Source organism: Lissotriton vulgaris, chromosome 1_2, assembly GCF_964263255.1.
Source record: "Lissotriton vulgaris chromosome 1_2, aLisVul1.2, whole genome shotgun sequence".
Lineage (NCBI taxonomy): Eukaryota > Metazoa > Chordata > Amphibia > Caudata > Salamandridae > Lissotriton > Lissotriton vulgaris.
This window is the reverse complement of record NC_141686.1, coordinates 18,853,973-18,998,151: the sequence shown is the minus strand read 5'-3', so window position 1 is coordinate 18,998,151 and position 144,179 is coordinate 18,853,973.

Below are 144,179 nucleotides of genomic sequence, written 5' to 3'. Positions count from 1 at the left end.
TTTCATCTCCTCTTCCTCACTTCTTTCGACTCCTCCAACACTTTGACACCATGCGAGCTCTCTGCTCTTCCCCTCTTCTTTCTCTCGCCCTCTCTTTACTTCCACCACACTTTGACAGCACACCGTCACTTTCTGCTCGTACCCTGTCCTTCCTGTTTCTCTCTGTTTGTCTTTCCTCGCCCTGTCACAATCTGAGAGTGCGCTATCTCATCCTAATCTTTTATCTCTCCTCTCTCTTTTCACCCCAAGTTCACTGTGGGGCCCGGGCGTCCTCCCAACCTCCTTTCTTGCATTTTCCCTTGCTGGTCCCCTGCACTCTCGTCACACTGTTGTCAACAAACCCCCATCAGAGTGCGACTGGACTCGTTCCTTTCCTGCTGTCTCCCGACCTCCCATCCACGACACTCTCGTCACTCCCTGGTATAACCTCTCCCCTGAACGCTCCCCCTACTCTCGTACCAATTTAACCGGGCGCCCCTCTACTCCCTGCTCTTGCCCTAGCCTGCCCCTTCCCGGGATTTCACCCCCTCCCCGCAAACCTTGCCCGCTCTGCCAGAAGCACGACTGACAGGCGGGAACATTGGCAGGCGAGTGAGGGAAACGAGGCGTCGTCGCCACATGACGGCCAGGGACACAGAATCTCCGAGGCTAAGAAACGCCGCATGTTTACACAGAGACACCCAGCACCCAGGTTGGTCTGCTACTTGGGAGAGAGAGCTATGAAAAACATTGGGCCACAAACCGCTTCCGAGCCTTGCCTCCGAGCTGTGAGGGAAATGAATTCATGAATGCAATTGCACAATGCTGTGCTGCCTCAAGGCGCTGTGTGGTAGGAGAAGTGAAGGTGGTGAGTCACAAATGGATCAGAGAAGCGGAGTTGTTTCCCTGCCCCCTCGCTGTGCTTGCTCTCCTGTGTGTGTGTGTGGCTCTGGGTGTGTGTGTGTGTGTGGCTCTGGGTGTGTGGGGGGCTCTGGGTGTGTGTGTGTGGCTCTGGGTGTGTGTGTGGCTCTGGGTGTGTGTGTGTGTGGGGGGCTCTGTGTGGCTCTGTGTGTGTGTGTGGCTCTGTCTGTGTGTGTGGGTGGCTTTGTGTGTGTGGCTCTGTGTGGGTGTAAATGCAATCGGTCATGCATTTGCGAGTGATTAAGCTATTGGCATTGTAAATGACAATGCCATTTATTTATGATTTAAAAAAAAAAGTCATGAGCAATGCCAATAGCTCTACCTTTAATAATGCCGAGACCATTGCATTGTGAATGCTTGTTTCTTGTTGTTGACTACTGATTTCCCTAATGTTCATGGGAAAGGTAGTCTTCTGTTGTTCTAAGGCTGCTATGATAATAAAGCGAAGAGAGAAGGCATAATCCTCGCCTCCAGTCCTGACATAGAATGCGTTGTATCGCATTCATTGTGAACGATATTTACCTATTATTTGTAATTTCTAATTCTCCCAGAAACACTATTTCCAATCACATTCCATATACCAGCTGTGGTCTAAAAGTGCTATCATAACTGTAGAAAGGTGCAGTTTGAGTATTTGTGCAAAATACACTTTACGCCTGGCTTGAAAACACGTTCAGAGTACCACTACTAAGAAGCAATTCGGTTTCATAACAACAACCAGATATTCTGTAGTTCTAGTCTACGAATCTTAAATCCAGGTGTACTGCCCAAATGACCGCACTTCACCATCCTCTTCTGATTTAAACAACCTTACAACAACATCTGGGTAGTACCCTTGAAATTTCAATGGCAGTCTAAGGAGACTAGAATGTGCCTCTAGCCTTATTAACATGGAAGCGGCAAAAGAGGTTTTCTGTGTTCTATGGCCACAAGGGATGAGATGGTTAACAATTAAGTTTTCTCAGAAGTACTCTGTGAGAGCAGGAGTTTACATTTAGCATGACCTCCGACCCCCAACTCCATCTCCCCGCCCAGTAAGAGTTACGCTCTACTTCTAATAGCAGAGCATGCAAAGAAACTGAAGTGTTGCAACACATTGAATTGATTTAAAATACATCTTGTTTATCTGATTTTCAAATGGCTTTTTCAGAGAGAAAAAGGAAATGGTAGGGTGATGATCTTTAGCGCAATTTCCAGTAACCACATTTGGATATGATTATCCAAAGCTTCGAGCCCAGACATACCAGACAAACTAGTTACATTTTACAAGGACAATTAAGAGTATAAAATAATTTCGATAGAGGATGGTTTTCGAAACTAATCTTTTTTTGTGTGAGTAATTTTACCAGTGCAGACCAAACCTGTGATTCAAGTTTGACATGGGAAAATAAGAAATTACTAGAGGAAAAACAATCTGTGTATTTTGAGTCCAAAACATTTTTTTTGCGTTTAGACAACGTTTTATATATTGACATGGACCAAGCAGCTCTCTCAGCGATGAAGTTTTACAAAACCATGACAAAACAAAACAGGCATTGACAAAGCCAAAGGGTTTGTAGCAAACACCACAGACCGATTGGTTTGCTAATGCTTATTTATATATGTTACTGCACTCATAATGCCCTAAACACACACACATACAAACACAGATATGTACACATTTATAAACTCCAAAAACCTTAAGCACATATACTCCTTATGCCATACATATATGTAATGATCGAGATTGCTACAAGAGGAACAACATCGTGCCACATGGAGTAAGTTCTATTTAAAGTTACTTGCTTGGAAAAGTAAAGGACTGCTCAGTTCGGATGAATATAAATACTTGAAAAACGACCATCCAATTATGCCTGTGTAACGTTGGAAGGTAGGCCTAACACGTGGCAGTTAGCTATGACAATGAAGGACACAGACTCGTGCTATCAGTTAGCCGGAAAGACCCCGAGCGGTCTTCCGCATCTTTATTTATACCCCGGCGCGAGCCCGCCCCGGGGTTGTGCGTGCGTGCGTGGGGGAAAGATACAATGTAGTGGAGAGCCCGAGTGGCTCTCTACATCCCTCCTTTGTTTTAGTTCTTTCTGCTCCCAGACACTCGGACCACAGTTCAAGGAGATGTCCATGCAAAGTCCCTTAGCCGTTGGCTGGGCATCGGATTGGGCCTCAGGCTGTAGCGATGATTCTGGGTCCCTGATGGTTCGACAACCCCAGCCGGGGTTGTCCTTGGATCTGCGCTCGCCTCTACTGCCCTTGGTTGACTCGGCTCGATGCCGAGGCCGGGTGACATTGGCCTCGATTGAACCTCCCCTCGTGGCGGTCCTGGCAGAGAACTCGGGGAACTGGGATAGTCTGAGTCTCCCAGCACCAGCTCCTCCGCTTCCGTTTCTTCCACCCGCTGGTGTCCAGCGGCTGCTTCCGTTGCCTTCCTGAAGCATGAGATATTTAGAGTCACGGTCTGTCCGTTTCTCTTTGCAGTGACCATTGTCCCTTGAATCTTGTCCACTCTCCACACTTCGGGTTCAAATGGCGTTCGAAACTTCCATCCGGGATGGCGATCCTTGACGACCACTGCATCCCCTTCTCTGATGTCTGGTTCTTTGGCACGGCGATGCCGGCTTGCTTTGGCGTTGGTGGCCTGCCTCCGTGCTTGGGTAGCCTCAGCGTCCCTCTCTTCCGGCATCCACGTGCTCGCCGTGGGTATGCTGTCTCTGGGGGCTCGCTTGAACAGCACGTGGGCTGGGGCGCACTTGGTCGTCGAGTGTGGTGTCTGTCGGTATGCCCCTAGAAACTGGTCCAGGGCCATCTCCAGATCTTCACCATTGTCCACCGCTATCCGAAGGGCTCTATTTATTGTTCGCATCAGTCTCTCCACTTCTCCGTTGGCTTGAGGCCACAGCGGGGTGATCTTTCTGTGTTTGATTCGGAGGGCCTCCAGATACGATTGGAACTCTCTCCCTTGAAAGGGGGGTCCGTTGTCGGACTTGATTTCCTCGGGGAGACCCATCGTGGCGAACACGCGGTTTAGTACCTTCTTGACCTGTGGGAATGCTGTGGATGCAATGACTTCTACTATTGGGAACTTCGAGAAGGAATCCACCAGCACCAACATGTGCCTTCCATCCGGGAAGCTGCCGAAGTCGATACTGAGTTGAGTCCAGGGAGCCCGAGGCGCTTCTTCCGTGATTACGGGTGCTGGAATGGGTTCGCCCCCGGTGATCGTGCAGGCGTGGCAGGATCGTATCATCGCTTCCACTTGGCTGTCCATCGCTGGAAACCACACCTTGCTCCTTAGGCGCGCTTTCGTTTTAGCCATGCCTTGGTGTCCCACGTGGGCTAGGCTTAACGCTCGTTGTTGGAGGCTTTCTGGCATGACAATGAGGTGCCCTCGCAGGATCACTCCTTCCTCTCCCACACTGAGTTTGCTGCGTATGTGCCATAGCTGCTGTCTGGCATGGCTTACTTCTGGTCGGAGGCTAGCGGCGCCATCAAGGAAGCGGGCCCAGCGGTTTTCCTCGAGGGCTCGGCGGACGTTCGTGAGAGTCTCATCTTCTGCAGTGGCGTCTCCGATCTCTTTGAGCGACATGTTCTCTGGACACGCGGCATGCGTGACCATGTGTACAATCTCTTCCACTTCCTCCCCGCCCTCGGTGGGTAGCTGTTGTGAGGTGACGTCCGGGTGCCGTGACAGGTAGTCAGCGGGGTTGTGAGCCCCAGGCCGGAACACAACTTTGAATCGGTAGCCCTGCAGCTGGACAGCCCACCGTTCGATCCGTGGGGGAGCTAACCGTGAGGTCCCGGCAAAGAGGGGCAGGAGAGGCTTGTGGTCCGTGACCACCGTGAATTCCTGTCCACAGAGGTAGAGATGGAAATGCTGGCATGCCCACTTGATGGCCAGGGCCTCCCTCTCTATCTGCGCGTACCTGGTCTCCGTGTCCGTCAGTGCCTTGCTGGCGTAGGCGACTGGTCTCCACTCTTCCGGCCCATACTCTTGCAAGAGAACGGCTCCTAGTCCCACGGGACTGGCATCCACAATCAGCTTGGTCCTTCCCCTTGGCTGGAAGTAGGCCATGGTGGTGTTGTCCAGAAGACCAGCCTTGACATTCTGGAACGCTTTATTTGCGGCTGTAGTCCAGTCCCATTTCTGATCGGCTCGGGTGAGGGCCCGGAGAGGTTCCGCGATGGCAGCCAGGTTTGGTATGAACCGGCCGCAGTACGTGGCCATGCCCAAGAAACTGTGCACTTCAGTTGGGTTTCGCGGGGTGCTGGCAGCTTTGATCGCCTCCGCTTTCTTAGGGTCCACTTTGAGGCCTTCCCTGGTGAATGTGTATCCGAAGAAGTCCACCGATTCTTGGTAGAAGGCACATTTGGCTCGGTGCAAGGTTAGCCCGCTGTCAGCAAGCCTCTGTAGGGTCGCTCTCAGGTTAGCGTCGTGTTCTTCGAGGGTTGTGGAATACACGAGAATATCATCGCTGAGGTTAATTACTCCTGTCAGGCCTGACAGCACCTCGCGAATGGCGTTTTGAAAAACCTCGGCCGCAGATGAGACGCCGAAGCTGAGCCGGGTGTAGCGACGCAGCCCTACGTGCGTCGAAAAGGTGGTGATGTATCTGCTGGCCGGCTCTAACTCCAGCTGGTGGTAGCCTGAGTTGAGGTCCAGCTTCGAAAACCACTTCGCCCCGTTGAGGTCCGCTATGATATCATCCATGGTGGGGGTGATATGCCTCTCGCGCTTGACAGCTGTGTTCGGAAGTCTCATGTCCACGCATAAGCCAATGGCTCCTGGCTGCTTTGGTTTGGGGGCGACGACCAATGGGGAGACCCAGGGTGTCGGTCCCGACACTTTCTCGATTACCCCCAGATCTTCGAGCTTCCGCAGCTCCTCTTCTACTTGTGGCCGGAGATTGAAAGGCACCCGCCTGTGCCTGAGTGCGACGGGTTTGACTGTCTTATCTATGTGTAGTTTGAACCTCCGTCCCTTGAGTTTGCCTAGGCCCTTGAACAGCTCGGGGAAGTCCTTTAGCATGAAGTCCGCGTGTGCCTGGTGCACCTGGTTGGCAAAGAATACCAGGCCGAGATCTTCCGCCGTGTGGCAGCTCAGGAGGGTACCCTTCTTGCCCTCCGTGATGTGGAACTTGGTCTCCGTAGAGTATTCCCCATTGACTACGGTGGTTTGGATCACCCCTCGAAGAGGTAGCGGTTCTGTCCCTCCATAGGTGTATATTCTTGCCACCGATGGTGCTAGTATCGGTTTCGGGGACATCTTCTCATATTGGTCCGAGTCCATGATGTTGACGGACGCTCCGGTATCTATCAGCGCGTTGACACTCGTCCCGTCAACGGTAATGGAGCACATGGGTGGTGGCCTTCTTTTCGTAGATGCTCGGCTGACATAGGAGACGACGTACACCTCGTCATCTTCGTCGTCCTCGTACCTGGGCCGTCTGTCTTGTGCCTCGGTGTCAGGTGGAGGTCGCTCCGGATCAAGTGATAACTGTTGGATTCGCTGTGTCGCCGCTCGGGCACGTAGGCCTGCTGATCAGAACTTTCCTCCCCGGCAGACGGCGGCAAATGATTTAGACGCCCGCACTTGAGGCATGTCTTGCCTTTGGCGCCGCACGTGGCGGTGGCAGGATGATCTTCGCCGCAGTATCCGCAGCGGTTGCTTCGTGGTGGGCCCTGTCTCTGCCTTACTGGCGGGAATCGCCTGTGAATTGCGTTGACCCGCTCTTCTTTGATGGTCGGGGTTCTCGCTGTTGTCGGGGCGATGACCGGGGTGCGCAACGCCACCTCCATCTCCTCGGCCCTGGCGTCGGACAGTTCATGTGATCTGGCCAGGATGAGTATCTCGTCAAGTGATATTCCTGGTTGCCTGAGGATTAGTTTCCTCAGGAGCTTCGACTTGCATCCGACTATGATTTGATCCCTGATCTCTTCTCGGGGGTCGGTGAACGGGCACGTGCTCGCAAGTCGACGGAGTCGAGCATAGTACATGTCAACAGATTCGGACTCAGTCTGCCAGGCGCGCTTGAACTTGAACTTTTCAAAGTCATTGTTAAGCTGTGGGTCGAAATGGGCGTTGAGGGCCGCGACGGCGGCCTCGTAGTCATGCTCGGGTCCGGTATTGGGGAGCGATTCGAACAGGTCGTAGATTTCTTGACCTCCGTATAGGATGAGGAGTGACCTCTTCACTGTCCCATCCGTTTCTCTGGTGCCCTTGAAATATAGATTGAGGCGCCCGACCCACGCTCTCCACCGGAGCGCAGCTGTCGCTGGGTCTGAAGTTTCGCTGAAAGGCGGGATGGGCGCTGCGCCGGCATGCAGGTGTGCAGGAAGTGCAGGTGCAGGGGGTCCTGCTGGGGCTTGGGCCTGTGGGAGTGCTGCAGGCACCGCTGGCGGCGGCTGGACCGCTGGTGGTGGAGGCTGGACAGCCCCGTCTTGGGCTGCTCCTGTCGCGTTCTGGCTCATGGCGAGGCTCTATGCGAGGAGTGTCGGTGCTTTTCCGGAGTTGTGGTGGCGTAGGGTGTGCCACGTGAAGGAGCGCTGTGAGGACTGGCCCAGGGGGGGGGGGGGGCCGAGATGCAGGCGGAGCGTCTGGGGCTCCAGAGGTGGGCAGGCTGGTGGCTAACTTTACTAGGGCTGGTTTGTGCCTGTGTGCAATTCTTTCCCCTATGTCCTTTTAGTGTAGTAATGCCCTTTTTTTCAACTTGGGTGGCCGGAGTCACGTGGATGCGCTGCTCAGGCGCGAGCAGGACGGACTTCTGCAGATCCGAATTTTGCCTTGGCTTAGGCTTGATGATGGCGCGTGCAGCGCAGGCAGGTGCAGCGCGAGCAAAGCTGGGCTCGGAGCCTCGCGAGCACACGCGGCAGAGGCACCGCTCGAGTGCCGTCTCCTGAAGGGGCGGGGCCGCTGCAGGCCGTGACCATGTGGTGCAGCTGCGGGGCCTCGTAGGCAGTCGGCGCACCTCCCCCACGCCGGCTGGCGAATCGAGGGAGCGCGGGGAGCGCGCAGGCGGGCAGACGGAGCACTCACCGCAGGATGACACCGCTGTGCACCGGCTCCGCGAGTCCCGCCAGCTGAAGGCGCTCCCTCACGGGAGACGCGTGGGCGGGTCTCGGGCGGAGGAGGAACCGGCACGATGGAGCGGGTAGGCACCGCAGCAGGAGACCGGCACCACGGCGTGCAGGAGGCAGCAGGCACGCGTGGGGAACAACCGGCCTCGTCGCCAGTGTAACGTTGGAAGGTAGGCCTAACACGTGGCAGTTAGCTATGACAATGAAGGACACAGACTCGTGCTATCAGTTAGCCGGAAAGACCCCGAGCGGTCTTCCGCATCTTTATTTATACCCCGGCGCGAGCCCGCCCCGGGGTTGTGCGTGCGTGCGTGGGGGAAAGATAAAATGTAGTGGAGAGCCCGAGTGGCTCTCTACAGCCTGGAATGTATTTTATTCCAAAAACACATAAACATGCTACTAAGCCACCCATGAGACCAATCATTTCGGCACGGAAAGGTCTGTTAGAGAACACATCGCGGTATATTGATTTTTTCCTGCAGGAACATGTGCGAACTCTGCCATCCTATATACAGGATACTAGTGACTTCCTCAGGTACATCCATAATTGCACATGGGAAGAGGGCTATCTATTAATGACTTTGGATGTCACTACGCTATACACAAGTATCCATCATAAGGATGGTATAAAGGCTCTGGAACATTTCTTAGGCACTAGAACAATTTGTTTATACCAACATAACAAGATGTTACTCAGCAAGACTTCATTTTGCCTAGAGAATAACTTCTTTATGTTCCAAAAACCAGATTTGCCAGCAGATCAAGGGTGTTGCAATGGGGGCCAGCTTCTCCCCAAACAATCCTTTTCTACACATGGGATGGTGGGAGGAGTTGGGCCGCAGGGCAAACTAATAAGGAGGTATTACATAAGCATGTAATTGTATGGTTAAGGTATATTGATGACTTATTTGTGATTTGGCGGGGTACAAAAGAAAATGCAAGGAATTTTATCACGCAAATAAATGTCAATGACATTAACTTGCACTTACGGCAACTCTAAGTAGAGAATCAGTTTGTTTTCTGGATGTAGAGGTGTTTACTGTAAACAGAAAAATTTAAATGAAATTACATTGTAAACAGAGAGCTGGGAACACTGTATTACACGCTACAAGTTTCCACCCCAAACACCTAGCATCCCATATGGAGAAATGCTTAGAAATAGGAGAAGCTGCAGCAATGATAACGAGTTGATGCTAGCCTGAAGAGACAGCAAAATCAGGTTTTTAAGGAGAGCACAATTGACAAAGCAATCAGAAAAACCCATGCTTTAAGTAGATCAGAGTTGTTGTTCGGAACATCAGGCAGCGATACACGTGCCATAGCAGCAAGTCAAAAACCACAGGAAGAACAAAGTAAAAGGCTGATCCTTACATATAACAAACAGAAAAATAGCCTACCCAACATAATCAAGAAGAAATTGCCAATTGTACTAAGTGACCCTGTTATAGGGGGCATATTACCAAAAAGCCCAGCTATTACTTTTAGAAAAGCCACCTCCATGAGTGATGTTCTAGTCAGTAGCAACCCCGAGTTTTAAAACGAAGATTAATTGGTTAACACAAAGGAAGGGATTTGTAAAATGCACCACGTGCCGAGAGTGCAGATTTGGTGTGAACAAAACATCATATTCAATACCCTTTAAAGATGAACCCATCAACATCAATACATTTTTAACACGTAAACCTGACCATGCAGTGTATGTGTTGGAGTGCTCTTGTGGATTGCGCTATGTAGCACAAAGCTTCAAGTTCACATGCGAATACTCCAATACATTTGAGCGATCACTAATTCTGATTTATCGCACCCGGTGGTACGTCATTTTAAAGAAATGCATGATAACAAGTTAGAACATCTAAGGTATTATGTGTTGGATTCAATCTTGAGTTTGAGACGTGGTGGAAACCGTCAGGCTGAACTAAGAAGACTAGAAACACAATACATTCTAGAGCTCGACACCAAAAGCCCACAGGGGCTGAATTCCAGTGAGGATTTTTATTCTTGCCTATAAAATTATTGTGTGATAAAAACTAGATGCAGTATTTTACCTCAAAAATTGATATGATGAATTGTAACATCCACAGGTCCCTATATGCACTATGCTGAGTACTGTACCTTAACCAAAATGTATTTTAATTTAATGTTAATGAACAAAACATGTTTGAAGGTAGCAATTAGCGTTGTTATGCATTATAGCACTCTACACAAACTATATGGTTGGAACAGGATTAACGAAGTAGGCTCACTTGGGCTATATGGCACAACTAAAGTTATTAAAAAACATAACAACAACTAAGCTGAGGATGGTAGTAGACATAGTGAAGGGTAAAACATGTGGTTGCCCAGATACTACGTCACTGGTTAAAGTGGTCTAGGAAATTTGTGATACATTATGGGCTAGATGTAGGTAGGAAAGATTTACCGATTTCAAATTACCGAATTTTACCGAATCGGTAATTTAAAATCGGTAAATCTATGGGTCCTGAGGAAATATAAATTTTATGGTCAAGAAATGTTCCCTAACGTGTACCCCACCGTCTCCATGTACGAACTTAAAGTGCATGTAACTTCCCTCCTGTGCCAGCTATGAAGACGCAAACACATTTGCGTCCAACGTTAACATGTCCTCTTTCAGACCCACCCTGAACGGGTTGAATATTCCGTTCCTAAGTATGCCTTGCCAACGTCTTTTTGTGGTGTACTTTACACGTTTTCCAGCCCAGGCGAAGTAGGCCCTGAATTCTGCCATCGAGCCTTTTCCTGCCTTCAGACTCTGAAATGCCTCAGCCTGGGCCGGCCCTTGTACCCGTGACCTCTGCCTTACTCCCTGCGCGGCTCACGGCGCTTAGCTCAGCCTGTTGCCTGCCAAGACTGTATTCAACCTTCGAATTATCTGTTCCGCTCCTCAAAAATACATTCCTGCCTACTAGTTTAAGTAAGCATCCTTCCAGCTGCAGAGCAAAGGGCCCGGCCTCACTGTCTCCGTCCGAGTAATTCATAGTCTCTGTTACCATGGTAGGCCCATGCCCCCTCGCATCTCATGCAGACACCTAGACGCTTATACACGCACTCACAGTCAGTATAGAATAGCCTCTGTCCGAGAGACCTTTTCCTTCTAGATAATATGGTTCCCAAACATCAGATACCAGATATGATATAGGAACGAGTTGATCTGACATGCCAGACTTCTGTCCCTTTCCTCTGGTGTAAATGTCAAGTCCCCTGCACCCTCCAACTTTACATCAATCACACGTCATGCAGCTGCGCGCGCATCCTAGCTACCGATTCCTGCTGACTCTGCACTATTTTGTCATAGAGCCACCCACTTCTGACACTTACATGTGACGTTTCTAGAACACACCTCTGTGCACGCCTTAGTTCACGCCTTCTGATTACGTATTGCTAACACGTGTGTATCCTTATCTTGTTTCTCTCAGCTGTTACGCCTTCTGCATTGACTTCTATTGTGTATATTAAGTATAAAAGTAATGTAATGTCAATAAAGTATGCTCTATCCCTTCCTGCACCCCAGTGGTGGCAGGAACCCGATATCCGGTACCTGACCCATTCCTTTTTAAGGAATAAAACCCCTAAGAACTCTAACACCACGGACTCTGCGTCTTTCTTTCCGATTGAGTTATTTTTGTTTAAGTACTTACCTGCATAGAAATTAAGACGGTAAATCAAATATTTACCACATTATTCTGGCGCCCGAATAGGGACCCCTCCCCCACCCCACGCGCCGGTTGGTGCGTTGCAGCCTTGGTCCCCTGCCACAGTCGTGACGGACACTACGCGTACCCGCAGGATTTCCTGTATCTCCCTCAGGCCTACGGAGGTGACGGAGACTGCGATCAGCACCCAGACGAGGCGGTGAGGAGTGCGGAGGATCCCGACCAGAGCCTAGCCGAAAGAAGCAAGGTCCGAGGTGTCAAGAGGCCTACCAGTTCCGAAGTTCCGAAGTATTCACGTATCGAGTCGAGTCGAGTCCAGTCCGGTCCAGTCCAGTCGAGTTTTCCGAGGCCTTCTGTTCCGTGCTTCCCGGTGAGTACCATTGCTGGGGACGCATCTAGACGGGTGCATCATTATGTATCCGGTAAAGACGGGTTTGGGTACACAAACACGGTCTGCACTGTTTTAGACAGTGTATCTGTGCTGTTTAGCAGTACATCTAGCATCCAAGTTCTTGCACTGTTCTCAACAGTGTATCTGTGCTGTTTAGCAGTACATCTAGTATAAAGGGTAGTCATATGTGTTCAAAATGTTTCATGTGATTAATGTCGTGGTATGAGTGACTGTTTTGTGTACATTACCGTGTTTTTGTGTAACTAGCTGTGTTCAGAAGTAAGTGACAAGTATCGAGTATCCAGTACTAAGTAACAAGATGCCGCTTTTCAATAAGTTAAGACAGATAGGAACTAGGAAAGGGATGCTAGAGGAAGAAATTCCTATCCCTCCTAGGGACACTCCTGGAAATTTTATGTACCATAAGCATGGCTTAGATGCCATACTGTACCTAGATTTATGGGCCGATTATACTAAGCACCTAGAAGAAAGACACAGATGGCCCGTTACAGGAACTTGGGATGCCGAGTGCATCCTGAAAGTAGAAGAAGCGCTATGGAAAAAGAAAGCCAGACAATCTCAGAAAGACGCCATAGGATTTTGGCGTAAAGAATCACATAAACGTGCCGAAAAAGCACTCCGAAGAGAAGACAGACATAGAGAAGAGTCGGATAAAGTTCGAGAAAACGAATTAGTTAATGAGGGGATCCGAGTAAAGGCAGAACAAGTAGACCGCATGCAAAATAACCTTGTACTTAGTGACCGAGGGTTCGCCTGAAGCCACTTCAGAAATACCGAAAGATCTGCCACCGCCATTGGTTCCAACTAAAGTAAATCACAGGACTACAAAGGACATATTCCTTGCTTCCTATCTAGATGATGTAGCTCCCGCTTACACCAATCCACCTGCCCAGGTACCACCTGCTGACGGTGACGGAGGTGGCAACCCACTCCAAGACAATGTCCCGCCCTTACCACAACAAAGTTCACCCGCCCGGAATCCTGTTCCACCTGTTCCTCCACCACTTCCTACACCTAAGATAAATACCCTGAATCCGTTTGGGCCTGACCCTGGAAAGACACCAGTTCAGTTACTTACACAGTCCCCACAGACAAGTCATGCTCAAGCCTCCGCCTCTGGAGGTGCGACAGGGGGTTACCAGACCCCGCCACAACAACATAGGTTAAACATAAGGGACATATTAAAGAACCGTACACCCCGAACCTCAAATTTCGACATGCTTAAAGAACCTCTTCCAGTTTGCAGATACGATCCAGTACCCGGTAAAGACGATAGGATGTTATTAGCATCTCTACGCTTACGAAAAGTTACAGATTACTTAATGTTGTTCCCAGGAATGACTGATCACCTAGATAGAATATACCATTTTATCCAGACTGGGGAAGATCCTGACTGTATTAAAGAGGCCCTGGCTCACCAGAAAGCTGACACTCAAGGTTGTATATTACGGTTCTTCATAAACTGTCTAATAAGAGAACAAGACAGGCCTGGGGTAGACCAGGACGAAATGGATGCACTAAACAAATGGGGCCAGAACATAGCCGAGGGAAAACACGATAAACAGAATTGTATAGCAAGTATGTACAAAAAGATCAGGAAAGAAGTAATAGAGATACACGAAAGAAAGAAACAAGAAAGGGAAGCAGATAACGATCGGCTTGATTCCTCCGAGGAGGACGACCGAGAGGAATCCGAACAACTACCTAAAGAAATGATAGCGTACGTAGGTAAGGGAAATTACCTTAGGAAAGGTATTCGCCCAGAAAGCAAGAGAGTTTTTCTGTCTGGTATATCAAAACCGAATTCTTCTGAATATCTGTTTCAAGATACCGATAAAAAGCTTCAAGAACGAATGGGGTACCACGTACTAAATTCTATGGATGAACAAGAACTAGCCCGGTCAGCAGTACTATGGGCTGACAATCCTAGCATATACAATGATGATACAGTAGCACAGACATTTCTGAACCTTTCCCCAGACGAGCAGAAATTAGCGGGTGTATACATGATTCAGCATCTTCTCACGTTATACAGAAACGAACATTCGGACCCAGGTCCCTTACCTGATACATTAGAAGCACTACTTATGAATAGATGGAGAGGTCTAAGTACCAAGTTGATTAAAAATAATTCTAGAGCAACGACACAGATATAACGCTTTCTTAGGCCCTCAACATGTTTCAGCTCTGCCCCCAGAAAGAAAAATGTTTCATTTGGAGCATTTGGACAGACAGAATCCTTTACGAGAAGTACACCCAGTTATGGGTGCCGATAATACCCTGAAACGCGTGTATGTGTACACACCTTTGACAAAGTTAGAATTGTTAGAAATGAAGAAACTAGTACCCTGTCACGATAAAGACCCTGCAGGTTTTCACCGAGAACTTAAGGATATGTTACTCATGGGAGACTACACATATACGGATATTATGAAATTGTTAAAGTACTGTTGCCTACTGGCATCTATGAGAAACTCAAAGAAAAGGAATGGGAGGTGGGAGATAAAAAGATTATATGGGCTGAAATAGAAGACGAGGAAAAAATTCGTACTCCAGGGCTAGGCCTTGGGGAGAAAGCTAAAGCATTACCAGGATTGATAGTACAGGTTTTGCCAAGATTATTGACAACTAAAAAGGAAGACTGGGACGCGATCTCAGCCTGTAAACAGAAACACGATGAAGATACTAGTGACTTCTATTCAAGATTCGAGAAATGTTTCATTATTAATAGTGGCCTGAAACCAAGTAGCGAGTCATACCCACACCTTTTTGTAAGTAAATTAGTAGAAAATTCCCTAACACAGGTTAAGAATCGTGTATATAAAGTCGAAAGTACATGGCAAGCAAATACGCCATCCCAGATGTTACAAATGTTACAATATCATCAGAACAGAATTAGAGAAGAACAAGAACATGAACAAAGACGTATGAAAGACACGAAAATGAAAATACTAGTTGCCCAGTCAGTCCCAGCTGACGGTCAGAAAAAGGGTGGGACGCAGACAAATAACTCAGCAGCTCCCGTTAAAGGGACATGCAACTATTGCAAGCAGCCAGGCCACTACGTAAATGAATGTCCAGTCCTGAAACACAATATAGCGACAGGTAAAACTAAAGAAAGACCGCGTCAGCCTAGACAAGACCAGGTCCAGCCACAGACTTCACAGAACACACAGCCTATACATGCTTCATCACACACCGCCCAGACCGTAGCGGTATCACAGCCACAGCCCATTGCCGCGACTCAGCAAGTTTCACAGCAAATGTACCAGTATGCCCAATCTGATTATCAGCGATACACATGAAACAGCCTAGAGAGGGAGGTTGGCTTGCCCCTTATCGAGATTCCTGTAGATCAAGAGGGTCCTTACGTACATAGTCAGGTATTGGGAAAAGACAGAAAGTTTTTAATTGACACAGGGGCAAGCCGCACAACAATCAGCCATGATGAAGTCCCAGGGGCACCCCTCTCAGGCTCACAGAATGTTTCCCTTGGTTTTTCAGGAAAGCCTATTGTAAATGAAGTATCAGAACCCGTCCCCTTAGCAGTAGGTCCATTATCACGTGTTACAGACTTGTTACTCACGAAATCATGTCCAGAAAACTTGTTAGGAATAAAGACGCTGAAGGCTCTAGGAGCTGTGATATGTTGTTCTCCGGAAGGAGTTAGACTTTTTCTGCGTGACTTTAAGGGTCACTATGTATTACGAGATTTTGATGTCAGATTGAAAAATGTACCGGAACACCTGTGGGCACAAGGCCCAACCGATGTAGGTTGTATGCACATTACACCATACCGTGTAACACTCAAACCAGGAGTTGTTTTACCCCGAATCAGACAATACAAGTTACCACCCGATGCTGTCGTGGCTTTACTGGAAATCATTGAAGAGCTTATTGCCCAAGGAGTGGTCGTAGAAACCGACTCCAATATCTGTAATTCCCCTATCATTCCGATTCTTAAACGTACTGATCCCAATGCACCGCCAGTATATCGGCTGGTGATTGATTTACGAGAACTGAATAAATGCATTGTTCCACAGTACCCTGTGGTTCCCGACATCTCATCTTTATTGACTGCTATTGATTCAGAAGCGACGTTCTTTACTGTAATTGACCTCAAGAACGCCTTCTTCAGTGTGCCCATCGATCCAGAGAGCCAATATCTCTTCGGATTCAGTTTAAATGGACGAAGTTTCAAATTTTCACGCGCACCTCAAGGATTCACAGAAAGCCCCAGCATCTATAGCCAAGCACTGAAAAGACAACTTGATTGTATCCAAATGCCAGTTAACACTGCCTTATTGCAGTACGTCGATGATCTGCTGATCACCGCACGAAGTGAACCCGAATGTGAACAAGCATCATTGACAGTTTTACATTTTCTGGCCGACAAGGGACACAAGGTGTCTCCTTCGAAGCTACAATTCTGTGTTCAGCAAGTTGTGTACTTGGGTCACTTGCTGTCCAAAGTGGGGAGACAGCTCACTCCTGACCGCATCCAGTTAATTGTAAATATGCCACAACCCCAGACACAAAAGGAAGTGCGGGCCTTTATAGGCCTCACCTCGTACTGCAGACAATGGATTCCCCAGTATGCATTTCTAGCTAAACCACTCATTCAGTTGACAACACAGGAGGCATCGACTTCGACTGCCCTTCCTTGGACTCAGGAACATACACAGGCTTTTGAGGAATTAAAGAAAGCTTTATGTCAAGCACCAGTTCTAGCGACACCATGTTACAGCAAACCTTTTACACTTTTTGTTACAGAACGTGATGGTACAGCATTGTCTGTCCTCACTCAAGACCAAGCAGGTTCACATAAGCCTTGCGCTTATTTTTCGAGTACATTGGATTCAGTAGCCCAGGCACTCCCTGCGTGCTTAAAGTCAGTTGCAGCGACAGCCTTAGCAATCAGACAGAGCGACTCAATTGTATTAGGACATCCATTGACAGTACAAGTTCCACATTCTGTAGAGGTCCTTCTAAACCGAACCCAGACTCAACACTTGACTATAGCACGATTGACAGGTTATGAATTGACACTATTCCAGCCCCACATAGAAATCAGACGCTGTAACATTCTAAATCCTGCCACATTGTTACCCTCCATTATAACAGATTCAGCCCCGCATGATTGTATGGAGATAATTAATGCAGTAACAAAGCCCCGACGAGACTTAGCAGATGTTCCACTGACCAACCCAGACCTGACACTTTATGTGGACGGTTCATGCATGAGAACAAGTACAGGAGAGTTAGTGACCGCGTACGCAGTAACCACTGAAACCGAAGTCAAAAAAAAACATCGTATTGACACACTATCCGCTCAAGCAGCAGAGCTCATTGCTCTGACCCGAGCCTGTATACTAGCCAAGAACAGAAATGTTAACATATACACACTGATTCTCGTTATGCTTTCGGAGTCGTACACGACTTCGGAATGTTATGGCAAGAACGAGGTTTCTTGACTTCCCACGGAGCCAAGATTCAACACGGTCCCCTCATTCAAGCACTGTTAGAAGCAATACATCTGCCTTCGGGCATATCCATCATGAAGTGTAAAGCACATACTAAAGTTACAGACTCTGTTTCCCAGGGTAATGACCTGGCAGATCAAACAGCAAAACATACAGCATTGACTCACACCCAGACAACTGATGGAACAAAGATTATAGTACCGACACATTGTATGACTGTTAAGGATCCCACACTAGATGTAATCGATATTCAGACACATGCCACTTCAGATGAAATCAAGAAATGGACTGAACTAGGAGGGATCCAGACAGATCAGGGATGGATGACGAAGGGAAAATCTACATGGTTTCTCCCCGACTCTATGGTTCAAGTCATAATAAATACCGCACATAGTCCAGCCCACCTAGTAGAAAAAGCCATGTTAGACAGTTTACAGAATCTCTGGTACAACAAACATTTACGAGCAGCAGCAAAACAGAAAGTGCGTACTTGCATGATCTGTTGTCAGTTCAATCCAGGTAAAAGCGTCCCTGTAGAGCAAGGTGGATTTCATCCTCCCGATCACCCTTTTGAAGTCCTCCAGATGGATTATATCCAGATGGACCGATGTCGAGGATTCAAGTATGTCCTCGTAGTGGTTTGTGCACTTTCCCGTTGGACCGAAGCATATCCAGTCCCAGACTACACTGCTCCGACCACTGCCAGGCAGCTGGTTCGAGAATTCTTCCCACGGTACGGCTTGCCTCGTATCGTGTACTCAGATAACGGACAGCCCTTCTCGTCCGAGCTCATGAAGCAGGTTTCACTCCTGCTAGGATATCAGTGGAAATTCCATTGCGTCCGACATCCCGAGGCAGCTGGCCTTGTAGAAAGACATAACCAGACACTGAAAACACGACTCGCGAAAATATGTAAAGAGAAAGGGGTCGACTGGATAGTCGCCCTGCCAGTTGCACTATTCTATATGAGGATGGTTCCTCATTCGAGATCAGGGCTATCCCCGTATGAGGTGGTCTTTGGCAGACCACCCAATATGTGGGGGACGCCCATGCCTAAGAAAATAACTGATGTTGATTGTAATATGCTGACAGATTACCTTGCCTCCTTGATGTCTGCACTCCAATCATGTCGTTCACAGGTTGCCGCAGCCTTTCCCGACAACACTGATGTAAAGCCACACGATGTCCGTCCAGGTGATACTGTGCTGATTCGCAACTTCGATAGGAGGAGTCCGCTGGAGCCCCGCTGGCAGGAGCCGAAGCTCGTCCTTCTGACCACGAGGACCGCCATCAAGGTTGAGGGCCGAAAGGGGTGGATCCATACGAGTCATATAAAAAAATGCAATGAACTTTTACCAGAAACTGACTCCTCCACCCCCTCAAAGGACTGCCCAGAATCTAGTGACTTTAAAGTTCCCAAGAGAGAGAAAACTCCGCAAGAGGAGTATAAAACAAAACTACGATCTAGTAAGTCAGACAGTTTAATTGTTTAAGTCCTCCCCTAGGTGAATCGGTTAAATTAGTTTCTGACATGTATCCCCTAGATCGAGATAGAGAGAGAGAGAGACAACTCAAGAAACGTGCATATTGTAAATCACTCCGTAGTCACTGTATAGTGACATTATTGATTTTGTTTTTTCTAAGCCTTCTGATTATTGCTGCTAGTATATTGCTGCCTGTATATTACCCTATCTTCAAGCATACACAATCTGCTTACAATGTCTCTGCCGAACATTCTTTTAGTGAATTACCCTTACATGAGTTATCTTACAGACTTGCGCTGCGCAACAATACATTCATTAGTATGTTACATCACTCCCATCAGACTAACAATGCTACCAACTGTTGGATATGTGGCCGACTCCCTCCCTACCAGAAATACAAGGGAGTTCTGCCTCTTTTTCCGTACCCGTTCACTCACAATGGCTCCTGTGGTGCATGGTTCAGATTAATTAATTCTTTAGATTCTGATATTGCTATTTTCGAAGGAAATTGGGTTTGGGGAAACCTGAACTTAGTTCTACTTAACGCCTGCTACCCTGACAAGAAGGGACTTCCCACTAGGACAGGAACCGATCTAGAAAATGAAGTATATGGATTAGGCAATTACACAATCAACCTCATGATTCTTACTGTTGAATCCGAAGCTGCACCAGTTCTCCCTGCTATGTCAGTATTACCAGTCACTGGTGATTTATGTCTCAGAAAGAAGGGTTCAGTACACTTAGGTCATAGTAAATGTACCACTGTGGTCGAATTCAGTGATCAGGGCAGGTCCACATTTAGAGCTACTCGTCATTCCTACTTTGTTTGTGGCCATACCGCATACATACGCTTACCTCTAGATTGGGACGGTACCTGTTACATTGCCTTCCTTTTGCCCCCTGTTTTCCTAGCTCCTCCTGATTATCACAGAAATACAAATCTAGTAAACAGTAGACTCAGAAGAGATCTCCCGATTGTCGACTATACTGAAACGGCCTGGGAGCAATATACAGACTTTAATAAAGGTTTCTTCCCCTACTTAGGTGCTGTTTTCAATAGTAAACTGATACGCAAATTAACTAGAACCCTCGAAGCAGTAGTGAATGAAACTACCTCCGCTCTAGGCAACTTAACAGAAGAGCAGTCCGCCATGCGGGTTGTTGTTCTTCAGAATCGTCTTGTTATTGACGTCATCTTGGCAGATAGAGGCGGAGCTTGTAAGGTCATCGGGTCAAGTTGCTGTGTTTTCATTCCAGAAAACGCGCCAACTGTATATAAAGCTATCACACGTCTTCATAAAATTGCAAGTTTGATACATCAGAATCCAGGCACCTGGACTTGGTCCGGTTGGTTCTGGACAACGTTGACTGCTTGGGGATGGAAGATTTTATCCTTCCTAGGCGTTGGTCTTCTCATAGTATTCAGTTGTTGCCTATGTCTACAATGTGGGCCAGCGATTTGCGGTCTGTGCGCCACGTCATGTATTCCGCATTCCAGTTTTCATGCAAAACGCGAAAAGAAGAAAGCAAATGATGTTACGTGAACAGACTGATCGGTTCATGAGGATCGATATATCATGAAGGGTCCGTAGGGAACAAGGAGGGAATGAGGAAATATAAATTTTATGGTCTCCATGTACGAACTTAAAGTGCATGTAACTTCCCTCCTGTGCCAGCTATGAAGACACAAACACAATTGCGTCCAACGTTAACATGTCCTCTTTCAGACCCACCCTGAACGGGTTGAATATTCCGTTCCTAAGTATGCCTTGCCAACGTCTTTTTGTGGTGTACTTTACACGTTTTCCAGCCCAGGCGAAGTAGGCCCTGAATTCTGCCATCGAGCCTTTTCCTGCCTTCAGACTCTGAAATGCCTCAGCCTGGGCCGGCCCTTGTACCCGTGACCTCTGCCTTACTCCCTGCGCGGCTCACGGCGCTTAGCTCAGCCTGTTGCCTGCCAAGACTGTATTCAACCTTCGAATTATCTGTTCCGCTCCTCAAAAATACATTCCTGCCTACTAGTTTAAGTAAGCATCCAGCTAAGGGCCCGGCCTCACTGTCTCCGTCCGAGTAATTCATAGTCTCTGTTACCATGGTAGGCCCATGCCCCCTCGCATCTCATGCAGACACCTAGACGCTTATACACGCACTCACAGTCAGTATAGAATAGCCTCTGTCCGAGAGACCTTTTCCTTCTAGATAATATGGTTCCCAAACATCAGATACCAGATATGATATAGGAACGAGTTGATCTGACATGCCAGACTTCTGTCCCTTTCCTCTAGTGTAAATGTCAAGTCCCCTGCACCCTCCAACTTTACGTCAATCACACGTCATGCAGCTGCGCGCGCATCCTAGCTACCGATTCCTGCTGACTCTATTTTGTCATAGAGCCACCCACTTCTGACACTTACATGTGACGTTTCTAGAACACACCTCTGTGCACGCCTTAGTTCACGCCTTCTGATTACGTATTGCTAACACGTGTGTATCCTTATCTTGTTTCTCTCAGCTGTTACGCCTTCTGCATTGACTTCTATTGTGTATATTAAGTATAAAAGTAATGTAATGTCAATAAAGTATGCTCTATCCCTTCCTGCACCCCAGTGGTGGCAGGAACCCGATATCCGGTACCTGACCCATTCCTTTTTAAGGAATAAAACCCCTAAGAACTCTAACACCACGGACTCTGCGTCTTTCTTTCCGATTGAGTTATTTTTGTTTAAGTACTTACCTGCATAGAAATTAAGACGGTAAATCAAATATTTACCACAGTCCGACATGTAGGTATTCCAGATGTGCTGGAATACAGAATCGGATGAATTCGGTATTTACCGATTCGGTAAATACCGAATCGGAAATGCCCATTCATTCCTATGGGCATTGAAGCCCATAGGAATAAATGGGCATTACCGATTCGGTATTTATATGGTAAGGGATCCGACCAGGGCTTGTGTAGCGTGGCATTCGATTTCTGCAGTCTCTTGCTACTCTGGCCTTCTTCTTTTTGACAAAGCTCCTCGTATTGGGGTGTCTTTTTCTGTTTATTCGGTCTTTTTGCTGTATGAGCACATGTATCTTCAAATGTTATAAAACCCTCATTGAACGGGCATAGGATATCTGGGTTCCTCACGGGAACTGGATATGTTCTCCGAATTTTTGGCGCCGCGTCTCTGCCTCGTTCAATTCAGTGAATTGAACGAGGCAGAGACGCGGCAAAAATTCGGAGAACATATCCAGTTCCCGTGAGGATCCCAGATATCCTATGCCCGTTCGAAGAGGGTTTTATAACATTTGAAGATACATGTGCTCATACAGCAAAAAGACCGAATAAACGGAAAAAGACACCCCAATACGAGGAGCTTTGTCAAAAAGAAGAAGGCCAGAGTAGCAAGAGACTGCAGAAATCGAATGCCACGCTACACAAGCCCTGGTCGGATCTCTTACCATATTCAGTGGTGAGAAAGTAAAATCCGAAATTTTCTTGACACAGGAAACCCCTACCAAGAAGTCCTGAAGAAGGTGCCACAGAATTAAATGTACTGCACCGAAACGCGTCGACGCATTTCTTAATTAAAGAATCCAATCAAGGCCTAGTACACACTGGATGTACATGTATTTTTGTCACAGCTGTCTACGATAGTCAATGCAATCCTAGGCCTTTGGATCTATAAATCAACAGTGGCAAAAACATCCAGGAGCCACAGTCACATTAGGGGTTAATTACTTTGTAGTGTGTTCTTTATTATTAATTGTTTATGAATTGCAAATATGTCATGCATGTATTTCTTTGCCCTGTAATTTTAATTGCTGTATTGTCTAATTGTGCATATGAGATATTGATTCTATGTATTTTTACTTTTCAAAGAATATTTCTTTGAAATTTTAATTGTCATGCTTTTTTATTGTTCAGTGTATGAATTTTTATTAAAAATAGACTGTTAACGAATTTTATTTCTCTGTGGAAATTATTATTAAGTTTCACCCCATAGCACAGCAAATTATAGGTGCCTGCTATCTAAATGTTTAAGTGTAACTGCAACGGTATAGATATATCAAGTCGACTAGCGCACTCCAGGGATTTCCCTCTGACTTGTTGTCATTGTGCCCTGTTCCCTGGTGAAAGTGGGGTACCCTCTCTTTTGAAATCAATTAATACTGATGAAGGCCAGGGTGCCGGAACGTGTGTGTTAGCCTTCCTCATTCTCCTTGAACTGGAGTAAAATTGAATTTGCACAATCAAGCCTGAGTGCACAGCCTTGTTTTCTACGTGGAGATGCTGTAATGCCATATAAATATATGTATGTATGTGTGTGTGTATACATATATATAAGTGTGTATGTGTGTGTGTATATATATATATATATACACACACACACACACACACACACATATATATATATATATATATATTTACCTCACATTGTCTTATATATTGTCAATCAGCAATCTTTTACTCCTCATTGCCGATCCTATTATATTAACTTTGGGACTTCTTTATCGATCTCATGTTCCTTTTTCTAAACAGGCAATTTTGGCTATGAATTTGAATTGTTTTTTTTTTTTTAACTTTTTGGAAGACCTTTATTTATATCATTTGTACATGAAGACCAGCCAAAATCTCAAATAATTGACAATACAGTACAGAATTATACATCAGTGTACACAGGATCAATTACAGGCTGACTGCGGTCAAGTTTTAGCTTTTGTTCTTACGGATAAGTGACGACAGGACAGATCAATCAGTACGCCAGTTCCAACATCTGAGGATCAGAAAGGTAGCATACAGTTCGGTCATAACACCACCCTCAGAAATACCCTCGTAGAAGGAAACATCTAAGCAAGCAGAGGTACACATCGCTAAAACTGCAACAAATAAAGATTCTATCCATTATTAAACTCAGAGGAAAAAAGGAAAAGAAGAAAAAAGAACAGTAGGCCCGTAGAACAAAAAGGTAAAAACACAAACCCCTCCAACCCCCCACCCTGCACCCCTGCAGCTGGCTACGGCCTTCCCCCCCCTAGCAGTGTGCCTGTCGCCCCAAAAAAGAGAGTCCCGAAGTTTAGAAGAGAAGAAAAAGATCCTAAACTAAAACTAAAATGGAAGTAGTATAAAACGGAGGGGAGCCCTCACCAGTCCCCCGGCCCCTCCCCCCTGCAGCACCAGTACCAGCACTAAATGTAAGGTCAATGAGAAAACAATACCAGCGAACCAAGTATAAATCGCACAGTCAGTACACTCCACCAGCAAGAAACCCACCTCACATCCCTCCCGGTCAGCAACAAAGAAACCATCAGCCAATTACAAGCTACATTCACCCCTGTCCCGTCCTATTTCGGCTAACCTTGTGCACCAAAGTGTCCCATACGGGCGAGACCAAGAGTCCAAAAACACCAATGGTAGTCAACCGGGCATCAGTCATGGCCGCCTCAAGGCGCTCCGGGGACTCCGACCAGGACCAAAAGCAAATAGGCAAGGTAGCAGACGACAGGGTCGGGCCAAAGAAGGAAGTCACAAAGTCCAACAATGGCAGCAACGGCGACTCCCGGTATGAGGGGAGCAAGGATCGGAGCGGGCGCCTCAAACGCGAGTCCGGCCCAGAGTCCACACTGTGTTCTGGATGTAAAAGTTCCTCAGCAGGGGACGCAACGGGACAAAGAGTCTCATCAATGTCACTCAGGGCCGCCATCTTATAGTGGAGAGGCAGGAGATGCGGTGTGAAGCTATGTTCTGCCTGTCCAGCCAGTCTCGGACGCCCCATTCCAAAACCAATCGCATCAAATTTGCTGGCTAGATCTCGAGCAGAGTATTCCAATGGACTTCGGAGGTCGACAATAGCCGACATTAGGTCACCATATCGACAGTCTCTGTTGTGCCTCTCCCCGACAACGTCGATCCGCTCCAGCCGTTCAGAAATCACTCGGGGTGCAGCCCCCTCCCAGCTGGCGATATCCATGCCCGTTGCGATCACCAGCACGGTCCCACTGTCTCAGGCCGGGATACATGCGTAGGGCTATAGTAGCGGCAAAGGAAGTCAGCACCTTGAAAGCAGTTCTTAATGCAAAGTGCCCTGCCAGGTATGGAAGCGAACAATAGGTCGGGAGTTGCCCGCCGATCGCCAAGCTAAGTGCAAGCCGTCACTGTAACCGGGCAAGCCGTGTTAACACAACCGAGTGATGCGCCCAAAATTAGCCGGCACATCACAAGCTTTGCCGCCAGTCCAGCCAAGGCACAACTCGAGAATCGGCCACTTCCCGGCTGACATGGTCCGGCCGGCACCCAATCGCCGTAGTCATCCGCTGTTTATCGCTCAGCGGCCGGCCTGGATTCCAACTAGAGGTCCCGGTCCCAAGTCCACAACAGGCCACTGGACGTTTTCGATCGGCGCTACCGCTAGCATGCAGGTAGAGGCTTCAGAGTTTCTCCGCCGGGCGCCGGAGGGAATCAGGTACACAGTTGTGCCGTTTTAATACAGGAGCACTGGCAGGATAGATGCGCAGGAGGAGATGGTCTCAGGAGCCGAGGGACTACTCGACCGTCCCGGTCGCCATCTTGGCTCCTCCCCTATGAATTTGAATTGTTAAATGTTATACTTGCTCCTGCACCTTATGGCCTTTGGGGGTAATTAATGCAATTAATGTACTTTACAGTTATGAGAGACAGCACATATAAATATATATATATATATAGAAAGTGTAAAACTATTGAAAAATTGTGAACATAGAATTGCATATGATTTAGGTAATATCATGCACTTTTTTAATATCTTCCTACTGTTTAAAAAAAAAATTGTTGTAAAATGGTAACATAGATTGCCATCATTTGTATATGGGGATGCAGAGTCTAGCTGCTTGAGAGCAGTAAAAAGTAAAAAAGGATCCAGCACTTGTGCACTGTAAGAAACGCTCTAGACTGTGGGACTCTATGCTCCAGTAGAAGGCTGTGGAGCCAAAACGCGTAGACAGTCCTAGTAAATTTTTTCTGCCCTTGGGTGTGCTAAATAAATAATTTCTGAGATCTTATCTCTGTTGTGGTGCCGTGAATTCTCGCTGGAGGGGGATCAACGAAGGGTTATTCTTTTGTGTTTATTTATTATATATTTATATATGTAAAAAATATATATATATATCTCAACATGTATATCTATATATCTATTTTTATATATGTATATACATATACATATATATATATATATTTATATATATATATATATATGTATATATATATATATATATATATATATATATATATATCCACTGAAAAAACCATAGGTTTTAGGCCATATATAGTTAGGGATTAGAATTTACAAAACCTTAATTTACTCGCACAAAACCATAGAAATTCGCATATATAGTTAGATGCAATAACTATATATCGCGCACCCGCAATCCACTGCTGATGATGTCACATATTACATTATTAATGACATGGTCAGTGACATCACTGATGACATCACTGATGACATCATCCAGTGACTGTAAGTTTCTGTAAAGTTAAAATATGTCTTACATATTGAAGAATGAGTGGATGTATAAGTGTCTGGATGAAGGATTTAGTAGGTGCATGACTGACTGTATGAGTAAATGATTAAATGTGTCTCACTGAGTGCATGGGTTAGTGACTAAACTGTCTTAATTTGTGCATCATTATATCTGTTGTTCTATGAAGTGCTGCATGTGTTAATCAGTAGCTATATGAGTAACTATATGGGTTATTGATTGGTTGCCTAAGTATTTCTATGGGAGAGTAAGTGTGTGTGTGGGGGTGGCTGGGAGGTGTGTGACTCTGTGTATACATGTGTGAATAGTTTATTCACTCGATCTATGGGTTCAAAACTGCATGTTGAAACAGCTGTATGGGTGGTTGACTGTGTACGAGTGTATTAGTGAGTGAATGGATATCTCAGTGCTACATGTCAAAGTAAGTAAATATGTAAAACACAGTACATGTGAGAGTTCACACATATAAATTACTGTGTATTAGAGCCAGTGAATGTGTGAGTGGCTGAATGGATCATTGAACTTGTATCAGGAATTGTATAAGAGAGTAAATATGTGTTAGTATATGTTTGAATAAATAAGGTGTGTATAACTGTATAGTTGAGGAAATGGAGGAGTGACTGATTCTTTTCATGACTGACTAGATGTATGAGTAACTCCATGGATGAGTGACAATCTGTGAGTGTCTGTTTACACTGAGTGTATCTAAGGTTATATTAGAGTCTGAAGAGGTTCATCGTATTATCACATGAATGATATCATCAGTGATGTGATCAGTAATGTCAAATGAGATGTTATCAGTGATATCATCAGTGATGTCATTTGAGATGTCATCAGTGATGTCATCAGTGATGTCATTTGAGATGTCATCAGTGATGTCATTTGAGATGTCATCAGTGATGTCATCAGTGATGTCACTGACCATGTCATTAATGATGTAATATGTGACATCATCAGCAGTGGATTGCGGGTGCGCGATATATAGTTATTGCATCTAACTATATATGCGAATTTCTATGGTTTTGTGCGAGTAAATTAAGGTTTTGTAAATGCTAATCCCTAACTATATATGGCCTAAAACCTATGGTTTTTCAGTGAATTTCAATGGTTTTTTAATAGCAAATATCAAAAGCTGTCAAATGTGAAGTACGTGATAGGTAAAAACATTTTCGTATTTATGCACGCTGATGTACTTTGAACGCTGCCCCCCTCCCCCCCTCTTTTCTCTTAGCAGTACTCTCTCTTTGCAGATAGTGAAGGGTAGTTAACGCAGGCCTATGCCCCCGTTCTAATCCGTCGTGTCTGCTTCTCTCTCCATTTGATTGATTGTTATCCAAGCATTTACTGTTTAGAATTGGTTCTCTTTGGTTCATTCTCTATTTACAAACAAGCACAGAGTCGCAATACTCTGTTTAGTCTTTGCAGATAGTGAAAAATCGTTTTAAAAAACAAAAGGAATCGAGCAAAATCAGTAGGCCACTAATGGGATCTCTTTTTGACCTAGCTAAAATAGAAACATTAAGAACAACCCCTCATGAGAAATACGAAACTAGTGAGATGAACTGAGCTCCACACGATGATGGCTGCAATACAGCTCGGCTCCGCCACCCACCCCACCCAAAATAACGACAAACCCTATGCTAATATTATAAATATATACAACACACCAGCAAAGTAACAGGGTAAAACATTTTATTAAATAACTATTTATATAACTATTTTATACTTTTAGTTGCCCGATCCGGCTAGCTCAATCGATCGAGCATGAAACTCATAAACTCTGATAGCAAGCTTTGCTGCTGATGCTATGCAGACAAAAACTGGTTTTCAGTTTGTACATTCATAAATATTTTTCCATCCAAGGCTGGTTGAGAGTTTGTAGAACGATGGCTTCAGATTTTCAACATACGATGTAGTGGCGCGGACTGGGAGGGGGCGCTTGGCTCCTGCCCCCTCCCCAAGTCGTGTTGCCCTGGTGTGGCCTAAGATCGCCCCCGACATAGGCGGCCGGCTCCCGGGGTCCGGCGGAACTTTTTGCCTTTTGATGACTCTTCCATTCTGGACCTTGTCCCACAATCCGTTTGACCTGAAGACACGCTGTAGTGGGGCGCCCCTTTACCGTTTCAGTTACCATTCCGCCCGCTTTTGCTACACTGTGCCTCTTCCGCCATTCAGCTGTTTACCGCCCGCTCTTGCGACTACAGCGTCTCGCTCACCATGTAGTTGAGTTGCTCCCGCTCTTGCGTTGCAGTGATAGGCGGCTGCCACAAGACTCTCAAAATGGCGGCCGGCTCTTCAGATTTGGGCGTGATCCACTAAAATGGCCCTGGGACACCTTGGAACTCGGACGCTTGTCTGCTAGGACTTGGGCCCCATTCTCGAAAGCGTCCCCTGAGCCTTGAAGATTCTACAAAAGTCTTGGGGGCCCCCGACTCCCGCAGGCTTCTGGTGGGGAGCAGCTGCCATGATTGTTCGTGGAATGGCCACGACTGAGCTACGATATGGTGGTGCTCTCATGCTGACGCCAGCTTCAGTCTGAAACATCCAGAAACACTGTAGACTACCAATTCGATCAGTTCCGGTAGCGCCCCAACGTGACCCGGTAGGGAAGAACTTGCCCTCCCCTCTTTGACTGATGGTTCTTGTTGCCTGTCCCTTCTGTTGTCATTTAACAGAACTTTTTAGACTACTGAAAGGGGTTGTGTTCCGACCGCTGGTTGGTGGAGACATTTTGACTATATTCTGGACCTACGTTGTCGCGTAATGCGTTATATGACACGTCGCGTTAGCGCACCCGGAAGTGCTCCGGTGCGCGAAGCGCAGCTTCCCGGAAGCGATCCGGGGCGCGGCGCGCAACGTAAGCATAACAGGTCATGTGACTTGTTTATAAAACTTTTCATTGGTTCATTTTACTTTTGTTATTCTAATGATGAAAGGCTTGGTCATATGACCTAAAAATTACGCTTTTTATTGCTTTCGAACATTATTTTTTCATAAACATATATGTTATAATGTTCCAGGCTAATGTACTTTCCCGGAAAATTTACAACTGTCCTGCAAGTAAAATATATTCCTTTTTCTAGCAAAAGGGCGTTTCTTCGGCCCATGACGGAGCCGTTGAGCAAAAGATGCTCGGCCTGCTGTCTTAGTCGCCGATACGCCTGAATATTAGATTCTTATCGATCACTTTATGTTGCAGGAGTAAAAAACACAACAGCCCTTGACCATTTATCTTAACTACGTTCCTGCGTATTATACCTTTTATCCGTCATGTAATTGGACTGCTTTATTTCACTTGCCTTTTACTGATTCGAAAACAGTGACTAAAATTAAAAACTTTACCAATGTAAATACTACTACCATGTTTTGTTTTAAAAACCTTTATTGTGAAAATGTCAGTATACAAATACGGGCCTATAACCACGTGGGCCGGCCACGGAGCAAACTGGAATCGTATATGATGAGGAAACATTTACACTGTAGAGGAACGTAACGAGCGGGCCATTAGGTTGCAAGAACTAAGGTGTCTAACAGTTGCGGAATCGGTGGACGTACATTTTGTAATTAAAATACAACAGGGCCACTAACAATAACATTTTCTAGATATACATTTGCGGGCAAGTACCATGGGTGACGTTAATTCGAACTTACAATAGTACAGTAATCAATAACACATCAAAACTTAATATCAATAAGGATGTCGAAATATTCAATCAATTCTCGTCCCCGCCCGCCATGTGCTTCAAAACTGCATACGTATCTCGTGATATCAAGGTTGTTCAACCAGTACACAACAAGGAGTTACGAGTCCCATTTATACCGGCGCCATTTTGGGCGAGGCCGGGCAGGTCCAGGATATAGTCAAAATGTCTCCACCAACCAGCGGTCGGACCAGAACCCCTTTCGGCAGTCAAAAAAGGTTCAGTTAAATGACAACAGAAGAGATAGGCAACAAGAACCAACAGTCAAAAGAGGGGAGGGCAAGATCTGAAGCCATTGTTCTACAAACTCTCAAGCAGACTTGGATGGAAAAATCCTGAAGAATGTACAAACTGAAAACCATTTTTTGTCTGTATAGCATCACCAGCAACGCTTGAGTCAGCTTTGTGTGAAGCCGCCATTTTGATTCAATCAATAGCGTCCCCCTGCACACATTCAGGGACCTGGTCGTGTCTTCAGGTCAAACGGATTGTGGGACAAGATGCAGAAAGGAAAAGGAAAAAAGTTCAGCCGGACCATGGGAGCCGGTCGCCTATGTCATGGGCGATCTTTGGCCACACCAGGGCAATAGTGAAGCTGCAGCAGGTGCAAATAAGCTTCAGACAGTGTTACAAGCACTGCTCAGAACTCTCAACTATGGCACCCAACATCCAGGACTTGCCATCCGGATCTTGGATCTCAACTATGGCACCCAACATCCAGGACTTGCCATCCGGATCTTGACGCCTTGTGCTGGTTCCGACCTATTCACACATCGGTCCGCTACTGACACCACCTCATAAGCCAACGGGGCACCCCACGCCGACTTTCGGCGCAGCATTGTAGGATGGCCACACCAGTGCGGCAACTTGCTGGACACCACCTCGGTGCCATCCAGATCTCGGCGCGTTGTGCTGCCTTCGGTCTACTGTACCGCAAGTGCGGACGCAACTCAGCTGGATAGCGAGTGAAACACCAAGGGGCGCCCTACTACAGCCGAGGAGCCTCCATCTTGGGGGCGACGCACAGCATCACATTGCTTTCTCAAACAGCCCCCACTGACTGACGCGACCTCACAGGCCAACAGGGCGCCCCACGCCGACTTTCGGCGCAGCATTGTAGGATGGCCACACCAGTGCGGCAACTTGCTGAACACCACCTCGGTGCCATCCAGATCTTGGCGCGTTGTGCTGCCTTCGGCCTATTCGCACATCGGTCCGCTACTGACGCCGCCTCACGTGCCAACGGATTTTCTACGCTTTTTATACCAGCACGTAACGTAAGCATAACAGGTCATGTGACTTGTTTATAAATCTTTTGATTGGTTCATTTTACTTTTGGTTTCCTAATGATAGAAGGCTTGATCATATGACCTAAAAATAACACTTTTCATTGGATTAAAAAAAAATGTTTTTCTCCCAAACGATGAAAGCCCCACCTTGTTTCTAGATGTTTCAGACTGAAGCTGGCGTCAGCATGAGAGCACCACCATCTCGTGGCTCCGTCGTGGTCATTCCGCGAGCAATCATGGCAGCCGCTCCCCACCGGAAGCCTGCAGGAGTCGGGGGCCCTCAAGACTTTTGTAAAATCTTCAAGGCTCAGGGGACATCCGAGTTCCAAGGTGTCCCAGGGCCATTTTAGTGGACCAGGCCCAAATCCGAAGAGCCGTCCGCCATTTTAAGAGTCCTGTAGCAGCCGCCTATCGCTGCACCGCAAGAGTGGGCGCAACTCAACTACATGGTGAGCGAGACGCTGTAGCCGCAAGAGCGGGCGATAACCAGCTGAATGGAGGATGAGGCACAGTGTAGCAAAAGCGGGCAGAATGGCAACTGAAACGGTAAAGGGGCGCCCCAGTACAGCAGACGAGCCTCCACCTGGGGAGGCCCGTTCACGCCGCCCCCCCCCCCCCCCCCCCCCGGGGCGCCCCACGCCGTTTTTCCGAGCAGCATTGTAGGATGCCAAAACCAGTGCGGCAACTTACTGGACATCACCTGGTTGCCATCCACATCTCAGCGCGTTCTGCTGCCTTGGGACTATTCGCACAACAGACCGCTACTGACGGGGCCTCCCCCCACACCACCCGGGACGCCCCACGCCGTTTTTCGGAGCTGCATTGTAGGATACCAAAAACCAGTGCGGCACCCAGGTAACATCACCTGGGTGCCGTCCAGAACTCAGCACGTTGTGCTGCCTTGGGACTATTCGCACAAAACACAGCTACTGACCATTGTTGCTTCTTTTTTTAAAAAATGTTTAAATGTATTTACTGTTTTTGTTCCGTTGTATATATTTATAAGTTATTAAAGTATTATAATCCTACAACTTTGTTGGAGTGCTATATATTTTTAATGTGACACATAATTGTGAAGACTTTGATGTACAAAAAGGCATCCCTGGAATCTTCCGCTTCAGGCTCGGACCCACACAGCCTCACAGTGAGAATCCCCTCCCCAGGCACAATACAGGATGGTTATCAGATAGTAGGAACGCGTGTGGTGTGACGGATCTCATGAGGTGGGGGCCTTGACCTACTGTAACTCCTTTGAAGAGGGGTGATTCTCTACAGCTGGGGCCATAAACTACACCTGCAGGACTAGGTGATAGCCTGGGACCGGCCTGGACAATCGGACACAAAGGAAGAGGAGTGTCACAGGGTGCGGTAGTGAATAGGGTGAAAGGGAGGTGTCGGGCGGGCACAGGGTGTGATTCTCAGAGAAGAACAGCGCAGATGGGAAGAGGTTTCTGGGCCATGCATGAGAGAGAGAGCGGGGGTGACCAGTCCGTGGGGGAGATGCTTGCGAGGGAGGGAAGCCATGCTGAGGATCAGCTGCGTGCAGAGAGTGGGTCTGGTCAAGGCATCTAAAATGGCTGCCGTGCTCAACAAAAGTGTGGCATTGCAAAAAAGGCAAGATGGCGCAGACAATGTTTATCAATAAGGATTAATTTATAACAATTATTTTTATCAAAATATTTAATCGCAGTGACAAAATAGCGGTCAACAGTTCCTGATTTCCATTGAATCGAACGTTAACAGACGTCACGTAGCAAAAAAAACAAACGCTCACGAACAGCGCAGATGGGAGGTTTCTGGCCCATGCATGAGAGAGAGAGCGGGGGTGCACGCAGCAAAAAAAAAAACGCTCACGAACAGCGCAGATGGGAGGAGGTTTCTGGCCCATGCATGAGAGAGAGAGCGGGGGTGACCAGTGGGTGAGGGAGATGCTTGCGAGGGTGGGGAGCCATGCTGAGGATCGGCGGCGTGCAGAGAGTAGGTCTGGTCAAGGCATCTAAAATGGCTGCCGTGCTCAACAAAAGTGTGGCATTGCAAAAAAGGCAAGATGGCGCAAACAATGTTTATCAATAAACAATTATTTTTAACAAAATATTAACTCGCAGTGACAAAATGGCGGTCAACAGTTCCTGATTTCCATCGAATCGAACGTTAACAGACGTCACGCAGCAAAAAAAAAAAAAAAAAAGCTCACGCACAGCCGCTGGAAGACATGTATCAACATATATGAGCCTCCTCAGCCACCCTCAGAAAACATAAGGGGTCAGGATACGTCTCCCGTACCCCCTTATACCTAGTAATTTAATTAAATCGAAACACAAAATGGCGAATTCACGTTTCGCTACCAGTTTGCGACCCGGTTCGCGAACCGAGAAGCGCTTCTACCGCGAAAAATCTAATTTTTATTATTTGCCCCACAGGACCCTTTAATAACCCCAACATCATTCCTAGGGGGTCAAGAAGGATCTACCTTGCCCCCTTTCATTAAATTCCCCCTTCGTTTTTCTCCTCCTCTTGTCTCTCGATCCTACCGAGAGACAAGATGACGCCCGCACCGGACTGTTTAGAATGTTGACAGACACCGGAGAGCCAATCAGCTTCGCTACGCAAAGCTCCGTAACGCGAAAAGTACGCGATCTGGTGCGCTACCTAGGACGCTGTCACAGATATATCTGTTTTTTTAAACATTCATTTCTCAAAATCCACTGGAGCACATATATTGAGACCCAGCAAAGGCACATCGGGCTAACAGTCCCTATAATTTTGCCAAGTTTCGTGTAAATCCATTCAGCCGTTCGAGCTAAAAGTGAGGCCAAAGGCCCTATGGAAAAATGAATGGGAAAAACGCGTTTTGGGACCCCCCTTTTTTCTCGGCACCCTTTGACGGAACCCCCCCAAATTTTCAGGGGCTGCTCAGAAAAAAATGTGCCATTTTCCTGAAAATTTCAGCCGATTCCGTCCACAAACGCCAACGTTATTAGACATAGAATTTTCAAAAGTTCCATAGAGAAAAAATCCTAACTATATATACCTACTGGCGACCGCCAGTAGGTAATATATGTATATATATATATATATATATATATATATATATATATATATAGATATATTTTAAGGTTCATAGTTTACCCAAGGTGCAGGGCGCACTCACAGACAGCGCGTTCAAGTTCTGGGGGAGAACCAAGGCGCCACTTGCATCAGCAGAGCCTGACGCGTTTCAGGAATCCTCCCTTTATCAAAGGCTTTTCTGCTCCAAAATGCTCGCCAAACATGCAGACACCAGTCTTTTGTCCCTTTCTTTAATCATCACATCCAATCTCAGGTGAGTATCAGCATTGAATTGTGGGACTGGTAGTCTGTTCCAAATAATACCCCAGTGGGCTGGATGGCAAACCTTAAGGAAAATAAAACAACAATCAAAGTGAGCCTTTCTTGTAACTCCTCCTTTCAAAATAACGCCAGAATGTTCCAAAGCGCCGATCCAAGGACCAGCAGCGGAACCGCCAAACAGTTCGCGGCGGTGCACCCTCGGCCGGGTCGGCCGCATATTTCAAGGTTCACAGGTTACCCAAGGTGCAGGGCGCACTCACAGACAGCGCGTTATATATATATATATATTATATAGATAGATAGGTTGGGTCAATTAGCATGAAAAAGCTGTTTTCTAGAAAGAGCAGCTATCAATGGGCACTGTTTGGATGACAATGTTTAGCTTTCTTTACTTTTCAAATTGTTACTATAAGAATGAGCATTGGTAAGAGTCAGTGGATTTGGGGGATTCTGTGGTTGTAGTGTGAACCAAATGATATGACACTGATTTGTAAATCTTTAGCAGTCAGTTGAACCTTAAAGCAGGAAAAATAGTTCCTTTTATTTATTTAATATATTTTGTGTTTGTAAGCTTAAGCAACTGTTGTTTAATTTCCATCAGTCTTACCAGAGTTCTAAACATGTATTCCTGCATATTTGCAAAGCATTAATTCACTGTTTAATAAAGAGACTGGTTTCCTGTAAATTCAATACAGTAATTGTTTGTAATACATGCCTGCCATGCCCTGGTTGTATGACGGAATATCAGGAACAACAATATTGACATACAGGAATATTTTTTTTTTTTAATTTCCGTAATTTTTTATTGCAAAAAAGATATATTTACATGGAGCATAACATATACATGGGAGGAAGAAGAGAAAAAGAGGGGGAAAGAAAGGAGAAAAAGAAACGCCCGGGGCGGGGGGGGTCTGCTTCACTTTCAGCTTTTCAGTCTTATTGGCATTAGTCCGACCGCCAGTCGTTCGAGCTCGACCTTGTCGTTTGGGTCCTCCGTCCCCTTGTCTTGCATCGATTGTCACTCTTGATCCCTCGCCCCGGCCGTGGATAGGAAAGAGAGAGAGAGAAGGAGCAGCGCATTGGGTACCTGGCTGTGTTGCCTACGGGGGTTTGTGCGAGGATAGGTAGTTGTCTAGGAACTCCCACATGTTTGACTGTCTGTGTGTCGTTGGTGAGTGTTTCGCTGTTATGGTGTCCGCCCCTCTCAGGAATGTGACCCAGTTCAGCCATGATCTAGACGTGGCTTTCGACAAAAATGTTGTCCAAATGTTTTTATCAAGTTTGTGTACATAGTATGTAACCTACCTAAATATTGAGTCAAAAATTGACAAAGATCATTTTCAGATGTCAGTGAATGAGGGACTACCAAGAAGAAACGGTGATAAGAAGTATAATTCTCAGTCATTGTTATGTATAAAATACGTTACATATTTGTAGTGAGGGATAGCGTAGCAGAGAAGTCAAGTATGCAATGCTCTTTCCAGCAAAACTACGGGTAGAAGCAGAAGGGAAAAGCTAGTTCTTCACTACACCCGAGGAGGCTCACGATTGGCTGGAGGGATGGTGACCAGCCACAAGACCCCGAAGACAAGGCCTGAAACTGCAGCAACAATTCCCCACAACGGCCATAGCAGAATTGACAGGAGCAGAAGTGTTGACCGGCACGCAACAGAATGCCGATGACAACTCAAATTGACTCTATTGCCAGCGAGATCCTCACCGATGAAGTATAATGCATGACAGCAACACCATACGAAGTAAAGAGATGTGAACATAGTAGGGATTGCAATAAACCATGGCCAGGACCTATGATTGACCCTACACATTCTACACCCTACACACTCTATGATTCAACGAGCTACTGAGGCCAACCTCACGTGATACCCCCGATGACGCTCAGGGACGGAGCCAAGTCACGGAGAGACACAGATGGATTGCAATGGACTACAAATAATCAAGGGAAATGGACAAGAAACACGGAGTAACTCTCCCCCTTTACGCAAGTACACAGTTATGGGGATAAAGCACTCTGTTGAGTTGGGGTGGCAGGTAGTTTTAAATCAGCGGAGCAGGAAGGCAGGGTGGGGCACGGGGGAAGGGCACAGTTAAAGGGGGAATTTTATTGTTCAGTTTCGTAATTGACGCATGGTACACACTTACGGTACATACACGGCGACAACACAGTGGGTGGAATGCTGACGACTCAACGCTCAATTCCAATAGATGATGACCACGACGCACCTACACTGGGTGGATGACAACATGGGCCCCCAGCCAAGGGCCTCCTGTCTCGCACACCTTCCATTCAAGATACTATCATGGAATGTAAATGGCCTGGGGGATAAAATAAAACGGGGACTAGTTTTACAATATCTGAGACGTAAGGAGCCTGCTAGAATGCTTCTCGCGGAATCACATTTGATGGGGACAGCCTGTAAAGCCTTAGACAGGTGGGGATTCAAAATGGTTGTGCACTCTGACTTAACCACTGATTCACGGGGAGTGAGGATCTTGGTCAATAAACGCTTCCCCTTGATAATTACGGGATCCCGAAAGGATGATCAAGGATGATTTGCCGCAATAACATGTCAATGGAACAGTAACATTTATAACATAGTGACGGTTTACATTCCACCAACGCTACACCAAGTAACTTTCCCAAATTTTTGTTAGCCCTCTCACACGGTGAGCTTATACTAGGGGGAGATTTTAATACTACTTTAGACGCATCCATAAACAGAAATCCCCCCAAAGACCATAGTGGTGCAAATCTCAAACTAGCAGTATTGACGGAGGCTCTTGCCTAATAAACGTATGGAGAAATAGATTTGCAACTGAGAAACAATATACATTCAATTCAGGAGTGCATAACAGCATTTCCAGATCAGATTAAATGTTTACATTAGCAACTGGGCTAGTTGGTCATGTTACAGACATCCTGGGAAAATTGAGCAAACATCAAATGTTTGCGAAGTTAGAAAAAATTATTTTTCATGTGGAGGAGGTAGAATTTTTAGGATTTATCATTTCTGCAAAGGGAATACAAATGGATAACAAGAAAGTAAAAGCAATTATGAGTTGGAAATCTCTTCATTCAGTCAAGGAAGTGCAACGTTTTTTGGGGATTCGCTAACTTTTATGTACGCTTTATCTGTCAGTTTTATACTTTGGTCTCTCCAATTATTAGACTCTTGAAGAAAGGGGTGCACTTCCACAGAGATGGTGAATGAGTGAAGGCTTTTCAGACCCTAAAAGAATGATTTATTACAGCCCCAATTCTTAACATCCAGATCTCTCTCAGCCATTTACTGTAGAGGTAGATGCATCCCAAACTGTTGTAGGAAAGGTGTAGTCCCAAAGCCACCCAGTTACTGGGCAGATACACCCAGCAGAATTTTACTCACAAAAACTTAACCCTGCTGAAACAAACTATACAGTGGCAGAGAGGGAACTGTTGGTCATCAAATATGCCTTCGAGGAGTTAAGGCATTATCTGTTGGGAGCACAGCATACTGTTGCTTTGATCTGAATTTATCTTAAAGAAATGAAAAGACAAGTGGCATTTAGCAAAACAGGAACAAGTTGGTTTAATTTAACGCAGCAGCCGTGAAAGTATCAACAGAGTTGCGTCTGCAGAAAGTCTCTAGCTGGACAGAATTTTCGGTGGACAATATATACATCTCATGAGGTACAATAACAAATTCTGCATTCTTGGAAAAGCATCTAAGGGCCTCATTACGATGTTGGTCAGAAAGGCTCCGAATGGCATTCGGTTTTCCTAACCCATGTCGGAACCCATGTTTCCGACCGACTCCGAAACATTTCCGATCAACCGATTACGATAGAAGGTTATTCTGACTCGGTTACGACTAGCATTCAGAGAATCCGAGTTTGGTCAGAGCCGATTTGTACAGCTGAATGGACCTCTTTTCTGACCGAACAATTACAATGTTGGATTCTGACAGCCTTTCCGACTCGGTCTGTCTGACACGAAAAGGCTGTCGGAAACTGACTTTGGGGGCGCGTAGTGGGCCCCCTTCACCGGAGGCCTTTGGTTGGGACCCGTGGGGGTACCCATGGGACCCTTCTTTCAGGCCATGCACAGTATGGCATGCACCTTGGGGTGCCCACCACAGGGTGCAAGGTTTTCCACAACCATTTCTTTTTGCAATGGGAGCCTGTGTTTTCGGTTGGAACACAGGGTCCCGTTGAAGTCAATGGGAGTCCGACTGAACGGTGTTCGGAATCATCATAATCAGTCAGCCAGACTCCCCGAACCCGAGTCGGACGGAAAAGATTCTGACAAGAAGTATTTCAAGAGGGCACAGGTGGCTCTCGACCACAGGCCAGTGTGTATATGTCTAGATGTCAGGTGTGCCGAGCAAATGATCACTACATGTGCTGTGCATGTTATGTCCTGATTGGTTGAGTGTTCCTAACTGTAAGTCAAAGAAAAATCCCCGGACTACTCATGCTTTTCTACACACTCTTGCCTTTCATACACCCAGATCTGAGCAAATAAAATTTTTAAATATGTACCAAGCTAACACGGAAATATAACGTTTACCCTTTCTGTATTTTATTAGTTTTGTGTTTTTTAAATTTAAAATTCATATCACTTTCTGAAGAACATTATTAAAACCATACATAATATTATCACATTTGAATCAATTGATCACAACAATGCATAAGATGTACAAAGTTAAAAACAAAAAATAAAACAACATACAATTCTTACTGTTGGGCTACCCTAACTTCCAAGTACACAATAAATTACAGTTAACAACCCCTCCTAACCTGTAGGTACACAAATTCCTACTGACGTGCTATACAGACCCAATAACCTCATATAATCATAGGGAGATTTAGAAAAAAACAGTATCCAAACTTATGGTATATCTGCTATCTCGTTGGGTTTATAATGGGTTCTAATCATCCTTGCGTCGACGCGTTTCAGTGTTATTTCAATGATATGGTAACACCTTCTTCAGGACAGCATAATTCATTGGGTCATCATTTCTAAGTTTCTTTTTGTGTATGTAAAACAGTGATAAGTAACAATTAAAATCGTACTTTCTACAACATTTTCATGGTCTCACATTCTAATATCCTAAGTTCTAATTTATCTCTTTTTATCTGACAGTACACACTAAACATATTTTTTCTTCTATTGTGTTCTATTTTATTCCTCCACTTTATAGATGTTGCTATAGAGACACACTTTCTAGCAGGTATTTTTATTTTTATTTTGACATAGTCACATCTCATTTCTATGGTACAATTGAAACTCTTATTACCCTCCGTTATATTTCGGTGCTGGGCTCAAACTATCAGTCGTCCCCCGTTCAACCCCCGCATTCATTCAAGTCTGAATGCTCGCCTTATTTTCAAAACGAAGGAATGGCAATGCTTATTTCCCTCCTTTTCCTGCTTGGAGTTAATTATAGGTCTTGGATGTTTTTTATATCCCTTGTAGGGCTTCCTGTTGCATAAATTGCCCTGTAGGATCAAAAGCACGATGTTGAGATAATTAGCTCCTATATTGGTCTTTCATTCAACCTTGGAATTTTTATATAAAGACAGAATACCTTTTCCTAATCAGGTTAGTAGTTGGCAAACGAAGAAATGTGTGACCAGGACGATATTCCTATCACACTCTTCTCTTTGTTCATCTGCTATTATGGTTAACCTAGGAAAAGTGTAATAAAAAATCACTGATCCACTCTATCCATTGTTCTAGTCTTGCTGTTATTCGCATATGTTTAAATTTACCTTGGAGAGAGCTGCACGATTTTCCATTTCTCCGTTGTCGTTTCTTGTATAATTTTCCTATCTTTATTCTAGTAGCTATGTTCTGTTTTGAATAAAATATTACATGTCACTTATTTGTCCCCCTTTGCCATGAACTAGTTTAGTTTTCTGACCTAAAGGGATTGACAGGGTTCTTACCTTGTGTTTGATTAAAATTCATTTAACGAGGTATAGCGTCTTATTTTCTGTATTCCACGAACCAGATATGTTCTGTAAGTTGAATATTAATAATAACCCTCATTAGTAATACTGAATTTTCCATATTTTAGTACACATGACATTTAAATTCCCTTACAAAATAGAACTAATATTCATTTACGATTCGTGGAATACAGAAAATAAGACGCTATTATAACCCATTATAAACCCAACTAGATAGCAGATATACCATAAGTTTGGATACTGTTTTTTCTAAATCTCCCTATGATTATATGAAGTTATTGGGTCAATATAGCACGTCAGTAGGAATTTGTGTACCTACAGGTTAGGAGGGGTTGTTAACTGTAATACTGTGTACTTGGAAGTTAGGGTAGCCCAACAGTAAGAATTGTATGTTGTTTTATTTTTTGTTTTTAACTTTGTACATCTTATGCATTGTTGTGATCAATTGATTCAAATGTGATAATATTATGTATGTTTTTAATAATGTTCTTCAGAAAGTGATCTGAATTTTAAATTAAAAAAAACACAAAACCAATAAAAAACAGAGAGTGTAAACGTTATATTTCCGTGTTGGCTTGGTACATATTTAAAAATTGTATTTGTTCATAAGATCTGTGTGTATGAAAGGCAAGAGTGTGTAGAAAAGCATGAGTAGTCCGGGGATTTTTCTTTGACTTAGTGTTGACAGTACCCTGTTCCCTGGAACTTAGTGGGGTCTTTTCTTTTGTGAAAACATGAGTGTTCCTAACTGCATGTGGCATCTAGCTTGTGGTATTTTTGGGGGACGCTCACCCCTGGCCAAACATGTTTTATTGGGACCAATTTCCTCAGACCTGTTTCTTGTGAAACTGACTATCCAGGGGATTAATTAGGGTTTTTCCTGGGTTTGTGTTTGTCTTCTGGCAATTAATAGGCGTGGGTTGCGGTTGCAGGGTATGTATGACCACTTATCTCTCACTCGGGGTTCGCGGGATAACATTGAGTGAATTCAACAGCAATGATATGAGTTCATTAGAACTTCTACAAATAATGTGGTTGTCATATAAATAATTTCTACCAACTTCCTCAGTATTGTGTGTACAGTTGGCATAGCATACATCGATATTGTCTGTACTAATATTGACATTATTATGCATGCATAGATCATAGCATGCATTGACATTGCTTCTACTGTTATCGACATTGTTATGCGTGCATAGATTATGGCATACACTGACTTTGCATTTATTGATATTTCTCTTGTCAGACCTGCATATATCATGGTATACATTGAGATCATATTCACCCATACCTACACTTCCCCCTCTAGTTGAATTTTTAGCTACTTTATCCTCCTCTTATGTAATGATGGTTATATTATTTAAAACTGTGTGTGTTGCTGTAGTGTCTGTTACTTTCTCCCTAGCTATGTGCATACTACCTAATTTGAGGATTGTGTTTTTACAGCACAAAGCCCCCATTTGTAGGAAACCACACAACAGAAGTACATCAACGAAAACCGGGATAAGTGATGTGAATAGCTTGGACACCCATAGGGTTATCCAAGAAAATATACTATGCAACTAGTCCTGCACAGAGGCACCGCCCTCCTTCTTCATGCCAGCTTGCAGACGATGCAGTTCTTGGATGGCAAGTATGAGAGGTCCGTTGTCAAGATCATTTCCCAGAATAAAGGTACAACAGGGGGTACCAATCTTGGCACACACCCCACCCTCCATATCAGTCATCAAGTCCAACATGTACCGATGTTGCATCACTATAATGCGGATGGCTCTTGGTTCTTCCTTGCTAGCATTTAGTCCAAGCTCAGTGTCGTTTATCATATTCAGCAACTCGCACCAGTTTTATTTTAACCATTGGATGTTCTCCTGTGTTTGAATGGTAAAAAAGAGTATCGACCCTCCTGCTTTTACTTGACTCTCCGTAAAAAGTCTAAATTCTTCTGGAGTGTCTTTGTGCTGAGCCCAGCCAAAATAGTCAGCAGTTCTTCTTCAATCAATCAATTAATCAATCAAGGTTGGTAAAGTGTAACTATCCACCCATGAGGGTCTCAAGACGATGGGGGAGAAGGTGCGGCTCAGTTTAGTGCTGGGGTTATCCGAAGAGCCAGGTCTTGAGGTCCTTCCTGAACTGAGGCAATGTGGGAGCTTGCCGGAGGTGGAGGTCATTCCAGGCTTTGGCTGTGAGGTAGGAGAAGGACATTCCTCCCGTTCTGGTCATATAGATGCGTGGGATGGTGGTCAAAGAGAGATTGGCTGATTGGAGGTGTTTTTGGGCACATGGAAGGGGGGGGTGGTAGTTCAGTTATGTTGGTCTGATGTTGTGAAGGGCCTTGCATGCGTGTGTGAGGAGTTTGAAAGTTATTCTTCTTTCAACTGGGAGCCAGTGGAGGTCGTGGAGATGTTGGGTGATGTGACTGTGACAGGAAATGTTGAGGGTCAGTCTGGCTGCGGCATTCTGGATGGTCTTGAGTTTGTGAAGGAGTTCTTGTTGATCTCTGCCTAGAGAGCGTTGCTGTAGTCCGGTCTGCTGCTAATGAGAGTGTGTGTGTCCGTTTTTCTGGATTCGTGTGCATTCATCTGAACGTCTTTCAAATCATGCAGAGGGTGATGAAGCAGGTCGAGGCATACCTTTTGGGTTTTCAGAAACAAAGCACCAAAACAGTTCTTTTACTGGAAAATGAAAAACAAATTGTCTTGACACATTTCAGGAACAAACCACCAAAACAGGATATTTTCTGAAAAACGAAAAACAAATGGTCTTTACACACTTGACATATTTGTTCTGGTTTGAGAGCGCCAGGCCAGAATAGGAAAAATGTGTGTTAGAAAGACTGCCCTAAATAAGGTGGGCCTTTCAGTGTACACTGCCCGACATCCCTGGGGTGGACATATCAGGCTTCCGATTACATAGTCAGGTGATACTCTATAATGACACATGAAAACCAAACATGGAACAAACAAGACAGAAACTGCAGGTTACATTATCTTCTCCAACCAAAATGGAATGTTAAGACCAGCAAAGGTTATCACATTTGTTTGACTATGTCATCCATGGACTAAGAATATCTACAGAGATTTTGAATGATCTATGTTATCATCCAACAGTAACTTGTTCAACTACACATCACTCCAAGGAAAACAAACTGCACACCTCCACTGTGTCTAAGCTGCTAGCAGGGGCACTGATTTTTTGTTTTCACAAAACAGCTTCTGCTTTTGGAGTATATTCTTGAAAAACAAAAACAAAAAGTTTGCAGAGCACATGTACCAAAATTTTCAGTCGCTCAGCAAACTCTTCAGAATTCAGAGGAAAGGGGTCTTCCGGTTTATTCTGCTGGTTTAGAGATGCTCACCAAACAGGCTGACATCTTTGAATATGGCAGGGCGGTTCTTCACCAGTGGAGTAGAGGCCATAGCCTCCGCAGTTCTGGCGAGTTGATGGAATGCCACCAGCTTCTAAATAACCTAAGATTGTTCGCAGTGACTTCTTCTTCATCATAATAGCCTTTGATTGTGCACACACTTTGCCCTCAACAAGTTTACAGATAGTCCTTCGTGGGCTGTAGCTGCAAAAAATATACCTGTTTCACCATGCAGTCACAGATAATACAAATAACACTTCATTGAATACTCCAAATGCTTCCTATAATAATTAGTATAATGATGACCCAGGTACAACTACTATATTCTACTTGGTGACTTTGCAAATATGCACACATGACACTGTGGTTCGGCACACTACACCATTATGCCTTAGTTTTACCCACTAATGACAATGACTGTCCCCTCAACACATGATTAGTGAAACCCTACCACATGCCACATGCTGGGAACAAAATAGATACATATGTGTGTATGTCCGAACTTTATAAATACACCATTGAGTGAGGCACTGTGATTCCTCACAGTGACGCAATTTACTATTTCAAGATGACGCAAGTTATTGTTTCAAGGAATACTACGGCCAGGGCAGAGGCATAGCCAACATCAAGGGGTGGCTAGCACCCCCTGCGAGTCGACACTCAAAGGGGGCACAGTAGCAGAAAGGGCAGGAAAAAGCCTGCCAAAAGATGACAATAGCGAGTGGTCACTTGGTGACCGTGATCAGAGGGCTTTAAACGGCCCAATCACATGGAGCGGGGCATGGCCTCATGAGGGGTCAAAGGGGCCAGGACAACAAGCTGTCCATTCAGCAGTCACCGCTTTAGAACGTGGCTCTATTGGAGCTATTCACAATCGTGCTGGCTTTCAGGTTATGGAATGCGCAGCTGGAAAACAAGCAAATAACCTTGTGGTCCTACAACCACACTGACTACAAGCCATAAACACGGTGTCAGCGAGCTGCCCAAGGGTACTGAATCTCTTGCAGCACCTTGTGGCTGCCAGCTGGGGTACAACAAGGCAATTAGGGCTTGGCATGTATGGGCTCGTAATAACGTCTTTGCTGACGCGCTATCCCGTTTTCAATGGCAACGGTTCTGCCAACTGGCACCCTCGTCAGACGCACAGATGACACCCCTACCAGCAGACATATGGGAGACAGTGCAGCTGACCTAGCAGTACTCACAGACAAGGGAATGGCCCCAAAAACCACGACCATCTATCATAAGTGCCTTGAGAGGTTCAAGAGGGTGAACGGGGGTGACACAAGAACTTGCACCAGAGGCGAGGTAGAGGAATTTATACATAGGGCCTTCGAGAAGGGCAAGTCCAAATCCTGGGCACAGACACACCTAAGCACGGAAGCATATCACTCTAAGCTGCACAGGGACATGCACCTGACCAACTGCTACTATTGCCACATTGCAATGGAGGGCTGGAACCGGGTGCAGCCAAAGGGTCGCGACGCCAGGCAGTCCATTGACTTCAAGCAGCTAAAGGTGATATTCAAGACTTTGCCAGGGACATGTACGTCCACCAGAAGGACTATCTTGTTCAAAGTTGTCTTTGGACCTTTAGGTTGAGCAAAATAGTGGCGCCATCCAGGGTGAATCCGGGCTCAGCATGTTTGCGGTTTGAAGACCTGCATCAGGGCAACACTAGTTCTGTTTTAGAGAAGGGCAAAGAAAGACCAGGAAGGGAGAGGGCAGGTCTTGCAGGTAGACTGCCTCACAATCAGCAAGCACTACCCAGTGTGCATAACCCGCCAGTACATGCCGACCAGGGTGGGGGTGACCCACCTTTGTTTATACAGGTAGACATTGGCTTCCTCAGCAGGTTTCAGTTTATTGTTGTATTGTGATTGGCACTTCCTTAGGCCAACCTGGCGCCCATCCACTTTGGATCTCACTCCTTCTGCATCGGGTTGGCCACCACTGCAGCAGCTCATGGCATGGGTGAAGAGGGGATCCAGCGCTTAGGGAGATGGAGGTCCTCAGCATTTAAGTCTTACATTATGATAGCAGCTTGTTGATCTGGGCGTACTGTCTCTTTCAGGTGATGGACTGAGCGAGTGAACATTCTGGATAAAAGGACATTTATATGTCACGAGGGCACGGCGTTGGGTGAGAAGCAGGAATGGTGGCTCCACTTTAGGGCTTTGCAACACCAAGGTGATATCGCTCAGGAGGCCAGGTATAAGGTGGAAGGAGCTTCTCCCTGTGGCACAGGAGGGGCAACGGGAACACAAGAATCCATCTGCGGTAGTTGTCTCTCTTGTGGGAAAAGACCTGGCAGCGATCAGTCGCAAGCCACTAGCCATTGAGGTAGATTTAGTCCTCCTATCCAGACTGGACGATCCGGCCGACATAGTGTGGTCGAATGTTATTGCACAGTTTGAACGGCGAGATGCCGACAACCTGGAAGAGGTAGCTGGGTCCAGGAGAAAGTTGAACATATCCATGAACAAGTTTTGTAGGTCCATGGCCTGGGGTTTTTGAGGTACAGTGTTATGAACCTGAGAGTTCAGGGTTTCTACGCTGATGACCGGGTTCACCTCTCTAGTGTCGGAATGGATATGCTCATCCTGAACATTGTCAGGGTTTTGGAACTGTTGGGGGTTCCCCTAAACCTCAGGGGGGAGCTGTTGGAGGTCGTTAAACCACCACATGTGTGGTGGCAGTTTCAAGCTGTTAACAGAAAATATCTCCACTGTAATGGTAACAAGCACTGGCGTTGCCAATAGGTCTCGCATTAGGAAAGTTTGAGCTATTGGTCTTGTAAATGACCATTTTTTTATTTATGTGTTGTTTTTGAAAATAGCTAAATTTATAGCTTTGTCATTTACAATCCCAATAGTTATAACTTTCGCAAATGTGACACCTATAGCATTTGTAATGCAACATGTTTTAGGGGGAAGTGTGTGTAAAAAAAGTAAACGCATTTCAATTTAAATGGCACCGACTGACATTGTCCGAATAAAAACAGGATTACTGCTGAAGCGTTTTAGAAACGCATTGTCCCTGTGAGGTTTGTGAGTTGGTAAAAAATGTAAATGCCACAGACTGACATTGTCCTAATAAAAACAGGATTAGTGCAGAAGCGATTTTGAAACGCATTGTTCATGTGAGGTTTGAGACTTGGTTAAAAAAAAAAGTAAACTGTATTTGTATTTAAAAAACGCATACACTGGCACGGGCTCATGTAAATCACTCCAGTGCCTTTTGGCCTGTGAAAACTCACACTGAAAGTTCGAACAAAAGTGAAGATCTAAGGAAGGGTGGGAGGGACTTTGGCGAACGAGCATATGGGGGGTGAGGGGTTGTCCAGCCTGGTGAGCTAAAGGCGTGTGGCAGCAGAAGGAGAGCGTGGCGCGCACGCCAATGCATTTTGAGACCGCACCGTTCACATGAACTTTGTTGATTTGGGGAAAAAAATTTAACAGCATTAAAATGGAAATGGCACCCATTAAATGGCACCGACTGACATTGTCCCACATTAAAAAAAGGATTATTGCTGAAGCGTTTTGGAAACGCATTGTTCATGTGAGGTTTTGGACTTTGTAAAAAAAAGGAAATGGCACCTACTGACATTGTCCTAATTAGGGAGAAGTGTGTGTAAAAAAGTAAACGCATTTCAATTTAAATGGCACCGACTGACATTGTCCCATTCAAAAAAGGATTATTGCTGAAGCGTTTTGGAAACGCATTGTTCATGTGAGGTATGGGACTTTGAAAAAAAATGTAAATGGCACCTACTGATATTGTCCTAATTAGGGAGAAGTGTGTGTAAAAAGAGTAAACGCATTTCAATTTAAATTGCACCGACTGACATTGTCCGAATAAAAACAGGATTACTGCTGAAGCGTTTTAGAAACGCATTGTTCCTGTGAGGTTTATGAGTTGGTAAAACAAGTTGCTGTTACTTAACACATTATGATTTAGGCCACGGAGAGGAGCAGGATGTGTGTGCCGACTTGGTTGCCGATTTCACATAGCAAGCCTGCCCTGTACCGGCGAAATGCATGTCAGCAGCCTGCGAGATCTGCGGAAAAAGAAAAGCTGTTTTCTCTCCTGTCGAGCTTGGAATTCCTGCCTACATTGTCCCCCACAGCGGGGCTCTCCATTTGTCTCCTCCTGTTTCGCAGCTTGAGCTCAGTACGCCATCGTTCATCCCCCTTTATGTGGCTCTGAGCTATCATAAAGAGCTGAAAAGAATTAATTTGCAAGAAAACAAATGTCTCCTAACAATTTAAGAAAACTTGAGGGATAAAACACGTGTGCGCAAGTGTGAGTCCGCCCAAAGTGCAACTGAAGCGCATCTCATCTTGAATTGCATGCGTTGCCTCCCCGGGCCGAGGGCGTTTGTTGCTTAATTGCCTCGATGTTAATCCCTCTCTCTGCCTGTGAAGCCATAACAAGAAAGTATGTGTTCAAATTGACTCCTCTCGACTGAAAAATAGTTTATACTTATCAGTTAAAATTTTTTTTTTTAAATATCCTTCAAACCGCTTTTTTAAATATCCCTCAACCCGCTTTATATACAAGGTACTCAATTATTTAGAGCAAAATGTGAGCAGTATAGGGTTCCACAGATGGGTAAAGTCAGTTACACAGCACACAACCTCTCCTCGTTGAAGACTGAGGGCTCTTCTTCCTAGAACACTTTGCAGTTGGAAAGAGCTGAAATTACAAAATTTGCGTACGTTTGCATTGACGCTTTTTAGTTCTGCTAATTTTGTTGACAAGCCACCCTTTCTTAGTTTAAAATGTAGGCAAAGGTTTGCTAAAATGGACGATGCTGCTCGGTCGATATGTGACTCAAGTGTATCCTCTGAAAGAAGGAACCATTTTCGTTGTGTTAAACGTGAATGCATGATTAATACAATAGTTATAGTTTAACTCTTTTTGTAAAGCGCCTTTATAGCAGTTTCTTGGTGCCAATTCCAGATTTTTATTGTTATTCTACTGAACTCAATGGTGCTTATTTTATTGACCTTCGGATTCATTTATGCACAATTGTTACTCTTTTAATGGAAGTGAAATCAACTGATCGCATATATTTAAACTTAACGTTACTCATGAGTAATTATTTTAAACTGGTAGAATTACTAATGCTACAAGAAGTTTTTTTGATTAGCTGCCAAAAAAAGAAGGGAGGAAATGGTAGAGGAGAAGACTCGAAAACACTGGAAAGAATAGTGAGAAAAGAAAAAAAAAGGCTGCACGAAAAGAAGGGCATTAGAAAACAAGAACAAACGGGGCCATCGTCAGGAAATCGACGTAAACAAGCAAAAGCAAATGGTGGGGGGCTGAAGGAGGAGGGGGTGCGAGGGATGACTGAGGATGGGGTAGCAGGGGAGGGAACACGGCCTGGGGGCATAGGGGAGGAGAAGCCGCAGAGCGCACGCTGGGCGAAGCCCTTTGATGTGCTGTGAGGGGCCGGGAATGAATGATTAGGGGAGGAGAAGCGGGAAACTGAAAGTACGGCCGGCCTGCGGCCGGCCATGAATAATTAGGGGAGGAGAAGCCCTGGCCGTGAATGCGCGTGCATGTTTGCTCACGTGATTCACGCGAACTGCAAGAAAACCGCGGGCTGAAAGCCCTTGGTTTGAAGAGAATTTTGCCGACATGAATTCTCGCTCCGCTCAATGCGCTTGCGCGCATTGATAGGTCGCGAGACCTAAAAAGGGGCAATGGCACTGGATAAGGTCCTTGGGATGCCTCATGGCAGGGACACCTGAAGGCAAACAATGGGATAGAAGTGATCAGTGTTGGATGGTCACGGCACCTGCAGCCCAGGCAAGGCCTCACAGGTTTGTATTTGTATATTTTTCCAAATCTATTATATACAGCAGCGCATGACGTCTATAATTTTCTAGTTCTATTATATACTGTATATTTTCACCCCACCGTCTGTGGTCAGCTGCCCCTATGCGCAGCAAGGCTGGGCAAGATGGCTTGATCTCTTGCCAAGAAAGAGGGGGCTTGGGCCAAGAAAGAGGGAGCCACAGACCAGGCCCTGTGAGTTACCAGTCCCCACTGGCCGAAGTCTGGTGTTGCCTCTGTCATGCTTATGGGGCCTGTACAGGATTTGCAGCTCTGTAATCAGATACACATATTCAACAACAGACTTAAAAAGGTTCATTTTTCATCCCTGTTTTCGTGGAATCAGGCCAGTAATGCTTAGTGATATCTTGGACTCCAGAATGGGCCTGTCACACAGTCAGAGGTCATATTTCATAGGATCCACTAATCCCATAGAAACATATGTATTTTTTTAATTCAAATTCAAAGACAGACCCCACCACATTGGACTTGGGTCAGGTTGTTCTCACACTGCTCCCTTATGTGCCCTATCTATTTATATATATATCCCTCAATGTTTGGCCAGCCAATCAAATTGTTCCATTACCAGGGACCCGTCTCTGGATCTGTGGTACCAAAAAGGGCCAACAGGGGAAAAAGCTCCCTCACCTTATCAGATTACGGTATGTTTTTAATTTTGGAATTGCGGAAGTCTACGGTTCCCGAGCCATGGATCTTCTGTGCATTAAATTTTACTTCTTCATTCCCAACCTTAGCACCTACTTACATGCCAAATTTGCTGTAATTCTGTCAGTCATTTCTCTGTATAGAAGTGCAAAGAATCATATTGGAAATAAAAAGGCAAATTACTCTTTACTTGGCCCCTGCTTGACAGATCTGAAATACATGTATTACACTGTGGCAGTCACCATTGTGGATAGTCAGGACCAGGTTTCCAAAGGAAATGTTTTTTTTGTTGCTAGTAATTTTGGTGCCAATTGAACAATCTTCACACAAGGCTTGCACGAAAGAAAGTGCCATCCACCTTAGCCCCTTTCTGGAAGTTCCAGGATGATCTGAGAAAAAGGGGTGTTCTAAAATGCATTTCTCCCATGCAATTTACCTAAAGAGCTTTAGACAACGCTACAGTCAAAATGCCTGAAGGTATTTACACCATATTTGTCAGAAAGCTAGACCTATACCCAGAAAGTGTGCTTTTTATGTTTTGGAGTAAATACATTCTGTTGTTTTTGAAAAAATAAGGTTCAAAATGTATAGATAGGTAGAGATGCAGGAGTACCGAGGGACCAGTAGATCAAAAGATCAAGATCCGATTGGCTGACGCACAGACAAAGATTTTTGCCAGACATTTTAGTACTTGGGGACTCAGTCCCCAGGTCCTGAAAGTAAAATAAAAATAAGAAATGGGGGCAGGGATACCCAGACCCCCTAGGTCTGTTGTGGCGGTTCCTGAGGGACCTCCTCTGGGGCCAAATGCAAAAGCTATTTTTGCAGTACCGTGGTAAAATTAGCGAAAATGGGGTGGATCCCATAGTCGGCACATTGTTGCTTTACAATTTCTTTCTTATTTTTTAAAGGGGAGGGTGCCACTTGTGTGCCCTCCTTCCCGAGCCACCTAATACCCCGGGGGACCCCTTCCCATGAGCCTCGTCCCATTGCCTCAATGTTTTAAATTGTTTGGTGCCTAGGGCGAGACCTGGGCATCCAACAAAATAGATTGTTGGATCCTGCTGGCATCCTGGATGGGTGCTGGCCAGGGGAGCCCGCTGAGCAACTGGGGCAATACCCTACCCCTTGCAGCCCCCAACATTACACATAGTTGTTGGGTGCCCTGAATGGGACCAGGGCAAACAACATAAATAAACAGATACAAAACAACACAACTCTGAAATGAGTGAAGTAGCTGCTTATGTTTTTATATTCACTGCTCCTGCCAGTGCGCGCCCCATAATGTCCTGCAGGGGCTTTTTATGTGTATTGTTTCATCTTCGTGAGCCCCCGAGAAGAGGCAGTGGAAACACCAAGCATTTTTTTCGATGTTGTGAGGTGCTGCAGAGAGCGTGGCAGCCCCACTAGTAACAATTTAAAAAAATGTTGAAATAATATGCCTTGGTCATTGAATACATGAACTCAGGAGAGCTTACCATTTGCCTCACTTAAAATGACACACATTGTTACTTTACATTGAAAACGAAACCTCAGAAATTCACTAAAAAACAAAGGTTAAAGTTACATTTAAGTTAGATACGGTAATAATAACTTCCTTTGCAATTTTTTTAAAACCTCAAAAATTCACTGAAAATAACAAAAGTTAAAGTGACATTATAGTTAAGCGACACTGTCAATAAAACATTTAACATTTTAAAATAAAAAAATACTGACATTCACCAGTTATAGTTAACTGTAGTTACTATAACTCACACCCTCGCCATGCACTACTTATGACATCACACCATTCATGACATGTTCCATAATATCATTGATAAGATCCATCACTGATGACCTCTTAAATAACATCATTGATGATGGTGTTGGAAGGCTGAAGGCCGCACGCTGTGTGGCTTTAGTTTGTAAAATGATCGTATCATAATATATTACTTTATTTTTTTAAAATAGAGAAATTTAATGAAAGAAGTTATAACTTATGTCAATTACTTATCACTGGTAAAATACGAATTTCTAAGGTTTTTTATGTACGTAAAAATCTTATTATCTTCCTCATGTATAACTCCACGTTAGCCTTTGTTTTTGTTCAGTGTATATATTGTGTGTGTGGTTGTATGTGTGTGAATTGCAGGTGTTTCTGATTCTCAGTAATATGGCTCCCAACAGAAGACTACCACTCCTGGAAGACAGTGGACAAGTCCTACATTGGTGAGCATCATAATTACTTAGGAATGGGGCAAGTTCTGAAACAAGAACAAAAACCGAGTCCTGGGACTGCCACCGAGTAGATGACAGTCACAGTAACATATGCCTCTAAGGTGTTTTTATGGGAGTATTGGCAAGCCTAGACACGCAGTCACTTGTTTCAGTATGCAGAGGGATGGAAGGGAGACATTGTATGAACAATGGACACAGAACTGACTGGCTCAACAAGAGGGGGTGCTTTAGGAAAATGGGTTCACTCAGGAAGTACATATTCCTATAATAGATGCACAGTGCCATGAAGCCCAATGAATGTGATTTTTTGCAAATTCAACCACTTGCAGAAAGTGTGATATATATATTTATATACACATTTTTTACACAAAAAACTACTTTTCATCTATGTTTATCTTTGTGAATACCAAAATGTAGTAAACTTACACAAAAGTAAATTGAACTCATAAACTGCTGTACAAGGACGCTTTACCAGAAGCTACTTTTAGTTTACCTGGGTTGGTACTATTTACTAGCCCATGGCGCACAGCGGTGAAAAGTAACGTAAAGTGACGCAAAGCATTACACCAATTTACTTACCATTAAAAAGGCTGCTGGAGTAGCACAAAACTGCTCAGCATCACGCGAGGGCCTACTCAACCCTTAGTAAATCTGGGCCCCAATTTGCTCTGTACGTCACTCACAAAACCTGCGGTTTGCAGGGTTGTATATATGAGGAATTAGCAATCCCAGTTAAAACGTTATCCCTAAATTTTAACTTCTACAGTTTATAGGGATATTCAAACATAAAAACCGCTGGACTTTTCGCATTAAACAGCACTTTATATCTACGCGGTGCCAGTGAGTGCCTTTACTGCTAACACCATAGTCTTAAAACCACGGGGTGAGATTCCAATGTTATGGAGAATAGACGACTCCAGACACAACAATAGTATTTTATTGGAAAAAAAGCAATTTTCCTGAGAATTTGAAGACCATTAGGAAGGCACTTTGTAAATATGACCTGCCAAGAATGAGAACACTTTTGGACCAAAAACCTAGGTTACATCAGTGCGGAAGAATGAATCAATATATCCATTTATAGTAAAAGTTATGTATGGTTCGACGCAGGCTGACATCTTCTTGAAAGTGTAGTGATGGGGGGGTCCAAGTCTGTTCGGTTCTGGCATGTAGTATAAAATGCTGCTCCCACTTCTGAGCATCCGAGCCAGCCAATGGCATAGCGACATCAGACAATGATTCAGATCACAGGAAACACACATGCATGTAGCATTTGCATACAAGCGCTAGGATGCTCTTGAGTAGCCATGCGCTATAGAAATGCGTCTTCATTCATTCATTCATTTGTAAGTTGGGCTTCACCATGCACAGTTTCACCGAGGAGCAATGCTGCTTGTCGTGCTTGTCAGGGGAGTACTTTGTGGACGGTGCAGTTTAAAATGAAAAATGCCCAAAAAAGCATTTGAGACGAAATATCATGTATCTTAATTCGCAGACTATTTAGAGTGTATCACCTGCAGATAAAACATAGTTCCACGGAAAATAAACCTATAAGGCAGATTTTCTATGGTATGTATGTGGTATTTGTATAGTGTGAACCTGCAGGGTCAAAGGTAAGTATAGTCAACAAGTGCCTATAAGTGGCGGAACCCTGGGAGCGGAAATGTGCTGTACCTACATTGTGATGTGGTATTCTTTAAAGGGCTGAGTTTTCGTCTCTTTCCTTAAAAGGAGAATGGTTGGAGCGGCCCTGGTGTATATAGGGCTATTATTCCCTATCCTATGTGCATAGGCTGAAAAGGCCTGCTGCATTAATCATCTGTGGATGCTCCTAGGGAGAGATGGCAGTGCAAGTTGCCATTGCAAAGACGCTAAGCACCTTTGAAATTGTTAGTTTGCGTATTACAAAATAATCGAATTCATTTTGTTTCCACACAATTTAAACAGGAATCCTAGTAGAGAAAAGATGGTTGGAGTAAATGTGTAAACGTGAAACCTTTCACCAAACACCACCCGATTTTTTGATTGGCTACGAGGAAGGGATTTATTTACAGCGAAAAACGTTTCCACTTGGAGTCAGAGGTGAGAACATGGAATGGGAGCGTTGTGATCAAACTTACAGATCCCAACTAAAGGCCAGCAGCAGGAAGTAGCACAGCGCTTGATGAGTGTTAGGAGACTTGGTAGCACAGAATTTGGTAGATGGAAACCAATGACGTCACCTTTAGAGCATGGGCTGGTGTGCTGAGACCAGACCACTCAATGAAAGACGTGATGGTTGAACAATCCTTGTCTGAAACTGAGGACCAGATTCACGAATTTGTAATGCAATAGAATACGATACAATACAATAACATTTATTTAGCGCTGCTGCATCTGAATAGGGGTCCCGGCACAAGGGCTTAAAAGTGGAACAGGCAATTATTAAAACCAAGAACAGGAGGCCTATATATAACAAGCATTTGCAATGCAATAGGTCTCGCATTATAAAGTTAGAGCTATTGGCATTGTAAATGGCAATGCCTTTTATTTATGTTTTTGCTTTTAAAACATAAATAAAAGGCATTGTCATTTACAATGCTAATAGCTTGAACTTTCGCAAAATTGAAACCTATTGCATTGCAAATGCTTGTTTAAAGGACGCCCCAGACACTTCTTCCCCAACCTACCAACCTTCAGCGATAGGACAAAACTGCAAGCTTATCTTAGCAAGTCCATACCTGAATACAGCGTGCTTGGAAGAGCAGTACATGCGCTGCTCAGGATCGACCTAAAAAGTCTCTGTTTTAATAGCATTATACAATATGCTCGGGTATACAGGAAAGAGCTGGCAGTGTTGGATAGTTGTCAGGGGCTATTTATTCGTTTTTGTGTTAAGCGCTACACATTTAGCAAGTCCATACCTGAATACAGCGTGCTTCGAAGAGCAGCACATGCGCTGCTCAGGATTGACCAAAAAAGTCTCTGTTTTAATAGCATTATACAATATGCTCGGGTATACAGGAAAGAGCTGGCAGTGTTGGATAGTTGTCAGGGGCTATTCATTCGTTTTTGTGTTAAGCGCTACACATGGAACATTGTTTAATGTAATTGATGCCTAGTGTTAATTTGTCCTTTTTTTCAGTGACTTTGTGTGCATGCGTGCGTGTGCATATATGTATGTGTGTGAGCGTGTGTTTATGTGTTTGGGTTTGTTTGTGTGTGTTTGTATGTACGTATGTGTGTGTGTATGTATCTGTGTGTATGTATGTGTGTATGTATGTATGTATGTATGTGAGTGTGTGTGTGTTTCTCTGCTGATTATATGTTCACATCTCTGCTGGGCAGCCTCTACCTTTCATCCTTTGGTGTCATTCTCCCTCTGACACGTCATTGGTTTCACACGAGTCTCACTGTGGTGAGAGTGCTGCAGGAGAGTATCAGGGGTACTGGGTCTCTGGATGACAGTGTGTGTGGAATAATCTTTTTACTAGAAAAGTGCTTTAGACCGATGACCCCAGAGCCTGCTCCCTTTCAGTGTGTGGTGAGATTTTTAGGATGTGGGGGCTCTGAAGCGACAAGTTTTATAGCACTTGGGAGCGCTGTATTCACCTGCCTAGCGCCATAGCTGCCAAGGTTTCAGATTGCTATGTGTGACATATTCATAATTTCAGTGTAATTATGAGTGACATTTCAATGACTGTGAGTGACACTATCACCGTCCCCACTGACTAGTGTCACCCGACTATCACCAGCGCGGCCCAAACATAGCTGCCAAGTTTTTAGTACACACAAGTAACATTTCTATGTTTTCAAGACAGGTATAAGTGATTTTCACATATCCTGTGCAATACCTTTAGTGATACCTTATAAAGAGCAGTGGTTTAAGAAAATGTATGGTACAAAACGAAAAAACATTTTTTTAGTAAGTGCAGTGTGGTACCTGGATTAAATACACCACTCACACCTGACGTGATTTGTGAAGTTGCCCTGACCCTTTCCAACCATACCATACCATACCTTCCTGTAAAATCTTTTAGTAGCATCTAATAAAATTCAGCTGGTAATCTGTACCTACAATACATGATCATTGCTACAGCAATTATATGTTGACACAGAAGTTACAACAGGCTTTATCCATGTAATATAGAAGAAATCGAGGTCTCTGCACGATGCATCAATGACCAAAAGTAACTGCTATTAATACATAGGGCCACTGGAATTATGCGCCAGAAGAGGGACAACTTTGCTACAAGGTTGAGTAAATTATGCCGCAAGAAAAGGAAAATTATGCAGTGTAATTCAGCACATTTAATAATAGCATTACTTCATTAATTTGTACTTTTTACACTTGTTAACACCGGCTGGTCATTGAGTGCACCTCATTAGTACCAGTTTAATATTCAAATATAGCAATAAGCAACAGAAAGGTGTCCAGTCAACCTTTGCAAAGAGCCTTCCACTACGCAGTAACACGTGCAGCAGTATTTTTTTAGTAACATTTGAACCGCGTGAGCTAGAAACATTTTTTGTTGAAATCTGTACATGATGGATTATGTTGCAAATGTGGCAAATCTATAATTATGAGAAAAATTGGCACAGCCCACCATTGCGTAATTCCAGTGGCCCTGACGATAACCACTGACAAGGCTGAATTCCATTGGTCAGATTAGTTGGATATGATTACTAAAATGTCTTAATGATTGAAATTGCTACTAGAAAATTGTATAATGGGTGGCTCCCAGGTCCTGGGCACTTAAGTGATCAATGTAAGTAGGGTCCTGTAGTGGACGTAACTGAGGGCATGTTGCAAGCTGGAAGGGATGAGGTGGCGTCTACCACTGCACATCAAAGGGATAACTGCTGGTAAAATGGTACAACAGGGTATTGCAAATGATGACTTAGTGCATTATCAAAGATTTCAATACAAGATAGTTTGCTGTGTATCTGACATAGGGTATCAAATGAACTTTTTGTGTGGAGGTTTAAGACAATAGAAGACAGAAGAGAACATATGACTTACATGAGGTCAGGGCAGCATTTGTGAATGATTGCACACAGTGCCAAGCCACTCTTCCATGAGATGGTGAGGTCAGTCACATTTACACCTGTGTACCCTTCTGTCAATTTTTAGCACCAGCCCAGAAACTTACTGGAACGGGCAACAGATTCATTGCGTATGAGGTTACTTGTTGTTGTATAACATATCTGGATGCAATGACAGAAACAGCAAAATACAAGTCGGGCTGCACACTATGCGAAACAGTAAACACAGATTTTTAACCTGTACTTTAAAGGCACGCCCCTAATTACACTGGCTACGCCCTTTTGAGAGACCCCCCCCCCGTTTTTTCACCCGACTTAAAGCCCTGCGCTGCCTGCTGCCACCCACCACCAACCCTTGAACCAAAATCCAGGCCAGAGGTGACCATCTGCGTGCTCATTCTGCAGTAGACTTAGTTTAGCAAGTCTACCAACTTACTTTATCAACGAGTGTAGGGTGTAGGGTTAAGGGAACGTGGGGGGGCATCATTAGTCAGTTTTCGAAACAAAGCCAGAAAGCGGATACACGACACACACTGACTGCAGAGTGCTTTAGACAGTACACTGCGGTGCGTGCGTTATTAATTGATAAATAAGGGCACACTCGGCCAGGCGGGCCTGATAGCCTGCAGTGCCTGTCTCACCTGGTGCTGCAGCTGTTGGGCTGTTACTACAGTACTAGTGGTGGCTAGTGGCTGGCTACACTACTACTGCTGTGAGCCTGCGGTCCTCCACTAACGTCATCGTCGCGCTGGCTGGAGAGTTCAGTTGAATGTCCGTTGAAGTGTGAATACTTGGTGGTGGGATGAGACCGGCCCATGCGTGGGTGTGCTGGGGCGTGGTAATGCGCAATCTGAAATCTGCGCACGCTCATGCTGCCTGCTGCCACCCCACCCCCTCAGATTAAAGACTCAAAATCCTATCCAACCCACATCAATCAGTATCCCCCCGCCCACTGGACGGGAACACTGAACTAAGGTCCGCGCGGCCGCGGTTCGCGGAACATAGATTGCACTGACTCTGACTGGGACTGTGGATTAATGATGAGACAGATGGACAAGCTCAGAAGCAGGTACTACGAACGAGTTCCCTAAAATAACAGTAACACTGTGACACTGTAAAGTTCAGTTACAGTACCAGTAGTGAGGTAAAAGAAAGTCAATTGCGTGCAGCAGCATGTACTGTAGACCCGGCCCTGATAATTGCCATCACGTGCGAGCAAAAGCGCCACTGCCCCATAATTTGCAGCCATCTTGGGGCCTTAAGTAATTAAATTCTGGAGGGAGCCTACCCCTCGTGTGTCCCCCCGCATCACCGCCGCAGCCCGGTACAAACCGAAGATCGCCACCGGCCTGTGACCAGGAAGTCAGGCAGGCCGGGCGGGACAACCGGAAACAGGAGGTAGGAGGGCGGGAGCCTACCCCGCCTCCCATGGAAGAGCCGCGGCTGTTTGGAGCACCGGAGCAGGCAGGAGCCTACCCTGCGCCCCGGTGCCGAAGGAGGGAGGAAAAGTCCTGCTGCCGGGCCCTGCAGCTGCCGATGAGAGGAGAGCCGCCGCCGCACCAAGGAAGCCGGTGAGTGGTGTAGGAAGTATGAAGGAACAGGTGGAAACAGATTGGAGAACAACGAGGTTTATAAATCAGATGTGGTCCAAAGTCGTTCTTGTACTTTTTTGTTATTAGTTCTCATTAGAATTTGGTCTCTTAACACTTGCTCGTAAGAAATGTGTTCAAAATCACATGTAACAGCTAATGATCGTAGAGCTGAAACAAAATCTTCCACAGGTTCATCTGCACGTTGTTTTCGAGAATAAAAAATAAACCTCTCCATTACAACATTTTTCTTTTTACCATAACGTAAATTCAATTGTGATGCAGCATACTCATAAACATTTAAATTCCCTGGGTTGACTAAAGGGGGTAAAGTTTTATATTCCTTCAAGGCAATACCACCCAAACAATGTTTTAATAGAGATAACTTCCTCTCAGCCTCACATTCTCCCTCCTCTAGTACGTCTACATATGCTAGAAAACAGGCTCCCATATTTCCCAAGCCATAGGTGGTTCACCTGGAGATGAAAGGAAGGAAGGAGGGGGAACAATACCAGACATTTCAGAAATAAAACAGAATAACAAAAGAAAAAAAAAATAAACCACACTTTTTTTTTTAAGTCAGTGTTCACTGCAGACAAGAAATGTTAGATGGTTGCCATGGAAACCGGGAGAAAAAATTTGCCAAAGAATGACATCCAAACGTTGAAGTTCCACAGAACTGTTGGCACAGTAAAATTGGAAAAAAAATTAATACCTTCCGGTGTCCACTTAGCAAGAGAAACAGTCATAAAACGGATCGATGATATTCACTTCCTCGGAGTTAAATTCCTTTTTTTTTTTTTAAGAAAAAAAATGGCCGCTACGTCGTTTGTACGCTATTTCTAAAACAAATTGGCCTTGTTCTGGAAGCGTATCGGATGTGGTGTGAGTGATGTTATCTGCAGGAGATCGAGCTCAACAGGAGCGTGCACGCTCGAGATCCTCACACGCAACTGTGACTTGCCTATGCTTCCGACAAATATATCCAGTCTTCCACGCACTTCAAATTTCTGAAAAGGCTCATACCAATTCCAGAACGAACCTCCTCTAGAATGAAACTCCTCGAAAGGTAAAATTTCCAAAATGTTAGTTCCAGCGATGCAATCTTCCCTTAATTCCTTAGTTTCCTTATTTTTTCGATTCGATTTCCGCATTTTTTTTTTTAAAACGCGGAAATCGAAGAACCCGCCCGTCGCCAGTGTAGGAAGTATGAAGGAACAGGTGGAAACAGATTGGAGAACAACGATGTTTATTGGACACAACTATACAAGTCGAGCTCCAGTCAGGGAATGCCCCGAGAACCTAACAATCTTATCAACCGCAAACCTCCCCCCATTTTGAAAGATAACATTCTTTCAACAACACGAGACCGTCACGAGCTGTGACAGGCAATCACCACGCTCGTGACGGCTCGTGTAATAGAACAGCAGTACCCACAGTACCCAACAAGTGGGGCTTCGCCTTGTTGCTGAGCTGCGAGGGTGGGGGGCATGTGTGTGTACGCGTGCGGCGGCGGGGGGCTGTGTATGTGTGTGAGCGTGCGTGCGTGCGTGTGTGTATGTGTCTTGGAGTCTGTGTGTGTGTGTGTGTGTGTGACTGTGGGGGGGGAGGGGGTGTGTGTGAGCGAGTGTCTGTCTGTCTGTGTATATGCGCGCGCATGTGCACGGCGCGGGACGGAACGTGCGCGTTTGCGCCCCCAAATCTGCCAGCAAAAGCTCGTAACACTTTCTTGTCCCTCATACCCCCGAGTCAGACAACTATAAGTCTCCGCCTTCGGATGCTTATTCCAGGCTAAAAAGTTCCTCTTCAGGAGTTTATGAAAAACTGATTCAGTAGGCACGAACTAAGGGGCATATGTATGAAAAAGCGGTTTTGCGAGTACTTAAAAGTGAATTTTAGCGAATCGCTATTAAGGACTCGCAAAATACTATGTATGTAGGAATCACAATAATAATTGCGATTCCTACATATTCCTTAATTGCGAATCGCAAATTGTAATTCGCAATTAAGGAATACCTTCCCTTTCATTCCTATGGGTCTAGAGGCCCATAGGAATGAATGGGAAGACATTCGCAATTTGCGAGTACCCATTAGGTACTTGCAAATTGCGAATGCAATTTCAAGGGTGCAAGGGTGTCAAAAGGACACCCTGTACCACCCCTGAAATATGTATGTGTGCACATGTGGCGCACATACATGCCCTAAGGCATGTATGTGCGCCACATGGCACTTTGAAAAATGCAAAAAAGCGAATTTTTCAAAGAAATCGCAAATTACCACCAACTTGAAGTTGGTAGTAATTTTCGATTTCTTAAGCCAAAATCACACAACTTGGGTGCTTCCTACATTGCATTTAAGGAATCTGACGCTATGACCAGCTGGTGGCTCTAGTGCGCGAGCAGATATACCCCTGTGATGTCTAGTTCCGTTGCTAGATATTACAAGTGATCAGGGAGCCATTTTAATTATATGTACTGGGCACTGGTCATTACGAGTTACCCAGCTACACAATGTCTTCACTGAAAATAATGGTGTTTGGTATCAAACACCTCATCTTGCTGAATCCATACTCATGCCAGTATAGGATTTGTCCTGATATGCACCCAGAGGGCATCTTAGAGGTGCCTTCTGAATCCTACAGGTCTCTTAGTGAGCTATCTGACTGGTATCGTCCAGCCTGCCACCACAGGCACGTTTTTGACCCCCTGTAGGTGAGAGATCTCTAAGGTTAGAAACAATGCTTCTCCTGAGGAAGGTGTTCACACTTTATCTAGCAGGATGGCTATTGTTTTAGCATATAAAGGCCAAAGGTTTCAAAGCCACTAGGGTCCTTGATATGTGACCTGGCTTTCCCCCCCTTAACCTGGTAATGCTACTCACCTCCCTGAGGCCCATTTGCCCGTCTGTGCCCCTCTCCTGCTCCTGCTCCTGTTCCGGGGCTAGCCAGCCCACCTTGCTCATTCAGGGTCTATTGGGAGCTTGTCCTGGTCCCCTGTTGAGACCTGCATAAGACGAGCCCAAATGAGTGGGACTACATGACAGCCTCGCTGGCTGGGAACACTGCCTGTGAGAGCTGACCGACCTGTGATTGTGGCAGACCAGAGGCGCTGGCTTCCGCTGCACGGCCCTGGATTTCTCCCACTGTGTGGACATAGGCCTACTTCGAGATTGTGCTAGATCTGGGACTTTCTGCTGGTAGCCTCCCCTAACACTGTGCGGGGCACCTGGGCTTGTAGTGGCCACACCGTACAACTGGGCTTGGCCTATCTGGCAAGGCCTCCCAACATTGATTCTACCTTCACCTGGCTTATTGAATACAATGGGAATAGAAGACAGTGGTCAGTGCCTATTTGTGTCAACTATGAATGTACTTGCACGAGCCCTTGCTTACAGGGGTCACTCTGAGTTAAGCCAAAGCAAAGTATTCTTGGTTAAGACACTCAAAGACGTCAAACCAGGATTGTACAACACAGACTGACTAATGGTGACAACTGAGGGATTTGAGAAAAGCCCACTGAGATCTTCCGTTGCCAGAGTGCTTCTCCCTTCCCGGACTGTGAGATTTACCAGAGGGACACCACCTTTCTGGCTTTGGTGGCGGAGACATCTTCAACTACTATGTGTCTTCCCCTTGGCCTATCCTTCTGGTGAAAGCCTTCGCGGCATGGTGTCAGCCTGGACACCTGCAGGTAGGAGTGGAGGGGCTGCGGACTGGAGACTTGGTGGCTGTGGGGTACTGACTGCCCCTTGATCACGGCAAATAATACTTGAAGCGTTGCCAGGATATAAGCAGTGGCCGATGCGAGGGAGCCAATGTGTTGGCTCCTGCGGGGACTCCTGGGGCCTACTCTACCCTGCCTCCTGTACTTCTTGGGTCCCCCTGTTTGTCCGCCTGCACCTCATTGGCTGCTCATGCTGCTGTAGTCAAGGAGTAAACGTGCTAGTTGCAACATACATCATCGCACCTGCCAACACCGTAGCGGGCACCATGGGAAAAGACAAGGTCTACAAGGCCCAATCCTCCCAGCCACACATAGACAAATGTACCACGGGCCCAGTGACAGGCCCTGCTGCTTCCACGGACCCTCCGGAGAAGTTCACGCTGACATAGCATTACTGTGCCATGACCTGAGTAGGATGGCAAGCAGAATCACAGAGACCGAGGGTCATGTATCGGTAGTGGAAGACAACATTGTTGAGATGATGACGGAGGTCTTTAAACTAACGTCTCAAACTGCAGAGCTGAGAAACCAGGACGAAGATGCAGAAAATCGATCACAGCGCAACAACCTCAATGAAAGATAAGAGACACCGAATCCCATCAAGTTCCTCAGGCGTGGCTCAAGTCATGGGTCTGATAGATACACTTTCCACCTGGTATGTAGTGCAGCGAGCCCACCAATCTCTGGCACTTAAGTCCCCTCCGGGAGCCCTGCCCAGAACCATGATTGCACGAATCCTAAATTTTTGTGATCGAGATGCCATTCTATGCAAGGCCCAACTGACCAGGAAGCTGCACTTCCAAAATTCTAAAATGATGGTCATTCCCGACTACACCAGAGCGATTTAGACCCAACAAAAGTTGTACTCAAAAGCTCAAAAGTTAAGCAGAAACTGAAGGCCATGAACTTGTCTTATATGCTCCTGCTTCCTGCACGTCTAAAGGTACTTTTTTATGGCAAAGCCATTCTCTGAGATGCGAAGGAGGCTGCCTGGGAATGGCTAACCGAGCAGTGGCACACTCGATTATCCATATCCTCTGCTAGGGCCTCCGGGCCGGCTGCCTCATAAGGTGGCGCAACATACAGTCCCCCAAAAGTGAACGACACGTACTCGCTCCCACAGAGGCCACAGGCGGGACACGACGCGCTCACCTTCATTGGGACCCTTCCACGCCACAGTCTAAAGCCCTATCCCAAGTGTCACAGGCCACATTGTCATTGCCCGGGTCTTGCCGCAGTAGGGCAGCTTCCGCGGACTCGCTCCATCCATAAACTGATGATGCTCTTGTTAATGGCTGCTGATGCCATGCAGCCCTTCTGTATGCTGCCTGGTCCTTTGCACTGAGGAGAAGATAACTGGATTGAAACTGTAGCTATATCTTTTTTGTATGCATACTATTCAAAGATCCTTTGACGAGGTGGTCCACCACTCCACACTCTACTTGTGGAATGTTTGTGGGTTATGTTAATATTATAGAGGCGACGGATGCTTCAGGGGTGGAAGTGAGGGGTGGGAGGTTGTTAACAGGTTTGTATCGTTGCTTACAGGGGGGTTTCATTCTTAGCAATTATTTTGCACCGTACCACCACGCCACACCACTAATTACAACAGATTGGCAACATGTACCTACACAAAGCGGTTGTCCTGGACCCGCTGCCTCCAGTGACTGTTCAGCATTCTTCTTTCTGGCCTATGTCCATGTTAATGAGTACCAGGTCATGTCCTAGAATGTTAACAGAAAGGTTGGATCCCATCACATTCACCACTTCCTTCCTGCGTCTTGATGCTTCAAGAAACACACTTACTGGGCATCCACTGTCCTTTCCTGCTCCGCTATGACTGCAACAGGTTTTTCCCTGACTACTGGGGTGTAGTAGCCAGCACGCTCTCAGACATACTTGGGTGGGAGTTATAATTATACCCTCAACTAGTTTTACTGGGGATTTTTGATAGAGGGGGAGGCACAAGAGCCAAACAAGCACTGAATAGAGTGGCCACCATGGTCGCCAAAAGAGACATCGCCCAGCACAGGAAATCTCCCAGACCACCCTCACTGACTCAATGGTGCTGGGGTGTAGACTGAGGGGCACTGCAGGAGAAGCCAATCTACAAGGCTCCAGGCTGTCCTATGACATGAACAAAGATCTGGAGCAAGTGGTGGGAGCATTGTGAACTGGGTGTCCTACAGTAATGATATTCACACTTCCCTGCGGAAATACTCTGTCATAGCTATGTATTGGTGAGCCGATCAATCTGTAATTGGAATTGGATTCTGTATTCTGGTCACAGTGGATCATGTGGTCCTTAAACCTTCACAATATGGTTCCTCCTGAGCACTCAAAATTGATAATGAAGAGTCCAGCAGTAATGAAAAGACTCTATGCTCAGAATCCAATGTTTATCGGTACTCATGTTTTCAATATACAGCTTCCACAGATGTTGATCTACGATAGAACAATTTACAGCCAACACGTATTTCGTCATGTGTTTTTACACACAATGACTTCTTCAGGGATGTAAACCCAAAATAAAAGATGTTATCATCAATGTTCCTATTTTTAAAGACATAGTGCCCATAATCACCCATGTTTCGTGCAACCAAGTCTCCATCACCCGACAGATACCTTGTAATGTGAATCAACATATTTCCAGCAGAACCATCTTCATTGTCCCATAGAATTTTTTTTATTAAATGCTAGAAGAAAGTGTCCATAGTTGTGTATTAGATCAAAGTTAAAAAATGACGGTACCTTACTACCAGCACCCGTGTATGAAAAGGGAGCCGGAGTTTGGGGTGTAAAGGAAAGATAAAATAGAAAGGCTAGAAATCAACTAGTCTAATCAAGGTATTAACCTGATTCTGTAACAAGCTCAAATCCACAATCAAGTATGTAAACAAACCACCAAAATAAGATGTTGTTCTGTAAGCACAAATAAACCCCGTTATCAGTCCCTCGGGCTAGCACTAAGGTATACTAATTAAATGTAAATGGTCCAATGGTGACAATCACCTTAATGCCCCTTATACCGAGCCCTCCAAGTAGATATAGATGTGTTAATTAGTTTCAGTTATCTCCATGCATACAATCGGTCAAATAACTGTAATACAGGGAAAGAAAAAACAAAAGGACAACATAAATAAGGGAGCGTACCCTAAAAAATAAAATACCTTGTGATGTATAGTACAAATCACAAAGTTAATATTAACCACAGTTCACTTGTCTACCAAGCTCACCTAAAGCCTCAGATAAGAGACTTGCTGAGCAAATCCAAAGTAGATATCCTGAAATCACGACTCCATGTTCTGAAAGTGGAGAAAGTAGCACTCATCAATCAAAGTGCAAACGCACACAGTACATAAGTGTTGTCTATTCTGGTTATCGAATGTGGCCCCTTTTATCTATGTTACCTGCCTGTTTACGTCAAATACATTATGCAGTGTTCAGCATACCTGTGTCATCCTAGTGGAAACCCCAATTTTAACCTGTAATACCATGGCACCATACTCACTGTAGATATCGTATGAGTACAGTCGATATCGCATACATTGTCAGTAAAAACGAGCATTCCCTAAATAGGCAAGTCAGGAGTCTAAATATAGTTTGTATCCCCAAGGAATAACAATTAATATATCCGTGAGACCGTTCATCACAACAGCTCCTGCCATAAGCCGCAAGCGTTAATGCGCACATGAGTCTCGTAGGAATAAAAAAATGCCAAGTCAAGTATTTAAGTGTGCTCCAACAAACGTGGTCCATACTCGATACACGTGGACATTGATGTCCCTTTGCACTGATGGATGGTCACGTTCTACCATTTAATCACCAGAAAGGGCATTTTTATCGACCTTGGTAGGATGAAGGTCTGATGTGGGCCCTACTTGACAAGATCTGAAAATATGCTAAAATGACCAATTTTCACCAGATACTATCAGTAAGTAGAAGCCCACAGATTCCATGAACCCAATATACATAGGCCTAAGCCAAAGGCCAAAGGCCACCATCATATGATATCAGTCTTTCATATTAAGCTCCACTAGGCCTGATGATTTCAAAAACATGCATTTCTGCCGTACTGAAAACAACGAGGTAAATTGGGCCATCACAGAGTACAGTACATTTTCCACAGCTTCAAGACCAACGCCCACACACGTACACAGACCCAGCTGGTACAAGTTGGCACATCTTGGACTCTTGCTGATATATTGTTTTTGAAAGATAGCTTGCACGAAATGAAAGCCACAAAGTCTTGCAATATTAGCACCTGTCATAAGTTCCGCTCTCACATATATTTTTACAGATATGTAGGTGACAAGATGTTCTTTGTTTATGTTCTGCGGTCGAGCATGGCCAACCAACTGTTGAGCTATCTGACCATTTCTGTGTTCCAAGGACATGCGGTCAAGCAGCCTGCACTAGAAAGTGCGTCAGTAAGGGCGTCAGCACCGTATCAGTTCTGCAAATTTCAGGTATATAAGATCTACCACTGCAATTAGAAGCCAGAACTCTTCTGCTGTGGCCATCACATGCGTGTGTTCTCCGGCCGGCCATTTATCTGACTTGGGAGATCAAAAGCCTCTCTCAGGTGGTAAACTCCCAAGCAAGATAATACTTTTGCCTTTTTAAATCTCTGACCATGCTCGGTATTTTCTATCCACACCCAATTCCTTGCGTTTTAGGTTTCTTTAAGTGATTAGGTCTTGTATGGCTAGTCTCCCTAGTTAGGCAGTCTCTAGGTAATGGATTTTATGAAATGTGTTCTGTATTCTCTAACTAATTTCAATTGTGCCTTTTAAAGATCCTAGTCCCTTGCATCTTTATAATGTTAAAATATCTGCATGGGTAATTTTCTTCAGAAAAGCTTGTTTCTAGGCGCCATATTTTCGTAGAATGTATTCTGTGCCTTTTTGAATCCCTAATTGATTTAAACATGTCTTTTTAATAGATCCTTATTCCACCTTGCCTTATAAAAGTTTGAGCATTTGTCATCTAGCATTTATGCCTGACAGAATGAAGTCAGATTTTCATAATGGTTTTGCTTAGTTACATGAAATAATATGCATTTATTGATATGCTGGTGATTTAACAAAATAAAAGTGCCACTTCAAATGTGATCTTTGTCATCTCATATCTTTCTTCCTTGTTCCTCAGTGAAGAATGACTGCGGGGTCGTTTGTGGCTTGTGACCACAGGTGACCACACCCTAAAGGAGCTTCCAATTTTCCCTTTAACAGTTGGTGACCACTGATCCATCCTGTGAAGACTGTTCTTGCCTGCGGTGGGTCTGGAGTACCACAACTGATTGTCCCGAAGTGTCCAATCTCCTCTGATGACCACGGGGTAAGACAGGGATATTTTTGTTTTTCCTTGAATTACCCTTGGCGTCTGATTGAAGACGGGGTCTCTGGGGTCTCTTTGCTGGCTCCTGACGTGCTGTAGCAGTCTGTCTGGCCAGTATTAGCATCCTCTATCTTTCTATCTCTTTGTGTGGTCACAGTTTTCGCCTTCCTGTCAGATACCACGTGTCGGTTTCTTTTTACATACGTCCCATGGGCAGTGGTCTTAGTGCAGGTTTTGTGGCTTTAGTGGGTGCCTCAGGTTTGAATTCCTGAGAGGTATTTTTGTTAAGCCTCAGGGTGGGTCCTGAGAGGTACTTTGGTAGCCTCAGGTTTGAAGTCCTTAGAGGTATTTTTGTTAAGCCTCAGGGTGGGTCCTGAGAGGAACTCTGGTAGCCTCAGGTTTGAAGTCCTGAGAGGTATTTTTGTTAAGCCTCAGGGTGGGTCCTGAAAGGTACTTTGTTAGCCTCAAGTTAGAGTCTTGAGAAGAATATATATATGTTCTCCACCTGTACCAAATATTTTAATTAGTATTGTATTTTACTCTTGCTACACTGGTTTTCCGCTTCGATTCATGAGATGTGTACATTATTTTTCTTCTATTGAGGTTCCACCTTGTGGTCTCCGTCTCTGGCCTGTGCTTTCTTTCACGGGCATTCCTCTTGTCTTTATCTCCTCTGTGCAAGGATTGGGTGTCATTATTTTAGCTTTTGTTCGACTGCTCATTCTCTCACATCCTTCGGGCTTTGTCAGCTGCTACCTTGTCACGTCGTTCCGCAAAGGCACAGAAAGAGGAAGTCACTTGTGTTATTTTTAGAATCCCCCCTCCTTTCTCGCCCATTCTCGCGCACCAGCGCGGCTGGAGCTGCTGCACGGTCTCTTCCACTGACACTGACAAGTTCCCCCGCACACCCTGCTCACTCTGACTGACAGCTCTGTTGCCTTGTCTACAATGAATTACTTGTTTCTCCCTTTCTCTTCCACCTTTCTATTCTTTCTCGCTGACAATACATCTGCCCTCACCTTCTATGTCTCTTCCCCTTATCTTTCTTGACCACACCTCCCGCCCCCCGGCTTTTTGCCTCTCACGGTTCCTGTGGTACACTTTGGTTCTCAGACTTCTTTCATGGTGCTCCACCGTGTTTAATGAGGTTTTATATCTAGCTCCTTTTTACTATACTTTCATTTTTTTGGATGCATCTTTTTTTTATCATTTTGATTTACTTTTAAATGCATTGTCTTGTTTAATATTTGTTTTGTTCCGTGTCATCTGTCCGTTGCCTTGCTCTGTGCAATAATTGTGCTTTGAAGTTGCCTCTTTGTGCTTATAATAACATAGCGCCTCATGTCTACTTGCCACTTCTTTGCCCTTGTCCTGCACCACCTCCCACACCTGCCCGACTTCACTCTGTCAGGCATAAAAAGTCCTTCACGTCCTTCCCTTTCCCACTGCTGTCTGGGTTGTATGATGACTGCACTCTCCCTTTCTTTATTGCAGCCTTGCTAGGTAGGTAACTAGCCGTCTAAAGACATACACTGAACTTGCATCTCATTGCCACTGAAATAACAAATGGTTGTGGTCTATCATTTGCCACAGCAACTGGTAGCCAAAAGGGGAGACAAGTATTCAAGTATTCCTCCTAGCGGCTTGATGTCCTCATCACATCCTCCATATCCGTGATGTCCAACACCCCCCCCACGTATTATCAATTAAGACTAATACTCACTCTCATTGTTCTTGATGCCATAAGAGACAAACTTATAAAAGATCTGTTTCCCAACTTTCCCAGAAATTAGGTGGGGTAAAAGATAGTTAGGGTGTGCCAACACTGTCTTACAGTAACACATCCTCAGAGGATTACATTGTACCACAACACATATTAGTATCCTTATGAATAGGATACTGAGTCCTACAGTATATAAAATACCCACTGGTTTCACATATATTTTATCTTAAAAATTGAAAGTTGGGAAAGGCTGATAATCCTATCAAGCTTTTGAACGAAATACCCACTTCAGTCTAAGATTGTCTATGCCTGCTTTGGTGGCCAGCTCCACTTCCCTGGTTGCACCCTTGCACAGGATCAAGAATTACAGGACAGTATATACTTCTGTGTCATTAATGGTATTACATTGTCAATAATGCCTGTGTGGCCTCCTTCAGCCCTCTATATAAGCATCTCTGGCTGAAGCTCTAATTGCTTCTGGTACTTTAAAAGTGTCTCTTTCTCTCTCCTCTGCATTGCCCTTGTTCTAGAACAGGGGTCTCCAACCTTTTCTGTAATTAGAGCTTCTTATGTTCAATGAAAATTATCTGAGCTACTAATATTATTAGTAGGCTTTCCTATTTTCAATTTCTATTTTTGGTAAATTCTGGTGAGGTTTTTTCAGTGTTTTGAAATGATTGTAATACCTTTAAAAAACAGTGGTTATCTGTGGTTACACATTTTCGCGCCATTAGAAACAACATAAACAGTGTTTTTCCGGTGTTTATGGAACGTTTTGCTTTTAGCATTTTTTTCTGCACTGATAGTGCATGGTATATAGACAGTGTATAAACAGTGTATATGAGGTCCAAATACATTTTTGTAAATCAAAATTATTGCAATACACCATACAATACTTCTTCAGTGAGTCTTTGGTTATGTGTGCTTGCTTTTACCTTCCCATGTAAACTTTTTTTTGTAAAAAGGCCCTCTCAACATTGACACTTGAGTCGGGCAACGCCAAAACAGCCACTACACAATTTGCTAAGTCTGGTCACTCACATAGCTTCCATGCCAATACTGGTGCACTTGAAGATTGCGATTCTCTGGGAGGTTCTGCAACATTTGCGTTAAACTGGGCGCTTATACCCTCAGTTATTGAAGTGGTCAAAAATTAAGTGGCACTTTTAAAACTATGTAGAAAATTCCCCTTTACGGAAGGGATCTAGAATTGTACAGAGTACCACAGTGAGTTTTCATTGACTTCAAATGCCATGGTTGGTTTTGTTTATGTAGCTGAATCACTGCAAATACAAACAATATCACTCCAATTTTCCTAAACTTGGAAAGAACCTTTTAGCAGCAGCATTTCAAGTGACACTGCGTTTCATATTCCCAAAAGTCTGGTATCATGTTTCCACCACTATCCCAGATGCTTTGTTATAGCACTCTTTTCACATATACTTTTCACTATACCTTGCATTGAATGTTTAAAGCCTGAGGTGTTGGCGATTCACCTACTATCAATATTGACTCACTAGAAACTGGGGGCTGATGTATCAAGGGTATTACCTATTCTCTGTGGGTAAATGTGATGGCACATATTGGGAAAAATTCTTATGAAACCAGCCATTTAACCTATCAGTGAAATAATCAAAAGCAGCCATAACATCAAAAATAATTTTGATATTTCCTGATTCTCTACAGATTGTAAAATAATTAAAAAAAACTAAAACATGCTTCTAAACCCTGCATCTTTAGACCAAAGACCACAAAACTAAAAAAATTAAAAGGAAGAAGAAACAATATTTTTGTGACATCCATAAACAACAAAACGTTAACCGAATAATGTTAGCCCAGTCTTTCTTTCTGCTAGCTTGCAGAGCAAAGTTACATTGTATTGGCCCCCTTCAGGAAGAAAACAAATGACTCTTTCATTCTCCTTTTCCTTTCTTTGAATTGGCATTTAGTTTGTGGCTGTGCAGGTGTTTTTTCAGTGTTTATATGTTAACACTGGAGATGGCTATTTCCCTTTCGGTGGGGTTTTATCAGTTATTATAAGTTTAAACCTAAAAGCGGACAGCCTAATTATTAGTGTTGTAAAATGTACTACTTCAGACAAGATTACCAGTAGTGATCACCTCACGGCATCTATCAGGGTTGCCAGCAGTAATATAAAAAAAAGGCGGGGGGGGGTTTAACATGGAATGCTTCTAGGTAGGTAATAAATAGCAGCTAAAGCTTCAATGCCCCTGGCACCAAGGAAATAATAGGAGGAATAAGCCTCCCAATGCTGCATGATTATTACTCAAAAATAAGCTTTACATATATTTGCAAATTCAACAACTATTTCTTCAAATATCACCTTACGCGTTTTGAAAATACTCATATTTTTATATCAAATACATGCTTTTCAATTTCGATATACATACATTAATTTAACTAAGCGCAAAATAGGTTATAATTTCGTAAACTGAGCTACATACTGGAGAGCTACCAGTGGCTCAAGAGCTACTGGTTGGAGAAGCTTGTTGCAATTACAAAGCTGTGGTGGTTGACATGAGCATGTAGTGTAGTTTTCATTGTAGTTTAAATTTTTATTTCCATTGATTTAAAATATTATTTTTGCATTTGCATGAGTTTGATTTGCACTCCAGAAATGTGTCTTTAAATGCCAAGGCTTTGCAAAGGCTCATTATTGAATGTTAAAAGGGTTCTTCTACCATACAAATGAGGAAGTTATTTTTCTCTATCATTTGCACATCTAGTTTGTCATAAATTTACAAAAGAACGCCCTCAAATTAAGCTGCCTTGGTTCAGTGCCCCAGGACCATGACATTTTGGAAGTTGTAAAATAGTGCACGGTTAAAATTTCTGCATTTAGGGATTTCTGACTGATTGCTATTGTACTTTTAAATAGTCATTCTAAACTAATAAGTTGTCATGTTAGCTGCACCTGTCAGTCAAATGACGGCAGTCACCACATTCCCCCAGACTGCCCTGAATGCAACCACAGCCAAAATACCGCTTACGCTGCAACAACAGCTCAACATGCAATACGTCCAGGCCCCATTACAGCCTGCCATACGATACGTACAGACCCAGCCACAACAAGATGTACAATACATCCAGGCCCGACTACAGCCAGCTGTGCAGTACATACAACCACATCCCCAGTACAATACATACAATCACAACATGCATACAGTAATGACCAACGTTATTATAACAATAACAGAAAGAACGCCAACAGAAAATTGAATATACAGGGAAGAGGGAATGGAATGGTACAGCTGAGGATCCAATCACAGCCAAGACAATGCACTTGTTATTATTGCTGCAGAATAGGCCACATGCAGAGAGAGTGCTACACTAGACTTCGCGACCAAGGCCAACAACTTATGGGTCCCTTCCAACAAGAACTAAGCCCCTATGAATGTGGCCCAAGTCCGACAATAGCTCCTGTAAATGCATGTTCCCATGCAACAGCAACAGCAGACATCTATATACAAAATGATGCCCCAAAAAGAAAAATTACTGCAGCACCAAGATGCTAAGTACAAAATAATTTACTCGTATTTGCATCCGAATTCAGTACCAGCTAAAGCAGGCAAGGCAATGGTCTGAATGCAAGAACAGATCTGGGAGGATGTCACAACAGCGCACTGACAGTTGATGTTCGGGATTACAAAATGGGGTTTTCGGAATTATGGCTCGCGTTCAAGTTGAATGGTGCCACTGGCCTTAGAGCAACGTAGATGTCGGAGCGGATGGTAAAAATTAAAAGAATCTCCCCCGATTTCTTATGCACAGAAATAGTGAGAGAATAGGGGGATAAAATGATGGGATGGAATACACACTAGCAATAGGCCCTTTGGAGCACAAGACGATGTGCTAATAAATATTAACAAGCATTGGAAATGCAATAGGGCTCGCATTAGGAAAGTTTGAGCTATTGGTCTTATAAATGACATTTTATTTATTTATGTGTTATTTTTTAAAATAGCTAAATTAATAGCTTTGTCATTTACAATGCCAATAGTTATAACTTTCGCAAATGTGACACCTATAGCATTTGTAATGCAACATGTTTTGTATTTACGTGACTTAAATGTATTGATATTACAAATAACATTGGCTTTTAGCACTTTCTGGGTGGGCGAGGAAGTAGCTAATCTGTTTGTATTATATATGCAGTGTTTCTATTCCTGACAGCGTCACACTATAGTGAAATCTCACAGAAATATACTTTTGTGCTCTGAAATGAACATACCCAGATTAGTATAGAAATATTCTGAAATGACGATATAAAATAATATTTTGGATAATAAAGCCTCAACCCGAATATAATTTCACTTTGTGATTGATATCATCTCACGCTATGAATTATCATGAACTCACAGTCTGATATAAATGTGCATTCTGATATGATCTCAAACTCTGAAATAATGCGTCTTCCGGTGCTCCCTTCCCTCTATCCAGACGTGCTCAGTATGGGTCCCCTGAAGTTCTCGCGCTCACATTGCTAGACTGCGAGTGTAGCCGGAGGAGCCCTTATCTTGTGATATTTACGAAAGTTTTTCATTGCTTGTTAATTTCTACGTGGGCAGATTGCAGAACGCGTGAGCGCATTGTGGAGTGTGACTGAGCTTGGATCCCGCTCCAGCCAGGGTCCGTGTGTGTCACGAGTTTGCTGCATGCAGGAAATAAACAGTGTATGGCAGGGAGGGAGACATGACGGGTACAGGCCACAAGCTCAGGTAGCACTCACACATGAGGGAGGTCGTCAATGGAGAGGAAAGGGGGAAGCGAGAGGGTGAAAGAAGGGTAAAAGAAGGGACGACAGGTTTAGAGGCAGCGACTACAGCAGAGCATCAAAGGGCTGGGCGAGAAGGGAGGGGGGAATGCGAGGAGATAAGGACCCAGAAGGGGGAGGAGGGAAATGCGAGCAGACTTTAAAGGGATGGGCTAAAAGGGAGGGGGGAATTCAAGGCATTTTGTCCCTGCAAACATCGGGATAAGCCGCATCACTCAAAGTAGTGGTTACATTTCATAAATCTAAAGAACTTTACTAAACAAACCATAGTAAAAGACGACTAAACATTAGGGTACATTGAGTGGAATGCTTAAAAGCTGAGCGCGCAGTTGTTGCAGCAAGGGGCGGGAAGATTAGGAGACGAAACTGAAAGTACGGCCGGCAGGCCGTGAATAATTAGGGGGTGACAAATGCGCTGGGAGGGCTGCCTTTGATGTGGTAATGCGAGGCAGGCAGGCAGGCGGCTGGTGGCATTGTGCCCGCGCTTTTTAGGGCTTGCGCTTGCGCAATGACCTAAAAAGCACATGCACTCAAAGGAATCGCCAGTGGAATTGCCAGTGGTGGTTAAACACTGGATAAGCCCCTATAGAGCTTCGCCAGCTGTGCGCATGCGCACAGCAGGCGAGCCCTAAAAATTCTGGTCAGCATAACGTCTAGATGTTACAAGGTAACAAAAAAGTTAACAGGCTTTCTCGTTGGAAAGCCAACCACAGATTCTGGGCGTTGAGCCAGGCAGGAAATGCACTTCATGTGGTTTGTAACGGGAGTTTGAGGCAGTTAGAACACCGATCACAGGATAACACAAAATGCCGAAATATACATATATATATATATAAGTATATATATGTGTCTAACAGAAGTAATATGTATGTATATTAATCGTTTTTATTTCTAGGTTCTTCAAAATTGCAGGGAATACAGTGTACCTATATTGTAAGGTGAATGTGCTAAAATGCTTTTTAAGCAGTACATAAGCCAGGGACTAAAATATTGATTGTGCATTGACAAAGCCAAAAGGGTAACAAACAATTTGAGACCTACTGGATTTAACAAGACTTGTTTATTTTTATGTTGCAAAGAAATGGTACGTACCTGATTAAAGTAGTTTAGTGAAATGTTTTTGCATTTTGTTTTGTGAGCCTGGTGTGCACAGGTGTCACTGTGACAGAGATTTTCAAATATGTTTGCTGTTGGGTCAAGCTATAGCACAACATTTTTAATTACTTTTTTTTAGATAACGGATTTTTCTTTAAAGTATCTTATAGGAAAGGCAACATAATTCCCAGGTCCTTTCCTTCATTTGGAGTTCCCTCCTCACCTCAGCTAGCCAACATACAGCATACAGCAGTGCATAGCACAACTATTGCCAGGCCGGTTGAAGTACAGTTGCAGGCTTCAAAAGGTTGTATATATTTTGTACCTGCTTTAAAAGTTTAAATACCCTTGGAATTATGACAGTATAATGTTTTTGGTGCGTATTGCATTTTTTGGAGCTAATGGATGTTCCAAGGTTTCACAACATTATTATTTATGCAACAGCACTAGCAACTAGAGCTGAAAGTGAAAGCTCTTCTGAAATAATGAAAAATATAAAAAAGTTTGTATAAACTAACATGCACTGCGAGGTTTCTTTCAAAGTCAGGTTTCCAGGAAGAGGGGCCACATCAGTTCTGGGCTTCGACATTCCAATAATGGAACACAGATCTTGGCCCAATGACTTTTTGAAATAATAGACTACTAACCAACAGCTGTCCCAATTGCAAAGAGGGAAGAAATAACAGAACAGACTTCAGGGTCAACCCTGCAAACTAGAGAAGATTAACTTGTTTCCATTTGACTGTCCAAGAGGAGAAGGCGGTGACAGCTTGGCCGTTTATGATTCAGACGTAGCCACAACACCTGCGCACAGAAGTGTCTTATCTAAGTTATGTATTTTGTATTATAATATCTTTGCAATACTGGCAGAAGTGGCACTAGATAGATTTAATTGGTTATATCTCATTATGTTAATAGGAAGACTTGTATTGCTTACATTTTTTGAAGTTGCCAATAGCAACCAAGTCAACTCCAATATATCTGTTAGCACATGGAGTAAATAGCTCTTGCAAGAATGCAGAAAGGTTCAACAGTCCCTCTACCATCACAGTTAGCACCCCAGAATAATTTTATTTGCACCTAGGCAGATACGCCTACAGACTATAGAACACCTCCTGCAGGATACACAAACTAATGTCAGATTATTGAGGCCACCTTCTCTAAAGTGTGTATACATAGAACAGGAAGGGACCACACCTCAATGATGCATGAGGTCATCACTGACAAATGCAGAAAAGAAGTGAAGGCAACAAGGCTATTTTAGAGGACTGTTCATGATATGGCCCATAGTGTAGTTTTTTGCAGCATCAATGGGTTTATGATAGCAGGTTCTCTGTCAGACTAACATTGCTCCGTCCCCCACACCCTACATTGGCCATGACAGATTAGAATGGCGTTGTTTGTTATTCGCACAAAGTTATGCCCATGGCAAAATTGAGTGCCCCAGGTTACTTGAGGTATAAAGAAGGGCTCTTAGGGCAACATAGGACAGACTAGGATTATAAAATAAGATAGACAGGTAGTCAACTTGGGGTAGGGATAAGATAAAAATGTCCAAAAGTATGAAATGATTAAAAGATACCTCTTCTCTGTTTTCTAGAATGGCATGTTACCTGTGGGTCAGCACACAAATTGCAAACAGCACTGTTTTTGATTCGGACAATAAATATGGCACCTCCAGCCGAATTGACTTTTACTGGGCCTGCAGAGAATGGCTCTATCTCCCACAGCCCTTACGAAGGAGCAGCCTGAGCTCACTAGAACATTGCAAAAAGTCTCCATGATGTTTCCAGCAGCAAATATTTCCCACATCGATGCCCATCTCTGGCTCCACGGACAATGGCAGTGTGCTCAGTTCTAAGGGTGGACAGCGTTCAAAGACCCACCAAAGGAGGTTTGCCGGTTTAACGGAGTCCAGCTCTTTTTCCTACACCATCATTGTGAGGCTCCCGCCCAAGGCAGAAGCACTCTGGCTGCGAAATACCAAGAGGAGAGTATGCCTTTGGATAAGGAGGTGAGCTGTACCTTACCAACAATGAAGACTATGGCTCAACTGACCAGTGCCATCAACGACTCGAACAAGATAGAAAAGAAGTGGATTGCTGGAGGAGGTGCCATAGTAGATAGCCACTGATTGGTTGAACTTTGACTGGATACCTTTGTGGCGGTTCTAAAAAGTTTTTATTTTTTGCTGTTCCTTTTTGTGTTGCATCCCGCAGATGAGTGTCACTGTATAAAGCACCAAGATAGTAGGGACGAACTACACTAGCATAGGGATTTACCAGTTAGCTGAATATAAGGACAAAGATCGTGTTCATTAGGATGGGACTGGAATACAAATGGAAATGAGCGAGATAGCACCCCTGGTACTCACTATGACATATCGTCAGCTCCCCCACTCCCCCCAGGTAGAGATATTCTGAACAAGGGCCTGTAGCTGTTCGATATGAACGTCTGCTTAATGAACCAGATGCCGAATATGTCAAAATACTCCTTAGGCCAGATGGAGAAAGAGCCAAGCAAAGAGAGCAACATACCCATGCTCGGTATTTTCCATCCACACCCAATTCCTTGCATTTTAGGTTTCTTTAAGTGATTAGGTCCTGTATGGCTAGTCTCCCTAGTTAGGCAGTCTCTAGGCAATGGATTTGATCAAATGTGTTCTGTATTCTCTAACTAATTTCAATTGTGCCTTTTAAAGATCCTAGTCCCTTGCATCTTGGGTCTCTTTATAATGTTAAAATATCTGCATGGGTAATTTTCTTCAGAAAAGCTTGTTTCTAAGGGAGCGTACCCTAAAAAATAAAATACCTTGTGATGTATAGTACAAAGCACAAAGTTAATATTAACCACAGTTCACTTGTCTACCAAGCTCACCTAAAGCCTCAGGTAAGAGACATGCTGGGCAAATCCAAAGTAGATATCCTGTAATCACGACTTTATGTTCTGAAAGTGGAGAAAGTAGCACTCATCAATCAAAGCGCAAACGCACACAGTACATAAGTGTTGTCTATTCTGGTTTTCGAATGTGGCACCTTTTATCTATGTTATCTCCCTGTTTACGTCAAATACATTATGCAGTGTTCAGCATACCTGTGTCATCCTAGTGGAAAACCCAATTTTAACCTGTAATACCATAGCACCATACTCACTGTAGATATCGTATGAGTACAGTCTATATTGCATACATTGTCAGTAAAAATGAGCATTCCCTAAATAGGCATGTCAGGGGTCTAAACATAGTTTGTATCCCCAAGGAATAACGATTAATATATCTGTGAGAGCCGTTCATCACAACAGCTCCTGCCATAAGCCGCAAGCGTTAATGCGCACATGAGTCTCGTAGAATAAAAAAATGCCAAGTCAAGTATTTGTGCTCCAACAAACGTGGTCCATACTCGATGCACATGGACATTGATGTCCCTTTGCACCTCCTGCCTTAAGCTGGAAGAGGTATTGAGCACATATGTATCCAGACATACAAATGCCAGGACACATGTTAGAACACAATTGAAAGGAAGGGGTGGGACGGAGGGTAGGTAGGGCCACAATAATAATATAAAACAAGGGTACCTATGCCTCCGGGATGTATTACTAAATCACTCAGTAAGACAATAGATAAAGCTAAATGAATTCGTTTTACCAAGACAATTTATTTTGTCAGTATCTTTAGAATCAGTTTTTTAGATGATTATTTATTAGGCAAGAGAATCAACATTATCAACTCAACCTCTAGCGACTGAATTTTCACAAAAGACTAATGCACAAATAACATACAAAAAACATTGAATTAATCATCAATAGACCTTAACAAAAAAGGACTAATGTACATGTGACATACAAAGAACATTAAATCAACATATATAATTTCATTCCAATTATCAAAAAACAGTTAATCATGGACAGAAAGAATTTGCCAATATTAAATATGCATTCAGTTTCCACAATGTGGTGCACTATTTCTTTTTAGAACCACATGAGTCAAAGTTTAAACATTCCTTTTAAACTTGAACATTCATATTAAATGTATTAACAAGAATGTTATGCGAACTAGTGCCGTAGCCGGCGCGTTTCGAGTCCTGTTAAGAAAGTCACAGGGCTCTCATCAGGGCAGCATTAAATGGATTCCACGGGGAACTGATTGAGGGCTTGAGTGCGACCTTTTATTAATAGTAGAGTGGCCGCCACTGTGTGTCTCACACTTAAGTGAAAGCCTCAAGGGTGGTCTCTTGTCAAGGCATTGTTTATTGTTCCAAGGTGGCAAGTCTTCTCTATTCAGAAGCCAAACAGTCCACCGCAACCTTGCGTGAGGTACTGTGCTTAAAGTTGGTTATTTTGTAATAACTCTGAAGGCTAAACAGCCCACCGCAATCGAGCGTGTGGCGCTGTGAGTAGGAATTATGTCTTCTTTGGTTCAAAAAGAATCTTTCTGTTATGTTAGAACACGACATAACAAGCATATACAATCAATGAGAACCCCTGACCATAAGCCGGAGGCATAAATGTGCACATGAGTCTCATAGCTGTGGAAAAATGCCAGGTCACTTATTTAAGCATGCTGCAACATATGTGGTCCATATTCAATACACAAGAACATCGTAATCCCATTGCACCTCCTGCCTTAAGCTGCAAACAATATTGATCACATAAGTGTCGAAGACTTGAAATGGCCGAGACATATGTTAAAACGCAATACAATTAGCATATACAATCCAATACATGAGATCAACGTTTACACAAAGCACCACAGTTTAGAATGTACTCACACAAAGTAAAGAAATCCTGGGTCGGAAAGACCTCCATTTGGCGTGCACAGTGGGTGCCATGTGTAGAGTCAGGATACATACACACACCTCTCGTATCGGGCACGTGATCATTCACGTGATCGTGCCTAATACGAAAAAGCAAGTCCGCCATCTTGAAGTGGCCATTATGCATAATATCTTTATTGGTCAACACACTACCCGTGTCCTACTGTAGAATCTACAATAAACAATAATGTTTTATTCATGTACTTCTATCAATTTATATAATCATAATGGCATCACAGGGTAAAATACTCAAAGGTCCTGCGTACAGAAGATATTTCGAGTAGAAAAGTAAATACGTTACTAGCAGGCAATATTCATCCATATAGGAGAGCTTGTTCTTCATCTTTAAAAAGTCAGAATACTATTTCAGATCTACAGTCTCACCACTGTACCACCCAGAATCATCGTAATCAAGAGTTATGTATGCTCTAATAACGCCTTCCCACAAATCTTTATTCAGTTCTCATCTTGCAATATCAATAGTTAACATCTGAGCGGAAAATCATTCTATCGGCAGACACCATACTTGCCAAATTCAGAATAGGATGGCTACATCATTACGGATAGGCAAATGTCCTCATATCATGAAAACGCGTCCGCCATCTTAGAAGGTCATTGAGTAATATCTCCCAACACGGAGTAACCTGATGATAACAGCCATGTACAGCAGACAAAAGTGAATTGCCCACAAATACTAAATTTAGGGGCTTCACTGGAGTCAGGAGGTAGTACCCAATGAGCTACTTACCTTTAGAGTGTCTACACCCTTTGAATGCCCACTCCCTCTGAGGAGGGGGCATATCCCTAACCCTATTTGTTAAAGTCCTCCAAAACAATATGGAGGATGTTCAAAGGAGGGAGTCACTTCAGCAAACAACTTTTTTCCCGCCGACCTTGCAGCCAAAAGTGGGTCTTAGTCACGGAGCCTCTCCACTAGCTGGAGAGACCCTGGTCAGCATAACAAAGGGCAGGAAGCCATTGAGGCTCACCTCTTTTCTATGCTATTCCTGCTTGGGGGTAGGTGGGAAGCACCTTGATTCAGAACAGGCTTTCTTTCTAACCCACAAAAGCAAAAGGTTCCCACCTTAGGGGGTCAGAAACATATCTAGAGATAGCAGGCTGGCAAGGACCAGTCAGGCACACACTTTAGCGAGTCGATCAGATTTCTGGGTGTATTTCTTAATAAATCAAACACTGGCATCCGTGTGGGTTTATTAAGCTGAGATGTGTTGTACCAAACATCTTGGAATTCGGGGAAGCCATCATGGAGCTGTGGAACTCGTAATGACAAGCTACCAGCCCATGTACTCACTATGGCTTTTCTTTACACTTATAATATTTGAGAATGGGCTTAGACACTATAGGGGCATATCTGCTGATGCAGTTATGCCCTCACATGAGGTATAGTACACCCTACCTTAGGGCTGTAAGGCCTACTGGAGGGCTGACTTACCTATGCCTCTTTCAGTGCTGCTAGGCATGGCACACAGGGATATCTTCCAGGTAGACTCTTCACTTTTATCTGCACCAAAACACATAGGCCTGCAGTGGCATGTGTTTGGTGAGGGGTCTCTTGGAGTGGCATAACACATGCTGCAGCCCTTAGAGACCATTTCTGGTCACAATGCCCTTGGTACCACTGGTACCTTTTACAAGGGAATTATATGGGAGCCAGAAGAATGCCAATTGTGGAAACAAAGGTACAGTTTAGGGAAAGAACACAGGCACTGGGGACCTGGTTAGCAGGAACAAAGTGCACACTCAAAAATACATCAGAGTCAGGCAAAATGTGGGGGCTACTGCAACAGAAACCCACTTTCCTACAGCCGTGATCTGCAGCAATTTATCTTGGCAGGACTTCCAAGAGCAGTAAATACCCTTCTTGGGGTCCCGAAAATACTTCCCAAGGAAAGTGGCCATCTTGGTGTCAGTTTCGGGGGCATCAGAGGCCCCTTGCTGTCCAGTGAAGGGTGACTGGCATAGGCCTCCTTTTCAAAGTGTTTCCTTAATTTGCTTGCGACATACGTTCCCACTTTCTTGGCCAGACCACTCTGGTGAATGGGGATGTAGAAAGTCGGCAGGGTTCAGCATGTCTGACATCTATGTCCTTCGTGGGTTGGGGACAGGTGTATGAATTCCCCAGATCCATAGATGGGTGCCACAGCCTGGTGGGATCTGGGTTGCCATCCGAGTCCTCATGAGAGTAATCCGAATCCATAGGGTCCTGGGTGTCTGCCGTTACCAGCTGGGGCACCACCTACCCCGGCCCTCTGTTCTTAGGAACAGAATCCAGGACATCCTGATTGTCCATGGTAGGTAGGAAATGGGACAGTAATGCCTTTTTTTTAAATGATCAAAGCTGTCCAGGTCCATGCCTTGTGCATGTTTCCATTCGTCCCCCACTTTAGAAGGGGTTTTGTTGGGGAGTCCCAATGGCTGCAGTGAACCCTGTGGCCTAGTAGGTGTGTCAGTCAGGATAAGCAGCTTGGTGTAACAGTAGGCTAACTGCAATTACTTTCGCTCTAGGGGAGCAATGGCCAAGACAAACACCAGGTGGATTGATGCACATCTTCACTAAAATCATCAAGGCAAGGGGGTGTCCTCCTTTGGGTAGTCGGCTTCTACATTCTGCTTATTAGAGCCGATAGGACAGACGAGGTCTGTTTTATGGCAGCGTGAGGCCTACAAAAAATATGGTGCTGAACTGCGCACCTGGATTGATGGACATCTTGAAGGCAGGCCCAAACAAAAGTCCCTGCCACTTGCCTCACACAGGCAGTCCTGCCTTCATCCAATAATACTCCTTAAATGTGGTGATTTACAGCATACTCACCTTGGTGTCCAATGAAAGGCTGATGGTGAAGGGTTACAACTACGCTTGACCCTGTTTAACCCTCTGAAGAGCCAGGAGTCCACAAATACTTTCCAATGTAATCCAAGACTGAATACGGCTCTTACAATCAGCCTGTACTCTTCAATTTATGGCTAAATATATTGTGCGTATCATATTATGCAGTCATTCACCAACTACATAGTCACTAATATGCTACAATGAATATATGTCCCCAGATTCATAGATAATTTGAATATCTATAAATGCATACAATCTAAGGTGTTGTGGTGATGTAGACATTGTATGTTTGCATGTTGCACTTCTTCCAACCTGTAAACCTTCTTCCAACTGTAGCTAAGATTAGGGTACGCCTCTGTAAATGTAGAAAACAAAAAACACCAGGAAATGTGGAGAGTTATAGACAACGTTTAAACTCAGTTTCGCAAGCTATAAGTAACGCTGAGTGTCTCCACCTTTCAAAATGTCATCTCCTTTCTACTCCTGTTATGTTATGTAAAAATACTCATCAAGCACACGTGGTTTCATGGCGCTGAGAAAAATAACGGAGGCAGCATCAACAGGATAGTTGGCTCACTCATATGCCTGAGAAAAACAACCCGGTCTTAAGTTGTTTACTAAACTGAACATAGGAAGGTGCAGACCTCAGTTCCCCAGGAAGCGAGTTCCAGAATTGTGGAGCCAAGACCGCGTATCTGAGACCCCCGTGTAACACTAGTTGGAGATCATCAGCGTAGTTAAAGGTTTCGACCATCCTTGTACGCCGAGACCAAATAAACAGTAGCAAATACAACTTAAAAAGAAGGGGAGAGAGGGAAGAGAGGGGAAGAGCCTGAGGAACTCCTCAAGTCAATTTCATTTTTTCGGAGGAGAAATTGGCAACACGGACTGCTTGATATCTATTACTGAGAAATGAGGAGATCCACTGCAATGGCAGGCCCTGAATCCCAGCATTGCTGACAAGGTCGATCAGGAGACCATGATCAACCGTGTCAAAAGCAGCTGACAAGTCCAGGAGGACTAGGGCCTGGGTAAGGCCTTTATCGGCCCCCTCCTAAGCTCATCCATGACTGCAAGGATGACTTACTCCGTGGAGTGTGCGGGTCTAAATCCTGCCTGGTGGGGGTCGAAGAAGTGGGAGTTTTCAATGAATGAGCTAGGACTGTTTGCTACGTGAGCCTCTAAGACTTTGCCTAAATAGGGAAGGAGGGAGATGGGACAATAGTTACTAAGAACCAAACGGTCAGCATTAGATTGCTGCCCCTGCAATTCATTACACAGCAGTCAACATGTTAATCTCATTATTACTCATGCTGATCGCTCACCCTTCACTTTTAGCCAAAGATTGCGCCTGTTACTTTTTTTGTAGATAATCACCATCAGAGACACAGTCAACATTTACCTCCCCTCCTTATACTTTCTTCACTCTCACCACAGCACAGGCCAAGCCTGTTTTTATCTCTGGCTTCTCTACTGCTTCAGCCATTGAGCTCCCACATTACTCAGATTCACTAACCCTTCTTGCACTCAAACCTTTAGCCAACAAGCAAATAAACTCCTGTCTCTCTTTTGAATAATGCTTCGCTGCATTGCTTCTCTATTGAATCACTCCTTTCTAACTGTAATTGGCTTGCTTTGTTTCATAACTGCTATTGCACTACCCCTCCTGAACAAACTCTCTACTGATCCTTCCTCTCCCTAGTTACGGAAATGGAATGTCGAGTTTTTCAAATGTGTCATCTTACAACCATTTCAACTGTGTTTAATTGCAACTAAAAATGCACTCAACCATGTTGCTAACTTTACTTTCTTTGCTCGCCACCATTACCCTTTTTCATCCTCATTAATCTTTATCACTTTGTCTTGTATGATGATCTAGATAACCCTGCATTACTTTTCTCCCAAATACCCTTGACTTTGAAGACCCTGTGTAGGAGGCTGTAAGGAAGTGGTTTTCTGTTGCAGTAACCCCCCCCCACTTTTTGCTTGATACCTGATGTACTTTCCCTTTGTGTGTCCTGGGTCCCTGCCAATCAGGTACCCCGGACCAGTGTTCCATCCCTAAAAACTGTAGTAAAGCCTAAACCCAATTGGCATCTCTGGCCACATGTCAGCCCCTGGTGAATGGTACCCTAGGGATCCAGGGCATTGTGACCAGAGAAGACCCCCTAAGGGCTGCAGCACTTATTGTGCCACCCTTAGGGGCCCTGTATCTTGACACACACACACTGCCTTTGGAGGCTGAGTGTCTTGGTGAAGAACTAAACTAGGAGTCGACATGGCACACGTCGCTGTGTACCATGTCCACAAATCCACTGCCCTGGCATACATCAGCCACTCCTCTAGCTGGGTGCTGTATGCCAGAGGTGTGGGCACAGGTGCATGAGCCCTGAGCATTGTAAGTGCAGTGATGCCATTAAGAGTATATGCTGCTGGGAGGTTGTCATTACGAACTCCACAGCACCATAATGGCTACACTGAAGACCGACAAGTTTGATATCAAACTTCTCAGCACATTAAACTCACACTGATGCCAGTGTGGAATTTACTGTAAAATGCACTACAGAGGGCATCTTAGAGATGCCCCCTGAAACCTAACCTACAATCCGCGTCTTTTCTGAGAGACTGCCTAGGCTACCACACAGCAGACATGTTGCTGGACCCCTGGGTGGAGAGCCCCCGCTCTCCTGGGCCTGCAAAAATGCACACCCTGGGACGAGGTGCCAAGCCTCCTCCCCCAGGATGGGCAGGGGAAGCTTCAAAGGCATTCTCTTTTTGTGAGCTTCTCCAGGCCACTTGATGTACTCAGCAACTGGCCCCACCAGTTCTGACCCCCACTCTGGCGTCAAGACTGGCGGGAAAACCTACGTCAGGAAAGGGGGTGTGCCAGTCTGTGCAAACTCCACCCCTCAGGTCGGAGAGGCGAGGTGAAGCACGAATCCAGGCTACCACCATCTTGAGGATGGGGAGCCCTACCCACTCACAGCTAGGCTCCTGCCCCCCTCCCACAGGAGAGGAGCAGGTTAGGGGGTGTACCCACCCCAGGACAGGGACCTATTGGTCCCTGCCCTCACCCTACCTGTCACACCCCTAAATGTAATATTTAGGGGCACCCTCAACCTTCCTTCCTCAGATCCAGATTCCGGACCTGGCTGCCTTGTGACTCTGACTACCTGGGTCTCCCACAAGCAGTGGTACTGCTCAAAGCAAGTAACAAGCCCTGGCATCAGCCCCAAACCGTGAATCCAGCACACTCTGCAGCTGCCGAGCCCGGCCCGTGCCCGAGTAAACAAAGACCCTGAGGACGTTCCCCCCCCCGCGATTCTGACCTGGAATCCAGTGCCCAAGGACCCTCTTCAATGACCCTGACGACGCCTGCAGCCTCAGGACAAGGGACCCCTCCAACCGCGACCAGCAGGGGGTAAGATTTCACGACCTCAAAAGACACCACTGCACCCGGCGCCCCACGGCCCCCTGTGACCAACTCCTTGGTGCCTACCTATCCTCCAAGATCCCAACGTACCCCTCGAAGTGTTGTTCGCTCCAGAAGATCCTCCGTCCTCGAGCCTGCAGCCTTTGTTCACTTGCCAAGATCTCCATTGAATAACGTTGAGCACCCGAGGGCTCAAAAGCACCCTGCACCCAGCTGCCCGAGTGCCCCTGGGACTGCAACCTCTATCCTATACCACTTCCCCACTTGCCCTGAGTAAGTGACCAGGAGCCCAGCTCCCACAGCCGTGTGGCCTGCTAGCCAGCAGCCACCAACCAAGGGCCCCCTGCCTTCTATAGGATAACATTGGGCCTAACTACCTCTGCACCTGGCTGCCCCTTTGCCGCTGAGGGGGTAACAACTGTACTTACCTGACCCTGGGAGACCCCTGAGTCTATGCCCAGAACCTTAACTCTGCCAGTCGAGTATTTACCCAAAAGCTGATAACTCAGTTTTCGTCCATAGGATAACATGGACTGATTTCACTTGAAAATTCTTCCAAGTGTGGAGTTTTGAAACTTTAAAATATTCGTCTAAAATCAGCCGAACACCGAATTCCGAATTACTCACCTGCTATCAGGAGAGACCCAGTGCTGGATCTTGGTGCCCAGAACTGACCCTGAAAAGTAATTACAACCGTACTTACCGCTAACTCAATTTTCTTCCATAGGAACCATTGACTGTATTTCTGTGAAATTTCTTCTAAGTGTTGATTTTTGCGAAGTATAAATATTCCTTAAAAATCGTCCAAACTACAAAAACGTACGTACTTACCTGTTTAAGATAGATGTCCCAGTGCTGGGCCTATGAGCCCAGCACTAGGCCCAGCACTGGATTACAAAAGTAACGCAAACATACTTTACCTGCAATCTGAATTTCCTTCCATGGGATAACATTGCCTGGTTTTTGTTGAAAAAGTTTCTAAGTGTCGATTTTTCAAACTTACAACTTACAACTTTCAAACTTACAAATATTTGTTAAAAATCACCTGTATAGCAAAAACACAATCCATGTCAACTTTTAAAACACCAAAATATTACTTAAAAATCACTACTGCGACTTAACCGATTTTGCTCAACTGTTTACAGTACCTGTCTCAGGACTGAATCTAGGATCCAGTCCTGCAGTTAGAAAAGTAATCCTGGAGATAATCTATTGCCTCCTTTTAGAAATTCCCATTGAGCTCAATGTGCTATTGGGTTTGAAATTGTGTTGCTTATTGCAACAAACTGTAACTATTGCATTCCAACACTCTATTGCTTATTTGCAAAGTATCTAACTAAAGAAACTCATTCTGAGAAAGTATATTTTGATACCTTGTTGGTTCTAAAATAAAACAACTATATCTTATGATATAAAACCATTGGCCTAGAGTTCAGTTCTTGAGTGTGTGAGACCATTTGCTGACTGAGGGTGTACAACAGATGCTTTACACTGTCCTCTGATACTGCCTTACTGCTCGACCAAGCTACCACTTCAGAGAGTAAGGTTATATCTAACTTTAGCCTCTGCCAAACCTCTGGGGTCTGTGGACTCTGTGCTCACTTTATCTATTTGGGAACAGTATATACAGAGTCACTTTCTCACAGAGGCGGGCTTAGTATATGGTGTACACCTATTTAAGTGAAGCACCTTGCGCTAATCCAGACAGCGCTTATGGGGATTTTAGTGGTCTTAGACAACCATAGAAAGCTCTCTAAGTGGTAGCTGTGGAGAAGAGCATTAAAGCTTAGTCCAGAAGGAGTGTTTAACAGCTTGTTTTCCCAGACCTAATCATATAGTGTAGGTCAAACGAAAAAGAACCACAGACTGCAGTTATAAAAATAGGTATTTTTTTTACACACACTCACTAACAGATTGGTATATCTCTTACAATATACACAATATTTCAAATGTAAAACAGGTAAGTAAGCACAAAAACACAAGGGTATCCAGGGGGAGACCAAACCATATACTAAAGAAATTGAATGCGAACTGCAACCGTAGTCGGGACTTGGACCAGAAGACTCAGAAGAGCTGAGGACCCAAGAATCCAACCGAGGTAAGTACCCAGGAACCCCACTGAGGCTGTCTGCAGAGTGGAAATACAACTGCATACTCAGTGCAAGTCAAAGTGAAAGTTGCGGTTGCAGTTTTTAAGAAGAAGAACCCTTTCCAGTGGACCCTGCAGAAACCCAGTGGAAGACAGAAGGTTGGAGAGTCACCACAACTGTGGATACTGCAGGAATGAGGAACACTACACCATCGAAGCTAGGTGCATAGGCATAAAGTGACTTCGGAAACGGCTGTAGACCACAATGGAGGACTTTGGAAAAAATAACTCTGCCGAAGAAGGTGAAAGGGTCCGGTAGAATCCAAGGATGGATTCTTGAAGAGAAGTAACTGCAAGCAGAGGAGACAGAGTCTATGCCACTCGGAAGTGACCAGGAGGCACGGAACACCAATGAGCACCGATGACGGAAGATGCAGAAGTGATAACGGTAACCTTGTCACTGCAGCTGTGAGGATCAGGCGATGCTGTGGAAGACCAGGAGCTGTTTACGAGCGTCCCACTACGGAAGTCAAGAATCATGGGATCGGCGTCCGGCGGGAGCAACAACAAGCCTTGGTAGCAGCAACAGGCGTGGCACACAAAAAAGGTGCAGCGTTGGGACCATCAATGTCCAAGGGACTCACCAAGTGCAAGAGAGTCAGAGAAGGCCCCAAACAAGCAGCAGGGGAGCCCACTGAAGCCAAAAAAGAACCTCAAGAGGACCCACAGGCCGAAGGCACAGGAGACGCAAGAGAACCTCGAGCGGCTCTCCAATGATGCAGGCCCACGGTACAGAGGATGTGGTGAGGAGAAGGATCTTGGCGGGAAGAGATGCCAGAGGATGGAGCCCGAAGATCTCTGGATGACAGAGTCAACAAGCCTTGGCAACAGCAAGTCAACACTGTGCAAAGGATACTGTTCCAGCAGTTCCAATGAGGGATATTGGCCTCACAATTGCTGGGAGGACAGATCAGGCCTCGAGGACATTGCAGAATCACCCCCTGCATTGCCGAGCCTTTTGGAGTCCATTGGACGTCCAAGGGAGATTCCTTTGGGTGTCTTTGATGCCCTCAGGCCTGGAGAAGAAGCTGGATGAAGCACAGGCACAGACAATGAAGAAGACTTGCAGAACAGCGAGACCAGTAGCAGCAGGAGTCTTTCTTGGTACAGTCTTGGTTCTAGGTGAAGTCTAAGGTGCCCAGGCAGTTGAAGTTGAAGTGGTTTCGAGTTTGAATCTTGTCCATTGATGAACATGAAGAGTCACCCACAGGTAAGCTCTTACGTACCCTGGGGAAGGGTTGGGACGATTCAAGTATCCTCCCCTCTGGATAGAGGGGAGGATACACCCATGTCCTTTGTCCAGTTTCACGCACAAGCAGGAGCCAAGGGTTCCCTGAACTGACTAAAACAGGAGTATGCGAGGAGGGCACCAAATGTGCCCTTCAAAGCAGTCTGGTGTCGCTGGCAAATGCACCCACCCCAACCCAATACACTAAGTCCTGTCTGGGAAGTTGTCACAACTCCCTGCGACAGGAAACCTATTGTTCTACTTTCCCCTGCTCGAGCTTAGCACAGCAGCATAAGGGCAGAATCGTGTCTGGGGTTGGCAGCAGCACTAGCTTGCAGGCAGACCCTGGAAGGCTGATATTGGGAGCACTGAGGGCTTCCCGTAGGAGCCCCCAGGTGCATGAAATCATACCTCCAACACCGGTAATTGTGACTTGTAGGTTTTAACTGCAGTGATCTCAGATATAAGGAAACTTACACTTGTCGTAAGTGATGCTAGCGCTAGTTTAGACAGACTGCATTGGTAGGCCCTCAGTCACAGTTTGAGTGGTCTCTCACGGGCGGCATAATACATGCTGCAGCCCATGGGAGACCACTGGTGTACCTATGCCCTGGGTACCCTAGTATCATATACTACGGACTTACAAGGGTCCATAGTAGCCAATGGTGAATGTACCAAAGTACTTACCATGGTCAAATTTGGGGTGGAGATCTCCACAGAGTCTACTTTACCAGGGTTCGGCTCTGGAGGGCGGGACTAATTGCTTCACCGGATTGCCTCCGCTGCAATAGGGAGGAAGGGTCCTTCATACACACCGTTTGGAGCTGTGGATCCCTTGACCGGTTCTGGAGGGGGGTCCTGGCCTGTTTGTCGGAGGTACTGGGATGGGTGCTCCCGCGCACGCCACAGTTTGTTCTACTGCTAGTCATGGAGGGGGGTAATCTCTACAAAAGGCACCTGATGTTACTCGGCCTTACAACAGCTAAAAGAGACATCGCTAAGGGCTGGAAGGACTCACAGGCCCCGTCCGTGGCCGTCTTGAAGAGGGGGCTGGACTTTTGTATGGGGCTGGAGCAGCTGATATTTGTTGCCAGGGGGTGCCCGCGGAAACATTATAAAATCTGGAAGCGCTGGGCAGATTATAGGGGTCTGTGGCTTGAACCCCCTGTGGAGCAGGAGGACCTTCGCTGAGAGGGGTGATGGGGCAGGTGCTGTGGACCTAAGGGACTTGAGGCTAGGGAGGCGGGTGTGCTTGTGCATGTTTTACCTTTTCTTGTTGTGTGTTGCTCGATATGGATGGGTAGGGCCTGGTGGTGGATGTGCGACTCAGGGGGGTGGGTAGTTGGGGTGGGGGGGTGGGGTTTGGGGGGGGGAGTAGGGAGGGAAGGGAGGTTGTTCAAAGAGTGCTTGGTTATCCACTCGTTATTTCGCACATGTAAAGTGAAAAGTCAATTGCTCTTTGACACTGTCATGTTTGCGATCTGCCGCCGTCCCTGGGTTACAGGGCCCTGCATACTGTGTGCAGTCTGACAATAAAATTTGTTTAAAAAAAAAAAAAATTTAGGGTGGAGGCACAGTGACAGGGATCCTGATTAGCAGGATCCCAGTCAGACTAATCAGCAAACAGAATAACACCAGCAAAAAGTGGCGGTACCCATTAAAGGAGATCCATCTTTCCTACGCTCTGCTTTACAGTACTCTCCTCATATCTATTAGACTGTCCCTCCTGAATAGTAGGAGATTCCAGCAGATTTCCATTGACCTTTCTACTAACTGGAGTCCTTCTAGGGTCAGTCCTATGTCAACTTATATTCTCTCTATAGATATCCTGTCCTGGAACCAGCATCATTCACTTTCAGATGTCTCTACCACTTTAGCCCAGTTTGAATATTTTGCTTACCCTGACTAGAGAATCTCCAGCCTCATTGGTGATCTTCTGTAGGTTAGTAGGTTATCCTGGCACCTCATAAAACCAGAGTTCATTCACAGGTAGGCAGATCTTGTGATGGTAAATGCTTTCAAAGTGATAAAAAACAGCTTATATTGAGACAGCAAGTGACTGACTAACTAGTTGGTGTTAGCCCTGACCCTCTCTGCAGTATGTCCCAAACCTTTTGCCTTCACTCCCTTCCTTTGCTGAACCCTGCTTTGTTAGCTTTTAGATGCTTGTGCTTTCCATGGTAAAATTGTACTACACCTGATTGCCACATTTAATTTGCTAGTAAGTCAGTAGTAAATGGTATTACCAGTACTCAGGGGCTGTAAACTAAATGCTACTAGTAGACAGCAGCAATCATTGTGCCACCCACGAATGTTGCCGTGTAAAAGATGTCTCAGACCTGCCACTGCAGCCTGTAGTACTGTTTTAAAGTTCCATTTTGACCTGGCAAAATAAACCTTTCACCAGGCCTAAACCTTCTTTTTTAATACTTATAGGTCACCACTAAGGTAGGCCCTAAAGGCTGAAAGGGAAGGGTGCTGTGCATTTCAAAAGTAGGACATGTGTAACCAGAAACACTCAAAGGACTTTGACCTTATTTTTTCGTGTGCAGTGGTTACTCAGGCTAACACTGCAATATTTAAATGACCTTGGACTTTTAAAGAACTATAAAAGGATATTTGAAGTTAGGGGATAGCGAACCAGATTAGGTCAGGGTTCTGTTAGAGACACATATGTAAACTTGTTAACGTGCACTGCTAAAATCTGAGCCATGGCTGGCCACAGCACTATCACGCGCATCTGCCCGGACACGCGCATGTCCCTTCCATACATTTAGTTTGTTTAGAATGTGTGTTTCTTCTTATATTGAGCTATAGGCAAAACAGGATAAGGTTGTTTTCATAGGACACGGGTGGGGATTACATTACAGACCCTGTTGGCTTTAAGAATGTTCCAGAGCGAAATGCTGTAGGAGAGGGGTTTTGCCTGCAGTTAGCACTGCATTGTTTTTTAATAACCTATTTATTAAGCAAACCAGTAAATGCACAGTACATCTTTACAGCAAACATAAGAAAAATAAGAGTTTCAAATGTCCATGAAATGTTTATTCCAGTGCTTAGGGTATCACACTGAGAAAACCAAAAGAGATGGAAGGAATGTTTGAATTCATCTCAGCCACAGATAAATTGCTTGGGCAAGTATCAGGGCCATCATTTTTTGCTCACTGTGCCACTACAGACATAGACCAATCAAATGCAAAACCGCAAATAGCCCCAAGTGGTATGCCCACTTCCAGAAGAGGGTCTGGTAGCACTCTGCCGCATTTGGGGGCATATTTCTAAAACATATTGGAGCGTGCTGTTACTCCAAATTTGGCAAAGAAGAGCTCAGACATTTTTAAAACGTCACAAGAATACAGCGCACCCCTGTGTTTCCTCTGTCACTAAAAAAACTGCCAAGCACCAGTACAGGCCCCGCCGCCATGTTGCAGGGATGCTTGTGCTGCAGGGGCAATTATTTATTGCAGGAAGCGACACCTTCCTGCACATAAACAATCAATAAAGGGGGTTTGCTCTTTCTATGTGTGCTACAGAATGCAGCACACATAGAAAGACCAAAAAACGAGATGAAAGTAATAATTTCTCCATGTATCGCCATTCTAAGACCAGGCATTCCCTGGCTGTCATTTTTGACGCTGCCCCAGCCTTGCAAATCTGGGACAGGGTCAAAAAAGAATGGATGTTACAATAATAATCCACATTTGTAAAGCGCACAATCACCCGTAAGGGTCTTTAGGCACTGGGGTCCATCGGGAAGATTAAGCAAGCTTTTGCCCAGAGTCACATGGTGCTGGGCTAATCTGCCGCCAGTGCCGGGGATCGAACCGTGATCCTCAGATTCCAGAGTCAGTCGCCCTAGCCGGGCGCCACACCTCATGTGCCTGTTGGGGTGGAACTCCCTCAGCAACCCTCATTGCACGTCACTTTGCTGCGGAGGACTGCAGTGGAAAGGGGCATATCTACAAGGTGACGAACAGCCACGTTACGTGGCTTAGTCACCCGACCGACCTGAGAGGAACCAGCAGCTGCATTCTGGCATCGGCCCCATAGATGGAAAAGCACTGTATGAGATAGACGACGGCTGGTGAAGGGCCGTTCTCATGACTTTCCTTTCTGCCTGGACTGAGAGTCCTGGCCCACACCGAACTGGAGGGGCACCGGGCACTGTGGCAGGGCCTAATCAGTGCATCCATTGGAACAAAGAAAGCCAAACAGTGAGCACAGTTGGAACAGGCTCAGCACAGTTCCAGAACACGGGAATCTCTGCGGGGGACAGGGCTGGTGAGGCAGCAGGGGCACAGCAGGACTTAAAACATTCCTGCCAGGTGTCAGAGTGAGCCCGATTTCTCTCAGAGCAGCAATGAGGGCCCGAAACTAAATTCATTCTCGTCAGTTTTAAATAAATAAATAAACTGTCAAGTGAACGGAGCCTACCTAATCCTCTGCAGCAGTCCGCCCTCAGCCTGGAGAGCAGACAGCAGAGCTACAGGGTCAGTGTCTGTCAGGCTCTAAAGTTTTAAAACTACGAATACCTCCGTGAGCCTCGCAGCAGCCTCGACTCTGATAACACTGTCAGTCTATAATGCGACCTCACGTTTCCAACCAGTTCCCGTCCCGTCGCAGGGCAGTGGTGATGACGCACTGTACTGGCTGCCGCTCAAATGAAAGTAACAAATTTGAAAACTTCCAAGTGCTCCCACCACGGCCCGCCCACCTCAGGAGTAACTAACTTAACTTCCAGCACCATTTAATGTATGAGGCGAGAGCAGGCGCCAAGAGCGTAGCTTTAAAACTATGTCCCAGACGGACCCTGCTCTCTCCGAATGTACTCCGGTATTGATTGATTTAAAGACTAGAGAGCCTGCTCAGGGGCGGCCCGCACTATTCCTTAAGAGCCGCTGCCAGCCTCACAGGCCCCGGCCGGGACGCCCGCACTAGTCCTCATGAGCCACATGGCCCCGTCCGGGGCCCAGACAACATTTGTAAGTGCCTCAATCATGGGCCCTGGCCGGGCCCCCCACACTATTTCCAAGACTCTCAGGGGCCCCAGCCGGGGTCCCCACACCATTTTGGCAGAGCCTTCTTGCGCGGCAGCACCACCATTCAATTTATTAAAGAGGATGGGCGCGGGAATGCCGGGCGTGCGCAGTGCGCACAATCTATTCAAATCAATAATGTATTACAGTGAGGGGCCCGGGCCCCCCTCCGCAACGCGGGGGCTGCATGGGCTTATGTTACGCCCCTGCTTAGCGCTACCTTTTAAATATGGGGAAACGTCACTATGACACCAGAGCTTAAAAAAAAACGTGCCGCTCCGGTGACAATAGGTGCGTGCAAGCTGGAGCTCATTGATAGGACGCAACACTTTGTGTTGCATGTGTTTTTTGCAGTGAGTAAAGCTCAATTTGTAAATTAGCAGGTGCAAGTCCACAAAATGGGTGAGACAGGCCTCATCTCTCTCACGTTGTGATCGACATGGTGTGGTTGGCGGGGTAGGTGGTACCATGGTCTTGGGTCCCACATGTACCCCAACACATGTGGCTGCAAATGTTACGGCAAACATCCTCTGAAAATATTATCAAGAATAATATTTCTTCTAATACTGCAAAGATTGTTTCAGACTAAAAATAGGTTATTGCTTGAAAAACGGTGTTTCAATTTTAGTACGCTAGATCCTTCCTAGCTCCTCTATTGACATCAGCTTTCAAACGTGAATTTTCCCCCACTTCCAATACCTTGACAACACTGCACTGAGTGAACCAAATGTCAGTCTGTGCAATGCATATATTGCCTAATGTTGTCAGATGAAGAGCAACATTATTGTCAGTGTTGTTTTCTTACAGCACACATCCTGAACTGAGATTCTTCAGTTGAGCTCAGACTACTAGAAGCTCAGTAAAAATATGATACATACAGTGAAGTAAAGTGATTTGTGTAGAATCACACACTTTGGTCAAATGAGGAAACTGCAATCTAAATCCCGAGTTAAACATTTTGCAGTTCATACACTGGATGGATATCTCATTCTCTGTCCCTTTATTCTTGAAGGGCAGTGATTTGTGCTTTATTATTTCGAGGCCTAAATGTCATGGCTTAAATGAGCACATTACGTTCAATAAATACAAGTATGGCATGTTAATACAATCCGGCTCCATTGATGTGTAAAATGACAACATTTATTTTTTGAACAATGTAATGCATAAGGGAAGGTAGGAGACTATTCATGTCATAACAACCCTTGCTGGGCCTGCCCACCTCTTAGAATGTGCTCAGAATTGGGAACATTAGATTATATACGTAGGATTGCCAGTGGCAGCCTTTTCAGTGAGATGTGCTTGCCATTTCCTCATGATAGTACTTGAATACTAATAAATAATATAAAAATCCTGTTATTTTACTTAAGTTTGTTGAAAAATCAAGACAAAGTAGTTTAGACATTTCTATATAGTTTTAAACTGATTGTAAATGTGTGTGTGACTGTGAATGTGTGCACTTGTGTATGTTTAATGTGTGTTTTTAATTAAACAACACAGTTAAAGTTTAGTTATGAATCAGCAAACGCAATCCTTGAACAATAACTCATTTTAACTGTGCTTTACTTATTGAATTTCAGTTTTTTAAATGATATACTTAATTCCCGTGCCATTGTGCTTTCACCCATGTGCAGCAGGGGTTCGTTGCCTGGCCTGCGAGCAGGTCAGGCAGACAACCAATCAGGCTCTTCAATCAAGCATTGTTTTTATTGATTTATTTATTCTTAATTTATTAATTTATTTAAAACATTTTTATTGGTATTTTTACACTTACAACAAATGACATGTAACATGAAATCATCGTCACGTACTCCATCTGGGGTTGACAGCCCCTTGGCTTAGCTGGTGGTGGTACAGTTTAAACGTAGGGCACATCAGCTTGACCGTCCCTGAGTCAGTTCAAATCCACATATAACATAACATATAACATATAAATCTTGTCTCTATGTGTTTGGGGACCGTCAGGCTAAAAGGCTCAAGATGACATACTTGTTTGAGCAGCCCCCTGTCGCCTACCTACTCTGAGGGGAAAAGGAGGAGAAAGAAGAGATTAGAAGAGGTTAGGGGGTAGGAGGTGGGGGTGTCCTGCTATAGTGGATGGTATGGCAAAGCGCCCTTTGGTTGATTCTGACTGGTGCATTCATGGGAGTTCATAGGGGGTAAGGAACTTATACAAGGATGCCCACATATCCCTCCCGGGTTTTCTCCATGGCGAGTTCCTTAAGGCTGTGATGTCTGCTACTCTCAGGAATGTCACCCAGTTGAACCACCCCTTGAAGGTGGCCTTGGAGGTGTCCTTCCATTTGGTGAGTACTATTTTGACTGCTGCCGTAAGTTGGAGATCTAGGAGGTCTCTGTCTTGTTGTGTGTTAAGAGCAGCAGTTATGAATGCGGTGGTGAGTGATGTGAACTCTTCCTTAAGTGTGCACCCTAGGGCTTTATTTATGAAGGTGAATATTTTTCCCCAGAATGTTCTGACCTTTGTGCAGTGGAAGATTAGGTGCGCCAGGTTCCCCTGCTCTTTGTTGCAGTTCCAGCATCGGTCGTTTTTCCTACAGGTCAAGTAGGCCTTGTGCAGAAGCCAGAATTTTGTCTGAGCTAACACCGGGGAGATCATGTTCTTCAATGGGGACACCCAAAGGTAGTGTCTTTCCTGCTCGCTTACTGCGGTGTCTAGCTGTGATTCCCAGTAGTTGGTTGTCTTATCATTCAGCTTGGAGGAGCTGGGTCGGAGTATTTTATATATGTGGACACCTGGTGGCCCACTTTCTTCAGATTATCCATATACTGGATGATTGAGGGTTTGTGTCTTGTTATTTTTTATTTGGTTAGGGCTGTCCTGATTTTGAGGAAGCATCCCCCTTCTTCCAGCTGGGCGGCATGTGATATCCCTAGCCTTTTCCACAAGTCAATGTCCAGGGGTTTCCCCTTATATATACAACTTTTTTACAAACATCACAGCTGTTGGGATTCCGAATGTTTCTGAAAATACCAATTATAGCAAAATTGGGCCGGATATGGAATATAAAACAGAGGTTGTATGAGGGCGTATTTCTGAAAAATCTTTATATTATCAGGACAAATTCATATTTTTTCTGCCTTTTTCCCCTGGGGTAATGTACCCTTCATCAACCACTCATATTCCTTAAAAGATGCAAAACTGATTGAAATCATAGAAATCATAATTTTTCAAAATCGAAAATTCAACCACCAATATATAAAAAAGTATTAACACTTTTGACCCATGCAACACCTTTTACAAAGATAATACCTCAAAAACAACTGCATGGATTTAAACCAAACCACAAAAAGTTTGTTTCCTGTGTGATGCTCTAAGTTGATAACAAGGCTGGTGTAAATTCATTCATCAGTTTTTGCTGTATTTGTGTGAAAATAATCCCATGGAACAAAAATAGGAAAACACCACTCTTCTGACTCCTCTCTTAACTTACTACCCTCTGCGCTGAACTGCACATAATGTAGGCCTGAGCAGCATGCAAATCTGATGATGAGTCCTCTATCATCAAGCACCTCGATACCCTATTGGGTGATTAGCCGCGCTTTATAAATCCTGATTGATTAATTGATCTAAAATGCCTTTTCAATGGAAAGTGCAGATGAACCGTATCTGCACAATGGGTACTGTAACTGTAATATATATATAAACACACACAGTCACAATTGACCATTTCAGGTGGACCTGTCAGGTTTATCCGTAGCCGCAGTGGTCTCTCAATAAAACTCACTTTTTGAGATGCTGCGGCGGAGTATCAGTAACTGAGAGTAGACCAGGTCGTTTCAAGTACGGTTTCATTTTGCCAAACACTCTCTTTTGTCGACTGGTCAGTCTTTCTTTAGAAAAGGTTATGGGATCCGTTTTGATTCTGGGTGTAGGGGCCACTCTGTGAGAAAGCTGTCTTGCTCTAGAGGGTCCTGCCAGGCCGCCCCCTTCGTCCGAATATCCTGTGGCAGTAACGGTAGCCAGGAGTAACCAAAAGAAAATATATCAGGACACTTGTCCTACTAAAATGCTTATACACCAGGGACCGGGGTGAGGGAGACACCACTCTTTAGTGTGCAGAGTGTAGTCACACACGAACTGCGAGAATCAGTGTTCTAGTGCTCGTGGGGGGAAAGGGGTGTTATGTACAAGGATTTAGGCAAGTGGCAGAAGTTTTAATGTTAGACGTTCTGGCGGTCTCTTCTCCCTACCCAGCCGGCTACTTTGCCCCGTACCTGTTCCAGCCACGCTCCTCCTCAGGGAATGTGGCACGGTGACTCGTGGGATCGTTGGCCTCCCGGCTTTGAAGTGATGGTAACGGGGCCCAGCCTTCGCTCTCCCTCATCTTCGTTCTCCTCAGTCTGGTCTCTCGGTCTTGTTCTCCACGCTGTTTCTTCCTCCTCTACAGTAACGCTGTACACCGTCTTCCTGGAGTTCCCTGCATTTGACGGCCCGGGCATGATGATGTCATCTTAGGGTGAGTCTCGTCCTGTAGGAATCCCCAGTTAAAGGTGCCAGCTACATTTTCCTCATCAGCGATCAATAAAGTTTGTGATTGTGGGAGCCATTCCTCCTGCTGAAAGTGGACAAGAGGAGGGGAAAGAGAGGTACAGCAGTCCACCAGTCTCTAACTGTCTTTACCTTCTCACTGGATTGTCCCGCCCCGTCACAGATGCCAATGGTGATTAGTAGCTTTGGCGCCCCTATTGGCTGAGCCGTGACCATCAATGGTTGCTGTTGTCCCATCAGTTTAGTGTGCATATTTTCAGGGAGTGTCAAAAATAGACCTACTTTTATTTCTGCTGTGGTTTGGAGAAATAGAAGGGCTGCGATACACTAAATGGTCATAATCAGTGTATTGATGGTCCTTCTTCTTTTTCCACCACCTCTGAAGGACATTGAATTCAAACAATCCCTCATCCGTAGTAAATGCTGTTTTCTTGCGGTCCTCACGACCTCCTCACGGAGGGGCACCTGCCAATACCCCTTGGAGAGGTAAAATGTTGTGATGTACATAGCGTCACATTAGTTTTAGGGGACCTCAACTTTTGGCCCAATGACCCTGCCGAAAGCCCCCAATCTAAGGAATTCACCTGCCTTATGAAAAGTTTGAATTTTGTACCGCTCATTCACAGTCCCACCCACCTACATGGCCACATGCTAGACCAAATTTGGACACTGAACGTTCCATCCACACCTCCTAGTATATCCCCTTGCCCATGGTCAGATCACTCCACCATCACGCTCTCCCTTGCCCTTGCACCCCCGGTCAAACCCCCCTTCCCAAAAACACCTGGGTTCGGAAATGGGGAAGGTAGACATGCCCTCCTTCTGCTCAGCCCTGGCCAAAACCTGTCCTGATCTAACCGGCCTGACAGCCGCCCCACAGTTGGCCGCCATTAACAACTGGCTCACGGTGGCAGGTGATGAATTCGCTCCCCTCAAGCGGCTTTCAGTCAAACGGGCCCACGCAGCCAATCGTTGGTTTACTCCCGACCTTAAAGAAAAAAAACTAGCTGCAAGAAGGGCCGAACGAGTCTGGAGAAGAACTTACGACCCTGCCCAAAAAACAACCTACTTGGCCGTTCTGCAAACCTATAAAAAGAGCATCCTGGAAGCAAAAGCCGAATATTATTCTAACAGGATAATGGTCGCTGAGTCACAATCGAAGGAAATCTTCTCCACTGTCCATGAACTTGCCTCATCTACAGAGCCACGGCTACCATCCCCCCGTCCCAATCCCTCTGTGACTCGCTCAATGAGTTTTTTATTGACAAAGTTGTTAAAATTAAACACAACATCCCTCCGCCCTCCTCCACCTTTGCTGACCCTTCCCCTCCCCCCACTACCGTTAAACTGACTAATTTTCCACTTCTAACCACGGACACCCTCCTCCCCCTGCTCCAACGGGTCAAATCAGGTTCTCCCCTGGATTTTGCTCCCGCTTGTACCCTCAGGGAAGTCTATTCAGCCTGCCCTACTCCCCCTTTGGCCCTTCTTAATGACTCACTTGCCCATGGTCATGTTCCCAGTTCATACAAATCGGCGGTTGTCATCCCAATTTTAAAAAAATTGGACGCCGATCCTTCCTCCCCTTCCAATTACTGCCCCATTTCACTCCTCCCTTACCTTGCAAAAGTTCTTGAAACTCACATCACCTCTACTCTGAGCACTCACATTGAGGCAAATCATTGCCTCTCCCCTTGCCAAGCTGGCTTCCGTCCCCTGCATTCTACAGAAAAAGTGGTCATTTCAGTCATGGACAAGCTGCGTGAAGGCATCGACATCAACCTTCCGCAAGCCTTGATTCTCCTAGATCTATCCGCCGCTTTTGACACGGTGGACCACACCATCCTCCTTAGCCGTGTCAGGGCGGCGGGCATAGAAGGCTTAGCCTTTTCTTGGCTGGAGTCCTTTCTTGCTGGGAGAACTCAAGGAGTCCGTTTGACTGGCTTTGCGGCGGCCTCTCGCAAGGTAGAATGCGGGGTCCCTCAGGGCTCATCACTTTCCCCTCTTTTGTTCAACCTCTATATTTTTCCCCTCATTTTTATGTTACAGCAACTGGAGGTCACCGTGCTCAATTACGCGGATGACCTCCAGTTAATCTTCAATCTGTCTCATTCACCTTCATCTGCCCTGAACGTCCAAACAACCATGACGCTCACTCAAGATTGGATGAACTGCAGCCACCTCAAACTTAATCCGGACAAGACCGAGCTGGTCCTGACCGGAGGTGGCTGCAGTCCTTGGTCCCCTTCCTTCTGGCCCCCCTCCCTTGGTGCCCCTCCACTTCCCGTGTCCAAAGTGAAAACTTTGGGAATCCTTCTTAATCCCCAGCTCGCTGTTCACCCGCAAGTCAGTTCCGTGGTCTCTTCATGTTTCTTTTCCCTTAGAGTAATTAGGAAAGTTTCTCGTTTCTTTTCCCCCTCAGCTTTAAAAATTATTATGTTGGCCATGGTACTGTCCCGTATAGACTATGGAAACATAGTCTATAATGGAGCCCCTGCATACATGATCCATGGACTACAACTGGTGCAGAACCAGGCGGCCCGCCTGATCCATGGCCTACCCAGATATCATCGGGTCACTCCATTACTCAAAACACTGCACTGGCTCCCTGTGAGAGAGCGTGCCCTGTTCAAACTCGGCTGCCTCACGTATCAGGCCAGATCGGGTACTGCTCCCGAGTTCATCTGCTCTCTCATTAAGCCATACTGTCCAGGCAGAGAACTTCGCTCGGCCCGTTTGGCCCTCCTTACCATCCCCCGCTTTAAAAAGCAAAGGGCGGGCGGAGCGAGATTCGCTGTCCTGGCTCCAACATTTTGGAATTCTCTCCCGGTTAATCTACGCACCTCACCTTCCTACCTTTTGTTCTGGAAAAACCTCAAAACCTTCCTGTTTACACAAGCCTACCCGACTTAATCTCCTAGTTGCTGCTGTCCACTGATCACCACTAGCGCCATGAAACCGCTGAGTATGTGAGCGCTGTACAAATGTTTTTAAATTCAAATTCAAATTCACAGAGTTTTTCTATCAGTTCGTCCACCCGGGGTACTGGGTAAGTGTCAATCGTGTAGATGGATATTAAGGCTCTGAAGTCCATGCAAAAACGCGTCGTTCCATCCGGCTTCGGGACCATGACAATCGGGGATGCCCAGTTACTGTTAGAGGGGCGTATTACCCCTAGCTTTAACATCTCTTGCACTTCTCGTTTTAGGTCATTTTTGTTAAGGAAACAGGGATAAGTGATGACCTGACTGCTCTGGTTAACATGAGCGGACTCCCAAGCGTTAAACAAAGTGGTGTCATTGGCTTGTGCGAAGCGGAAACTACGGTCTATTACCCAGGGATCCGGTGATACAAAGACCGGTAAAGGGTTCCCCAGTTCTCCCTTCTGTCTTCCTATTTTATTCTGGAAGAGGGAGAGAAAATCAGGATTGTCAACCCCTAGAATGATATCTTTGGGCAGGGAATCGACCACTCCCACTTTAACCGTGCAGGGATCCCTGTCTATGGGTACCATAGTTATTAGGGCCAGGGGGTAGGGTTTCATGTCTCCGTGCACGCAACATATGTGAACCAGGGTATCAGGGACACACTGGGTAGGGAGGATAGGACTTTTCTGCACCACTGACTGCTTACACCCCGAGTCTAAAAGGGCTTTTACCATTTTTCCATTCACCCTTACACGTACATAGAAGGATGTTCCCATCTCTGCAGAATACAGTACTGCTTTTGGGAGGTACCCCACTTCCATCGGCTCTTCTGCTGGTTTTTTTCTGGGGCACAGGTGGGCGATGTGGCCCCATTTGCCACACTCGAAACACTGTGGTCCTCGAAATGTGGGGGTCTCCTTTCTGATACTCTTGGTCTTCGGTGTGTCCATCAGGGGTTTTAAGTTCTTCTCGGTTTGGAGTCGATTTGTGAGATTTTTCTATGTCTCACCCCATAGTCCGAGGTTGGGCTCTGGCATAGTCGGCTAAGAGGTTGGAGTGCTGTTTTAGCCACCTCTGAGTACCGTACGGGAGTGCCTCCATGAATTGTTCTAGATAGACTTTCGACATAATTTCTTCCTTGGTGCTGGTGGCTGGTTTTAGACATAGACACTTGTCAGCGGCCATCTTGAGGCGGAAAAACAGCGTTTTCGGGTTCACTCCAGGCACACCTCGCTCCTTCCTGAACCTTACTCTGCAGGCTTCAGCATCGAACCCAAGATGATCCAGAATCACCTCTTTGATCCCGTGGTATGGAGTGTCTCCCGTAGGGTTGGCGACTTGGTAGGGGTACTGAGCTTCGCCGGTCAGCAATGGGGCTAAAAATAAGGGCCATGGGTCTTCAGGCCAACCACATGCTCTGGCGGCCCTCTCACAATTTAGCAACAAAGCGTCCGGGTCTTCCCCTGGGATGTACTTTTGGAGAGCTATCTCTGAAGGGTTGATAAAATGCTCTCGCCTCTCCATGGGGATTGGGGTGCCAGGGTCGTGTGTCCCTTTTTTCAGGCCCTCTAGATGGGCAGTGATAGTGTTCTGGAACATTTTGCAGTCTGCTTGGGCTGACGACATCTGTCTCTCGACAGCCCACTCAAGCTTCTCTTGTCCTTTAATTATGTGCTGAATAAGGGCGTCCATCTTGGGTTGGCAGACGGACTGGGATGTTAATCCCACTTCTGACACCAGTTGTGCCGGGGGATCAGTAACTGAGAGTAGACCAGGTTGTTTCAAGTACGGTTTTATTTTGCCAAACACTCTCTTCTGTCGGCTGGTCAGTCTTTCTTTAGCAAAGGTTAGGGGATCCGTTTTGATTCTGGGTGTAGGTGCCACTCTGTGAGAAAGCTGTCTTGCTCTGGAGGGTCCTGCAAGGCCGTCCCCTTTGTCAAAATGTCACGTGGCAGTAGCGGTAGCCAGGAGTAACCAAACAAAAATAAAGAAAATATATCAGGACACTCGTCCTACTAAAATGCTTATACACCAGGGACCGGGGATGAGGGAGCCACCACTCTTTAGTTCACAGAGTCTAGTCACACATAAACAGCGAGAATCAGTGTTCTAGTGCTCATGGGGGGGAAGAGGGGTTATGCACAAGGATTTAGGCAAGTGGCAGAAGTTTTAATGTTAGACGTTTGGGCGATCTCTTCTCCCTACCCAGCCCGCTACTTTGACCCGTACCTGTTCCAGCCACGCTCCTCCCCTGGGAACATGGCAGGGCAAGTCGTGGGGTTGTTGGCCTCCCGGCTTTGAAGTGATGGTAACAGGGCCCACCCTTCGCTCTCCCTCATCTTCGTTCTCCTCAGTCTGGTCTCTCGGTCTTGTTCTCCACGCTGTTTTTTCCTCCTCTACGGTAACGCTGTACGCCGTCTTCCTCTAGTTCCATGCATTTGACGGCCCGGGCGTGATGACGTCATCTGGGGGTGGAGTCTCGTCCTGTAGGAATCCCCAGTTAAAGGCGCCAGCTACAAGTTCCTCGTCACTGCTCAATAAAGTTTGTGATTGTGGGAGCCATTCCTCCTGCTTAAAGGGGACAAAGGGAGGCAAGAGAGGTACAGCAGTCCACCAGTCTCTAATTGTCTTTACCTCCTCACTGGATTGTCCCGCCCCGTCACAGATGCCAATGGTGATTAGTAGCTTTGGCGCCCCTATTGGCTGAGCCGTGACCATCAATTATTGCTGTTGTCCCATCAGTTTAGTCTGCATATTTTCAGGGAGTGTCAAAAATAGACCTACTTTTATTTCTGCTATGGTTTGGAGAAATAGAAGGGCTGCGATACACTAAATGGTCATAATCAGTGTATTGATGGTCCTTCTTCTTTTTCCACCACCTCTGGTAAAATAAAAGAGGGAGTGGTGATCTGCTGGATCTGCAGATGGGGGAGCATGACAGTGCAGAAAGTACCAAAGAGTCCCAATTACCTAAAATACGTGCCAGTGGGGCCCAGAAGCAAACCACCAGAGCAATTTAAGTTCTGGAGAAAGAGGATTTATGCTGAAATGTTCTTTCTTATGGGTAGAGTAATGATTTGCTTCTGATAGGTCCCTGTCGTTAAGGCCAAAAGTAGAAAAAAGCGAGCCACTTGGAGTGCTGACCAGATTAACTTGGCTGGAGTTTTACGTGATGTGGGTCCAGCTTGGTCTAGGCTTTGTCGCGTGGCAGATGTCAGAAGTGTCTGCAGCGCATTGAGCATTGGTGGAAGGAAGGGTACAAAACTTTAATCGCCAGATGTAAACGCAAATATGCGAAAACCTTTAAGGGAGCCTGAAAAGCGCTTAGAGCTGCGGCATTCTGCGGTATGTATTCCTTATCAGGGAAGAGATCTCCCATGGTACGGAGTCCCATCTCTTGTAGTTCTTGTGTCATTTTCTGCTCTTGTGTCATCTTGAGTTGTGGATGGTGCCGAAGAGGAAGTGCTGGTGCATATGTCGGGAGTTTTTGCGCTCCCTTCGCTAGTGTGTGCCAGGCTCTCGAAGTACATATTGTTGGGTATATCTCTGTGATAGGGGTGTGCTGTCTGAGAGAAGATATAAGTGAGAGGAGTGGGGAGCACGCTCTTGTCTTCCACCGCGATATGGGGTATGTGGTGGTGTGGCTGTATCCAGTAGTATGCGTGTTGTTATAATTACAGGTCGGGGCACCGAAGCTGCCATGGCTGTAGGGTCTCGTCAGCTCTCTCCAACCCACCCTTGCATGCTTTCCCGCCCACGTCAAGCGAAGCTGCGCCATACGTAGTCTGGCAAACAGAACCCGTGATAACCAAATTGGTATATTCATAAATAAATATAAAAACCGAGGTAGCACTACCATTTTTTGCAGAGCGATTCTATCTGCAAGAGCTTGAGGTATTCTGATCCATCTAGATACTTGGTCTTCTAATTTAGTGACTGCTGTGCCATAGTTTTCCCATATCACAGTGTATATGTATTGGTGTATCCAAACACCTAGGTATTTAACTGGTTCCGTCTGCCATTGCAGTGGATAATCAAGGGATGGTTTGGTCGTTGCAGGAGTGAGCGAGATAAGCACCGAATTGTCCCAGTTAATACACAGCCCCGAGAAATATACAAATTTAATATATTCTCGAATGAGCAAGTTCAGATGGGTGTCTGGGTTTCTGGTGTACAGTACCATGTCATCTGCATAGAGTGATCAATCATAGGCATTTATAGAGCGCTCTACTTACCCGGAGGGTCTCAAGGCGCTAGGGGGGGGGTGTGCTGCTGCTACCCGAACAGCCAGGTCTTGAGCTTCTTCCTGAAGGCGAGGTGGTCTTGGGTCAGGCGCAGGTCGGTCGGGAGGGAGTTCCAGGTCTTGGCGGCCAGGTAGGAGAAGGACCTTCCTCCTGTTGTCGTTCTTCGGATGCGGGGGATGGCGGCGAGGGCGTGACTGGCTGATCGGAGGTGTCGTTTGGGAGCGTAGAAGTTGATGCGGTTGTTGAGGTAGCTCGGGCCTTGGTCGTGAAGAGCTTTATGTGCGTGGGTAAGGAGACGGAAGGTGATTCTCTTGTTGACCGGGAGCCAGTGCAGGTCTTTTAGGTGTCCGGAGATGTGGCTGTGTCGTGGGATGTCGAGGATGAGTCTGGCTGAGGCGTTCTGGATCCGTTGGAGTCTCTTCTGGAGCTTGGCGGTGGTTCCGGCGTAGAGGGCGTTGCCGTAGTCCAGACGGCTGGTGACGAGTGCCTGGGTGACAGTCTTCCTGGTCTCGGTGGGGATCCACCGGAAGATCTTCCGTAGCATGCGCAGGGAGTTGAAGCATGACAAGGAGACGGCGTTGACTTGCTTGGTCATGGAGAGGGAGGAGTCCAGGATGAAGCCCAGGTTGCGTGCGTGGTCTGTCGGTTTGGGTGCGGTGCCCAGGGCGGGGGGCCACCAGGAGTCGTCCCAGGCGGAGGGCGAGGATCCCAGGATGAGGACTTCCGTCTTGTCCGAGTTCAGCTTCAGGCGGCTGGTCGACATCCACTCGGCTACCTCTTTCATCCCTTTGTGCAGGTTGGCTCTGGCGGCGGCGGGGTCGTTGGTCAGGGAGAGGATCAGCTGGGTGTCGTCGGCGTAGGAGATTATGTTAAGGTTGTGTTGGTGTGCGATGGCCGCGAGGGGGCTCATGTAGACGTTGAAGAGGGTTGGGCTCAGCGAGGATCCTTGAGGGACGCCGCTGATGACTTTGGTGGCCTCTGACTTGTACGGTGGTAGACGGACTCTCTGTGTTCTTCCGTCGAGGAAGGAGATGATCCATTCCAGCGCCTTCTCCTGGATTCCGACGTTGCTGAGGCGCTGCACTAGGGTGCGGTGGCAGACGGTGTCGAAGGCCGCGGAGAGATCTAGTAGGATGAGGGCCGCTGTTTCTCCGTTGTCCATCAGGGTTCGGATGTCATCGGTGGCAGCGATGAGGGCGGTCTCGGTGCTGTGGTTGGCTCGGAAGCCAGACTGTGAGGGGTCGAGGGATCCGTTCATCTCGAGGAAGGTGGCCAGCTGCTTGTTGACGGTCTTCTCGATGACTTTGGCTGGGAACGGGAGCAGCGAGATGGGGCGGTAATTCTTGAGTTCGGTGGGGTCCGCTGTTGGTTTCTTGAGTAGAGCGCTGAGTTCGGCATGCTTCCAGCTCTCAGGGAAGGTGGCGGTGGTGAAGGAGGTGTTGATGATGTCCCGCAGGTGGGGTGCGATGACGGCGTCGGCCTTGTTGAAGACGTGGTGAGGGCAGGGGTCGGTCGGAGATCCGGAGTGGATGGAGTTCATCATGCGGACGGTTTCTTCGGTGCAGATCGGAGTCCAGGCGCGGAGGATGGTGATGGGGGGCGGTGGTTCGGTCGAGTTGGACGTGGCGTTCATCGGTTGGGTGTTGAAGCTATTGTGTATGTCCGCAATCTTGTTGTGGAAGTAGGAGGCGAGGGAGTTGCAGAGTTCTTGCGATGGGGTGATGTCGTTGTTTCCGGCGTTGGGGTTGGAGAGCTCTTTCACGATGTTGAAGAGTTCCTTGCTGTTGTGTGCGTTGTTATCCAACAGGTCCTTGAATGCAGTTTTCTTGGTGTCGCGGATCAGTTGGTGATGCTTCCGGGTGGCAAGCTTGAGGGTGGTCATGTTGTCCGGTGTTGGCTCCCTTCTCCAGGCTTTCTCGAGGGCTCGGCAGTTCTTCTTGGAGCTCTTGAGTTCGTCGGTGAACCACGGGACCTTCTTGCTGCCGGGTCTGCTGGGCGGGGTCCTCAGTGGGGCGAGTTCGTCCGCGCAGTTGCTGATCCACTTCGTGAGGTTGTCGGCGGCCTGGCTGGGGTTCGCTGAGCTGGCGGGAGGGTGCTGGCTCAGGGAAGCGGCGAGCTGGTCGGCTGTGATCTTGCTCCAGCTTCTGCGGGCGACCTGTTGCTGGTGGTGGTGGGTCGTCGTTCTTCTGAAGGTGAAGTGGACGCAGCTGTGGTCCGTCCAGTGGAGTCCTGTGGCGTGGCTGAAGGCGATGTCTTTGCTGGATGAGAAGACGGCGTCGAGTGTGTGTCCGGCGAGGTGGGTGGGGGTGGTCACCAGTTGCTTGAGTCCGAGGTTGGCGAGGTTGTCGAGCAGGGTGGTGGTGTTGCGCAGTGGCGGCTGGTGACATTTGAAAGTGGTGGGGCGTAATATGATAATCATACTGCACCGTAGCGAGCGAGCGTAGCGAGCGAGCCCAAACCCCCTAAGGAGGGTTCGGGGGGAATTCCCCCCGAGAAAATTTTGAAAAAATAGCGGAAAAATGGTGCATTTTCAAGCAAATTTGAGAAAGCAGAAAGGTTAATAAAGCAATTGTGGAAGTGCAGGTATTACATTATTAAAGAGATGTCATATAACATAGGTAGCTGCTTATTCAGTATAACCACAGAGCTTCATAACAGACTTATTCCTATAGTAATCTGTTCTCAATCTCACTATGCCAGGATTAAGGCGTTGGATAATTTTTTTTTTTTTTTTAATGTTTGGAAAACCTTTATTGTGCATTTATAGAAGTACATATACGGGCCTACAACCCTCAGGCCGGCCACGAAAAACTGTTGAAGCACTGTCGCAAGCAATACGATGACACGGTAGCACATAAGGAGCATAGGCAGACATTAAAGAGTTACACTATTGATTAACGTGATATCGCGTCACAGGAGCTGTAAGGTTAATTTTTAAAGGTTTTTTTTTCCCGCAACAATTAAAGTCCAACATTGCTGTTTTAATATAAAATACAAGTTAAGGTTAAAGAAATAAAGAAGCAGGGCCCGTGTAGGTGTAAACGTATCAGTGGTGGTATTTCCACCATACAGATAACAATTCAAAAGTCAAAGTCCCGCAGGCAGCGTAGGGGTCAAATACGACCAACAGGGGTATCAGGATCAGTAAACTATCTGGTGTGCACCTCCATCCGCCCGTGCACAATCCCAACACAGGCCCAAGACAGGAAGAAAGAGAAAAATCATAAAGAGGAAAAACAAGGCACCATAGAAACCGAAAATAAGAAAACCCATCCCCCAACCCACCACCCTACACGCATGCAGAGGCTACGGCCTACCCCCCCCCCCCCCCAGCAGTGTGTCTGTCGCCCAATAAACCCGAAATTTAGCACAAGAAAGAAAAAGGAAAGAAAAAGGAAACACGATAGTGACTGAAATGTGAGAGCAAGAGAAGAAAGCCCAATCCAACTCCCATAGAGCAGAAGCCCGGGGGAGGGCCAGAAACACTGTAACCCGGGCTCCCAGCCCACACCTACCCTCCAACCCAACAACCACGACCCACAAGAGACCATACCAGTTGTAGCCCGAAACAAGCAATTATAACAACCATGCAGCCGCCCAGTACATTGAAGGATGATACAGTCCAAAATGCAACCAGCCAAATAAAGAAAACATAGGAGGGACCCCTCCTCCTGCACGTACCCCAGGACTGCCCGCACACCGAACCCCCTTCTCCTAAACAGAAATCAGCAGCTGTGCCCACCAGTTACAACCCTATGCAGGGCAAAACAAAACGCATTCGGAAGTTCCAAAGTAGTTTGAGAATCCCGGTATCCGTCAGCCAGGTAAGCAAAGTCAGAACAAAGACCCATCACCCCTGGCCTGAGCGTTGCAATCCTCCCAAAAATGGCCACTGCAGGAAACATGCCGAAGGCAGAACAAAGGGACAAGATGGCCGTCCCCAACAAAGAGAAAGCATGAAAGGAAGAGGTAAATGTCCCCGGTCTACAAGGAGTTGATCGGCAAAAAAGGCTAGCATCCCAGCACTCACAGGAGAAAGTACCATCGACTGGGGAAAGGATGAGGTTCCAGAGGCAAGAGCAGCAAGGAAGTCTAGCAGCCGGGGAGTCAACAGACCATGCAGAAGCAATGATGGCGGAGGCTGAGCATCGGAGTGCGGAGTGGAGAAAGACATTGTATCCACATCCACGTCGGCGGGCAAGTCAACAACACTGTTGCCAGAAATCGTCAGCTTCATGTCAGGCGCCTGCTGAAACATAGTATCTGGGTCAAGGATAGTTGTAGGCAGCTGGGAACCAGAGCACCACCGGTATCCCGGCGCAAGAATCGCCTCGTCAATCTTGCGGCACAAATCACTAGTAATTTGCCGACATGTAGATCTGAGATCCGTGAGAGCCGCCAGGATATCCACACAAGTAGGGGGCCGCTGCAGACCCACACATGACGACATTTGGGTCGACATCCCCGGTCTATAGGAGTGGGTTAGAGCAGGCGAGACAGTACGTCCAGGGGACAAAGAAGCAGTCATCTCCCCTTCCTTAGAGACCGCCATCTTTACTTCGGCATCCCAGTGACAATGGGGAGAGAGGGGCGATCAAAAAGTCGGGATGCATCAGGCGGGGGCGCCGGCAGGGGAGCGGCTCACAGGACAAGATGGCAAACTGTAAGCGACCCTTCGCCGCTGGTCCGAAGGCAGCTCCCGGCACAGGCGGCTCCGCCAGCCGGAGCCGAGTCAGCCCTCCAGTCGCACCACACTGAGAAACGAGGGGAACAGGGGTCCTGTCCCGCCAGCACCCACCGCAGCCAGGTCCGGAGAGCCACGGGTTCAGAAAGTGACCTCACTGTCCCACTCCACCGGCGGCAGTTCTGCTGCGAGCAGCGGCGCCTCCACTAGTCGTCTACCCGGTGCATCGGCATCCCGCGGTGGCCATCGGAGCAGGGTCCAGGGGGTGCAATGGCGAATGGCTCACGCGACCGTATCTCCGTCCACACGGCTGACAGAGGCCTCGGGGGAACGCGGTTGTGATCAGCGCGTTCGTGCAATCGTGGCGCCGCAGCAATAACTCAGGATGAGTGGCAGGATATCGGTGCGGGAATAAGAGGCTCGCGGAGCTGGGAGCCTACACGACCGTCCTGTCGGCCATCTTGGCTCCTCCCCCCCGTTGGATAATTTTTAATGGTGGTGAGGTTCCGTGAATTCTGAACCTGGGTCATAAAGGTCGTGGTTCTGTTACGATTTTGGTAACAGTGAACCGTAAACAGTGAGTTCAGCAAGTATGAGTGTTTTCATCATGTTACACCGATGGATTCACTGTGTATTTGAAGATTTTGTTCTGAACCATGGGTTCCATTTTGTGCATGGCAGCCATTTTGTAGGTGCCCTCACATAGGCTGATGACTTTAGCTGACTGCTGGATGACCTGAGTGAACTGACCCTGTTGCCTGAAGCTGACCTTGTTAGACCAGTTTCTTGCCCAGTAGCTGATCAAGATTAAGGATCAGAGCACAGGAGATTGTAAAGTTTGGTATACACATGCACACCCAGTATCCTACCTCTCATCTGTTTCTGTTGCTTCTTTTTATGACCTGTTTACGTTATGGGTTTGTCCAGCTTGTGTAAGAAGGAATGTTGGAGTTTTTGCATGCTTGAAAAAGCTAGGACTGCCCTTTACTTTTGTGCTGAGTCATGTAACCCTAAAACATATAAAAGGCCTCTGTCCTCTGTATTCCTCAGACTACCTCATTCAGTTACTACGGTTTCTGTGTGACGTGGCCTCATTTATTAAATTTAATAAAGATGTTGTTTCATATTTCAGCTTCTGTGCCAAGTTCTTTATTGATATTAGGAAGACCCCTGAGAATGGAGATTTCGGATTTCCTCAGCGCTGCCATTTCTTTAATGGGGCTGTGAAAGTCCCACTGGGGTCCCACTGTGTCTGCTTGTGTGTTTAAATTGGTGTATATATATATTAAACACTATTAAAAAAGCAAGCTTGTTTTCATCAAAAAACACTCACTTCCTCCTATTTGAGAGAATATTTAAATGAATGGATTAGTACGACTGGCTGCTTCTGGTCACAATGCCTTTGCAATGAAATCACATCGGCCTTGTTTCACTAGATCCTGGGTACTCACAAACTTTCTCTCGGGGGCCAAATTTACAGTGTGGTTTGTGTATGAGGGCCGCACTGGTGGGGGCGGGGTCAGTGGGGGAGGGGGCGGGCTAGAGGGAAAAAACTGACCATGAGGTTGACCACAGGTCCCTGCAGCGGACGCCTTCGTCCACTGAGCCACCAGACCCGGCATACACACATTTCTCTCTCTCTCTCTCATTCTTTCTCTGTCACTCTCTCGCTCTCTGTCTCCCTCCCTCCCTCTCTCTCTCCCTCCCTCTCTCCCTCTCCCTCTCTCCCTCTCTCCCTCTCTCTACCTCTCTCTCCCTCTGTGTCCCTCTGCCTAACTCACTCTGACTGTCTCACTCACTCTGACTGTCTCACTCTCTCTGTCTCCCTCTCTCTGTCTCTGTCTCCCTCTCTCTCTCTCTCTCTGTTTCCCTCTCCCTCTGTTTCCCTCTCCCTCTCTCTGTTTCCCTCTACTTTCCTCTATTTCTTTCTCCCTCTCTATCCTTCCCTCTTCCTCCTTCCCTCTCTTTCCCTCACCCTCCTTCCCTCTCCCTCCCTCCCTCTCCTTCCCTCTCTGTCTCCCTCTCTCTCCTTCCCCCTCCCTCACTACGAGGTCTCCCTCACTCTGATGTCTCCCTCACTCTGATGTCTCCCTCACTCACTCTGAGGGCTCCCTCACTCACTCTGAGGTCTCCCTCACTCACTCTGAGGTCTCCCTCACTTGCTCTGTCTCCCTCCCTCGCTCTTTCTTTCCCTCGCTCTCCCTCTGTCTGCTCTGTCTCCCTCCCTCGCTCTTTCTTTCCCTCGCTCTCCCTCTGTCTGCCTGTCTCCCTCCCTCGCTCTCCCTCTGTCTGCCTGACTCCCTCCCTCGCTCTCCCTATGTCTCCCTCGCTATGCCTCCCTCGCTCTCCCTCACTCTGCTTCCCTCGCTCTCCCGCTGTCTCCCTCGCTCTCCCTAAGTCTGCCTCTGTCTCCCTATCTCGCTCTCCCTCTGGCTGCCTGTCTCCCTCCCTCCCTCTCCCTTTAGCTGCCTCTGTCTCCCTCTCCCTATGTCTCCCTCGCTATACCTCCCTCGCTCTCACTCCGTCTCCCTCGCTCTCCCTCTGTCTCCCTCGCTCTCTCTCACTCTGCCTCCCTCGCTCTCCCTCTGTCTCCCTTGCTCTCCCTCCCTCTGCCTCCCTCGCTCTCCCTCTGTCTGCCTGTCTCCCTCCCTCGCTCTCCCTCTGTCTGCATGTCTCCCTCCCTCACTCTCCCTCGCTCTCCCTGTCTGCCTCAGTCTCCCTCGCTCTCCCTCGCGCTGCCTCCCTCGCTCTCCCTCTGTCAGCCTCTGTCTCCCTCCCTCGCTCCCCCTCTGTCTGTCTCCCTCCCTCGCTCTCGCTCTGTCTGTCTGTCTCTGTCTCCTTCCTCCCTCCCTCTCCCTCTTCATCTCATCATGCCTGTGTGTGCCCGGGCTGACACTGCTTCTGGGCACACACACACTCAGCCAGCCAGCCGCACCCGAGCACTTCACACCTCTTTAAGAGACCATTTGCATGCTAATGAGGCTTTGTTCAGCTCCTAGGCCCCTGCAGCCCCACTCTGACGGAAATCGCCCGGCCCTCACAGAGAGTCTCTGCATCGCGCTGCCGCAGGGGTGTTTGCTGAGATTCTTAAAAAAAAAAAAAAAAACACGGGTACGATGTCTCGGCGGGCCGCCAGGGAAGGCTTGCCGGGCCGGCCCTGGCCCGCGGGCCGTACTATGAGTACCCGTGCACTAGATGAACCTATGGTCATGGACTCCAATTGCAGTGGCGTCACTCAGTCTTTAATCCTTCATAAATCAGCAAAACAAGCATAAGTGCAGGAACACAACGAGTCAGTTATCACCGCAAACTTACTTCATGTTCTATACAGTTTCAAAGTCGCTCTCATTACAACATCCTTTCACATTTACTCAGTCTGACAGTAATCTGCACCTTTCATTCTTGGATGCATAGTCTCCTCGTCTACCCAGGTTTCAGACTACGAATCACCACAAAGTGAGCTGGAACTGGGGAGACAGCTAACGGAAAAGGAATGGGGCAAGATATATTTCAGAGCTAGATAATTGAGAATACTGAAATATACTAAAAATACTGTAATACTGAATATTTAAAATAAATATTTCATTTCAGAACCGGAGTGTTGGACTTGGACCCCTGAGCCCGTAATATAAGCACACTGTGACTCACTGCACAAGAGCACGTTGCAACTTACTTGGCCTGATATATTTTTAAAAGGGCTGCGATCAGTCTCTTAGACAACTTGGAGGCAAAATTAACAAGCATTGAAATGCAATAGGTCGCGCCTTTGATTAAGTTAAAGCCATTTGCTTTGCTAATGGTATTTTATAGCAAAGCAAATGGCTTTAACTTAATCATAGGCCTATATTAATGCTGCTGTGCAAGCTGCAAGGGTGTACAGTGCGCCCCTCTATTAATTTTACATGTAAGGTAATGAATGATTATAATGCTGCCTTGCATGCTGTGCTGTAGTACACACTGCTTCTTCATCAATATAAAAGTTAAACTAATGGATGAATGATTATTAATGCTGCTCTGCAAGCAATGGAGGGCCCCTCCAATAATATTCCGATGGGGCGTGTGGGGAATCGAGATATGGTAGGGTGCCATGCTGAGGCATGGTAAGCTGAGAGTGTGGTGAGAGAGAGTCTGAGCCAGGGAGTGTGAGTGTTTGTGGAGGCGAAACTGCCTGTAAGAGAATGGAGCAGTGTCTGAAAGCATGTGTGAAAGAGAAATGTGTGTGTGCAAGAATGTGTGTGTGATAGGCTATTTTAGAAAAAGTTTATGAGTGTGTGTGAGTGCTCATGCAAAAACTGCGGAACCGCCTCACCATACACATGCACCCCAATGCTGCTAAGTCATAGCCGTCCACCCCCTCACAAGATAGTTGTAATGCTCCTTGGTTAAGAGTGGGTGGCAGTTACAAGTCGTTGGCGCCACTTCTGGAGTCTTAGCTGAGGAGCCAATAATCCTGTATTAGCAGGTGCTCAGTATCTGCCCCTAGGGGTGGCAGTACTTTAATTATTAAAGTACTGCCACCTCTAAGGGCAGATACTGAGCACCTGCTGTAGGGCGCTGCTGTCACCATTTCACAAGACCTGGCGTGGTTATCAGGGGGCAAGGGTCAGGGAGTGGGGGTAGTCGAAGGGCAAGATGCACTGACAGTGCACACAAGGGTGTTCAGCTGTCCTCTCAGCCTTCTGCACTGCATGGTTGGAAACATAGTATCACTGAGAAGAAAAGAAAAACGAAGGAGCACTGATAATATGTATTAAAGATGAAATGTTGAGCAGTGAAGGCGAGGGGTGTGAGGCACACGCATCTCATTGGAGAGACTCTACTGAACTAATACCTGCTTAATAGCATGTAGGTGAGATTGGGCTCAATTCGGTTTTTCCCCACTGATTTTCTGTTCCAAATGTAATTATCCGAACTTGTTTAATTCTGTGTTCAATGAATACCAGGTGTTGTTATTGCCCTTATGTTCATTCATATATAATGACTCACAATACCATGCCCCTGTTGCTGCTAATGGAGAACCACAATCTATTAATATTAAGTATCATATTGCTTTCCTAACAGTCAAATCATGAAGGAGATTCTGCCTCACAACGCAATACTTGACTTAGGTAATTAGTTCCTCTGTGACCTAAAACACGGTCATTTAAATATTGGCTCTTGGGGTTGGGGGGCGATGAAGGGATCTCTTCAGTTTTGCTATTCTGATGATTAAAATGCTGCTGTCACAAGTGTCATCTTCTCAACATTCTCTCGAGCTCTTACGTCACCACATCGTTAGAAGGGGTATGAGCATTCTCACGAATTATCCCTGAGCGTGCAACATTTCTTTTAATATTGTCACATAACGATACGAAAAGAAAGGCACGCACGCCGCCAGCTGCCCCTCGCATAAACCTAAAGCGTTTCCCAGACTTGACCGGTGGTGGTGGATGTGTTGTGTAGGTACAGCCCCCCCCACCCCTTCTGTCCGTATTGGCCAGGCCACATCTGTTAACAGCAGCTCGTGGCTTTGCCATTCAGTCTAAAAAACCACAAAGTGACCTGCCTTGAGGAGGCCTGGCCGAGACACCCGGTCAACCAATGCCTGTTGTCAGTAACAAACTCGCCCCAGTCACGCAAAATGCTGCCTGCTGTCGGGGTGGATTATGCCAGTCTTTTAAATTTATGCCGCCGGTATTGCATACTGTCGAAGGTATTAGGCCAGCAGCACGTTATCCTTTCATTGCACTTGTCACGAAATTCACCAGTGACCCTAACATGGACAAGTGTATGTGTGGTCGTGGGGTGTCCGCGGGCCGGTAAATCAGGCGAGGAGGCCGGAGATAGTGTGCTATAGTTAAGGTAGTTTATTCGCAGTACAACAGTCATACAAGATGTGACGACAGGGGCTCCTGGTGTTCGGATCCGGCGTCTCTTGTGTGTAGCTCTCTTCGGAGGGTTCTTTGCCGGGTAGTAGGTCGTCGTGGGACGTGGAGAGACCTCGGAGGGCAAGAAGAGAGAAAAGGACCGTTAGTCCGAACCGCGATTCGGCCAATATGCCACTACCAACACCGGGAGGTGAAAGGGCGGAGCGGAAGGTAGTGAGGGAAGGAGGGAAGGGGGAAGAGGGACGATAGGCCAGGACCAAGATAGCGAATCCGCAAGGGTGTACGGGACGTGTTGGGGATTCGGGCCGTGCACGGTGATAAATGCTATACAATACGTTACAGTGTTAACTCTAAGTGCTTCGTGCCTACAAAGATAGAGATTATTTACAATATATACAGAGAGCACCTAACGCGCTCCAGGGGCGGTTTACAGGTACTCACGCGGTCTGCCGTAGCTCTTCAGGTGAGCTACGGCCGCTCTTCAGCTTCCTCCTTAAGGGTTCCACCACTCCTCCGACCACTCGTCTGCTTCGGTTGGCTCCTCTCCTCTGTCTCCAGCCTGAGTATCCTGCCACGATTCTCCGACCCTGCTTCCAATATCCGGGATGCTTTTCACCAGTTCTGACGCTCTTTCCGTGGCGGGACTTCCGGGTTCACAGCGTAGTGCTTCCGGTATTTGCAGGTCCGTGATTGGCTCCTGTATTGAAGAGAGAGGCGGGGAACTGTGGGTCAATGTTATTTTTCCGGCTCGGGGGCGGACCCGAGGGATCGGCTGGCCAGAGTTCGTGTGGACGTCCCCGGGATGAGGTAAAGACCCAGGGGGAAAGAATCCTGGGGGGGGGGAAGACGCCGGGACTCCGTCACATTCCCTTCCCCTAGCTGTCCTTCTTGTACGGGCAGGAGAGGGCGAGAGGGGGTACCGGGACAGAAAATCAGCGTTTCCTTGTTCCGACCCTTTTTGATGTTGGGTACGGAAGTGAAAGGGCTGGAGAGAAAGGAACCAGCGTAGGACCCGGTCGTTGTGTCCTTTGTTCCGGGCCATCCACTCCAAGGGGGCATGGTCGGTATAGATTGTGAGGTCACGGCCCTCCAGGTAATATCTTAAGGTTTCGATAGCCCACTTGATGGCAAGGGCCTCTTTCTCAACCACAGCATAGTTAAGTTCCCTGGGGAACAGTTTTCGGCTAAGATAAAGTATGGGTTTCTCGTTCCCTTGTGCGTCCTTTTGAGACAGAACCGCCCCTAATCCCTGGTCGGAGGCGTCTGTCTGGAGAATGAAGGGTCGTGTGTAGTCCGGACTCACTAGAACCGGACTGGAGGTTAGGGCTCCCTTCAGGTCAGAAAACGCCTGCCATAGGAGGGGGGTAGGATGCTTCAGGGCCTGTTCGGTGTGGGTAGCCTTTTTGAGAAGATCTGTAAGAGGTGCAGCTCTTTGAGAGAAGTTAGGCACGAACCTCCTGTAATAACCGAGGAGCCCGAGAAATGCACGGAGATCTTTTTTTGTTCTCGGGAATGGAAGGTTTTCTATGGCTTCGGTTTTGGATCTCTGAGGTCTGATCATACCTTCGCCCAACAGGAACCCCAGGTACTGGACGGTTTGGGCCGCCAGGGTGGTTTTGGCGGGGTTGATGGAAAAGCCAAAGGAGCCCAAGGAAGAAACAACGTCATGTAAGTGGATCAGGTGTTGTTCCCAGCTGTCGCTGTAGATGACAATGTCATCGAGATAAGCTCCTGCATACTCCGTGTGTGGCCGCAGGACCTGGTTCATCGCCCGCTGGAAGGTGGCGGGGGCCCCGTGGAGTCCAAAAGGCATAACAATAAATTGAAACAGCCCCTCCGGGGTGGAGAAGGCTGTCTTTTTCTTATCTTGGTCTCGGAGGGGAATCTGCCAATAACCCTTGCAGAGGTCGAGGGTGGAGATAAATCTGGCCTTCCCTATCCGTTCGACCATTTCGTCGACTCTCGGCAAGGGGTATGTGTCGAATCTGGACACCTTGTTCACTTCGCGAAAGTCAATACAGAACCTGACAGACCCGTCAGGTTTCGGCACCAGAACGATCGGGAAGTTCCACTCACTGATCGATGGCTCGATGATTCCCATCTTTAACATGTCCTCAATTTCTCTTCTTATGACAGCCCTTCGTGCTTCAGGGACACGGTAAGGACGCAACCATACCACTTTCTCTGGTTCAGTGTCTATTGCGTGTTTGGTGACGGTGGTTCTACCGGGGTATGGAGAGAACACATCCTGTACGGGGGACAGGGCTGTGCTGAGTGCATGGATCTGCTCCGGGGTCAGGGCAGGGTCTAGACAGGGAGCAAAGGAAAAGGGAACCGGATGACTGTCTCCGACCAGGACAGGACGGGGTCCCTCCCATTTCTTCAGATGGTTCACGTGGTAGATCTGGGCCGTATCTTTAGTGGGGTCGAGCTCGATCTCATAAGTGACCGGGGTCACCTGCCGTAGGACGGCGTAGGGTCCTTGCCACTGTCCGAGGAGTTTGTGGTCGGATGAGGGCATCATTAGGAGGACCAGGTCTCCAACGGAAAATGTCCTGGTTTTGGTGCCCTTATCGTACTGCCTTTTCTGGTTGTCTTGCGCTTTTTCCATGTTTTGTTTGACTATATCTCGGATCTGGGCTAGATGGGTCTTCAAATTGTTGACATACTCAGGCAAAGGGCGTGTGTGGTCCGGGTCAGCCTCCCAGGCTTCCTGTGCCATCTCCAGCAGGGTACGAGGGGGCCTTCCATATAGCAACTCGTATGGGGAGTAGCCAGTACTGCTCTGGGGTTTACACCGGATGGCAAAAAGGGCCAGCGGGAGGAGCTCCTCCCACCGCTTAGCCTCCAGTCCCAACATCTTCTTTAGGGTCTGCTTTAAGGTGGCATTGTAGCGTTCGACCAAGCCGTCTGTCTGGGGGTGGTAGGCTGAAGTCCTGATTTGCTTGATCCCTAGCCTTGAGCAGACCTGCTTCATCAGGGCAGAAACGAAGGGTGTGCCCTGATCCGTAAGGATCTCACGGGGGAAGCCTACATGGGAAAATAGAGTGATAAGCGCCTTGGCGATGTTTTGGGCTGTGGGCTGGCGTAGCGGAAAGGCTTCCGGGAAGCGCGTGGCATAGTCCACGATGACAAGGGCATATCGGCAACCACTGCGGGAGGGCAATAGGGGCCCTATAATGTCCATTCCCACCCGACTGAACGATATGTCGATGAGAGGCAAGGGACACAGGGGTACCCTAGGAGGTCTGTACCGACTGTTCTTTTGACAAACAGCGCACTCACGGCAATAGGCTTTTATGTGCTGATGTATACCTGGCCAATAAAAACGGTCAAGGACGGTTTGGCTAGTCTTTTCATCCCCAAAATGTCCTCCCAATAGGTGGCTGTGGGCCAGAAAAAGGACTTTGTCTCTGAAGGGGCTAGGAATCAATAATTGAGGGTTTTGTTGTGGGCCCCCCTTTCTGTACAGCAAACCCCTTTTCTTAAAGAAATAAGGACCTACTTGTGTAGGGTCTTCGTTTTCTAGGGCCCTTCCCCAGGCTTCCTGTAGGAGCAGATCCTCCTGTTGAGCCCCGCGGAACTCCTGGTCCGTCTGCCATGGGTGTTCCTCCACCTCAACTGGATATGCAGAGGCGTATGACATCTTCTCCTGTCTTTTCTGTCTCTTACTTTTATGAGGTTTCGGTTCCGCCGAGCTTCCGGTCGGTGTCTGAGGGTAGGGGACCTCTTTCCACCACTGGGCCAGGGAGTCCGTTGTGTCCTGGAGTAACGTAGGGAGACCTGGGTAATCGCTCCCCAGGATTGCCTGTTCCGGTAAGGCTGGTATGAGTCCAACCGTGAGGTCGGTTCCTTTATCTCCGGGATGCTGCACCCGAACCCGGGTGGTGGGATACCGTTTCGTGTCGCCGTGCACGCACTGAATGGCCACTGCCCCTGTTGGGGTCTTCTGGTGGAGACCCAAGTCCTGTGGATGAAGGACGCTTTGACGGCACCCTGAGTCTGCGAGGGCCAAAACTTCCTGTCCGTCTATGTGCACGGGACAATGAAACGGAGGTGGAGCAGCCCCGGGGGTGTTGCAGACATAGTTCCGTACCATTCCGATTTCCATAGGTACTTCCTTTTGGGGACACATACGGGCTATGTGGCCGTAGTTCCCACAATGATAGCATTGCGGTCCAGGGTTGGGTGGACGGTATAGGATCGGGGAGGGCAAGAGAGGAGCCGGTTCTTGTCTTCGGGGTTGAGGTGGCCTTGGGAATCGGTTGGTGTTGGAGGTGTGTGGCCTGTGGGTGGCTTCATCCTTACCACGTTGTAGGTCTTGAGCCCGTCCATACGCACAGGCAATTTCGACAGCGGTCTCCACGGTGAGCCGGGTGTGTTGCCGTACCCATCTCTGCGTGGTGGGATGAAGGGAGTTTAGGAACTGTTCCAGACAGATTTTTTCGATGATGTCCTCTTTTGTGGAAGCCTCCGGTTTAAGCCACCGGTTGACAAGATCCCTGATCCGGAAGGACAGCGCTCGAGGATTTTCTTGGGGTACTTCCTTGGTCTGTCTGAGCTTCATCCTATACGTATCATCGTCTACGCCCAGACGTTCAAGGATGCACTTCTTTATGTCTGGATACGGGGTGGTGCCTTGGATGTTGGCCTGCTGGTATGCGGCCTGTAGGTCTCCTGTAAGCAAGGGACCCAAATACTGGCCCCATCGATCCTCAGGCCAGTTAGCTGCTTGGGACAATCTCTCAAAATTGGTAAAAAAGTAATCAGGGTCTTCACCGGGGACATATTTCTGTAACACCACGGATGGTAGAGAGGTCGTGGGTCTGGGTTGTCCCAGGACATCAGTCAATTTCCCCAAAGCTTGTTCCTGCACTGTTCCATGTCCTTTCAGGACATCATGGAGCTGACTCCTGTCGTCTTCGGCAGTTTTCAAGAATTGTTCCATGAGTTTGCCCAGTTGCTCCTGGGACTCGGCCATCCTCTTCATAACGGCCTCCATGCTACCGGCTGATCCCACTTCTGACACCAGATGTGGTCGTGAGGTGTCCGCGGGCCGGTAAATCAGGCGAGGAGGCCGGAGATAGTGTGCTATAGTTAAGGTAGTTTATTCGCAGTACAACAGTCATACAAGATGTGACGACAGGGGCTCCTGGTGTTCGGATCCGGCGTCTCTGGTGTGTAGCTCTCTTCGGAGGGTTCTTTGCCGGGTAGTAGGTCGTCGTGGGACGTGGAGAGACCTCGGAGGGCAAGAAGAGAGAAAAGGACCGTTAGTCCGAACCGCGATTCGGCCAATATGCCACTACCAACACCGGGAGGTGAAAGGGCGGAGCGGAAGGTAGTGAGGGAAGGAGGGAAGGGGGAAGAGGGACGATAGGCCAGGACCAAGATAGCGAATCCGCAAGGGTGTACGGGACGTGTTGGGGATTCGGGCCGTGCACGGTGATAAATGCTATACAATACGTTACAGTGTTAACTCTAAGTGCTTCGTGCCTACAAAGATAGAGATTATTTACAATATATACAGAGAGCACCTAACGCGCTCCAGGGGCGGTTTACAGGTACTCACGCGGTCTGCCGTAGCTCTCCAGGTGAGCTACGGCCGCTCTTCAGCTTCCTCCTTAAGGGTTCCACCACTCCTCCGACCACTCGTCTGCTTCGGTTGGCTCCTCTCCTCTGTCTCCAGCCTGAGTATCCTGCCACGATTCTCCGACCCTGCTTCCAATATCCGGGATGCTTTTCACCGGTTCTGACGCTCTTTCCGTGGCGGGACTTCCGGGTTCACCGCGTAGTGCTTCCGGTATTTGCAGGTCCGTGATTGGCTCCTGTATTGAAGAGAGAGGCGGGGAACTGTGGGTCAACGTTATTTTTCCGGCTCGGGGCGGACCCGAGGGATCGGCTGGCCAGAGTTCGTGTGGACGTCCCCGGGATGAGGTAAAGACCCAGGGGAAAAGAATCCTGGGGGGGGGAAGACGCCGGGACTCCGTCACAGTATGTTAAGGGGCAGATGTGATAAATAAAGGCGGGGGCTTACCGTGCGTGTTCCAGTGTGGTATTGCCCTGGCCCAGTGCTCGCTCAGAAAAATCCCTGGATCATTCATCGGCACGAAGCGAGGGAATCCCAAGCAGCCTCCTGCAACTCCACCCCACCCCTTCCCAGGTCATCAGAGGGTGGGGTCAGTGACGCTTACCGACCCCACCTCATCCTATGACGACATGGGAAAGGGTGGGACGGTGATGCAGTCTCAGCAATGATTGACAAGAAGCTCCGGGAAGTACAGGGCTGATGCCCTGCACGCCCGGGCTGCTTCTAAAATGTGGCGCTGCTGCGCGTCATAATTGGGTGGTCCCAGAGGACCCTAATTACAGCAGACCAGGGCCTGCGCTAGGTCCGCCCTGCGTAGCCAAAAAAACTAAGAAAAGTTTGTCGGGCACATGCGCACAGCGTGCATGTGTCACACTGGAAAATGGCCTGGTTGCCTGACCCTGCAGTTTGTGAGAGTCAGAGTGATAGAAAGGTAGGCACGGCCGCACGGAGAAACTGATTTGTTTTGTTAGGCATGTGGATGGATGGTAATTGCTTTTGCTTTAAGCAGTTAAAACATCCACATGCTTCACAAAATTAGGAGGACGGAGCCCCGACGCCCAGGCACAGGAACCGCCACTGGTGTTGCGGTCGTTGTTGTTCTCCAGGTGGAAGTGGGGGTCCCCCAGGAGGATGTAGTCAGCGGAGGGGAGGGCATGCGGGCTGACGAAGTCGGCTATGTCCTCGCTGAATTGGGTGCGTGGTCCCGGGGGACGGTAGATCAGGGTGCCTCTGAGGGTGGTCTTCAGGTCGGTGTGGATCTGGAAGTGTAGGTGTTCGGCGGTGGTCAGGATGTCGTCGGTGTAGGTCGTGATGCGGATGGTGTCCCTGTGGATGATGGCGATGCCTCCTCCTATCTGGTTGGCGGTGCGGTCCCTCCGGGTGATCTTGTAGCCCTCTGGGATGGCGATGGCGATGTCGGGTGCTGAGGAGGCGTTCATCCAGGTCTCCGTGAGGAAGGCAACGTCAGGAGCAGTGGTGTTGATGAGGTTCCAGAGTTCGATGCCGTGTCTGTGGACTGAGCGGGTGTTGAGCAGGATGCACTTGAGGTGGTTGCTGCTGGTGTTCGTCTTGGCGGGTGCTGGTGCGAGGCAGGTCCGGATGCAGGTGAACTTGCAGCCGGTACAGCAGAAGGGTCCGTGGGAGCGTCTCGGGGTGGCACAGTAGCATCCCGGGACTCGTCCGTCGTTGAGTGCGATGAGGGTGGCGGCGTCGTACGTCCGGCGGGTGGGCTGGGAGCTGCGGGGGCCAGGGGTCCTGGCACTGGACGCGGTCCAGGCACGGACGGGCGCAGACGGGTTTACCTTTGGCGCACCTTCGGCGCTCAGTCGGCGCTCCCGCTGCGCGCGTCCGCTGCACGGTCGCTGAGGGGGCGTCATAAGAGGGGAGCAGGGAGGGCGGGTCCGCTGGGAGGCGGGAAGGGGTTAACCAATCGTGTGGCGGGGGGGCGGGGCCGCAGGCAGGAGGCGCGGGAACGGGACCGGCAGAGCGGGCGGCCCAGCGGCGGCTGGGGCGCTGCTGGCGGCGTCGGCGAGGGTCAGCAGGTAGGCTGGGCTGCAGTGGCAGGCACGGTGAGGAGCAGGGGGGCGTAACTGGAACTGCAGCGCTGACTCAACGTGCCTCTGGCGTATCTTGCAGGCCGATGGTTCCAGTGCCAGTGTGAAAAGTAAGGGCGATAAAGGGCATGACAGTCTCATTCCTCTATAGATGTTAAAGGGAGCGGATGTAATGCCATTGATTCTCAGCTGTGTGCATGGTGCAGTATATAATAGTGCTATCCATTTTAGATAGGGTTCTGGGAATCCCATTTGTCGAAGTACAAAGAGCATATACGGCCATTCTACAGAATCAAACGCTTTTGTAGCGTCTAATAAGGCCGCAGTAGCCGGTAGGTCTGGATTTAGGTGATAGAACATGGCGAATATGGCTCGTAAGTTTTGCGTGGTGGAGTGCGACAGGATAATTCCCGCCTGGTCTGGCAGGACCAACTTCTGTAAAGGGGTGTAGTCGGAGGGCTATAATTTTGGCTAGAATCTTTGCGTCTGTTGTGATGAGGGACAGGGGACGATAGGACTCATAGTAAGTTGGGTCCTTATCAGGTTTAAGGAGTGTGATCAGAACCGCCTCGCTTTTAGATGGGGGCAGCGTACCATCCTCATATGCCTCATCATACAGGGCGGCTAAGTGTGGAAGTAATATATCTTAGTATTCCTTATAAAACTCGGCAGGGAGACCATCTATGCCAGGTGCCTTATTGCTAGGGAGGGAGCTAATGGCTTGGCCTGAACTCAACCTCAGTGATATGATGACTGAAATATTTGCGATGAGTATCAGATAGCCTTGCCAGTGCAATATCGTCAAAATACCAAGTCAGTTCAGTAGTGCCTGCTGTATATAGCCTCACATAATAATCCTGGAAACACTGCGAGATCGAGGGGGTGTCGTATTGGGCCGTGGCCTGGGAGTCTATGATCTTAGTTATGTATGACGCCGTGGGGCGAATCTTGCTAGGTAGCACATGCCTGGGCCTGCCACCCTCTCCTTATGCTCGTGCTGTGTATTTCTTTGAGATGTATTTAAGTTCACTGTCTGCAAACTCGTGGTATGCATTTATTTTGCCTCTAATGTTAGCCATGTAAATACAATAATGAAAAGAGCTCCCTCGTGACCTTTGAACTATTCTCTCAGGGTACAACCTCTGACTTTCAGGGCAACAACACATCACAATGTTTTTATATTTTTTTGCATTATTTTTTATTTAAATCATTTTTTCTTTCATTTGATTTCTTTTTTTCTTATTACAACATTATAAAAAAGATTATTTTCTCATTTTAAAAATCATTTGTTTTCATCTAAATACATATTCCTAAACACAATTCTACAATAACAACATATTAATAACTCATATTCCAGGTAGAGAACACCCTAATCACAACCATTCATTCACACTCATCCCCATACACAACTTAATTTACTCAAAATCACGAGACAGTCTAATTTCTTTCTTTATCTGTTGTCCGACATGAACCCCAGTGGGTAAGGTTTTACAAGGATTTGGCCAACGCGTTTCGGTGGAAAGAAACAACAATGAAGACCACCATCATCAGGACCATCCAGATAAATCAACTGTTCTCTACAACCTGGAGTATTAATAACATCATATTGCTTTGAGCCTTCTGTTTTAAACAATTTTTCTGGAGACAGGAAAAAGGAGTCTATCACAATCTTGCTTCTTATATCATCTTTTATCTCTACATACAAGTGCAGGGAAACTTCTATTTTGTAAACTTTCTCGTGGTAGGCTTCACACTGTACCCTTGGATAATACAGAGGTTGTGATCTCTTCATCTCACATCTAACCGTTGTGTGACCGACGTATTATAAAAAAGTTCCTCTGGGCCTGTGCTTCTCTTAACTCTGACGGTCTGGATTTCCTGAACCACCACGATTATCAATCCTACTCCTGGCTTCAAAGACACATGGCTGTGAGGTGTCTGATATGAGATGCACTTCAACATATAAATCTGCAATCCATTTCTTCTGTCATCTTATATTCCATGTGACCGCGGCGTATCGCTCCCGTGTTCAATAGCACCTATCGAAGAAGACGCCGTTTCACTCGGTCCGCACTAAAGTGGCACGCAGAGGTTTGCCCCGAGCGCACGCATCGACAAATCGCCCACAAAGGGACACCAATGAAACCAGTGCCCCGCATCAAGTAGAGACAGAGAAGCATGTGTATGGGTGTGTTTGATTGTTCAGCGTCGGGTACTTAAAGTCAGGCTTTCACTGCATAAAGCCTTTGGGTCCTGATGAGAACTCCACAGCTAATAGGAGTTCAAACCGCGTAGACCAATTTTTGTTGAGCTGTAAGAACATCAAAGACATTAAAAAAGCTCCAAATAGATGAAAAACAGACAACATTATTGCATAATTGGTTGCTATGGTTTTTGTAAATTTGTAAAAAGACAAACCAGAAATGCATTGTAAATAAATATTTGGTGCTGTGAATGGTCAAGTGATGTGTGTGAATGCTTGACAAGGGTGAATGACAGTGTGGATGGAATGATTCAGGATAGGTGAGTTGATTGTTTTATTAAATGTAAGATCTTGTATTTGTGATCTAGATGTGATAAATGAAAACTTGGTGGAATCAAATAAATCAATGTGTTGATAAATATAAATAAAACAAAAAGATTAATTCAGACTGAACTATGAGTCTTGGACCCATGTTGTATTGAATTCCGATATGGTTGTTTGAATATACATGATTTGGAGCTAACAGTATTGGCAATTGTTTAGTTTAATATCCCATAGAACCTTGGCGCTCTCCATGGCACCCACGTTATGTTCAAAGAATTCAGTGATGGCTTGCCACAACTCGGAATTAAAGACCTGGTCTTGCAGTGTACTTGGTTGAAGGCGCCATGCATTTTGGCGTGACGTATGCAAGGGGATGGGGAGTTCTAGTCGGGCTGGTGCGTGATAAGAGAGGGTTTTGGGTAAATGTGTAATACCAGTAGTCCAGGCGTTTACGTCTGCAGTAGCGATCCAGAAATCAATCCTGGATCATGTGTTATGGGTAGTGGATGTGCATGTGCCCTCCCGGTGGTGGGGGTGTCGTTCTCTCCAGATATCCAACATGGCGTAATCTTCCATCCCATTCCGAGCAATTGAGCCAAATTCTTCCCATATCTGTCATTCCCAGTGGCCCTATCCACAAGCGGGTCCAAGCACGCATTAAAATCACCGCCCCATATTATTGCAGAGGGTGCGAGTGAGCGTAGTTTGTTCCATATGTCTATGAAAAAAGCTGGATGATCAATGTTAGGGCCATATACTGTAACAATAGTTATAATTGTGCCGCCAAAGTCACCCTGTACAATAACATAGCTACCCTGGTCATCTGAGTGTGAGTAGAGCATAGTGAACTGTGTGCCACATTTGACTAGAAAGAGCACCCCTCTGGCATAAGGGGAGTAGGAGGAAGCTAATCTGTAGGAGGCCCATCTACCCTTATTCCTGCACTCAGTGTCGCAGGTAAGGTGAGTTTCTTGAAGACAGGCCACACCTACAGCATGTCTGTCTAAATAAGCAAAGACTTTCCTAACCTTCTTGCGATTGTTCAGCCCCGTATATTCCATCTCAAGAGTGTCAGTTTCCTAGTGTCGTTATCGTCTATAACCATTACCAGTGTGAGTGACTGGATCTTCAGGGCAGCAAATCTTGTGTGTACAAGTCATGTGGTATACAGCATTTGCTTTATCTGAACAGACTATTTTTATGAACTTGCCCACTCCCCCCACCCACATCACCATCCCAATCATGGCAAGGACATACCCATGAAACAATGGAACAATAGCCCCCTCCCACATCCATACCCTTACTCAAGAACAAGAAAAAATGTGATATACACACAGGGGCGATGTCTGTCAGCTAGATCCAAGGCCAAACTAAGACCACTGGTGGACATCTAGCCCATCCACTAAGATTACAAATACAATTTTAAATTCATTTGACCATAGAGGGCAGGAAGGGGCGTGAACCCCCTCAACAGTATTAAATTCCAACTTTAAAGCAACATTCCGCATACTGTGATAAAGCATCATTTATCTTGCATACGTACAGTGGTTATGAGTCACCTATTACTAAACACAGTACTTATGCAAGGGCCAGATGTAGGAGCTCAAATACCGGTCGGTAACGGCCGATTTCGGCCGGTACCGACCGGTATTTGGGTATTGTAATGTAGGGGGCTATAAAATTACAGAATCGGTATATTTACCGATTCTGTATAAATACCGATTCAGTAATTCAATATGTAGGTGGTACAGTTTACAGTGCCACAGGCCCTTAGAAATTCGTTATTTACCACCCAATACTATTGGGTGGTAAATTACGAATTTCTGTGTACATGCACATCAGTGCATGTACACCTGTGCCATGTGACACACATACCTGCCCTTAGGGCAGGTATGTGTGTCACATGGCACACAAGCCAGAAACAGGGGTGCAACAGAGTGTCAAAGTGACAACCTGTCCCCCTTGGAAATTCGGTATTTTTACCGATTCTGTAATTACCAAATCGGTATTTGCTATTGAATCCTATGGGCTTCAAGGCCTATAGGAATCAATGGCAAATACTGATTCGGTAATTACCGAATATTACCGATTCAGTATTTTTACCGATTTTTTTTCCTACATAGCAATTACCGATTAGTAAATACCGAATCGGTAAAATTCGGTACTTACCATTCGGTAATTTGCTATTACCTACATCTAGCCCTAAGTTCGGTGTCAGTGTCAGTGCTACTCTACACAGAACCTACACCATGGAAGGAAGATCAGTGTTACTCAACGACCGATGGGGCTGACCTGGTCATCCTGTGCACCTCTAGGAGACTACCGACGCAGAGGTTAAGTGATTTTTAAGCTGAGGAATTTAGTCACATCTTTCAGGTCATTGAAGATTCTGCTCCTGCCGTCGTCCGTCACCCGCAGCCTAGCCGGGTAAAGCATCACATAGGGGATGTTACTTTCATGGAGCTTCTTTTTTACCTCCACAAATTTCTTCTGTGCCTCTTGTACCCGTGAGGTGAAATTTGGATATATGGATATGTCCATCCTTTCATGGTTAAGTCGACCCAGCTCCCGAGCCTTTCAGAGCGCAGCGTCGCGATCTTAATAGTTGAGGAGTCGTGCAATTATCGGCCGTGATCTCGCTCCGGGTGCAGGCTGAGGCGCAAGTGATCTGTGAGCCCTTTCTACAATGAACACCTCTGAGAAAGTATCTCTGCAGAGGAGCGCCATCAGCAATGACTCAATGTAGTGCTCCATATTGCCCGTATTGGTCAATTCCGCCACTCCCATAAAGCGTAGGTTGTTCCGGCGGGAACGCGCCTCGAGGTCCTCTGTCTTTGCCAGCATGGCGGTCATGGCTTTATCCAGCTTCTCTTGTTTTGCTTCCATCTTGCGTTGTGCATCCTCAGAGTCAGAGATGCGACGCTCTGCCATGTCTATCCTTTCTGTATGCCTGTCCAGGTTTTCCAACATGCGTCCACTCGATATGTCAGGGAATCAATTTTACCATCATTATTGGACAGCGTGGACTTGATTGTTGTGAACATAGAGTGAAAGTCAACAGGTGTATCTGTGCACAGCGCTGAAGTGTTCGCCTGACTGCCCAGTTGGTCGTCCGAGGTGTGTTCCAGAGCTTTTTCTGATTGCTCAAAGTGCTATGTAGGTTGATTTCTGTCCGGGTTCCCCATGATGAGAACCACAGTGTGATGGCAGGGGCATCAACCAGAACCCTCAACACCACCAGCAAGCGGCCAATGATCGCAAGAAGAGAATCAATGAGCGCGCCGTGTAGCCAGCTTGTAAAAACCAGGTATGCAGAGGTGCTTACCGTTAGGGTCCCACCGCCGTGAGCTATCTTACTCTACCAGGCATCCATAGAAGAGAAAAGGGATGAAGGAATTAAACCTGATGTCGTGTCCAGGAGGGTGTTGTGGCTCACACCAGGCGGACCACACTGTCGCAGTATTGTCCACCTGGGCTCTCGAGAGGCACCCTCAACACACTGGACACTGGAAGGTGGCAAAGAGGGCACCAATGACCTGGAAGGACCCCCAGCGAGGCCACACAGGAGACAATCCCAGGGAACAAAGGGTTCCAGAGCAGGGCAACAGCAGACAGGGACACAGCATCCTGCAGGGTTACACACTCCATGTCCACCCAAATCCTCAGTGAAGGTGGGGGCACCGCCGCACAACGCAGCGCAGAGGAGGCGGTCACAGCAGGGGGAGCCAGGACCACGTCAACCCCAGCAACGCTACACAGAATGATGCAAGCGGGGATAGGGTACCTATCCCCCCCATCCAGGATTATTCTACCATTTTTATGAGGCATGGGTTGAAGGCAGCAAAGCCTCCAGTGAGGCGTACGCATCAGCTGCCAGTCAATCCAGCCCAGCGTGGCCCAGCGGCACCCCTGCAGGCGGGGCCAAGACGGCGAACGTTACCGCAGGCCGGGGACGTGCTTACTGCAGCGGCGCCAGACCCACGGCTGGACACCTCCAACCCTGATCCCTGCAGATCAATCCAGGCAAAGGCAGGTAATGTGATGCAAGACGCGACCCAATCTGGCCGCGTCGCAGGGAGAGAAGATATGGTGGTGTAGGCCTATCTAGGAGGGGCCCGCCGATGCGGCGATCATGGGGTGAAGACAGCAGCGTTCCCTGCCCTTGCCAGCTGGCAGACAGCCCAGCTCAGATGTGAATCATGTGAATCATGGCCTGCACTGGCCATGCCGCAGGGGGAGCAGGCCCAGAGGATCAGGCACCGGCGCTCGAGTAGACGCCGCCGCCGAGGCTCCTCCCCGGCTGTGTAGGCCCTAGTGCGGCGCGGACCCTGTTGTGATCTTTCCTCTGTGAAGTCCGACGCTGTCTGGCCGAGAACAGATCTGCAGGTCGGCGTCCCCCTCCGGACCAGCCATTTGGTAAAGTTGGTGTATTTTTTAATGGTGAAATGACCAGGATAGTAGCAGGTTAGGGCTTACGACCGGAGGAGCATGCTCAACCTGCAGCCATCTCCAGGCGCGGCTAGCTCCCCCCCCCCCATGTCCTTAACGTTACTCGCAAAAACTGTGATCGATTTTTCAACAATGACTATAAAAACCCTAAGGAAATTAATGTCAGTGATGCAGTCCATCTTTAACATTTCATTTGTTTAACTCCATCCTGCATTCCCTTGGAGTATTTTTTTTTCCAGAAGTTGTTTCTATTTTTTTTTCCTTGCAGCATATGATTCTTGACTACTACATATGCTTGAGCTGAGTGGCCTCCATGTGTCTGGGTGAATTAAAAATTAGTATGGGTAATTTTAGAGCTCAGGAGCTCAGTTTATGGGAAGTGTGAGTTTCTTATAGTACCTGTCAGTGGGTCATAAAGGTATTCAGACTACATCCACATAGAGGCCTTGCCTCTCTGCACAGCACACAGACCAATTGTGTCATATGTGCTCTTTGTAACTGTGTTTCTATCGAAAAGTGTGCGAAATATGTACACACCTGTCAAAATATTGATGGCGGCAAGGGAAAGGAAAATCCAGTGCTTACAGGTGAGCTCGTGACTTTTGTGTGTAGAGATGGTGGAATGGAGAGATGAAAGGAAATAAACGCTGGAGAGAGTGGAAATACAGTGCTGAAGAATCAAGGGATGATGTGTGAGAGATGCAAATGGACGATATTCTGAAGGATGTGGGAAGAAAAAGGGCGTAAGGACCTATCAGAATGAGCACCTGCTGAGTAGAGGGTGTGAATTGTCAACAGTCTGTAGTAATGTTTAAGACACCCTCATGTTTTCAGAATTCAAAATTATTTAGTTCTAATTATTCAGAAACAAAATCATTATTGTTACTCATTTATTTGATACTGCAAGCAAGCGTTTTCAAAGAGAATATGTCTGGCTTGTTTCAAGGGTAGATGTGTTATGCAATAAAGGTATGGCTCCAAGGATTTGGAACGCTCTACCCAGTGAAACTAGAATGAACCCTTCCCCGGCCTCCTTCAAAAGAGAAGTAAAAGCTATCCTCATGGCTCAATCCACGTGAACTCTCTGTTCTATTCGCTGTACTGTATTACCTGTATTTCCTTGTTTATACTCTTTCTTCGATTATATCTTTGCCATTTTGCACTAGCATCGCACCGCATTGTCTTGTTCTAGATGTATCTTGTACTTAATTATAGCGTGACTCATTATATCGTTATATATTCTGTATATATTTCTACCTGTCATGTAAAGCGCTCTGATATCGCAAGAGTCTGGTTCGCGCTATATAAAACCTTCAAATAAATAAACTCCCACACGGCCAATACTGGGCAGGGGGCACACTGTGTGAAGAACAGGATTTTTGTTTATATATTTTTAGCCACATTCTTAGTTACTGAAACCATGACTATTGCAAAAGATTCCTTGTAACGCTTCTTTGGCCACGTCCATTTTAGAGAAGCCCCCATGTTTATCACCCCACTTAAAGCATTGTCTAGCAGTACACATAATGCACACTAATAGGAACATTTGCTGCTGTACTGGAAAAAAGGCATCACATTCAGTCCAATCTCGAGAGAGCCGTGGCTTTTGCATTGCACATAAATATCTCAGAATGGACAACCCAGTGCAGTAACTAACCAGCTAAATGGGCTATGCCCATGAGAAGTGACTTAAAGAGACGTGTAGCCACAAAGAGGGGTGCAGAGCTGCTCACAGCTGCCACCTTACTGAAACCAGAACCTGTGTGCCTTCCTCTCACATTTCTTCATGCGTCACACACTGTGGTCCTCACGCTCAACATGGAAGCACTTTCCTCACATAGGATCAAAAAAGAAACTCAACACCCTTCCAACCACACAACCTCCACAGTGTAGCCTGCTGGTCATGTAGACAGGCGCTGCAGAACTCCACATAGGGGTAGTAAGCGCCATATACATGGTGCATTACAGTACAATACAGTGCACTCCGCTATTACAAAAATTCCGTCAGGCAGGCCACATATTTATTAAGGGCGGTTAGGTTGCCGATCACAAAAGGGAAGGCGCCGAGTGACGTGTCTTGAGACCCCTTTGTCTCCACTCAGAAGCGTGTAATCAAGTTAGTTCGAGCGTCCAATGACCTGCGTAAAAGCGCTCTCGTCTTCACTCACGCCCTGGAGGTCTTTAAAGTAGCGCCATTTCCTTCTCTTTACAAGATTCTCCTTGCAAGATTTACGTTTTACATTTACGATGCGGTTTTGATGGCAGACAGAAAAGGCGCGGGTGCTCTGTCTGGGGTTTGGGATGGCACATTCACCCAATTCGTCACTCACAGGCTCTGAAATAGACCAGCCCCAGCCACACTTGAGCTTTTCTGAAGTTAAAATGCATCAAACTCATATCTTTGTTTAAAAGGCGGTGTTGTTTCCATAAACTATACAGATGTTGACCCGTTTAGCTGGCTTTAATTATGTGCAGTTGTTCTGGCATAGGTGTAAACTTCCAGGAAGAAGATACGTTTTTGTTGGCAGCAATTATTACGTTAATAGGGACAGGACGTGGCGTTACGGCCAGAGCTGCCACTGTTGGACCTGTAGGACTAGACTCGACTCCTGGCGTCAGTTCGACATCCTGTAACAGCGGGCACACTATTTAATTTACCTCTCCCTTAACAATATTTAATCTGATCTTGTGTAATGTCACAAGTGCTCCTTTGTTCGAGTTCGATCTATATAAAACTAAAAAAAATGTTTTCGTTCTTTGGACTGCAAGCTAAGTAAGCCCCCTACACTATATGGGAGATCACAGAGATAGCCGTTATGTTATTTGTCTGATGAATATTATGTTTAGCACTTCTTTCCTTTGTATTGTTTGGGTATTTATACAGCACTTTCCTTATACAACCTTTACACTACTGTATACATTTCTCTTACATTTTATTTTTCTGTTAGGACTAACCATTTTGTAATTCTTGACCGTATGTAACTATTTATCTAACAACACTTCTTCTGTAAAGCGCTCTAGCACCTTTGGGTAATTTCCGTGTTATATAAAAATGAATTAAATAAATGAATAACATCCTTGAGAGGTCTGAACTGCTTTAATTTATTCTCAGGTTGCCTTATTTATATAACGCTCCATACCCATGGCGCAGTGCTAAAGCGCTACCCTTTGCATTAGGTTCCTGGGTGCCCTTGGCGGTGCATGGTTGAAAGGGTGTTTGTTGTTCGTAGTTTGTGCTGTATGGCACATGTTGGGTGAGGGGCTGAGGCTTGCTGAGGTGGTGCCAGCGCGTGCATAAACATAGGGTATAGTGAAGAGGGTGAACATAGAGTCCCTCAGGCATGGTACCAACATTAGAAAAGGCAGCGTTGAATGTAGAGCCTGCGATTGATGTGCATCATGTGGGGCCACTAGGGTATAGGGAGGAGAGCCAGTAGAAGCCAAAGACTCAACCCAACAGAGGCGCTGTTAAAATACTAAGGGAAGTGCTATATGGACACTCCCAGAGCGAACACAGACCAACCCATTGGAATGTTAAACCACCAAGGGAGTGCTATAGCAAGTCAATCTATGAGCGACAGAGGGACTCCACCATTGGAGGCAATATTAAAGCATCAAGACAGTGCTATATTGATGCAACCGAGGGATCAACCCAAAACTGACAGAGGGACCCACTCAATGGAGGTTCTGTTAAGCTGCAAATGTACTTATTCTGAGTCCACCTAGGATGGGCAGAGAGCTTTGGCAGCTACTCCAGGCTCTTTCCAAGCATTAATAATCCCAAACAGGGAAGTTGCCACAGAAAGCTGCTCTTACTCTTACCACCTTTTACCTGGGTGCCCAGGCTGAAGAAGAGAAGGGTCATGTGGAGAGATGGGGGGCAAACTGTGCAAGCATGAGAGATCAAGGGAGGAGTAGGGTCATAAGAGGTCCAGGTCAAGGGGAGATAATTCTGGGTGTAGTGGTGTAAGAAGCTGGCTCTGTATATACTATACCAAAGTGAGGTATAGTGTGCACAGAGTCCAGTGTTAATGTTAATGTTATTGAAATGTGTAAAAGCGCACGAATACCCGGAGGTGTCTTGGCGCTGGGGACACAGTAAGCATGCACAGCGTCTAGTCCTGCAACAGCCAGGTCTTTAACATTCTCCTAAAATTGGATAAGGAGCTAGCATTTCTGAGTTCCATTGTAAGGGAATTCCAAAGCTTAGTCATAATAAAAACTACGGCTGCTCCAGTGCGAGGTACGAATTCTAGGAATTGTGAGAAGTCTGGCCCCTGCAGACCGAAGATGTCTGGTCGGTTTGTACCATACAAAAAGGTTCTGGAGAAAGGAGGGGCCTGTGAGAATCAAAGCCTTTTAGGGGAGACACAGTGCCTTAAACTTAATACTCTGAGGTACAGGGAGCCAGTGCAAATTGCGAATCTCTTTAGATACCGATTTATGTCTGGGGATGTAAAGCAATAGCCGTCCTGCTGTGTTTTGGACCATCTGAGCTTCTTTAGACACTGCTTTTGAATATTCAGATATAGCCCATTGCAGTATTCTAGTTTTGACTGGATGAGAGATGTTACCACTGTTTTTCTGGTGTCCGTCGGGATGTACGGAAGGATCTACCTTATTTTCTTTATAAGAAAATACGAAGCAGAGACAATAGTATTGATCTGCTGACAGAATGTTAATTTATTGTCAGTCCATACACCCAAGTTCTTGACTTTGGCTCCTGGTTTAGGTGGTATTCCCATCTCTGCCGGCCACCACAGATTGCCCCAAGGTGGCTGTGGAACGAACCCCAAAGGTAGGCAGAGGTAAAGGCAGAGGTAAAGTTAGATAGCACCTCTCTCTCTATTTGTGGTAGTGTAGTCGAGCAGCTCAGTCAGCAAATGAATTCAGACACTCAAAGACTGAACTTCAGACCAATTGGTTTTGTATAAAAATATTCCTTTAGTGATTTTAGTTCCTAGAACCAAGCAAGCCTGGTACAGGCAAGTGATAAGTACTTTGCAGTAAATATACAGATTGTAACACAGTTTGGATTGCAATTGTAAATGTACTTTGATTTGATTACAGTAGTGTTACTGATAATGCAATGCTTTTCAGAATACAGTACATATACTTGAATGGGATTTTCAGTAAGGTTACTGGTAAGTTACTTTTGAGATTACTTTTCTTACACAGAGTAGTATCCCTGGATAGTACTCTGGGACATTTCTTGTAAACAGGTAAGTAACATTGTTTTTGATAAACAGTTCAATTTTAAAGAATTTCTTTAGGTTTTCAAACTCCACACTTAAAAACTTTTCCAAGAAAAACAGTCAATGTTATCCTATGGAGGGAAATAGTGTTATCGGTTTTGAGGTAAGTATTTGGTAGTGGGAGTTGAGGTTCTGGGGGTAGACTCAGTGGTCCCCCAGGGTCAAGGATGCACTCTAGTTACACCCTCAGTGGCACTAGGGTGGCCGGGTGTGGAGTGCTGAGGCCCAATGTTATCCAATGGGGGATAGGGGGTCTCCGGTTGGTGGCTGCTGACGAACAGGCCACGTGGTTGTGGGGGCAAAACTCCTTGACTCTAGCTCAGGGCAAATGGGGAAACAAAGTAGCACCAAAGGTGCTCCCTCATCTGCATTAGAGCAGCCAGGTGCAGGGTGCTGTTTCGACGTCGGTCACCCTGTTGTTTGCAATGGGGAACCTCTGGTTTGCAAAGGCACTGCAGGCTCGGGGACGAAGGTCTTCTGGGTACCACCACCACTTAGAGAGGTAAGTTGGTAAGTTTGGGGTTGTTTAGGCGCTGTCAGTTTGGCCACCCAATGCCGTGGGGCATCGGGTGCAGGGGTGCCTTCTTACCAGCTCCTGGTTGCGGTTGGGGGTACCTTCTGGATTTAGGCTGCAGGCATCGGCTGGAGGCTTGAGGCAGGTCAGGGGTCACCGGATCTTGGGTCAGGATCACCGGGGTACCTCCTCGTGGTGTTTGCCCACTTGAGCTCAGGCCATGGACGGCAGGACACACTTTTTATTTATTTATTTATTTAAAAGGTTTTATATAGCGCTACTGGACCCAGGAGTATCAGAGCGCTTTACAGACAGATAAACAAGATAAACATCAAGAAACAAATTTAAACAAAATTAGAGTGACTAAAAACTAGCATGGGATAAGGCCTTTCAGTAAGACGAGGGAATTGAGGAAAGAGAGTAATTAAGGGATACGTAAGGGAGATGGGGACGGTTGGAAGATAGGAGAGAAAAGGGTAGCGGGAGAGGGGGAGACAATAGGAAAGGAAGAGAGAAGGGGTGGGTTGAGGAGAATAAAAATTAGGACTGAATCAATATAGAGACGTTAGGTACCCCAATATTTGTTGAGAAGAAGCGCCTTGAGTCTTTTTTTGAAGAGAGGGTAGGAGGGGTTGCAGTGAAGATCTTTGGGGAGAGAGTTCCAAATCGTAGGGGCATTACCAGAGAATGCACGTGATTGTGTCTTTTTACATTTGAGTCTCGGGGGATGAGGACATGGGCGTTAGTGCTTCTCAAGGACCTGGAGCAACCAGCTTTTTGTAGTTTGTCAGAGAGGTAAGAGGGGGTGTTTTGGTGAAGGGCTTTGTGAGTAATACATGCCATCTTGAAGGTGGAGCTACCTTCAATTGGGAGCCAGTTAAGGTTTTTGAGGATAGGAGAAATGTGATCAAATCGTTTACAATCAGAGATAAGTCTAGCAGCCAGGTTGAGGACAGATTTAATCGGGGCAAGGTGGACTTTTGGGGTGCCTACAAGGGTGGCGTTGCCATAGTCAATTCTGGAAAGTACAAGAGATTGGACAACAATTTTGAAGTCATCCGCTGCAATGAAAGGTTTGATTTTTTTAAGGTGGAGCAGGGAGAAGAGAGCACCTTTAGCAGCATTTTTAATGTGAGGGATGAGAGTAAGATTTTTATCAATGCTGATGCCCAAGGATTTGACAGAGTTAGAGGTGGAGAGGGAGCAGTTGAGTGCATTGATATCATTGAATAGGCAGAGAACAGTTTTTGGGGGTGAAAAGGATGACTTCAGTTTTTTTGGGATTCAGTTTGAGATGATTAAGATGGAACCAGGCTTGGACTTTATTCAAGGTATCATTGAGGAGAAGAATGTAATGGTGGGATTTGATCTTGTAATATAGTTGTGTGTCGTCAGCATAGAGGTGGTAACTGATATTATCTTGTTTTAGAATAAGGGTGAGTGGTTCCATGAATAGATTAAATAGGGTTGGGGAAAGGTTAGAGCCTTGAGGGACCCCAAGTGAGACAGGTTGGGGTTTGGAGAGGTAGTGACTAAGTTTAATTTGTTGGGATCTGTTTTGGAGATATGAGGTGAACCATTGGTGAACAGTGCCCTCAAATCTAAAGCGGTCTTTGAGAGTATTAAGAAGGGTGGGATGGTGAACAGTATCAAACGCAGCAGAGAGGTCAAGGAGGATAAGGAGGGAGGATTCGCCTTTGTCAAGAGAGCGATTAATATCATCAGTGATACTGAGCATACCAGTTTCAGTGCTGCATCCTTTTCTAAAACCAGATTGGAAAACGTCGAGGAGATTGAAGGAAGTGATATGTTTGTCTAACTGGGAAAGTACACATTTTTCAAGGGCTTTGGAGAGGAAGGGAAGAGTAGAGATAGGGCGTAGATTGTTCAAGTCATTAGGATCAGCGGTGGGGTTTTTGAGGAAGGGGGAGATTTGACATAGTTGAAGGGATGCTGGGACACAACCAGTGGCAAGGGAGGAATTGTTGATATTGGTCCAGATAGGGGCAGTGATGTGTTTGAGTTCCTGAACAACCTGGGCGGGAAAAGGATCATTGGTGTGTAGAGATGGTTCGAGTTTTGAGATGATGTTGAGGACAGTAGATTCGGATACTGGACAAAATTCCTTCCAGGAGGCATTGTTTTTGGTAAGGGTGTCCTTAAAGATAGAGTCAGGGTGGGGTAGAGTGGGGAGGGGTAGAGAGGGGTCGTGGCACGGAGGGGCAGAGGAGAAAGGTGAAGTAGGAATGTTAGGGAGGTGGTGTTGGCTGAGGGTAGATTGGAATGGAAGAGGGGGAGAAGAGAAGGATAGTTCAATCGAGTTGACTTTATTCGAAAAGAAGCTGGCGATTTCTTCGCATCTTTCAACAGTGACTGGTATTTTAGGGGGATCAGAGGAAGTTTGTTTTTTAACAATGCTAAAGAGTTCTCTGGGATGGTTTTTAGCCTGGTCAAGTTGTGAACGAGGAAGGAGGCTTTTTCATTGAAGATGTGCTTCTTGCATTTGGCTCTGGCATTTCTAAGGAGTATCAGGTGATCAGGGGAGGGATGACTCCTCCATGAGCCTTCAGACTGTCTGAGGGCCCGTCTTTCATTATTACGGTCAGAGTTAAACCAGGTTTTGGGAGGTATTTTTTTTGTTGTTTAAATTTGATTGGGGCAATTTGGTCAAGCGCTTGAAGGATAGAATTATTGTAATGTTCAGTTAGGTCATTGGTGCTGTGAGAGGGGGGATGAGTAAGCGGGTTTTGATTGAGGATTCTAACTCGCCAGGAGGAATAAGGTGAAGATTACGAGTAAGTTTCATGGGTAAAGTGATTATAGGGGTGGGGAGAGTAATAGAGCAGTTCAAAGTGAAGAGGATAAGGTGATGATCAGACCAGTCAACTGGAAGAATCGTTGAGAGAGAGGCCAGATCCTTGCTCGTCATAATAGCATCAAGGGTGGCGCCTTTAGAGTGAGTCGGGGATTGGCAGAGTTGTGTCAAGTCAGTAATGTCCATGATATCTTTAAGGAGGATGACAGGCGGGTTGTCGTTATTATTCCAGTGGATGTTATAGTTGCCAAGAAAGAGATTCTTGGAGTTAGTGAGCAAAGATTGAGTGATAAGATCAGACAGCTCTTCGGTAAAGGGGATGGGATTGCCGGGAGGGTGGTAGATAGTATGTAAACGAATGGTGGCGGAGCCAGGAGCAGTAAGATCAACACAAAGGTATTCAAAGGAGGAACAGTCCTGGAGATGAACTAGCGTGAGATTAAGTTCCTTTTTAAAAATTAGGGCAAAGCCACCTCCTATTTGCTTTATTCTGTCTTTCCTAATGATGGAATATCAAGGAGTAATGAGCAAGTCAAGGATAGGAGTCGAGCGGGGGTTGAGCCAGGTTTCCGTAAGGATTGCAATATCTATGTTTTCATTGAGAATGGTTTCCGCAATATCAGTCGCATGGCAAGATGCGGATCGGCAGTTAATCAACATGCAGTAGAGGAGTGAGGAGTCAAGGTATTGAGTGGGGGGATCAGGGAGGATAGAAGTTAGTTGTTGAGGGGGTCTAGGTGATGTTGGTTAAAGGGGGAGTCGACTCGTTCCTAGTAGAACAGGGATAGTAGACTGAGGGAAAGGGGGACTAGAGGACAGGAGGGAAGGGGGGAGACAAGGGGGTTTGGGGATAAGTTAACCAACAAGGATATTGGGTATGCAACATGTTGAGAAGAGGATATCATGGTTGCCGTGTAAGGTTGGGGTGCATTGGAAGGATCAATGGGTTTGGGTGGGGTCAGGTAGTTTGTACGGAGGAGGGAGCCATGAGAAGAGTACTCGAATTTAACAGTACTAGGGGAGATGTTGCTGGAGGAAGTGGGAGGGGAGCTGAAGTGTGATGATACGCTGTTTGATGAAGGGACAAATGCATGATCAGAAGAGTGGGCTTTAGTAAGGAGTGAGACATCGGATCTGAGGGAGGAGAGTTCTAAAACAAGAGACGAAAGGAGAAGTTCAGCATTAAGGAGTGATAGTGTAAGAAGTGAGGAGTGGAGTGGATCAAAAGATTTTGGGAGGAGTGAGGAGTAGGAGTTAGGATTAGGGAGAGGAAGGTGGGGGTAACCGGGGGGAAGGAGAAGGGACTTATGATGGGTGGGAAGTTTTGTATTGGGGGGAACCAAGGAGATATGAGTGGTTGGGGCATTGGGTTTAATAAAATTGTTAGTTAAATGAAGGGGAGGGATAGTACAGGATGTAGATGTAGGTATATTGAGGGTTGCAGGAGAGATAAAGGGCGAGTGAGAGGGAGTGGTCAGCGGAGGAGATGTGAGAGTTGGTATGGGAGTAAGGGGGGCGATTACACGAGGGGGGAGGGGATATAGAGCATCCATGGGGTGGGTGTAACGGGAGTCAGAAGTAGAGAGGTAGATGGACGAAGGTGTATTGTTGAGAAGAGGGGGTATATGGGGGTCCGTGAGAGAGGCTGGAGGAGACTAGGGAGAGTTGTAAGAAGAGGAGGGTGGAGGGGGTTTGTTCAGTGGGAGATCACAAGGAGTGGAGTGTTCGGTAGAGCTTAAAGACTTCGGGGTAGTAGGGGAGGCAGGAAAGGGCGTGCAGGTAACAGGAGTATCAGGCAAGTTTGAAGGCTTAAGAGAAGTGAGTGGAGTAGACCCTAATTGAGAGAGTCAGAGGCAGGGCGTAGGGGTGGGGCAAGGAAGATAGAGGGTGGTGCTGGGGAATTGGGGGGTTGGGGAGCGGGGAAGTAGGGTTGGGAGTTAAGGATGGAAGAGGGTGGGGAAAGGGACAGTGGGTGGTAGGGGGTGAGAGAGTCATTGGTGAAGGTGGATGTGAGAGAGGCGGAAAAACTAGGTGGTTGGGAGATAAGGGTGTCGTTACTGTTTACAAAACACGCAGCCTGCAAAGGCAGTGTGTGAGTGTAAGGTTATAGGACCTCTAAGGCGGGCACAATAAGTGCTGCAACCCTTACAGGCCTACTCTGGTCACAGTGCCCTGGGTACCTGTGGTGCCATATACCAGGGGCTGACCTGTGGCCAGAGATGCCAATTGGGTTTAGGCTTCAAGTAAGTTTTAGGGAAAGAATATAGGCCCTGGATACCTAATTAGGAGGAGCCCAGGGCACACTCTGTCAGAGCACATCAACAATTCAGCAAAAAGGGGGGCAACCATGCAGAAAGAGAGCACTTTCTCACAAGTGGCCTGCAAGGCACCAACAGTATTTTCAAAATGTCTGCAGTGGGAAAGAAATTCCAGCCAACAAGTGTGAGAAGTTGGCCTGATATGCAGTGCTCACTATTCTAGTGATCACTATGCATCAGTCCAAACGACCCTTATGGTGATTGGTTGTAAGTCAACCTTAGACCAGCTATCCTAGTAGCGTGGATACGAGCAGTCTTCGGGCTAAACTCTAGAGGGCATGTTAAGCCAGCTGTTATACTATCACATTCCCCTTGAACACCAAGTGAAAGGACACCACACAAGTGTTATGAAAATAAACAGTGTATTTATTAGAATCACAATAGCCCTGTACTCTTTATGAGGACAGGGTACTAAGCACACAACAAAACTCTTAGGAAAATACTTCAAGTGCACAATCAATACAAGTGCCCGAGGGCACGGAAAGTTTAGTGGTCTCGGGCGGACCCGATAAGGCAAGTCGGAAGCGGTAGGGACTCGGGACCCTTAAATAAGGAGGCTATGCGGGCACCGAAATGCCGAAGTTACCTAGCCCAAGGGCTGCGGCTGCACAAGTCTTTACAGACGTCGGGAGTCCTCGCTGACAAGCCAGGTGCCGGAAGGAAGGAGTTGCTGGCCGGCGACCAGTGGAGATAGTTCGTAGAGATCCAAGCCTGGATCAGAGATGGATG